General features: G+C 45.6%; 3 protein-coding genes and 1 pseudogene across 3 annotated transcripts in view; 3 read left to right on the forward strand and 1 right to left on the reverse strand.

Moving 5' to 3' along the window:
• The window catches only part of LOC142792958 (putative caffeoyl-CoA O-methyltransferase 3), a 26,204-nt gene extending 25,554 nt beyond the window's left edge, over positions 1–650 (reverse strand). Inside the window, exon 1 of the mRNA XM_075885713.1 lies at positions 575–650. Within this exon, the coding sequence (XP_075741828.1) occupies positions 575–650 (76 nt within the window). The remainder of the gene's footprint in view (positions 1–574) is intronic.
• Positions 651–21,349: 20,699 nt separating this feature from the next.
• On the forward strand, positions 21,350–76,041 carry LOC119169638 (ubiquitin-like modifier-activating enzyme 1; annotated as a pseudogene).
• A 15,523-nt stretch (positions 76,042–91,564) lies between these two features.
• LOC119186022 (acid-sensing ion channel 2) lies at positions 91,565–99,998 on the forward strand. The gene is made up of 4 exons (XM_075885714.1): positions 91,565–91,968; positions 95,065–95,219; positions 97,726–97,829; positions 99,901–99,998. The coding sequence occupies exons 1-4, from the start codon at positions 91,570–91,572 to the stop codon at positions 99,996–99,998; spliced, it is 756 nt and encodes a 251-aa protein (XP_075741829.1). The 5' UTR covers positions 91,565–91,569.
• Positions 99,999–112,373: 12,375 nt separating this feature from the next.
• ppk17 (amiloride-sensitive sodium channel pickpocket 17) lies at positions 112,374–115,933 on the forward strand. Its single transcript, XM_075884490.1, has 3 exons — positions 112,374–112,495; positions 113,545–113,617; positions 115,005–115,933. Exons 1-3 carry the CDS (start codon positions 112,386–112,388, stop codon positions 115,131–115,133), a joined length of 312 nt encoding a protein of 103 aa, XP_075740605.1. The 5' UTR covers positions 112,374–112,385; the 3' UTR covers positions 115,134–115,933.
• The last annotated feature ends 18,443 nt before the right edge of the window (positions 115,934–134,376 follow it).

Genomic DNA, 134,376 nt, shown 5'->3' on the forward strand with positions numbered 1-134,376 from the left:
GAAAAGCAAAGCCGAAGCTCACCCTGTCTTGGCGGTCCACCAATACGACCGTGGTTGTTCGCCACGTCTTCCGTGGCGTCTGCGCTCCGAAAAAGATGAAGCTCCTACGCATGAGTAGAAGTCATCGCATCCTAACATGCCTCCGAGCACTCATCAAACAATCTCGCTGCTTTCGCAGCCCTTTAGTGGCGGCAACCGCTCCACAAAAAAGTGCGTGACTACTCGCGGCATCACCATGCTAACATTGCCTGCCTGTCTTGCGACCATGCAAGAACAGCTAATTTCGTCCACCAGAGACGAATAACCCAACTTTCCGTACACTGTTGCAGCAGGTCTAAGACTACTCTTCAAGGACTGACCACAGCTATTAACCCAGTGTCGCCCACTGGAGGGGCTTCGGGCAGGTCTCTAGGACGAACCGCTCCGATGCGGCCACCACCACCCACCGGACACAATTTAGGCTGTTCCGCGCGTAGCAGTATGGTCAAGTGTGGTGAAGAAAGGGGGCACCGATGTTCTGGTACGGTCAGCTATAGCACGAAGTGGAGAAGGAAGAAGAGACAGACAAGCTCACCTACATCCAAGTAATGTTTGGAATTCGTAGCCTTGAGCAGTATCTGGAAGAGCTGTAACTGCGACGTGTCGCTCATCTTATAAGCATGGGGAAGGTTCTGGGTTTTCTCTCATGGCAGAGGAGCGTGCAAGTAAAATGATGAGAAGAATAAATATAAAAATCTAATTTCTTTAGATAAGACATATTTTTGCAATAGGGCTATGACAGAAAGGCTCATGTCGTCTTCGCACACGAGCACTAAATTGACGAGGAAACATTTTGCCATACCTTAAGGTGACGTTGAAGTATTTGATTAACAAGATCTTGCTAATTATTTTAACTATTGATATATATACGTTTGAGAATTGTAGGCACTTACACTTTATAGCATAACCAATTTGAAGATCACAAAAATTACGCCTAATTAGAGGTATTCATAACAGAATATTAACAGCGATATTGAAGCAGACCACGCCCGGCACACGGAATAATAAACCGCTCTGTTACGCAACACGAACTCCCTGTGTCAAGAAAGTAATCTGTAGTCTAAAATCTGTATTGTCAAAGGAAAAAAATGATTAACAAGTGCACAAAACATAATGTGCGAGAAAAGTGAATGAGGTTGAGAGAACAATGTGATAGTAGGTAACAGACTGGAGAAAACTTTTGGGTCGTGCACATTAGCTAAGACACATGGATGGAGACGTGCGTTTCTTATTACTTTATTTTATCTTCATCATCTTCACCGAGGCGGCCGCCGAGCACGTGCCGTCTCCTGGCGCCGTAGTCGGTAGTTACGAAGAACAACTCAAGTATAACAGAACGGAACAGAAAACATACGAATAATTCAGAAGATTTGATATGTGTGGAATACGTTGATGTGACCATGCGTCCTTTTTCGTAGGGCATTACTTTCACTACAAAACTTAAATTGAGGGGTTAAGTGGTAAAACCATAATAACTTTCAGAAGCACTGCCTGGCGAGGGACTTTAGATTAATACTGTTCCTCTGTTCTTTTTTAATGTACAGAGGGGTCAACTGCTAAAGGGAACACCGGAGTGCGTGTCGTCTGCTCAGCGACACCGCCGGCCGGCTGCCGCAGCTAGCTTCGTTCAGGAGCAGTGGAGCTAACAAGCCTCAGCACTTTCGCTTGAGGTGAAAGTGTATTAGGTGCTCGGTAAAGAACCTCAGGTGGTGGAACTTTCAGGAACCCTACACTATGTCGTCCTTCATAATCCTATCATGTTTTTCGGAGGTCAAATCACAACAGTTATTACTATTAGAATGAAACTTGCCGATTTAAAAACGTCATTGCGCTTTGCTGGTGTGCACTTTCGAAAACTAGGACGCTAAGTGGTTATATAGAAAAAAATGATGACAAAAGTGCCGATCCGTAGCTGTCTTTTCTTAAGGGGACACCTAAAAAAATCGGCTCAAAAAAGGAGAACGAAGAATGAAAGGCAATGGGGAAATAAGGAGATGATAGTTGGTAAAGGAGGAAAAACAAAAACAAAAAAGAACAATCTCAGCGCTGCCGAAAAAAATAAGAGTACGCGTAGTGAATGTAGAGCTATCTTACTCGGTTGAGCTTTGCGAGAGCCGGGTGCAGCGGGCCACTGTGGTTGGCCACATACTCGCCGACCCTGGGCTCGAGGTGGAACGGCTTGACGAAGTGCCCTTGTCCCTGGGTTTCAGATATATGTAATGTGGAGTGAATTGCAAAGTGCTAGGAAACTCTCGAATGCAAGGATAGACGAAGTAAGAGCGGCTATCAAGCTATGATGTCGAAGCTGAAGCAGGAAACGCAGAGTTATCTATATATACACGCGGCGGGGGAACCACACGTACCAGCTGTGGCAAAGCGACTGCCCACGCGCAGGGGGAATGGGGGCGGAATAAAAAAGAGCCCAACATGCTAGAAGAAACTGGCGAGAAGATTTATGTGCTCATAAAATGAAGTTTGTTGCAACGCATAAAGACACGGGCACTGAGTCACGACCACGGCACAATGGCAGTACAGGACGATAATACTGGCTGAGCATCGCAGATTAGTGGACAGTATGCATGACATATACCACAGGAACTTCTGCTGGCGGGTGTCACACCTGAATTATTCATCTCGATGCTGGGCATTGGAGGGCGCATACAATCCGAAAGTTCTTCTTGGGTGGCCTTGCATGTGGGGGAGGGGGGGGGGTGATTGACAACCCTGAAGAAACTGCCCAGCTATATTTTCGGTCCGGTTTAGGTGGCGGGGAGGTCAGCGGAGCTACGGGTTGATATGTATTAAGGATGGCCTTAGCAGACCACCCCTTTCCACGGAATCACTGTTTCTTTTTTCCCTACTTCGAAAAATGTTTTTAATACATTAAAACAGCGTGTCGTTTTTGCGCACATTTCGGGTCTCCTGCGGGCAATGGCAAGTTGCGGGATGCTATACGTCAGACGCATACGATGAAGATTTGTGTCTGAGTATAGTTAGTAATTTTCAATAAATTTCAGAAGATTGTAAGGCTTGTTTTTTAATAAATAAAAACTTAATATATTGACCGCGAAACAAATTCATTGCTTTCTGCCACTATGCACATTCCAAAAGGGAAATATACTTTTAAATTAAATTTCAAATAACACGTACCTACGACTTGAGGCTCTCTCCAAATAAATTTTAGTCAACGTGTCCGCGTGGTCATGATGTGCACTTAGAAAATTTAGCAGTCACAAAATTGAGCCCCGCAAGAGCCGGGACATTAAAGATCGTGAGAGCATTTTAGAGCTTGAAAAAAATTTTGTCACTTGAAATTCCATGTGTGGGTCATTCCGGCAGGAAATCCCATGCGAGGTGTCGAAAGCCATATTGATACTGATTTTCACAATAACTGAAATCTCGACGCCGATTCTGAAATTTCGCGTTTTCGTTCCATGGCGGTCTTTCAACTCGCAGTGACCGCGTGGAGCTCTTCACAAAAAGAATGCTTGAGACCAAACCCCTCTCTCTGGCTTACCCGAACAAAGATGGATGGCTTTATGCTCTCTCATAGCAGAGTGCCAAGTACTTAACATCGTTAACAACTTTTTCAATGGTCCATGCAATTTACTGCACTGTTGGAACGAGTGAAACTGACGGCGACGGTTTGACGCATGATTGTGAGCTCCCTTGTGGCGTAATTTTTGTCGCGACGGCCTGATCAAGTGCGAGGCCCACATGACGGCTTTATTCTCCCCCATAGTAGAGCAAGAGCTACTATAAATCGTTAACAACTTTTTCGAAACAAACACAAAGAGATTCTTGCTCTCATAGTAGAGTAAATCGTGCTGTAAATCGTCGAATATTTGTTCTAAGCACACAAACTCTTCGTCTGATACCATGAGCCGCACGCCAAACGTCGGTGGACCGTGTGTTTAAGAACCTGCAGTAAAGGATCCTTAGGTAATATAGGCAGCTGTGTAAGTGCCTGTACGACAAGGTATTACAAAATATCTGTGCGCCAACCCAGCACTAGTACCAACAAGTATTTGTCAGCACTGCGTAATACGTAATACAAAAATAATATCAACTTTAGAATGAAAGCATAAAGTACCGGTTCACAAGTGTCTACGAAGTAATGATGATTGATTTGTGGGGTTTAACGTCCCAAAACCACCATATGATTATGAGAAACGCAGTGTCTACGAAGTATTCCGTGTATTTATTGAAACACTCCTTACAGTCAACGCATTTTTATTTGTAGTTTCTCTCTATATATCCATTCTGTACGCAGCTTCCAATGTGGTTACATTCTTGTTTGTGCTAAATATGCAGGGCAATAAAACTGAGGTGGATGATCGCAATGCAAGAGCAAGATGGATTTGTGCGAGTTGGTACATGTCTAGCTTAGGAGACACAGCGCGAAAAAGAGACGAGCTGAACGGATTAGAGTACACAAGACGAGTGGTCGTAATGTGTGTGTGTGTGTGTGTGTGTGTGTGTGTGTGTGCGTGTGTGTGTGTGTGTGTGTGTGTGTGTGTGTGTGTGTGTGTGTGTGTGTGTGTGTGTGTGTCTGTAACCCCGGCTAAGTTCTCTAAGTGCCGGATGACGGGAAAACCAAATAAACATAATTATCAGATAAACGCAGTGGTTGTGAAATAGACAGGGTCCACTTCAAAGCGTTTTTAATTAGTATGCCGTGTTAACATTGTCCTTTGTTTTCTTACTTTATGACATGACATGGCCACTGATAGTTATCACAGCTTTGATCACTGCGTCACTCGCTGCCATTAATGTTCATTCTCTTTGGCTCAAAGTCATAGGTTAATAAAAGAGACACATATTATTCAGTTTATGAAGAAAACATTAAATTTATTTTTTAGTGGTATAAAATGAGAATTATCTGAGGTGGTAGTGGGTTACAACGCAGAACCTGTACAGCGATGGTTTATTGATTCGCATACCATCGACAGTTCTACATAAATAGCGAAAAATCAGTCGTGTCGACCCTAAACTAGTGTAGCTCACTGCATGAGCCTGCGCAGCTGTATATGGCCCAAATAATAGCTTTGCTGCCCGAGTTTGAGCGTAACTCACAAACACATTGAAGGAGGCCAGATCGCTCGAACATGCAAATGTGAAAGAACTGCTTTTTTCATGGAGTGACCAAAGTTAGAATAGTTTTCTTTTTTCCTTTTTCTTTTTTGTTCCCCCTTTTGTGTCGCAGCTCTTACATGTGGTTGTATAGTGTATTTCTTTCCTTCTTAATTTCGCTATATTTCTGGCCCAAGCAGCCATGAAAAATTAAAAGACGATAATTAGACAGAAGCAAACCAGGATGGCAATTTAAGAACACCCCTCGCAATCGCACCGGGTTTCATGAATAAACAAACATCTAGTATGCACTGGATGACAAGCAAATAACAACAATAACTAAAACAACTTTGCTAGTGTCGCTTGAAAATTAGCGTTTTACGAAATAGCTTTAGGAAGAGCGTTCTAGTCGGGCATTTTCTGTGAAAAATAGCTGCGTTCAAATGCGCGAGGTATTCTCTGACATCGCTTTCATATAGTGGCCATTATCGTGTCGATTTTTACTCATGTCTAAGGGCTTCACACGTGGAGGTATTCATGAAAGTGCATTAGTGGTTAAAGTGTTGGACAGCGATACTCTAGTACGTGGGTGTGACTCGATGCTGTATTTATAATATGCAAATTCAAAAAAAAAATTAGCCGCGTATCTCCGTGCTTTGCTGTAAAGGACGTCGAAAGACGATAGACGCTGCATGGGATATGGTGTCATCTGGCAATAATGCGAAGAAACGAAAGTGTTTTTAGAACGCAGAGCCACTGGTAGGTCGCGGCACCAGATTGTTTCTGTTCAAGCGCCTAAACTTTTTTAGTGAAGTGTAGGAAACACCCGTTATTTCGTTCATAGCATCGCATTGTGAGCGCAGCATATTAATTACTTCTGTCTTGAGAATTACGTATTTACGTATCTTATAAATAAAAAGTGCAAATGCCTAACATTTAAGTATCGGTGTTGCGCTTCAAATATGCTAATATTTGGTTTTTGATTGACAATGTTCACAAGTAGGCAAGCAGCTACCAGATTAAGACACGTAAGCTTTGAGCATGGAGATAAAGTTTCGCGGGCTAGTTGTATCGTTGGACAGAAACCAACAGACAGACGGACCAATTTCTCTTTTTTTTTGCTTTGAGGTATCCCAAGAAATATTATCATCAATAAAAACGTTGGCTTCACTATACGTTTACGTTAAAGAACTCGGTATATCAAAATGCAGACCACAGTTCCGATTACCGAGAGCCAGTTTCATAGGTCTCTCTCTCTCTCTCATATGGGTCTGTCACGTAAAACCCCGTATTATACGGCTCTCTCTGCCATGTACATTGACTTGAAACGTATCAGAAAGAAAGTCGCATGTATTTGCATTTAAGTAAGCATTCTGACATTGAAATCACGTTCGTAGAAGCGTGCATCACGTTAGAGAGAGAGAGAGGGGTTCAGGAAAGGAAAAGACGCAAGTTCTAGCATGAACATTAAAATAAGTGAGAATGGCGCGTGTCGCGCCTAGGTTGTTGCTCATTTTTCCCCGTTCAACATGAAAAGTTTTCCTATTAGGTAAAGCAGATGACAACGTACGGGATGGACAAAACAAAAGGCTTCCAGCGTTGCGCCATAACATGCCATCTCCCAGTAGGTTTCTCATATTAAATTAATTTGCAATTAGGACAAACCACCCAGTTTTTGGCCGGCTTATTTTTGTTGATCTGTACCGCATGTGAAGAGATAACTTGCGAACAATATGTTTTGCATTAAGCTTTTTTTGTACACTGTGCTCAGTGTCACAATAACATGCCATTTTCGGTGCGATGCCTGAAACATGCAGGACGAACTCCGATAAAAAAATGAAGGGGCATCAAAAGAGGTGCTCCTCTAGTTTTTCCTCTCTGTCCTTCCTTAAAACTCTAAGCATTGTTCCAGAAAGGACATGTGTAATGAACCCACTCGCGCTAGAATAAAGTGTTTCAGATTTTCAGTACTTTCAACCTTCATTCCGCTTTCGGTTACCATCTGCCTACAATGACGTGTCGTAATTTTGCTGACTCACTTGTCGCTTGGCGGGGACCGCTGAAAAACACCTGCTGTAAAGCCTAGTTCACACTGAAACATCCGCTTTCTACAGCGACCGAAATTCCCCTGCCGCATAAACGCAGCGTCGTTCGCACTGGACGCGCCCCGCGCCGCCGAATATGCCATCTACTACGGGGCGAACGCGGGATGGATGCGCTGTCACCCGGTTGTTGTCGCGGCTCGCAAACGCTACTACGCTATCCAGTGGTGCATACTTCGACGATTCTCGTACGCAAGAAGCAAGAAAAGACAGTACTGCTTACTTTGCTGGCAAGTGGCTGTCTTGTAAAGCACGAAAAGCAGAAAAACCACCGACGCCCGCGGCATTGGTGGGTTCGTTTTGCTCTGCAAGACCGCAACAAGCTCGGTCACGCCAACAGCAAGCTCGGTCACCTACTTCACAAAATACGGAGGCGAAGTAGGCACAGAGTAGGTTAAACTCCCGTTGGTTTCAACATTCAGTTACTTGCACTGCAGCATAACAAGTGAGTAGGGCTTGGCCGCCATTTTTCAAAATTCCGTGGCTAGCGCTCCTATTGGTCCGCGGTGACCGATTCGGCGGCAGACGCCGCAAAAATTGGTCCGAGAGCAATCGGCTCGGAAAGGTCAATTTCGGTGGATCTCGCCGCCGCCGAACCGGATTCGAAGCACTTTCGGCGGCCGGAATGCTCAGTGTGAACGCGGCCTAAGCGTATTCTGGCGCCTCGCGCAACGTTGGATGCCGGCATACATCACTACACACATTCCTTGCAGAGGAACTGGTAGGCAGTGTGCTTACAGAATAAGAAAAAAATATTGAACAGGGATAACTGCAGGACATATTAAAGAATCGCTCTATATTTCAGAAACGCAGAGGCAGAATTTAGAAGGCAATTATCTTTGCTGCTGGCCTGCCGACTTCGCAAATTATATTATCAGTCCTTGGAAAAAAAAATTGGCCCCGTATCTGCATCTTAATCTGCAAATGTCGTCGAAAGACGATAGTCTTGCATGTGGATAGAATGAACAAAACATTTATTTGATGTTCTGCGCAAGAAAATTGGTGAAAATCTGGAGGCGCTGCGTTAAAGTGGAAGCGAACGAGCGCATCAAGTCACGTCACAAGTGAGACATGAGTGTCATCTGGCAGTTTTCTTGGAAAACGAAGCGCGTGGCTCTGAGACGGGTGTGCGCACCTGTCTCAGAGGTGATAAGGTGTAGAACGCAAAGCGATGGGTAGTTGCCACCACCATGCATGGTCAGCGCAGCGTGATAAGCGCTACGGTGCTTAAAATTACTTATCTATGCCTTTTCTATTAAAATACGCACATGCAGAATATATACGTGTTGTTATGGTGTCCCAGACATGCGCATTATTTGCTTTATAATTGACAATTGAACAAGTACGAACGCTAAACCTTGGGCAACATTGGTGGGCGCAGCGGATGGGGTAGGCCGTTTCAAGTACCCGGTGTCGTTAAGAGTAGATAAACAGACAAATGTACCGACAGACAAACCAAAATTTTTTGTGTTGAAGGTGTTGAATTTTGCGTTGAAGATTCTGTAGCGAATATTTTAATCGAATTCTATTTATTTCTTTTTATTCCTACTGAGATGCTGGATGATGACGCGTACACCATATTCGAGTACATTATGACCCGTAACGCTTACCGTACGCATGCTATTTTTCAGATTTATCGTTGCCGTGTTAACGTGGCGTACGTATAGTGTACGCCAAACGTGGCGGTGGTTGCGTACGCCCCCTTCGAAGTGATTTCGGTGTAGTTGCTGAAAGATTCACTTCGTTCGCAGCAAGCGGCTGTTTAAAGTGACTTCGCTTGCCTTCAATTTGTTTCGTTGACCAAGATATATAGATAAGTTAGCGAAGTTTTTGAGATAGCTTCCCATTTTGAACGTCCCTAGGCCTATTTATGAGATCGATCTAAACAAATCAGCAACATTTTTTTAGTGTTTGGTGTGCGGTTCATATTTATTTACTTGTATTATTACTAAAAAATCGTAACATTGCTTCGCGGGCTCACACACGCAAACATGCTCGTTTCCTTTTCTTTTGCACTGTTATTTAACTTATTTACCTTCCACTAGGCGGCGCCACAGTCCCAGCTGGGGCACATAAACCACGTAAGTGCTATCCCGCTAAACAGTAAGGCGCCCAATCTTACCTCAAGCAAAAGAATATCCGTGTGCGTGTAAAGTGACTGTTTTATACCATCCTTAAAAATGAGTACGGCAAGTACAGTTGTGAAATACACGATTATACACGATACAAGATGATATTTTTGTTTTCGAAGCTGTTTCAAACAGCGGCGTTACTCTGGGCTAGAACACTTACTTTCCACATAGAAGACCTTCGTTAGATTCTAACTCAAAGGAAATATTATTTTTTATATTATTTGCATCTTCCTGAATTTTTCTGTCACGGACAACACCGATCTTTAGTTCACAGCCACATACCCCAACAGCGGTATTCGTGCGAAACGAGTTCTTTAACACTATCGAGTTAAAATATAAACGAATGCACGTGCGTACCTTTTCTATTTCGGGCTGGCGTATACTTTCAATCTAATCAATGAGGCGCTTTCAATACAGCCGGCAAGTCAAGAAGATGTGCGAAATCGAATTAATGTTTACTCATCTACACAATAAATTAGAAAGTTTCACACTCCATTCTACATTAGAAACCCACGTGAACGAAATACCACATGACTGCACTTCAGTCGCAATCAGCACATTGTAGCAATTCTTTCTGCTTGTTTGTTGCTATTAGCCACACTGCATTTGCACCATCAGCGCTGACAGATACTTAGGCCATATTTTGTAAAAGTGTTTCTACTGCACTCATGTACCTCACTTCGACCCAAAGCAGAAGCAAGTTATCAGGAAATGATGTTAAGTTGTGGAGTATTTTGGCAGTACTTCGGATTGAACGTTCAAGGGAACTCCACCGAGAAAATGTTCATGCTAATTCGGCTGCAACAACAAATAAACCACTGCAACTGACATTTTTTAATGCTTCGACCTTTAATCCTAAGGGAAGCGTAGGCTATCGCTATATTACAAATATTTTCGTTAAGAATGAGATTGACTTTACAAGGCTACATCCAAATAAATTTAAACTTTCATTCATGTTAGCTTGTGCATGTGTGAGGGCACAAGCACCATTAGGTTTTAGCGGTAGAGTTGGTCGCGAGGACCTTCTGCTTTCTTGGCGTCTTATGTTGGGTTGCAATCACTGCGAATAGCCATCCGCATCTAAAGAGCTGCTTTAGAAAGCACGCGAACGTAAAGGATAATGCCGAACCCACTTTGTCCTTCTGCTGATGCAAGAAAGGCATAACCACATTTATCTTTGTACAAGCTGACGACTTGACGGAAACCTATGCCGAAATTACTAGGCTAAAGCGTAGAAAACGATCCAGTAATTCATTGATGTGTGGAGTTTAACGTCCCAAAACCACGAAATGGTTATGAAAGACACCGTAGAGGAGGGCTCCGGAAATTTCGACCACTAGGGCTCTTTAACTTGCACCCAAATCTGAGCACATGGGCATACAGCATTTTCGCCTCCATCGAAAATGCAGCCGCCGCAGCCAGGTTTCTATCAAATGACCTGTGGGTCAGCAGCCAAGTACTTAAGCTACTAGACTACCGTGGCCGGGCGAAAACGAGCCAGTAAGCGGACCGCTACCAAATCCCATATGAAAAGAATGCTATTGTCTCCGCATAGAATGTTCCTTCACAATGTCAGCTGCCTTTAAAGGCACTCCTAAGTGGAAGCTTGCGCGCGTTTTCTAATTTTCTGAAAGCTCAAACGTCCTTATCACGACGGCAAGCTATTCGACCCGTTGAAAGGAGATTAAAATGAATAATTGGTTTCTGTTTAGATTCGCCATGTGATCAACTTATGCGTCACATTGATTTCTGTTCTCGTGGCTAGCAACAAATAAAAATATTGATCCTACTCACTTTTCCTCTTGTGTTTCCCTGTATGCGTGAGTTGGCAGGTGAACGCAGGGAGTGGCTCGATTTATGGTCGCAATACGGTTAATAGATTTGAGGCATGCAGTTCAATATATAATCTGTTGTTGGCGCGACGTCCTAAGATTGACCGTGACTTTGTGAAATGCTTTGTTGTTCTTTCTTTATCTTCTTTTACTAACTTTCTTAACTGTAACTTATGTCGTGCCTATAACTGCTGTATGCTATCTATGCACTGTGCATTCTCGGTACATAGGGCGAAAGATATTGCTTTCAAATGAGTACAAAGCCTTGAAACGAAGGTGGGTCATGAAGAAAAAAAAACACGCGAACGATGTTTTTGCGGCACTATCTGCATGATTGATGAGTAGCACTGATATATTAGCATACATTATGCCGTGCAGTTCATGAGGTTCAATACAATAGGTAAGGCCAATGTGCCCTGTATGTACTTCTTTCACGCTCTATTTTACGCTCAGTAAAATATTAGTGTCCCGTGCGGCTTAGTCTATCACCTCTCAAGGACAAAGCCGGCTCGGTACATCATAATTATTCTTTTTACGAAGTATCCACTGCGGGTGCTTGGAACACTGTGCTGAAGATTTGAATGATGATTATGATGAAACGTTGCAAAGCACTACGTTATGAGTAATTATTGATTGATATGTGAGATTTAACGTCCCAAAACAACCATATGATTATGAGAGACGCCGTAGTGGAGGGCCTTGGAAATTTCGACCACCTTTTGTTAAGGGTAAAAATCTTTGAACCAAATCGTGATTATACAGTTCGCGTGGCGTGATACCTGGTTCGATTCTACGCCTCTGCGACGCAATATTACGTGTGTAAACGTGACTACTTGACCGTCCTGACACCTGTTCTGGGTCTTTTTCAGAATAAGTTTCATGCGCTGGATTGGTCCAGTGCTTTGTTGTCATGGAGAGTGTGCGGGTTTGACTTTGACTCAATTTGATTGATTGATATGTGGGGTTTACCGTCCCAAAACCACCATTTATATGAGAGATGCCGTGGTGGAGGGCTCTAGAAATTTCTACCACCTGAGGTTCTTTAACTTGCACCTGTCTGAGCACACAGGCATACAGCACATTCGCCTCCATCGAAAATGCAGCCGCCGCAGCCGGGATTCGATCCCGCGCCCTGTGTGTCAGTAGCCGAGTACCTTAGACCCCCACGGTGGGGCTCCCCTGATTGAGGGTGTGTAAATTCAGACTAGAAGTGTTCGGTCCGCAATTTATACGAAGATCGCTTGGTCCGCGTTCCTGTTCATTGAATACAGAAGAGTGTTTTATAGGCTTTCTCTGAGCAATTAACAAAATTGTGACGAGAAGAGAATAAACCAATTCAGCGGGGTAGGTTGCGCCAGATTAGTGAGGAACTGGCAACCAACCGATTGACGCGAGCTTGTGGGGTTTCAGACCACGGCCTGTGGTCTGCGCTATGCGGGAGCGGGGAAGGTTCAAAGCGTGTGGCAGGGCGTATATTGACATATAAAATGCACATCCTTAACAATAAATTTCCGACGCAGCTGAAAACGACGAATAAAAACGAGACAACGCAGGATCGGGCGCTAGTCTTTCTCGGTGTTCAACATGCTGTGGATGCTTTGTGCCCGCCTTTCCACGCAAAGAGCCAAGCTTTCGCGCGAAAATAAACATACGAAGCCAATTCTTCTTTACGTGGTGAACGTTCTTTACGAAGTTTTGTTGAGCGTTGACAATTCGTACATAGGCAAAACTGGTCACTGCGTTAGCAATCGCCTAAGAGAACATGTATCGTCGATTAAGAATGATGTGGCTGCGCACCATTGCTTGGAGAGACGCTTGTGAAAGAAAGAAGCAGGGGAACGTTAGCACACAAAGGTCTTGAAGCGTGTCTCATACAGAAGTGGTGTGGATGCACCACCGTTCTTCCGGTCTCTCCGTCCAAAATGAATGCTCTTCTTTAGATACGATAGTTAATTTTGGTAGCACTGTGTGCGTATTTCACAAAATATTGTTACGGGGAAGATTTATTCACTGAGAGCTGGTCTTGCTAGCGGCTTAAAGAGCGCACAGTCATGCAGGCCAACGAGAGAAGCTCGAGAATCCAACCCACAACAACCACGTTGTGGTCTTCTTCATTTGGGTGCCAATTAAGCTGTGTCGGGGTGACAGTTCCATACACGTATCATCACCCCGGCCCGTAAGGCACCGTCTCGGTGCCTGTTAAATGAGCGAGTCAGCGTTGTAGGGCTTGAGACGAGAAACGTGGACTACTTTCGTTTTGGGTGCAGCAGCTGATGAGTTTGTGGTAGCGGCAATCTCGTAGGTCACATGTGTGACCTGACGAATGACTCGGTAGGGCCCAACGTATCGCGATAGTAGTTTCTCGCAGAGGCCAACACGTCAAGATGGGAGCCACAGGAGAACAAGAGATCCCGCAGAAAAAACGGCATCTCTATGTCGACGGTCATAAAGGAACTTCTGTGCTGTCTGCGACGACCATAACCGAGCACGTGCTATCGCGCATGCCGTGAGGGCCCGGGTGATGGCATCCTGAGCGTACGAAGTGGAGGATGGGTGGTCTGATGAAAGCAGTATGTCGAAGGGCAGTAAGGGATGACGTCCGAAGAGTATATAAAACGGGGACTAGCCCGCTGTTTCATGACGCGACGAGTTATAGGCGAAGGTTACAAACGGAAGAGCTATGTCTCAATCAGTGTGGTCGGTAGATACGTACATGGCAAGCATGTCTGTCAATGTGCGGTTTAGGCGCTCCGTAAGGCCGTTAGTCTGAGGGTGGTAAGATGTGGTGAAGTTGTGACGGGTAGCACAAGATCGGAGTAGATCATCAGCCACACGAGATAGAAAGTAGCGACCACGGTCCGTGAACAGGTGAGACGGAGCGCCATGCTGGAAAATAATGTCGTACAGCAGGAAGTCAGCAACGTTGGTTGCGCAGCTGGTTGGTAGCGCTCGAGTGATTGCATACCGAGTGGCATAGTCTGTGGCCACTGCAATCCATTTATTTCCAATTGTAGAAGTAGGAAAGGGACCTAGCTAGTCTAACCCCACTCATTAAAATGGCTCGGCTGGAACTTCAATAGGTTGAAGAAGACTGGCAGGGGGAGTCGTAGGCTTCTTTCGGCGCTGGAAGAGCTAGCAAGATGCGACTTAACGGCGAACTGAGCGGTAGAGACCCTTCCATAATACTCGTCATCGAATGCGGTCGTAAGTTCTGAAGACTCCTAGATGTGCAGAAGTTGAAGCGTCGTGGAATTGTCGCAGAACATCCTTTCGCGGGTGACGCGGTACGACGAGTAAAAGTTCCGCGCCGTCGGGGTGTAAGTTGCGGCGGTACAAAACGTTGTCTTGAAGTAGGTATCTGCTAAGAGAAGGGTCAGCATAACGCGATTGAAGGTGGTCAATGATGGTGACTAGCGATGGATCTCGGCGCTGTTCGTCGGCCACGTTCTGAAAGTCAGTGATGGCTAAAACGCAGGCATCTGATTCCAAATCAGTGGAGCTAGGTGGATCAACGGGGTGCCGGGATAAGCAGTCAGCATCGCTGTGCAGCTTTCCAGATTTGTAAACAACCGAGAACGTGTACTCCTGTAATCGAAGTGCCGATTGGCCGAATCTTCCTGTAGGGTCCTTAAGCGTCGACAGCCAGTAAAGCGCATGATGGTCCGTGATGACTGCGAACGGACGTCAGTATAAGTACGGATGGAATTTCGCAATAGCCTAAACGAGGGCTAAGCATTCCCGCTCAGTGATGGAATAATTTTGTTCCGCTTGCGACAAGAGGCGGCTAGCGTAGGCTACCACACGGTTGGTGCCGTTCTGCATCTGAGCGAGTATAGCACCAATGCCATGACCGCTTGCATCGGTGCGAAGCTCTTTTCGAGCCGCTGGATCAAAATGAGCCAACACAGGTGGTGATGTGAGGGCGGTAATTAGCGACACGAAGGAATGTTCTTGGTCCCTTCTCCAAGAAAAGGCCGCATTCTTTTTGAGAAGATCCGTGAGGGGCCTAGCAATATCCGCGAAGTTCAAGACAAAGCGGCGGAAGTATGAGCAGAGCCCTAAAAAACTGCGAACTTCTTGTGTGGAACGCGGAACCGAGAATTCTCGGACTGCACGGACTTTGTCAGGGTTGGCTTGAACACCAGTGGCGTCAACAAGATGGCCGAGTAGTTCAATCTGCCGGCGTCCAAATGAGCATTTCGACGAACTCAGTTGGAGACCAGCGCAGCGAAAAACGTAAAAAAATTGCCGAGAGACGAGACAGCTGGCTTTCGAAGGAGGGCGAGAAAACGATTACATCATCCAGATAGCAAAGGCAGGTCGACCATTTGAAACCGCCATCATACGCTCAAACAGTCCATTATACGCTCAAAAGTAGCCGGGGCATCGCACAACCCCAAAGGCATGACCTTGAATTGGTAAAGGCCGTCGGGTGTGACGAATGCTGTCTTCTCGCGGTCGCGGTCGTCGACCGAAATTTGCCAGTATCCGCATCGAAGGTCAAGGGACGAGAAAGAGTTGGCGCCGTGGAGGCAGTCGAGCGCATCATCAATTCGGGGTAAAGGATAAATGTCCTTCTTGGTGATCCGATTCAGGTGGCGATAGTCGACGGAAAAGCGCCAGGTGTTGTCCTTCTTTTTAACTAAGACCACAGGGGATGCCCAAGGACTCAATGAATGCTCAATGACGTCTTTTCTCAGCATTTTTTCGACCTCCATCTGTAAAACTTGGCGCTCAGCATGTGACACGCGATAAGGGCGTTTATGGAGTGGACTGGCATCGCCGGTGTCGATGCGGTGGGTTACGGCACTTTTGCGGCCCAGGGGACGGTCGTCGTCGTCAAAGATATCCAGGTAAGAAAATAGAACACCCCGGAGCGCTGCAACTTGGAAAGGTAAGAGGTCGCTGGAGATCATTTTGTCGAGGAACGCCTTATATTGCGACGTGATGACAGGTTTTGCCATGGTCTTAGTGTCAGGAGTAAAAGAACAAATTGAACATTCATCAAGGGTGGAAAGATCGGCTAAAGTGATGCCCTGGGGGAGAACTTGGGTCGACGTAGAGAAGTTCAGAACTGGAAGTAGCACCGTGTTGTTAGCAACAACCACTATAGTATGTGGTAGTGTGATGTGGTGCGTAAGGGTCAAATCAATGAGGAGAGCCACCAGATAGTCTCCATCAGGAACGGACGGGAAGGGCAACAGAGGAATCTGCATAGCAGCCTGGGGTGGTAGCCGTAGAGACTCCACGGATCGTAGCCGAGTGCGACTTGGAGGAGTGAAATCGGAGCACAAAGGCAATTCGAGCCGTAAGATACCGGTAGAACAATCGATGAGGGCTGAGTGGGCGGTTAAGAAGTCAATTCCAAGGATGACGTCGTGTGGGCAAGCATTGAGGACTGCGAAGAGAACGGAAGTGTGGTGGCCAGCTACAGTAACGCGGGCAGTGCACATACCAAGCACCGATGTTCGGCTTCCGTTGGCAACTCGAACAGTAGAGAACATAGCTGGTGTGAGAACCTTTTTCAGGCGAGATCGAAGTGTAGAACTCGTAATAGATACTTGGGCACCAGTGTCAATTAGAGCAGTAACGGCGTGGCCATCAACGAACACCCGAAGTAAATTGCGTCTTGAATTTGTAGCCGGCTGAGGGTTTTCGTTCCAAGTCGTCAACGCAGCGCCACCTCCAGGAGCTGCACTCGTCAGTTTCCCGGGGAATGGCCAGAATACGTCGGTGATGGAGAGCGGTGGCGTTGAGGGGAGCGTGGCGGCCGACCCTGAGGTGACGGTGAGCGGCTAGATCAGTTTCTTTGGGTCAGTTTCTTTGAGTCCTGAATATGGTCATCCGGAAAACCGGGTTGCGAATAGTGTCCACGGTCCTGACGGCGGTTGAAATTAGGAAAGCTTGGCTGGAAATACCACCTGTTGCGGCAATGGCGGGAGATGTGCCCAACTCGAGAGCAAGAAAATCAGATGGGTCGATCATCGAGCGTGCGCCACACAGATGGATTTCGGTAGCGTGGTGGAAAGCGAGGAGTCGAAGCTGCCGCAGCGACAAGTGGAGCAGAGTGGTGGTCAGCGTTGTGGACGGGAGTGCTCATGGGCTGCGGCATAAGTCTGGCGGGCTTGGGAACCTGGACGACGAGGTTAGCAAACTCCTGACGTACGACGGCTTGAATAAGCGAGACTGTTGCGCAGTTATCTTGCGCAGGGGGCTGATAGGAAGCGGGTGCCATGGCTTCCAGCTCCTGGCGAACAATCCTTGCGATAATGGCAGGAGGCGCAAGTGAGGGGGGTGCTGCAGAATCTTCGCAAGACGAAGTCGCAGCAGTGTTTGGTAGTCTCGTGATGTTGTGGGTTATTCGCTTGCTTTTAGCTTGTTCAAATCGTCGGCATTCATATATGATGGAGTCGACAGTGGTGCAGTTCTTGCACAATAGTATGTTGAAAGCATCATCAGCAATGCCTTTCAACACGTTGCTGATGTTTTCCGCCTCGGACATGTTTTTGTCAGTCTTCCGGCACAGTGCCAGTACTTCTTGAATGTACGTGACGTACGGCTCCGTCCATGATTGAACACGTGACGCGAGTTCCTGCCTGGCTGCCATCTGACAAGCAACTGACCGACCGAACAAATCGGGAAGCTTTTGCTTGCATGTGTCCCAGCTGGTTAGTTCTTCTTCATGCGTCTCATACCAGGCGCGTGCCGTACCCCGTAGGTAGAATAGAATATTTGCCAGCATAAGCGTTTTGTCCCACATGTAGTGCTTGCTGACGCGCTCGAATAATGAGAGCCATTCTTCGACGTCCGTGATGTCCGTCCCGAAAAACGTGCCAGGGTCGAGAAGATGGGGGGAATCACAGGGGATGGAGCTGGCGCGGATGGCGAGGCCTGAGTGCCGGTTTCAGGCATCGTGGCTGGACAAAGCTGGCGTCTACTGCGGAGTTCCAGAGCCGTGTTGGGTGAAGACCCCGCATTTCCACCAAAAGATGTTACGGGGAAGATTTATTCAACGAGAGCTGGTCTTGCCAACGGCTTAAAAAGCGCACAGTCATTCAGGCCAACGGGAGAAGCTCGAGAGTCCAACCCACAACAACCACGTTGTCGTCCTCTTCATTTGGGTGCCAATTCAGCTGTGTCGGGGCGACAGTTCCATACACGTATCAATTTGTATACGCGTGTGATGGGCGAAAAGTAAACTAGTAGAAAGTCTGTCCCGACGATAATGATGATAGTTTCTATGTATTTCTTTCGTTTTTCTTCCTCGTTCTGAGTTACACTCCAGTTATTCCGTTAAGCTATCGGCCATCTTGCCCTATGTTACAGTCGGCTAATAAGCTCAAAATATGTCGGGTATATAGTATACGGTGTCCGAAACTCAATTCTTCGTTTAATTATGTAATGCATATATTCATATGATAAATAAATTGCTCGTTTGTTATTATCATAGTCAAGGACAATGTGCACGTGCCACGCACTGCACGCGAACAAGCGAACTCTCTGAATTCTTAGAAAATATTGCTAAAGGCTTGCAAACCAGGTTTACGACAATTATGCCAAAGTCCATGGTGAAATTAAGGGTGGATTGTGATTTCCAGGAGGTATCTTTAGCTGAATTGGCGGTTGTGATGAAGAGCTTACCGCCCGCTGCTCCCGGACCTGATGGGGTGACCTCTACAATGATTAAAGTGTTATAGGAAATATCGCCACATGAAATCCGTTATATAGTTAATTATTCACTGAAAAATTCTTGGATTCCGGCTGATTGGAAGCTTTTCAAAATAATTCTGATACTTAAAAAACAGGGAATGGAGTTTACTCTGGATAACATAAGGCCTATTTCATTGACATCTAACCTGGTCAAGCTTGTAGAGAGAGTCTTAAATGCCCGTATAATAAACTACATCAATGAACATACAATACTAAACCCCAGACAAATTGGCTTTATATCGGGATACTCCATTTGGTGTGCACATGTGGATTTGGAAAGTCGCATACAGCTGGCTCGGCATCGCCGCGAATACTGTGCACTAGTCACTCTAGACTTAGATAAAGCGTACGACAAAGTGGAATATCCCATCCTAATCCAGCAGATGCAAGACCATCGCTTTCCAAAATATATAACAGCATAGATTACAGAGTTTGTGAAAGACAGAGAATTTTATTGCTTCTTGGATGGATGCTCTTCTAAAAAATATAAGCAGACACGAGGTGTACCTCAGGGCTCAGTATTATCCCCGGTATTATTCAACATATTACTAAGTTCCATTCCAACTCATCAGGATATCCAAATTTACGTGTATGCAGATGATATTGCTTTCTTCGCAACAAACAGTGATTTGCACTCATTGTATCAGGCATTACAGAATTACATGAACATGCTAGAAGGATGGCTTGACAATATCCATATGTAATTGAACGTCAAAAAAAGCGCACTTCTGCCATTCTCTTTTAAGGATCGTGTCAACATTTCCCTGATGTATCGTACCGAGCTCATTCCCCAGGTCGATTTCCTGAAATACCTAGGCACCGTATATAATAGGACGCTAAATTGGAAAAGCCATATAGACGAGGTTGGCTGTAAAGCGTCACGTGCCTTGGGGTGGTTACGCAAATTGGGAAACAGAAAAATAGGATTGCGTAGGAGTTCATTGATAATAATTTACAAGATGTATGTACGGCCTATTATAGAATACGGGTGTGTATTATTTTCAGGCAGCGCGGCTTACAAGATGAGACAATTCATATTATTAGAAAGAGAAGCTTTGCGCTTGTGTCTTGGACTCCCAAAATTTGTGGCAAATAATGTTTTGTATGTGGAAGCGCGCCTTCCACCTTTGTTAACTCGGTTTAGAATACTTACAGTTCAAACTTTCTCAAAAATATACAATTTGCCTCTGCGACAAGCTTCATACGTTTTTATTCAAGAACCAACCGCATTATTTGGAACACAATGGTCTAGACTACACTCCCCTCAGATTAGGTTCGTCCAAGCATTGCTAGAGCCTCTCAATGTAAATATTCATCAGATTTGCATAACGAAGACACCTAATTCAAAACTTGAAATTAAATTTGATGATATTTTCTCCTCTAATGCAAAACAACTGCCCCTTCAATATTTAAATATTCGGTTAAAAGATTACTTGACTCATCTGTCCATAAACAACATTATTGCGACGGATGCATCCGTATTGAACGAAAAGGCTGGAATAGGCATCTGCTGTACTTCTCTCGACTGGTCTTTCTCAGTTCGATTACCAGATTACACACCTATATTCATCGCTGAATTTGCTATAGTTCTAGCGCTTCGTAAACTTCCTGCAAGTGAATCAGAAGTGGTCATACTTAGTGATTCTCTCTCAGTATGCACTGCACTATATACAGCAAAAACTTTGACGTTATTGAGTATGATTAGCAGTTTATTACCAGAAAACCTGAAAAAATTTCACTTGCTATGGATACCCAGCCACTGCGGGATTTATCCAAATGAGATGTCAGACTCGTTAGCTAAAGCATCTTCAAGCGAACCAATCGTACCTATTTTACCTGATTTTGCCTACGTAACAGCACTCAGATATAGAAAGGCTTGTTTGCACAAAGAAATAGAAAAATTATCATTGGATAAAGTCAGAGACTTTGTACATCTAAGATATTGCTGGAACAAACAGTGGTGTGTATCTCGGGAGTTAGAAACTACAATCACCAGATTACGATGCAGAATTCCGCCTCTGATTTACTACCTACATAAAGCTGGACTAACAGCATCTCCGTTGTGTCTCTTTTGCAAGGAATTGGAATCAATAGATCATTTCTTTTTATCCTGTAAACGTTATGCTTATCAAAGGAAAAGATACCTGGTTGAACCAATTGAGAAGCTAGGTTTAGAAGTAAACGTGGAACTAATTTTATCTTTCGGAAAGATTACATTAGGTTATAGTCACAGGGAGGTTTTCTCTGCTGTGTGCGAGTACATAAGGGCAACAAAGAGATTACTCTGTTAGCCTATTGTTATTATTTATGGCTACGAGACTGCCTGACTGCCTGACTGAACACACTTGATGATCCTGCCGCCCGGTTCTTGGCTGATCCCCCTTTGTGGGCGAGTGCCAGCAAAGCCGAAGGTTCATCATCATCATCATCTTCGTTCGCGTTTGCTGCCAAGCAGCGTTCATCGCCAAGGCCCGACCGCGCAGTTGCCGCTCCCGGGGCCGCAGCAGTCGTAAGACCCGCTGGACTGCCAGCGAAGGCCGTAAGCGGACACCGGAGGCGACCAAGGTGTGCTGGGGCGAGGAGAAATATGTCTAGGTCACGTCACGCCCGAATCGCTGCAACTGAGCGCGACGACCACGACCCCACACCTCCAGCGAAGAAACGCAGGACCGACGATGGCCCCAGCCAAGACGAGTCTCGAAAAGCAAACGTGAGTGCAGTACACAATGCTTCGCTCGTTAGCACAGACGAGGTTTAAGTGAAAGTGTCTATTCTTTGCGCCTCGAGCAGTGACAGCGTATTCAAACGCATAGCCGGTGTCAATAATGGCTTTGAAAACCACCATGTTGACACATTCCTTCTTCATGTTTTGTTATCGGCCCGGTACACTGTAAGTAATTATCTACGCAAACCACGCCTGGAGTGTTCGTGAAGTTTCAGGACTGTAGTAGATAATTTAAAGAGTACGTGCACAATGCGAACATTATAAATTATTCTGGAACCTACGCGGCCGCAAGGGATAACACTGGAATATTCGCCGGCACATGTATAAATGCCGACGCACTTCACCGCTTGTCAGTTGATCGACGGCCGACGCTGTGTTCGCCGCTATTGGTGTCGGTTTGTATTGATGTAGCCCGGCCTTCAGTTGTTCGGCCGCAAGTCCGGCCAAATAGAAGTTTCCTCTTTGAATTCCCGACCGTTGCTGATTGATTGATTTGTGGGGTTTAACGTCCCTAAACCACCATTTGATTATGAGAGACGCCGTAGTGGAGGGCTCCGGAAATTTTGACCACCATGGGTTCTTAAAACGTGCACCCAAATCTGAGTACACGGGCCTACAACATTTCCGCCTCCATTGGAAATGCAGCCGCCGCAGCCGGGAATCGAACCCGCGACCTGCGGGTCAGCAGCTGAGTACCTTAGCCACTAGACCAACGTGGCGGGGCGGGATTCCTCTTTTCAGACCGACGTAATTTACATTGTTTCTTCAAATGCATTTGATCGCGTGGCTCATCGGCGTCTCATGGCTAAACTCAGTTGTCTAAATCTTGATCCGTTTACTTTAAGAGCACGTTCCCAACAGCAACATGCTCATATCCATGTTCCTGTTGGCATCATTAGGCAACTATAAACAACTGGTGATTTAAAACATATCCGGCTCTTTAACGTATGTATATGCGTGCATTTGTGCATATCTTTTGCGCTATACTTCCTAAAGGTTTGCTCAATAAAAAAAATTACAAGACAGTCAGCTTGCATGAGCATGCTTCACATAACGTTGATTCCCAAGGTACACGGGATCTGCCGAATTTTCTGTTGCACGATTTTTTTCTGTTAATGGGCAAAAAAAACAAAGAATAGCAAGTGCTGTATAATGCAAGTACTTCAGCCATTTAACTCTATATTAGCCCGCAACTACGTGACTACGTGACTACGTGACTTGCTTCTATTCGTTCGTCATTAAATATGAATTTGATTCTGGTTCTGAACTAATTTGGCGGATGGTTTCATGTTGAGAATACTTTTTGAATATTATTCGAGAGAACCGGGACCCAATGGCTGAATATGTACGAAATATGATTTCTGTGACTGACAACGTCAGGGTGATGCTGATGGTGATGATGATGGAGATGATGATGGAAATGATGATTCTTACCTTATTGTCTTTGATGACGCGGTTCGACTAATGATCACCGATTCAATTTTATCTCTACTCGGATTGTGTGGGTCGGTGTACCGTGTGTCGCGATTATCCCACTTTTAAATCATATATACTTCCTCAAATTAGTATGATGCACAAAGGTTGTGGACAGGGCAAACCGGCGACGGGAAAGGCGCCTAAAACCTGTACGTGCGTTCGCTGTGTACGTCTATTTAGCGTAGTTGGTTTCTTTAACTATATTAAACTAAGCTCCAAATACAGGGGTAAAGAACTTAAGATACGAATGTATGAGCAAATTTAAGGAAGTATACCATACACCGATACAGATGTGTAAAAACAAGTGAACAAAACAACGTATACCACGGGAGCGAGTGCCAAAATAGTTGCCGGTGCCCTCTGGTGGCGAGCCGTTGGCTGTTCAGAAAATTACTGTGACCGAAAATTAATTAGCCAGAGCAATGCTCTCGACAGCAGAAGGCTCGCCGCCGGACGATGCAGGTATACCGATGTCGACACACGCTCCCATGGTCCGTATACTTTTGCTTCCGAGTGTACATATCCTTTAGTATCGGTGCATATAGCACACAACTTCTAATCAAGTGAAACGAAAGCAAGCTCGTTGGGCTGAGAACAATGGCTCATTTTCAGTGTTAACAATAGCTGAAGAAATAATATACCATACGGAGATTCGAGCTGACCCGTTTCTTGACACTTAAGCTGGAAGCAAAAATTTAGTGCGTATTGCAAACTAATCACGTCGTGCATGCACACATTATGATGTAATTAAACAAGCAAAAGTAAACTCGCATTTTGACATTATAACTGCTATATATTTGAATATTGAGAAGGGACGTTTTGCTCATAATAATACTGCATTGTTCTCTTCACTTCGGCTACTTCCATGCTTTCTACTGACCATGGCATTCTGATTTTGCCTGTGTTGGTAGGGACAGCAGGCCCCGACTGATTCGTCAGGACAGAACCCACCCGTCATCGATGAGAGCCTATACTCGAGGCAACTGTAAGTTCGTGGTACCACAAAGCGACCATTTGTAATCTGGCCTGTCACATAGTGTCGTGTTTTTCGCGCTGTGCCTGTGGCGTTCATTTATCTCTACGCGCAACTTATCCCCTCGCGTATCTTTCTGTGTTATTTTTTTTAGTTGAGCGTCAAATCTACCTAGATTTTGTACCGAAATCTCGTCAATTTTAGCTACCACCAGCATGGGTGTTATTTTATTTTATCATTAGGATAAGCTCAGTAAACCTATAGGACTATGTTATTGTGTAAATGTGAGAAATTCAATAAGGCCTATTGTCTTCTTGAAGCAAGGCATAATACAGTTTTAACGGTAACTTGTTTGTTCTGCCATAATGCCTATTCGAAAACACTTCTGTATTTTCTGTATTGACAATATTTCCTCCTTTATGACTACTTGAAAGACAGAAGCTAACTTTTAATTATTTTCATCTATCGTCGACTTCCTGCGCAACCAGAATTCGCTCCACTTCTTGTGGACGTCTGCTTCTAGTGCTTGCTTAATCTGGCGTAATAAGCCATTGTATTTTTCTGTACTGCTGACTGCTGTCTTAGTAAAGGAGTGTAGTTTTGCACAGTGATCCGAGACTACTGGGTTAGCTAGAACAAAAGGCTTCGAGAGTGGAAGACATTCGGAGATCCTACCAACGCGTTTAGCGACTTTCCCGCCACGGGAAGAGCCAATACGCAAGGGATCGTCAGAAAGGTGGATTGATTTAGCAAGTAGAACGTCTTGCAACGACGGTTTCTCACTAGAGCCCGTAGCCTTGCACTTCCTTATTTTGTAATTCATATTCTTAAATTTAATATCTCAGTATACTTCAGTTTGATATACCATATGTATGCTTTTGTAACGTTTCGTGGCCTTATCGACTCGCTCGTTCAAGAAAAATTAGTTGGACATAGCAATGCATGCGAAAAATGACTGCACTTGCACTGATCAATTTCCGTTCGCCAATAACGGGATACCACTCCTACAGCTGGAAGGCACAGAAGGTCGTTGGTGTACGTCGCAGACCAAAGCATGTCTTTCGCAGGACAATATGGCGTCGGCCATTACGCGAGGACAGAGGGGCAGTTAACATTTATTTGATAATAAATCATAAACCCGGTATACGCGCCACACAGTCGACATGGGATGAGCTACTACATCAGCGATTACATTCGTATAAGCTGCAAAAGTTCCGTTGACTATTCATCCCAATCACGTTTTTTTTTCATATCAGGCTTAAAACAGGGGTGTTTTATTGATTATTTGTGTCTCTTCTCTTCGTCCCGTCAGTTTGTGCGCTGGTACTGCCCATTATGATTATTTACCTTAAAAAATAAGAATTAGTCGCATTCGTGTTGTAGTCAGCACAAAGAGAAACAGTGCAACAGAGGCAACAACTTCGTAATCTTTCACACACCTTCAGTGTTCACTGAACCTTTTTTTTTTTCATTTTGGCCTACCTGTGACATCTTTGCCAGCTACGTGCTCGGGCGAGACGCCATGCTACGCATGGCGCAGTCGGATGTCCTCGTGTGCGGAATGGGAGGACTGGGCGTGGAGGTCGCCTAGAACATCATCCTGGGTGGCGTCAAGTCGGTCACCGTTCACGACGAGGCCGTGCGCACGAGGCATGGCCTGTCCTCGCAAGTGAGTGTTTCGTATTCGTACCGTATTTAGGTGGTCATCGAATTTTGTGGCTGAATATTCTACATAACTCCACCATTAGGCATTCTTTTTACGAAGTATCTTTCGTGATAATTGGATATGTGCACTTTACCTGTGCAACCATTTAGTCCCTCCCAGCTGGTCACCACCGCAATTCACAATTATTATGACTCATAAGGGCTCATTCCGAGTTCCCGACAGGCTTCGCTAGTGATATATGCATTACCAGGATTCGCTGGAACTCTGTCTTGAATAAAATACTAATCTGACTGCTGTCTTCATGATACTAGCGCAACGCGGGATTTGCGTAGTCTTTAGTGTCGGCATGCCTAAATTAGTTACTTCAGGATGATGAAACATTAATGAATAAGAGGATTGAGATCTTAACTCTCCGAGGTTAGCTCTCGGTTGTCCTTTGGGATTGAGCAATGAGTAAACATCTTAAATCTCTACTGTTTTCCTTATACCTTCAGTTCTTTTCAATAAATGTTCAACTTCGTCGCCATCGTATATGAGCCAGTCGACTTATACTACACCACTGTAAACAGACCATGTTAAGTACCCTTTGGCGTGATGCTTTTCTGCGCTTCGTTATTTTAAATGGTTTTCAATAATGTGACGTAAGTGTGTTCAGCATAATGGTCGATATGTGTAGTGCGTGAAATTAAATATATTAACTCGATAGCGTCGAAGAGCTCTTTTCAAGAAAATTCTGGTGTTTGTGTCAGTGTCGTTGGTTCTGAGCGACCAACATGTGTCATCCGTGAGCGAAAACACGAGATAAATGAAATGGAAATAAACTATTAATAAAAATCTATGGTTTTAGTGGTAATCGGGCCTTGGAATTCTGAGTGACAAACGGGTGTTCTACAACAGAGCTGCCCATGCTCAATATTGTTTCGAGAAAAAGAAATTATATACGAATATTATGAATTATTAGCTTTTGGGGTATTACGTCCCAAAACCTATATATATATATATATATATATGTTTATAAGTGATGTCGTAGTGTAGGGCTCCGGAAATTTGGGCAACCTGAAGTTCTTCAACACTCACTTCAGTTAGGTACACGGGCGTTAAGCATTTCCGCCACCAGCAGCAAGAACTTCACTTAAAGGTCCACCAATTGGAAATCACAAGAAAAATAAATATCGCCAAAAATAACAGCATGAACAACGCGTGTCGGCGTACAAACATATAGCGGGTACCTCGCCAACCCTCGGTAGGAGGAATTATGCATTACCAGGCACCTCGCCAGCTTACCGGCAGTAGGCATTCGATGATAGTTTCAAAGAACCTGTTTTTACGAGCGCACAGACGTTCTATTCTGCGAAAAACCGAGAATCGAAGCTAAGCTTGTGATTGAGAAGGTGATGCGATTAAGCTGTCACATTCTACGCTTGAAGGTGAAGCCAAAAGCGCCCTGCAAGTGTTTTTCAATCATAGTTTAGGTAATGTCTTCGAAGGCTCGTCTGGCGACAGACAAAGCTTATTTCATTTAACGCGTTTTTAGGTACATATGGTACATTGTACTGCTACGTGTAGTATCTACACTGTTTGAACTGTAATGTCTTGAACATTTTGCAGTACTACCTCAGCGAGGAAAAGCTGGGTGAAAACAGAGCCTCGGCTTCCGAGGCATCACTGACGCGACTGAACCAGTACGTGCGCGTGGAAGCCCACACGGAGCCCCTGAACGAAGAGTTCCTGAAGCAGTTCAATGTGAGTGACTGTTTTGGGCTGACGCTTGGGGGATACCTAATGTAGCTTAGGTCGGTTCTTTACAAAACTAAAGAGGAAAAATTAGTCCACTTGTGTTGTGATTTCACCTAACTTGGGCTCTACGTGACATATCATAGTAAACAATTTACGGATTCAGTGTCAGCGTGTGACCAACTCTGCTTGTACACATTTATGTTACCCATTCGCGACGTGTTATGTTTATGTTCTGTTCACGAACGCTAGCTAGCGTTGTAACCAAACTTTTGTGCCTTTCCAGGTGGTGGTATTGACGGAAGCATCCTTGGAACAGCAAGAGGACGTCGCCGCTATCACACGCAAGAACAACATTTCACTTGTTGTGGCCGATACACGGGGTCTTGCCGGGTCAGTCCTGCAGCCGAGAACTTTTTTCGTGTTTACCATAGCGCGGTGTCGTTTCTCAAATGCACCATGAAGGTACTTGCAGAATCAAGTCACTCGAAATTCCTATGTACAGGCGAGAGCCTCAATGATAATATTGAAGACAATCGAAGTGATATATTAATGACCATTTGGCATAGATCAGCGCTAGCCAATTCTTTGTATTTAGTCGAATAATATTCACCTTTAATGAACATAACCACCATTTATTTGCGCTAGCCAACATTTGCTATTACTTAGCCCTACTTTGTGAGCTTCAGTTAGCGCGGACTATCTGCTCGTCGTATAATAGTTAATATGGTACGCAAGAGCACCACATCCTTGTCTTAAGAGACAGCTATGTAGCGGTGGAGGAATCTGGAACGCTAAAACACGTGTAGCATGTAACACGGCATTCATCTTAATTATCTCGTATTTTCGCCCTGCAGGCAGATATTCTGCGACTTCGGGGAGAACTTCCGAGTAGTCGACCCGAACGGAGAGGAGCCGCTATCAGTTCTAATCACCTCTATAACTAATGTGCGTAAAAACATTCCAGCAGATTTCATGCACATTGTGAGAAGTGTTTTCATGGAAGCACTCATCGAGCAGCTGCTTAGCCGCTTTATTCTTTTTTTATAGGGGAGGGGGGGGGGGGCTTTGAGCTGTTCTGGCTAAGGTGTCTCGACATATCTGTGTAACTTGAGTGCTTTGTTGTAATCGTGGAGCATAGTGCACTATAAGCATATATTAATGAGTACACTATACCCAGAGAAGGGAAGCGGGTTAGGGGAAGACAGAAGGTTAGGTGGGCAGGTGAGATTAAGAAATTTGCGGGTATAAATTGGCAGCAGCAAGCACAGGACCGGTTTAACTGGCGGAACATGGGAGAGGCCTTTGTCCTGCAGTGGATGTAGTCAGGCTGATGATGATGATGATGATGATGATGATGATGATGATGATGATGATGATGATGACACTGTACCATGGAAGTAGTAGGCACGTAAAGAAGTAACTGGCTTGTAAAGAGAGTTTTCGCACACTAGTGGCTTATTCTGTTGGGCGTTTTCGAGTGCTCTGAAAAGTGGCTGCGCCTTCGGTTGGTAGAATTCGAGCACTCGGACTACCTTCGGTTGTTCTTTCAGAGCGTCAGCCTCTGAATGAGAGCGCTCCCGACCGCTCTGATTTCGAAGTGAGAGCGTGACGCAATCTGACCGAGAGGACGGATCATGTGACACAAGCCAGCCAATCGCGTGGCTCCCGGCAGGTGAACGAGTTGAGGAGCGCGAATGTGCGTTTAGGAAGGAGGTATCGCCGGGCGCTTGATACTTCGTGTATGTGCGTTCTTAATGGCGGTTTTGCGCGCGTGTGGGGCGAATTCACATCTACAAAGCCATAAATGTACCATGTCAATCACTAGGTGGCTAGCGAAGGCGGAAAATACGTCAATGCTGTCGTTACAGTAGCTCGCAGACAACCTCATGATTTGCCTTGAATATAGCAGCTCAGACGAGGTTGATCATTAGACATATGTGCTGAGCTCAGTAGGCTTTCGCTACATCCATACATGCCAGAGAGAGAGAAAGACTACACCAAAGGCCATACATGTCAGAGATGCCCACTGAACTGATCGGCACCATTTGTTGACGCGGTGCAGCAATGCTTACCATGGCTACACCTGCGTGCGAGTCTAGCCCAGCCGTGTGTTTACCAGGCAGCTTCCCGCGCTGGCTGCACGGTGGCGCTACAGGCGTGCTGCCATAAGCGCTCCGAGATCACCGATGTATTCGGTTGGTACGCTGCCTCTCGCACTGCGATTGCGAGGTGCCTCTGCATATGGCGACTCTGAGCCAGATGACCAGAGCGTCCAACCGAATACGTCTTACTTACTTTACACACCACGAACGTCTTACTTATAGAAACTAATGGCGAATTCCATTGAGAGAACAGGAGTACAGTTGCAGGGCACTGAGCAGTGGGGGGGCAGAGCACTGATAGCATGGCCACTCAACCTGCCACTGGAATGTGCCGCGCTCCCGGAGGGTAGGTGCGAAGGTGACAAGTAGAGAAACCATGTGACGGAAATATTCTAAGCCCCGGCATATTCTTTGTGAGGCAGCAGCAAAGTACCTGTGAAATCGGTAAGCAACATATTCTTCATTATCCTAATACATAGTATGCTTGTGCAACCACGCATTCGGCAAACGTCCAGCTGTCATTTGTTACGCCTGGGAGTCCACACCGAACGTCATTGCCTCTGCAAAGACAATCTGTGTCAAGGCCAGCGAGCGAGCCCACCTGACGTCATCATCTCAACGACTTCATGTAAGCGCCGCCATCCAGTCTGGCGAGTCTCACGCAATGCGTAGCAACATCACTCGTCCTTGGGTGCGACCCAAAGCAGCGGCTACGGAATTTAGGATTATGACGCAACCCAGTGGCGGTTCCTGACTGTAGGATTCTGACATCACGGCCAGCGGTGCTTCTGATTGGATGTTGGTGACGTGAAGGTCCACCCGCTGCCTATAAAAAAAAGCCAAGCGGCGCGTTGCCTGCAGCTGACCTATGCTTCAGAGAGCAGCCGACTTATGCGTCAGAGAGAAGACATCTCGGCTCTTCGAGTTTCTAAGCTGTCGGTTCCAGTGCCGAATTTGTAACGCCTCTATTTCTATGCTGTACATAAACCTCGCCTTAACTCACCGTCGTCTTCTCCGCTCATCTGCGCAGAAGCAGTCGCGAGCTGAGAGACACACGTTACCAAATCGCTGGTGAACTTGGCAGCGAGTTTCGGAGCAGTGGCGCCTTCGGGAACGTGTAGTCGTCGCGCCTCGTAACACCGTCCATGCGTGAGTCCGTCCATCCGTCCGTGCTTCTGTCCACCCGTTTGTCTGTCCGTCCATGCTTCCGTCCATCCGTCCGTGCTTCTGTCCGCCCGTTTGTCTGTCTGTCCACACTTTCATTCATCCGCCTGTCTGTCCGTCCGTCCGTCTGTCTGTCCGTCCATGCTTCCGTCCGTCCATCCGGGCGTCCGTCCGTTCTTCCGTCCTCCCGTCCGTCTGTATGTCCATCCGTCCGTCTATGCTTTTGCTATTCATCCTCTGGTGTGTCCGTCCATGCGTCCGTCTGTCGACGCGTCTGTCTGTGTGTCTGTTTTGGCACTCCCCCTAGCGCCATCTTCAGAGGGACAGGAGCTTAATTTGGGCGATGTGGTTCATCATGATTGTGTTCTAGTAACAGCTGGACTACTAAAGGAAGAGACAAAAAACGGGACAGGAAAGAGCTCAGCTGAGTGAGTCATACAACTAGGTGGTTACGAACTGGTCACAAAGAAACATGCATGGACAGACCCACAGCTTTAGGAGCTTCGACCCTAAAGCTTTAAGGGTTCCCTGCAACGCTTTGTCTGCGTGGTCGGAAAATATTGACCGGTACACGAGGCTCCTTTGAGAGCGTGAGCGAAATATTTTAGCACAGAATGCGTAAAGGAATTTATCATTAAAGTCAGTCAGACATATCTTGTTCTTCTCGAAACAAATCATGGCATACACTCTAGGCAAGGCTATTGACTGACATTAATGTCGAAACTTGTAATTACACACACACACACACACACACACACACACACACACACATATATATATATATATATTTATATATATATATATATATATATATATATATATATATATAGACGAAGGAACAAAGGGTATTGGGTCCGGTTCAATATTCACGGAAAAGTCGAAACAGACGCGTATGCGAAACAGTTTTATTGACGTTGACGTTTCCCTCGGGGTCCGAACGACGTTCAAAGAAAAAAATCACGGCAAGCCCAAAGGGTGAATTATGATGAGTGGGGCGAAACTTCAAAGAGTTTTATCGACAAACCATGAATCATCCACTGGCCGAGTCTGTTGGTCCGTCCATCCGTCCGTCCGTCGGTCCATCTAGTGAACACTCCAAGCAGTTCCATTTTCCATCTTTTCATCATACATTCATGAAAGACAAGTACCAGCATCCAGTGGGCATTCCAAGGACTAAAACGAGAGATGGCTACTGCATACAGGAGGCGCTTAAAGAGCTTCGTCCTCCCCTGTGTGCACGGTCGTCGGGGTGAAATGAACGTGACAGCTCTTAGAGCGCGTAACGAATTCTTGGGACTCCGCTCGTGCGAGACGGAATATCAAAACTTTAGCTGCAGTTGATTCGTGTAGCAATAAACTGCAATACGTTGCTCCCTTCATGATCACTTCTGGAATTGTCGCGGGGCGGCTTTACGTAAGGACAGCTTATCAGGTGGACACTGTTAGTAATACTGCAAGTTGGTATGAATGCATAGTGACTTATTTTTAGCACACGCTGACACACGGACAAAAGGAGGGAAAGACACCAGCGCCTTACCTGAATGAAGCCTTCAGTTCATGGTACCGCTGGCGTCATTCACTCTCCTTGTCCGTGTGTCTGTGCGTGCTAAAGAGAAGTTAATATGGGCACTATTGCTCATGTTCACGGAATATCACCAACTCACTCATCAAACGCCATGTGCTTCTTAACTCTACTTTCCCGCCTAGGACAGGGATGGCGTAGTGACCTGTTTGACGAGGCACGGGTTCGAGGATGGTGACTACGTCAGCTTTTCTGAAGTGAGGGGCATGTCCGAAATCAACAACTGCCCACCGATGAAGGTCAAGGTGCTCGGTGAGTGGTGACACTTCTGACGTCACTTAATGGCAGACTGTCTCTTGTGAAGTTCACTCCTCCGCTAGTGAAGTGCGATTAACTCGACCTATACCAAAGGCTGAGGATTAGCAAGGCGTGAAACAAGCCCTGTAATCGAACCACGACGTTTTACATGAACCAAGCGGATGGGTCACCGGAGAAACGCTGCCTTTTGCGCCTATGTTACACCCCACTTGTCCAACGAGTGAAAGCACAATTTAAGCTGTCATCATGCTAGCGTATAAGCATTTGCAAGCTTATGCCTTAGTTAGCAGTGGATTTTTCTATTCCATCTGTTTTTCTTTCGTACACCCATCAAGGACCTCATACTTTCTCTATCGGCGACACGACGCAGTTCGGCGAATACACCTTAGGCGGCGTCGCAACACAAGTCAAAATACCGAAGGAAATCAAGTTTGTGAGTGTATTACTCATTTATTTTATAGAAACCATATAGGACAGCTAGATAGTGGATGCCGCTATTCACCTGCTTGATGTCTTCTTTCTTTCTGGTTCGGCGACTTTTTCACAGGAAGCGCGAGTACGCCGCATTATTTTTTGTTACTTCTTTGCAGAAATCGTTCCAGGAGTCACTAGCCGAGCCTGACTTCGTTACGTCCGACTTTGCGAAGATCGATCGTCCTCTTCATCTTCACCTTGGATTCCAGGCTCTCCACGAATTCCAGCGCCTGAACTCGCGCCTTCCTCGACCTTGGAACAAGGTATAAGAATAATTCTGAGCTTCACCTTATGTTGGTGTTACATAGTAACTATTCAAAGGGGCTAAAATAGTCAACAGCAGAGAAGTACACAACTCGAGTACTATCTATAAGCTACAAGTGCTTGCCATAGCTTTTCAGTCAACTGCGTTAATGCACAGAGATCGTGCACGTGGCCCCCATGAAACTGAAGCACGTAGCTGTATAGCTTTGATGATGAATGGTATAATAATAATAATAATAATAATAATAATAATAATAATAATAATAATAATAATAATAATAATAATAATAATAATAATAATAATAATAATAATAATAATAATAATAATAATAATAATAATAATAATAATAATAATAATAATAATAATAATAATAATAATAATAAATAACAATAATAATAATCATTATCGTGATCATCAGCCTGACTACGTCCACGGCAGGACAAAGGCCTCTCCCATGTTCCGCCAGTTAACTTGGTCCTGTGCTTGCTGCTGCCAATTTATACCCGCAAACTTCTTAATCTCATCTGCCCACCTAACCTTCTGTTTCCCCCTGACCCGCTTCTCTTCTCTGGGAATCTAGTCAGTTACCCTTAATGACTACCGATTATTTTGTCTACGCGCTACATGCCCGGCTCATGTCCATTTCTTCTTCTTGATTTCAGCTATGATATCCTTAACCCCCGTTTGTTCCCTAATCCACTCTGCTCTCTTCTTGTCTCTTGAGGTTACACCCACCATTTTTTTTCCATTGCTCGCTGCGTCATCCTCAATTTAAGCTGAACCCTCTTTGTAAGTCTCCAGGTTTGTCCTCTATATCTAAGTACCGGCAAGATACAGCTGTTAAATACCTTCCTCTTGAGGGATAGTGGCAATCTACCTGTCATATATTCAGAGTGCTTGGCAAATGTGCTCCACCCCGTTCTTATACTTCTAATTACTTAAATCTCATGGTTCGGCTCCGCGGTTATTACCCACCCTAAGTAGACATAGCATTTCACAACTTGAAGTGCACTATTACCTATCTCGAAGCACTGCTCTCTTACGAGGTTGTTGTACATTACTTTCGTTTTCTACAGATTATTTTTAGGACCAACTTTTCTGCTCTCCTTTTCTAACTCCGTATTCATGAGTAGCACTTCGTACCCTGAGTTACTGAGCAATGCAATGTCATCGGCGAAGCGCAGGTTACTAAGTTACTCTTCATTAACTCTGATCCCTAACTGTTCCCATTATATAGGCCTCTGAAAACCACCTGTAATCACGCGGTAAATAGCATTGGGGAGATTGTATCCCTCTGCCTTACACCCTTCTTGATTGGTATTCTGTTTTTTTTATGAAGCACAATGGTAGCCGTTGATGCCCTGTAGATTTCTTCCAGGATGTTTACACATGCTTCATCGACGCCCTGATTCCGCAGTGTCTGGTGTAGCGATAAATTGTATAACGAATGCTTAATCGTCAATTCCCCGTTAGTTCGGAACTTTAGATAATTCAGACGAGCTACACTGCTCGGTGGCATCAAGATCTCGTTAATTCATATGGTTCATTCATATGAACTTCGTGTGGTTCATTCATATGAACTTCGGAGGAACGCGAAGCGTCGCAACTGCGCCATGTTGATAAGCGAAAACACCATTTGCCGAGAACCGAAGCGAGGCGTCGGTGTTCGCGTCACCGTCTTCATCAGTTGGTAACCATGGTGGCGAGCGCATATGGTTCCGGCATGCAGCAGCTTCGTCTTAATTTGACGCAATGTGCGCGGAATGTCACAAAGCCCAAACATGACGGGAGATGGGGAAGATGAAGAGCTTTCGTCCGCGATTGGTGCAATGCCGGCACAGCCGGCGCCTCGTTTGCTACATCGTGATGGACGAGCTATCAGTTGCCTGCTGTTTTACCTGCGAAAAAACTGTCGTCACGTACGCGGGGTGGTTGTGGTGGTGCGTAATAAGGCATGGGTGCAGGGTACGTTTCGCGCTAAATGAACACGGGAGTGTGGCGCCGTGGTGGCATGGAGGACGAAGTCGGAGGAGGACAATAATTGGGGCTTTTGCGCTGCCCTCACAAAAAGTTAGTACAAAATTTCGATAATTCTCCATTCGGCTAATTCAGAAATTCTTTTTTTGCTCCTGTGAAATCGGAACTAACGATCGAGCTTTTACTACATTCACAATTGACAGTGTTTTGGAAAGCCCAACCTAAGTGAGTGGTTCTTTGAAAATGTCTTAAAATAGCCATGCAATCACTTACTTACAATCGTGTTACTTGACCAAAACTATGGCTGGAAAAAAACCTTTATATTTGTTAAATTTGGTTTTGTTTTCGCGTTCGTAACTATTCCACGTGAGAGGGATAATTACTGCGGTAAAGGCAACCACTTCGAACCACTTCCCTGATTTCCTTTCCTTAAACAAGCATAAAGTATTGTGACGGGGCGAGATCTAGGTTTATAATATAGCGTCCACAGAGAATCGGCAGCCGAACAAGATGGTCGAGTTGCCTCTCGCGCAAGCGTGTAACACACTGTTGTCCGTCGTCTTCGCAAAGTGCCACGCTCTCTCCTGTCGATGATGCACCGTAACATCACTCCCTTGCGGCGGAAGCGCTGTCACGGCGCTTGGTACGGCAGCGACTAACTAGCAGGGTGATACGATTTGAGTCTGGAAACGTGGACAACGTCCATCTGGAGTGAGGGGGGTCAAAGAGGCCTTGTTTAGGGGTGTGATCTCGTAGCTCACGTCACTGAGTTGTCGTAACACTTTGTAGGGACCATGGTAGTGTGGTAGTAGCTTCCCTGATAAGCCGACTTGGCGGTTTGGTGTCCAGAGAAGTACCAGATACCCCGGCGAGAAGTGCACGCTTTGGTGGCGACTGTCATACAGGTCTTTTTGGTACTCTTGCGACAAGTGCAGCCGATCATGGGCAAGCTGGCGGGCTGCATGGGCTCGAGGAATGACATCGCTGGCGTACTCAGTAGACAGGGGGGCAGGCTAAGGAAAGAGCGTGTCAAATGGTAACGCTGGATCTCGGCCAAATAGCAAATAAAACGGAGAATAACTAGCTGTGCCATGCCATGAAAAGTTGTACGCAAAGGTGACAAAGGGGAGTGCTTCGTCCCAGTCACGGTCATTTGGTGAAACGTACATAGACAGCATCTGCGTCAGCGTTCGACTCAGACGCTCGGTCAATCCATTTGTCTGTGGATGATAAGCGGTGGTAAGCTTGTGCTAAGGGGAGCAGGCGCAGAGAATGTCATCCAAAACGCGTGAAAGGAAATACCTTCCTCGATAAGCAAGCAGCTGCCGCAGAGCTTCGTGATGAAGAATGACTTCATACAAGAGAAAGTCTGCGACGTCAGTGGAACAGCTTGTCGGCAGTGCTTTAGTGATGGCAAAGCGTGTGGCGTAGTCTTGGTGACTGCAACCTATTTATTTCCGGAGGTGGACATAGGAAACGGTACCTACAGGTCAAGGCCAACACGGAAGAATGGTTCCGTTGGTATGTCAATGGGCTGTAGGAGGCCAGATGGTAGCACAGAGGGGCGCTTGCGGCGTTGGCAGCGGTCGCAAGCAGTGACGTAGCGAACCACAGAACGATACAGTCCGGGCCAGAAAAAGCGACGTCGCACACGATCGTAGGTACGAGAGACGCCTAGGTTAGTGGCTGTAGGTACGTCGTGTAGTTGTTCGAGAACGCTGGTACGCAGGTGATGGAAAGCACGAGTAGTAATTCCGGGCCATCGGCGTTGAAGCTGCGATGGTACAGAATGTTGTCATGCAGTTCGAACAGGCGAACGGAAGCGTCTGTCGGAGCAGAGGTCAGATGGTCGATGATGGAGAGTAACGATGATTCACGTCGTTGTTCGGTGAAGATATCACCCAAAGCGTGGATGGAGAGCACACAGGGGTCTGATTCAAGATCTGTCAAATCAGGCGTTTCAACCGGATGACGCGACAAACACTCTGCGTCTGTGTGCAGGCATCCCGACTTGTAGTGGACCACGAACGAGTATTCTTGCAGAGGCAGCGCCCAGTGACCTTAGACGTCTAGATGGGTCATTTAGCAATGAGAGCCAGCAGATAGCGTGATAGTCAGTAACAACGGACAAAGTTCAGCCATACAGGTAAAGCCTGAAGTTTGTCACGGCCCACACTGAATCTAGGCATTCACGCTTTAGTGATGTAGAACTTCCGTTCGGCAGGTGAAAGAAGACGACTGGCGTAAGCAATCACGCGGTCCTTCCCGTGCTGTCGTTGACCGAGGACCGCCGCGATTCTATGGCCACTGGCATCGGAACGAAGCTCTGTAGATGATGCAGGGTTGAAATGGGCCAGTATTGGTGGCGTAGTTAGTAGATGGATAAGAGCCGAAAAGGTGTCCGCTTGCTGTACGCCCCATGCGAAGGGAATGTCATTTTTGAGAGATCAGTATGTGGTCGAGCGATGTCGGCGAAGTTGCGGACAAATCGACGAAAATAGGAACATAGCCCTACGAAACTTCGGACGTCCTTGATTGAACGTGGTTCAGGAAATTCTTGTACTGCTCGCACCTTGTCGGGATCCGGTTGAACACCAGCGGCACTAACAAGGTGGCCGAGTATGGTGATTTGGCGACGTTCGAAGTGGCGTTTCGCAGAATTAAGCTGGAGAGCGGCTCTTCGAAAAACATCCAAAATGGCTGAAAGACGTGTGATATGGCTGTCAAGGGTAGGTGAAAAGACAATGACATCGTCTAAGTAACATAAGCAGATGGACCACTTATCCTCAGAGAAGAAAGTCCATCAAGCGCTCAAAAGTTGCCGGCGCATTTAATAGTCCGAACGGCATGACTTTGAATTGGTAGAGGTCGTCGGGCATAACGAAAGTGGTTTTTTCGCGATCCATGGGGTCGACGGAAATTTGCCAATAGCCGGACCGAAGGTTGATAGACGAAAAGTATTGGGCACCATGGAGGCAATCGAGGGCGTCATCAATACGAGGCAAAGAGTAGACATCTTTATGAGTGACTTTGTTTAAATGGCGACAGTCCACGCAAAAGCGCAAGCTGCCATACTTCTTCTCAACGAACATGACTGCGGAGGCCCAGGGGCTGGATGATGGTTCCACGACATCTTTGGTATTCATTTTGTCCACTTCATTCTGAATTACTTGGCGTTCCTTGTAAGATACGCGATACGGACGCCGCCGCATATAGGACTGGCATTACCAATGTTGATCCGGTGAGTCACTGCAGTTGTTTGGCCGAGAGGGCGGTGGTCAAAGTCGAAAATGTCTCTGTATAATGTTAGCAGACGACGGAGGGTGGCAGCTTTCGCTGCAGTTAGATCGGGAGCAATTATCTTGTTAATGTCATCGGCAGGCAGAGTAATTGCGGCCAAGACAGGAGGATGTAGCATCGGTGTCCAAACCGGTAACGTTGCAGCTGGCGAGCGGAGATAGGGTGGCCAATAACATGTCTTGCGGAATAACTTGAGTCAAGAGACTGACGTTCAGTAGGGGTATAACCACAGTATTACCAGCGACGGAGACAACAGTGTGAGCAAGGGCGACGTCTCGGGCCATCAATACGTCGACTATCGGTGTGACGAGGTAGTCGCCATCGGACACATTACGTGAGCACGACAAAGTGACATATGTGGCAGCTAGCGGAGGCAAGCGAACGTGGTGACGAGAGCATAAATGTGGAGCATTGTCAGCTGGAAAATCGGCAAGCTGCGGCAGCTCAAGCTGAAGAGCACCAGTGGCACAACCAATGAGCGCAGAATTACGTGACAGGAAGTCCAAGCCAAGTGTTAGTTCATGAGGACCCATTTCAATGACGACAACTGAATTAATGTAGGATGATCGGCAATGGACACACGGGCCGTGCACATCCCTTGAACGGCAGGGGTCCTCCCATCAGTGACTCGAATTGTGAGGGAAGTGGCAGGCGTGAGCTCTTTATGTAGGCGTCGGCGAAGGTTCGCACTCATTACAGGAATGTGCGCTCCTGTATTTATAAGGGCAGAAATAGCTACACCATCATCGTCAACGTCTAACAAACTTTGTCTCGTCGGAAGCGTCTAGAGTGGATTTGTGGAGGGATTCAAAAATTCAGCGTCACCTCCGGGCGCTGCACCGTTTAGTTTTCCGGGTAGGCAGGAGCGGGGTTGAATGGGGACGACGGTTTGTGAGTCTGCGGTGAGCGAGACGACTGGCGACGTCCAGGAGGCGAATGTGACTGACGACCATGTGGTGACGGAGATCGGCTGTTGAATCTTCTGTAGTTGTTTGGCGAAGAAGGCTGCACGGTATATGCACAGTGGGTGCTGTCCTGACGGTAGTGAAGTTCAGATGACGTCCGAGGTGGCGAAGACCATCGGTAATAGCAGTAACGGACGACATGACCGATACGGTGGCAATGTCCGCGCTTGTCCTTTCTTCCTTTCTGTTTATTCGTGAGCTTGAACTGACAGTTATACCATGCATATCCAACTAACCCAACTTTCGATTCTGTTGCAATGAAAACAAATCAGTCGATTGTCGGCGATTGTCCACGCAGAGGGGTTGCGAGATCGGGCCGTAAACTGCTGCTCGTGATATAGGACGAAGGTGGACGCCATGGAGCTCGCTGCGGGCTGGACAAAGCGCAAATTGAGGGAATACCTATGCTGGCTAGTTCTTGGCAGACGATGGCTTGAACCATGTTAGTTGTGAGTGGGGTCGTGTCACTTGCAGCAGTGTGAGCCGGAGCAGGGGCAATGGCTTCAAATTCGCGCCGTACAATTCTGGTCACCTGATCCGATAAAACTAGAGGTGGCGGCTATGTTCTTGTATGGTCTTCGCAAGACGACGTTGCAGCCGTATTTGGAAGGTGGGCAAGCACGCTGTTAATCCTCCGGCTCTTCGCTTGCTCAAAGGCCCTTTTTAGTTACCTGGGGACTCCTAATAAAACCATGCTTGGTAAAATGAGGTACAACATCAGGAAAAAAGAAAAATTCAGTACTTTATAACAATTTGTAACACCTCTTATTAAGACAGTTAGGTTAATACTTTGGCACACATTGCCTCTTACATTTATTATCTTCACTATTTAAGTTGGTGTCTTAGGATGTTCAAAGAATCGGGAAGACAGTGAAGTGAAAATATCAGTCTTGGCTCATAACACGCTTACTATACTTCCGCCAAGAATATAAAACGTACGTCTTATATTTTCAGTGACAAAACTAAACTCCTCGAACTTCATTTCGACAAAGTCCTTCAGTTCAGAGCGCACGTCAGTTAATTGTCAGTGACTCGGTGACAACGTCAGAATTGGCATAGGTTCCGTCCATTCGTAAAAAAAGTCGAGTTGAAATACGGTCCTCAATACAGCACTCAACATTCAGCACAGCATATCACGCCTGGTAAATTCCAGCACGTCATGCCCTCTTTCGTTTATGTTTATTTTTCTCTTAAGGTCTGTTTTTGTGTCGCTGACGCTCGTGTGGAACCTTATCGTTCATATATGTACATGTTCTATAGCTGACTGATTGTGCAACCACGAATATCCCCGTAAAAAAAACGAACGCCTAGTTATCACCATGATAGCACCTATATTGACAGAGCGTAAATCGTTCAAAGGTAAAAAAAACATCTCCAACCGGCGCGGACCCCTTGCGGATGTGAAGGGTGAGTCCACCATGTTATCGTTGTGAATTGAAGTTGAAGTGAATTGAAGTTTATTTCGTCCTGAAATTCTTACAGGATCGGGAACAGAGGCTAAAGGCTATATAGCCTGACATGGGGCCTCTGCTCCTAAATACAGTTTGGCACGCAGGCCGCTCAATCTGCGCATTTTTTTTCATAAATAAGTATATAACACAACAAGTAACACACAGAAATAAATAAATAACACAATAAATAAACCATAACACAACAAAATTTAGCATGGTCTTGTCACACTATTTCAGGGAAAACATTAGAAAAATCACTTTATCACAAAAGCGTCATCTGAAAAGAACCTTCAATACAGAATTTAAAATAAAGCATAAGAAAAGCAACTACAACACACAACTCAAATTGATAGATAGGATGTAACAAATCAAGTACAGCAATTTAATAAGCATACTCAGTATCATGGTTCATTAGGATGGACTTGGTGATGGTGTTTGAAGGTACGGAATTGAAATTTATGATACCATGTAAATGATTTAACATTGTGGGTATTTGATACTGAACGTGTTGCTTGCCATAACTTGTCCTTATTGCTGGGATTTTCCAGCGATGCTGACGCATAGTATGAGTGTTGTCAGGCGGGTTCTGAAGACACTGTGGCTTGTTTTGTTTAATCCACTGCAGAAGTTTGAAATAATACAGTTTTGTTATTGTTAGTAATGCGTATTTTTCAAAGAGTGGTTTGGTTTTCAGATCCCTGATAATACCATGGTATTGCTCGAATGCTCGCAAAACTCTTTTTTGCAGAACTAGTAATTTTTGATAGTTTGTTTGTGTAGTAGTACCCCATACCAAAATACCGTATGTCATTTTAGAGTAGAAAAGGACGTAATACAATTCTATTTGTAACCATTTTAGTAAGACCGGGCTGAGCTTATATAAACATCCAACGGTTTTACTGAGTTCTACCATTAGTTTTTCGATACGTGTGTTGCATGTCAATCCCTCAGAAAACCATACACCCAGGAACTTCTGGCTGGTGATTTGCTCTATCTCTTTGCCCTCGAATAAAACAGTTGAACGATTGTTACGCGGCTTATTAGGTGGGGCAAAGACAATGTATTTCGTTTTACTAACATTTAGTTGCAGTTTATTCAAACTAAGATACGCGGACAACTTTCGTAGGTAGTTACTAACCCGGTGTTCAAGCTCTAGAATGGATGCGCCACTAAAGAACATGTTAGTGTCATCTGCATACATTATTAACTTGGGAGAACATGGGATATCACACAGGTCGTTTATATAAGTTATGAACAGTAGAGGACCAAGAATTGACCCTTGTGGTACTCCTCTTGTTATGTTTAAGTAAGTGGATGCACTTTTGTTTATGCAAACATATTGATGGTGGTTTGTCAGATAGTTTTTCATTAACTCAAGAACCACACCACGTACACCATACTTGCTAATTTTAGCCGTTAGTACTTCATGACATACCGAATCAAACGCCTTTCTAAAGTTTATGAACAAACCTAGTGAGTACAGTGTATGTTCGATGTTTGTGATCAGTTCATGTTTAATATTGAGCAAAGCTGCTTCACAAGATTTATTTTTTTGAAAACCATACTGAGCCTCACTGATCACATTGTACTTGTCAAAAAATTTGTACAAGCGTACGTTTATTGCATTCTCAGATACCTTAGATAAAACAGGACGAACGGATATTGGCCTGTACTTTGTGATTAGCCGTTTATCACCACCCTTGAAGACTGGGCATGCTCTCGCTATTTTTAGGCCGTCTAGGAAAATACCAGTTTCAAACATTCTATTTATTATATAAACAATCATTGGAGCTATAATATCAGCTACGTATTTTAGCGGAGTTGCCTTGATCTCATCAAAGCCAGCGCCTACGTTATTTTTAATCTGGTTTATCAATTGTATTACTTCCTCTCTTGTCACTGGGGATAGTGACACGGAGTTTATAAGACCACACTCCTTTAATGTAACGCAGGGAGCTATGTTGCTATCGTCTTTATATTCTGCACTGGTGACAAAGTAATCATTCGTCTTATTCGCTGCGTCACTATCAGATAAGGTACCTGCATTAGTATGAAAACATAGCGGTGGTGGCTCTTTTTTCTCTGACATTAGATTCTTAATTTCGTCCCACACCTTCCTAGAGTCATTTTTTATTTTCGTAAATAACCTTTCATAATATGTTTCCCTCGCATGCTTTAAGTCGGTGTTCAACCTATTTCGGTATTTTTTAAACTCTGACAACGCCTCCAAGTTCCGTGACCGAACAAATGAGTGGTACATTTTATTTTTGTTTTAATCATTTTAAATAGCTTCTAATCAATCCACGGCTTCCTTGCACGTTTGGGTTTTGGTTTTCGCAAGGTCATTGGAAATGCTTGATTATAACATAGTCTAAGTTTACAGATGTCACCATCTGTAGCACTACGAGCATAGAAAGGCGGGCTTGGTTGGTGATTCGTCACATTCTTTGCCACGGGAAGCACATCACTAATATGTGAATGGTGACACATATGAAGCTGTTGATGTGACTCACTCACTCACTCACTCGCTTACCCTAATTAATAAAAGTCCACACTTCCTGTACCTCATACTAACCGTCCTATTCTGCTTGGAGCTTCATTGGTTAGGATAACTCCCCTTTAATGTCCATAGATTATCTCGCTTTATTCATTACCTTCACTGTGAAACACATTGTGTTGGCGCATGTGGTCATTGCAGGAGGATGCAGAGGAAGTTGTACGATTGGCGAGACAGAAGAACGCTAGGCTGGCCACGCCACTGGGAAATATAGACGAGGGGCTGATCACGACGCTCTCCTACGTGTCGGCCGGCTCGCTGTGTCCCATGCAGGCGGTGATTGGAAGCATCGCCGCACAGGAAGTGATGAAGGTGGGTCATTGGCTGCTCGTCCCTTTGACGTTGACTTCCAGGCTGGTGTGCACCACGAAGCGTGAGCTCTTTAATTTTTCACAAAATTTGTTAGTGCGATGAAATTGGAACTTGTGCTTCACGCCACTTTATAATGCCTAGATCAGTCATTCGTCGTTGTATATTCAGTATATCATTATTAGTTCCCCCCACTTTTTTCTCCGAGGAAGGTGGAACGGGGCCAGCACTTTAGAGCCTCACCGTGTTGGCGTGTATCGTCGTCGTCTGCTGCTGTCGTGACGGTCCATTTGCTTGATCGCAAGAGAGAGAGAGAGAGAGAGCGATCGGCGCGCGTTGTCTATCGAACTGATCCCTCGGCCGCGAGAGACAACGTGCTGCGCACCCGTGCGCAAGCCTCCTTGTATATATAGTAACTGGATCTTGGCCTGCAGCGTAGTGCCGGTGGAAGATTTCTCGTGTGCGTAGTTGAATTACAAACATTCGTAGCGTGCCCGTTAAGCATAAGCGACCTGCATCATTCGCCCCTTCCCGGGCTTCTTGTAAGAGGAGCAGAAATGGCCTTTCCTGCATGCTTCACCTCGCCCCAGTTTCGATGCTCAAGTTCGGTTCGCGTGGCGGCCAGACTCGGCATAGAGTATTTTAATCCTTTTTTTTTCTTTTACTGTTTCTATGGTGATTTAAGGTTGATTTTCTTTCTTTGCAATTCTTGGGTACTTAATGGGACATACATGCACGTGACTAAATTACGCCGTATGTTACTATCGGTTCCACTGAAGTTATCAAACTCGTGCGGAAAATAGATAAAAAAGCGTTGTAATAGAATTGCATAGCTGCTAGAAACCGGAACAGCCACAAAAAAAGCTGAATATTGAAGCTCGGCAGGAAATTCTTTCCTTATTACATGTCTCGTAAAGACAAGCTAAATGGAAAGTAAAAAAAAAACAGAAAATTTTGCACAATACCAACATTTCTCGATTTGGAATGGGGATCATTTCGTGTGAATGGGGAATGTGTCATTTGTTTGTTTGCTGTTTCACTGGGAAAATTGTTTTTTTTTATGATTAGCATACATTGCTCGTGAGCCGTTACGCAGATATTAAAGCGCGTAGAACATGCAAATGTGGCTGGAAGGCACACTTTGAGGTCTTATGATGCATACACCTAATGCGAGGTTACAGCACCGCACGTAGCCACAGCTGTGTGCGGCTAAGTAGGATATCTTTGCTGCGTGTTCAAAGTAAATGACGGGTCTTAGCAAGTATAGTGATGAAATTTCACAGCCGTATTTGGCTCTCGACTCACTCGTCTTGCGTTAATCTTGCCTTCTGTTTCCTCACAGGCGTGCAGTAGGAAGTTCGGGCCCATCCAACAGTGGTTCTACTTCGACGCTTTCGAGTGCCTTCCACAGCATGCAGACGTATTGGAAGCGAGCGCCAACGCAATGGTGAGTTTCCTAAAATATTGGAAAGAGCTGTCGCTCACATTAAAAATATGAAAAAGACGGATGATCAGTCGCATTGCAATGAACTAAAGTGCACCTATGCCGTTCTTGCGAATTTCTTTATAATAATACTTTGCTTCTTTGCTTTTTTCCTTCTTTATAAATTGTGCAGAACAACACCCGTTATGCTGGACAGGCCTGTGTTTTCGGGACCAATGTGCAGGACGAGCTGATGTCCCAGAGCTACTTTGTGGTAAGAGACTCTGTTGAAATGTCTCGTCGTTGTTTTTGTTTTTTGCCATAGTTATTGCGAAAAACTTTTTCAGAAAAAACTTATCCTTTTTATTCCCACTATCAGCATGTTATGCAGCAAAAATTTTTAAAACATTTCTGCTCCCATAACCTGAAGTGTCGGAACCGATGGTCAGACATACCGCATAACGCAGCAAACGGCACCAACAGTGGCGAACGGAGCAGGTTTAAATACGTATCCTGTGTTTCAAAATGCACTTCTAGAGATAAAGAAAGCACATAGATTATTTATCAAACTTCGCCGCTATCCACTGACAGCCCCGCCGTGGTGACCAGTGGCTAAGGTACTCGACTGCTGACCCACAGGTCACTGGATCGAATCCCGCCTGTGGCGGCTGCATTTCCGATGGAGGCGAAAATGTTGTAGGCCCATGTGCTCAGATTTGGGTGCAAGTTAAAGAACCCCAGGTGGTCGAAATTTCCGGAGTCCTCCTCTACGGCGTCTATCATAATCATCTAGTGGTTTTGGGACGTGAAACCCCATATATCAATCAATCCACTAACAAAACGCTTCGTAGCCATACTGAAGTTGCGCGCTGCTTTCCATAGATTAACTCATTGAAATAACTTTAATGGGAAAAAAATAGGAGTGAGCACGCCTAGCCTGCACAAGCTGACCTGCTCTGAAGCCGCCTGCTCTTCACGTTTGTGTAACCGTTTCCCATCCTCAATGATGTGAACATTTCGCAGAAGTCTGCCTGGTGGGAATGGAAACATAAGGAATGAGGAAACTCCAACCAAAATACATTTTAGGGGAAAACAACGATGTTTCCTCAAGGATCAGAAGATCTGAGATGTGCGGTTTTATGTACCGTGTACGGTTGATTACCACATGTGAGAGGTTTTCCATGTTTCGCCGCAAGTCCTGGCAGTATATACGGGAAGGACTGTGTCCCCGGGAAGTGGTTGATACTCCCTGCTGTCGGCTGAATGTGCCAGAACTCGGGGAGTAGTTGCCGGCGAGGGTTCCTTTTAACGCGATAACCCACCGTCGGTGTCGGCCCCTTTGGTTGTGAGTGAAAAATCGTCTGTGCATCTGTGACCAAAAAATGAAGTTACTGAGATAGCCGCGGGAGGCCGCTACTTGTTCACGCGTGCGATCACACTGAGAAGGCCGCGCGTTCGATTAAAAAAAGTGCTAAAGGTAACGAGGTGTGGTAGTTTCTTTGCCCTGCCACCCCTCCCTGCTTAGCTTCCAGCGCTTTCGCCGGGACGAGAGAAGAAAATGCAATTGCAGCATGCGACGGGCTTTTGTAACTCCACTCGCACTGGACGTATTCTTAAAAATTTTTCGGCGTTGATTAAGTGACGCAATATGCTCTTAGTGAATTCATTCCATGGTTACTTGAAAAGTGTTTCAGGGCCCCTTTAACGCATTTTGTTCGACAGGTGTCACGACGAAAACGAGCCTATTCTGCGATAATAGCGCGCGCTGGTTCATTCTACTCTGTGTGTTTTTGTGCGTACCTGTGTATGTAACAAAACATATTAATAAGTATGCACTTAGCGGTTGAAGAGTGCACTAGAGGCCGGATTTCGCTATCGCATTCAACTCGTAAAATCGAAGCTTAAGGGTCCCCCAATTTTTTTTTTCTGAATCGCCACGTCGTCGGGACGGATGCGGTGGTCAAACCGCTCGAAACATTTTGTTACTGCGCTCCCTTCGTTTTTCAATTGACATAGGTTGGGTGGTTTGACCATCATATTGTTACGCCTGAGAGTTCATGCCGAACGTCAATGCCTCCGCAAAGGCAATCTGTGTCAAGGCTAGTGATCGAGCCCGCCTGACGCGATCAACTCAACGACGGCATCAACCGGCAGTGCCGGTCTGTCTTACGCAACGCACGGCGAGCTACCTCAGCCCACGAGCCCAATGAAGCAATCGGTGCCTTTCAGTCTGGCAAGTCTTAGGCAATACCTGGCAACATCACTCGTCCTTGGGTACAACCACACGCAGCAGCTCCGGATTTGATGATCATGACGCAGCCCAGCGGCCGATCCCCGTTAGAGGATTCTGACATCGTGGCCAGCGGCGCTTCTGGTTGGACGTTTGTGACGCAAAGATCCACCCGGTGCCTATAAAAAAAGCAAAGCGGCGCGTCGCCAGCAGTTGACCTATGCGGCAGAGAGAAGCCGACGGATGCGTGTGAAAGAAGACACCTCGGCTCTTCGAGTTCCTAAGCTGTCGGTCCCAGTGCCAAAGTTGTAACGCCTCTATTTCTATGCTGTACATAAACATTGCCTTAACTCACCGTCGTCTCGTACGCTCGTCTATCAGCTCCGCGCAGAAGTCGCGAGCTGAGTAACAGACGCTACCACACGGCTGGAGACCTTTGAGGTGGAGTTCGGAGCAGTGGCGCCTTCGGGACCATGTTGGAATCGCGCCCTCGTAACAATATCCCCCCCAAAACATCACCAAAAGGCATACACGAAGCACAGGGAAAGAGAAAATTGAAGGACGCTCGAGATTCGCCTTCAAGATCAAGTCGCTGTTGCGTAGTCGGGTCTCTAGCTCATCACTTTCTGCATTGCTAGCCCGCTTCGGTACTCGATGTATGCCTCAACGGTTTCTGTAGCTTTAGATGTAAGGAAACGAATGACTGCGCGCGTAACATTGGCCGTTTCAAAGTATCATTGAATGCCTATTTCAAGCACTGTTAAGTGCCCACTACGCCGTAATTATTTCTGGCGCCAATACATAATGTGATCACTACACGTCCGTAGGGCGACACGCCAACTTACGCAGCTGTTCACTCTGTTGATGGTTTGGTGGTGACTCATGCTGACGATTAACTATGTTTCAGTGCTTTGTAATGAGTGGCCCTTTAAAACACTCGCTCGTTGTCCAATTTGAATCGTTTGACGTATGGCACGACTGTATGCTCCTGCCACTCCATGCATTACGTAGAACACCTGCTTACCACGCAGATGGTCTGGGTTCGATCCTCACTCGGGGACCGTATATCTTAGGGGCGAAGCACCTTATGGCGGACCGTGCGGCGTACACCCGGCGTAGCCATCTAATTACAGTTGTGGTTTGCAACCGCTGGGAGCGGCAGCCACCAGCACACTGATCGTAAGTGGAAGAGAACTATAATCGCGGGTGCGATCGTGCCACGCGATTAGCAGTAGGGAGTTTTCATATGCGCGCGCCTGAGCAGGCACGCTCATGAAGGCTCCCAGTCACCCGCCGCTGGGAGAGAGCGAGAAAAAACTTTATTATATCTATATACAGGGAGTATGTGGGTGGTGGCCCGGTGCGAGCCACCCCTCATGAACACTATAGGTGGGCTCCTCATTACATAAACCCATTGGTGTCCAAAGCGACTGGGGCTCGGTTGACCAGGGCCTTCTGGCTCGCCAAGTCGGAGCAGCCGAGGAGGGCCGCCTCTCAGCTCTCCCGGGTGGGATTCGGTTTTGGGGCGAGGCGAGGGGTTGACTGGCATGCCCACACCATGTGGAAGATGTCCGAAGACTTCTCCGCACAGTGTGGGCATTTTCCTGTACAGGCAGGATCAAGATATTTAAAAACTGACGGGCACAGCAGTGTTTTGGTGTAAAGACCCTTACAGGGTTTAGGATAAACTAAATGGCCGAATCGGTAGAATTCAGTAATTTCTCGAGATGTCAAGGACCGGATTGGGTTTGAGATCCGTTTCGGAAGGATCTGAATGCATAACTCGGAGAGTGACCACGCGGGCGGTGGCGTCAGCCATTTCATTGCCTTCGAGGCCCATGTGAGGTGGAGCCTATATGATCCTTCAGGACGCGGGGGTCCCGACGTAATTGCTGTTTTGTAAGATGTGGTATGCCAGGTGTGGGACATACCCACGTTGAATATTTCGGCTGGCCCCTCTCGAGTCTATAATGATGACGCGCGAGTCCAGGTCTGCGGCAGCTAGTGCGATGGCAACTTCCTCCGCGTATGTTATGTCGTGTGCTTTGAATGTGAGGCCATTCACCGCGACATTTTGCTGGACTGCAGCCGTGTACCACCACCCGTGGTGAGGGCCGGAGGCGTCCACGTAAAATATGTCGTGTTTGTTCCCATAGTGGCGAGCTAGTGCCTCCACCCGCGCAAGGCGCCTGCCACTGTGGTCGTCACGTGTCATGTTGGCCGGAAGAGGGTGCACGTTCAGGGCATATCTCCAGAATTCTGGAATGCGTGCGCGCTTCTCCATCACTGTTAGATGGTGGATGTGTAGTCGGGCTAATAGGCAGCGACCCGACGGAGCCTTTGAAAGTTTCATGTATTGCTTGGTCAAGTGTGCCTCCCGGAGCTTTGCAAAAGTGTTTATCGTCTCTAAACCCATAAGACGCTGGTTGGAAGTGGTTATAGGGAGATCGAGGGCACGCTTGTACATCTTCCTGAGAATCACCTGAAGGGCGTTCTCGTCGAACTTGCGCAGGCAGAGGTAAGGAGCCGAGTAGAGGACTCGACTGGTTACGAATGCATGCATCAGCTGCAAGGCGTCTCTGCAACGTAAGCGTGGAAGCGTTGTCCTAGACCCATAACCGAAATTGCCTCAAGCACAAACTTGTGCGAGATATTATCAAAAGCTTTGGCTAGGTCTAGAGTTAGTATGCCTCTAGTATCCCTGGTGTTGTTGTCAATGATTTGTCTTTTGATAAGGAGCATCACGTCCTGTGTGGATAGTGCAGGTCGGAATCCTACCATATTGTGTGGAAATAGCTCTCTGCTTTCTATGTACTCGGATACCCGATGGTGAATCGCATGTTCGGCCACCTTGCCTACGCAGGAGCGGCACGCGACTGCTACGGATTCCCCCTGAACGGGGCCGTTACAATGCAGTTCCTCAGGACCCGAATAAAGTTCTTTGTCTGTCTGTCTCTGCAACGTAACCCCCCGCGCTTGTTGGAAACCCGGCGTACCATACGGCCTACCTGGTCCCCCACCTGACACTGTTTTGTCAATGTTGTATCGATTCGGTGATGTTTGTGAATAAGAAGACCCAGTGCGCTGATCTCATCGTGTTCTGGGATGGGTCCACTTTGCAAGGACAGCTCAATTTTGGTAGTGCACTTAGGCGAGGAGCGAATGTGCACAAATTCCGATTGGGTTGGGGAGCATTCAAGGCCACAGCGGCGGGCGTAGGTATCCACGATCTCTGCCGCTTGCTGCAGGTTGGCATCTATGTCTCCTACCGATCCGTGTTTAGCCCATTTGGTAACGTCGTCGGCATAAAGCGCGTGTGGCGTGCCTTCAACACTCTCCGGTTGAGCAGGTACGTTCATAATAGCCAGAATAAACAGTGGGGGTTAGAGTACCGTGCTCTGTGGGTCACCTCTCGTTCCTAATTGATAGGGGCCGTGTTCTTCAATTTGTATTCGAATGTATGACTGTCGGTCAGAGAGGAATTGCCTAATGTATCGAAACGTGTTGTGTCCACAGTTGGTTTGGAAAAGGTGCGTCAGAATGATGTCATGTGTGACGTTGTCGAAAGCTCCTTTCAAGTCGAGGGTGAGTACTGCCTTGTCATTAAGGGGGTAATCGATGGGATTTCGAATTTCGCGGTCTAACTGAAGCAAGACATCCTGTGCGGCCCGGTGCGGGCGGAACCCGAACATGGTGTTAGCAAATACGTGCTGGTTCTCCAAAAACTCGGATAGCCGATCTCGCACCATAGTCTCCATCAGCTTTCCGCACAAGACGTGAGAGAGATGGGGTGAAGGTTATCCGTGTTCATGGCTTTGCCGGCTTTTGGAATGAAAGTGACCTGGGCAGTCTTCCATTTGGTTGGGAGGGGTGTCCTACCAAGCCAGATAGTGTTTATGTACGCCAGGAGTGCGTCATACGCCTGGTCGGGGAGATTGGCAAGTAATTTCACTGTTACTTTGTCTCCTCACCCCGGTGCCGTTCCTCGCTTCATTTTAGCCAGGGGCACCTTCAGGTCATAGAGCCGGAACGGCTGATTCAGCTCCGCGTTCTCGTAACGTGCATACGAGTACGCTGGCCTTTGAATGTCACGTCGGACACAGAGGTATTGATCCCGGAATTTGCATGCTAATATTAAAGTGGCTCCATCGAAGACATGGATAGCCCGTTGGAGATGTTTTTGTGTCTTGGCTGTGGTTTGGGTCCGACCTATCAATGCGCGAAAGAGACGCCAAGTGTTCCGGCTGGACATTTGTCTAGCAGCCGTGTTGCATCGTTCCACCAAATTCGAGTCGGCGAGCTGGGCCGCGTACTCAGCCGCTTGTTGGGTGAGCTTGGCAATGCAAATTTGAGTTTCCGATTGTGTTTTTGGCGGTGCCATCTGTGGACGAGGCTGTGCCGCGCCTCCCAGAAATGAAGGAGGTGGTTGTCCGCCCTTGGCGAAGCCTCTGAGAGTTGAACTTGAGTTTCCATCGAACAAAGGTGGGTAACCAATTCTTGTGACCACGCGTGGTCCTGTTTCGTGAATCGGGGCCAGGTTGGTGTAGTCTTTCCGAAACTTTGTCCAGTCGGGTAGGCGGGCTTGAACGTGGGGTCTTGCCAGAGGTGTGGTTGTGACCATTGTGTGGAGTATGCAGTGATCGCTGCCGAGGGTTTTCTCGGTGTTGGCTCAGTCTGCGTGTCTAATATTTTTGGTGAAAATAAGGTCCGGACACGTGTCCCGAGTCACGGAGTTACCCAATCGCGTTGGATATGCAGGGTCAGTGTGAAGAGTGAGGGCCAACGTGGACGCAAGTTCCGCTAGCTTGCACCCACTCTTCTCATCACGCACGTACCTTCAGTGTGTGCTGTGAGCGTTGAAATCGCCCACAGTCACAAGGGGATCATGCCCACAGCCTTAAGGGCGCGACTGGAGAGTGTTGCGAACAAAACATTTTTAAGTTTTGGAGAACAGTAGATGTTGAGTATGTGTAATGGTGCATCTTGTTTCTTGAGCGGAAGGAGGGTGACCATCGCATAGGAATATTCAGCATTAAGTTCCAAATCCCCTTGGTTGGCTGTATAATTTTTGTGCACGAATATACAGAAAGAGGGGTCTGGAACTCAGAATAATTTGGAAGGCTAGCGCCGCTACCTGGCTCCTGGAGGGCAACCACTGCAGGAAGCGAAGCGAGGCTTGATAGAAAAATATACTATTTTTGGAGTACCACCGCTTTCAACAAAAAACTATCCCAATTCCATAAAATGAAAGCTGTTGAAACAACGAACTAGTGGTTGTTTTATGCTTCTCTATGCTCCTCTATTATATTGCGTCACAGGATGGTATATGTGGCCTTATTCACGCTTTTCTGTGGTTTTGTGCGATTTCGCGCGATTACCGTTGATTATGAAGAAGTTCAGGGCAAGGTTGAATTTTGAAGAGATAAAAAATGCTTGGAATACGAAACGTCGCTGAAGCCGAAGCTTGCCAAGGATGGAACTGTTGCATCCCTGAATGGATATCTTTGAAGAAGACAAGTCCGCAAGTTGAAACGTTAAATCTAGAACCATCACGTATTTCAAGTGCTGTTCATCTACAGACAGAGAAGCGGACAGACAGAGAAGCAGACAGACAGAGAGACGGACAGACGGACAGACGGACACGCAGACAGACAGAAAAACTGTAGCGAGAGAGGAAGATGGGAGGGCGGCCAACGTGGTCGTGTCGTTCTCTCGCCACTTTATTCCACGCCTGAAGCGGAGCCGCGTGACTTTCCACGTCCGACACACCAAGTGCGCTAGCTTTTTCTAATCCTCGCGCCGCTAGAGCTAGCATCAGCTGCGCGAGAGGCGCGGCGCGGTGATTGAGAAATGATGATAGTGATGATGGCACTACAAAACAGAGAGGCAGACAGACGGACAGACAGACAGACAGACAGACAGACAGACAGACAGACGGACTGACTGACGGACAGCTTCATTTAGTGCGGTCCTGAGGAACTGCATTGATGACGCCCCCTTTTAGGGGGAATCCGTTGGAGTCGCGGGTTACACCCACGTTGGGACCGGAAGGACATGCCCCTCCATCCTCTCGCAGGCCCTCTGGACAGCCCGAAGTTGGACCAAAAGGTCGCAGCTTTTTGGGGCTTACTTCAGTCCTCTTCTTTTTGCCAAATGCTGCCTCACGTAACGCAGGACTTTGCCAGAGCATATGAGTTCATGAGCAATACACTTCTCCGCAGTCAGGACAACGCGATCAGTACATAGCCGTGCTCTTACGTTTCATTTTTTTGGACTATTCCTATAACTCTCGTTCATCAAAACTCAAATCCGAAGCAAACCTTCCCAGCCTTGTATAACGCCTTTCTCTTTTTCACAAGTTCTTTTACAAATCATCCCAAGCTGATCTCATTGTTCCCGCACATCACCACTCAAGCCGGACTAACCTCGAAACGACCGTATAACCCCCTCAAGCTCACAATGTCTCCCATGCATCCTCCCCCTTCAACCTGACATCAAAGAACTGGAATGGCCTTCCCACCAAAGCAGTGCTTCTGTCTTACCCAACCATGTTCAAACTTATCATAGAAGTACTCATGTTGTAGATTGCCCACCCCTCATGTAAAACCCCTTCTTTTAGAGGCCTTTGAGGTGTGATTAAAAAAAATGGCAGCATATCCACGGAGTGAATGATGGAGAGTGGGGCGAAGCATTCGTCCGTCCATGCGTCCGTCTGTGTGACCGTCCATGCGTCTGTTTTGCGCCCGTCCCTGCGTTCTTTCATGCATCCGCCCCTGCGTCCGTTCATGCGTCCATCCATGCATCTGTTTGTGTGTCCGTTCGTTCATCTATTCAACACTCCAAGTCCCACCATCTCGCATCTTTTTATCATATATTCCCCATATAGAAGCACCGCCATCCAGCGGACATTCCAAGGACTAAACGAGAGGTGGCACACGCACACTTTCTTACGGCCTGCGCTTTGGGTCCACTTCCCACCTTTAACCACCTCGAGTTCATAGTATATTCTAGTTCACTGTATTCATGGCACTGCGACCAAACGCTCGCTAAACCTTTCGGAAAACCAAGGAGGTTACGCCCAGAGAGTATAACGTAGCAACCTTTCCCTGTCAGATAGGGCTCAATTTACATGCCAATGGCTGCTAATGAGAAATGAGAAACAGGAGAACTCGGCTTTTACTTTCTTACGGCTTGCGCTTCGTATCTACTTCTCATTTTTAACCACCTTGAGTTCATTCATGGTATATACAAGTTCATTGTATTCATGGCACTGCGGCTCAACGCTCGCTAAACCTTTCTAAAGATAAGGAGGTTACACCCAGCGAGTATAATGTAGCACCCCTTTCTTGTCCGATAGTGCTCAATGTACATGCCAATGGCTGCTAATGGGGATCGCAGCGTGCGCGTTGGCTAAAAGCCGAATGCTCATGTCTCTCATTCCCCATTAGCAGCCATTGGCATGTACATTGAGCACTATTTTTTATTGTTAAACAACGCACAGAAGAAATCTCTCACTGGCACCACCTTGGAGGTCAAGTGTTATACCTATTTCGGGTATGTGCCACTGGTGGTTACATACGAGGGACGCCCAAGCCACGCCATAAGGAGCTTCGCCCCTAATAAATAACTAAATGAATACATAAATAAATAAATTCGTTGTTTTGGTGTGCATCTGTGATTGTGTGGTTTTCCGGGGATTTGCTAGTGGTTATTGGTGACTGTGTGCACCTACTGCGAGTCTTTGTGTTCTATAAGTTACCGCATTTAACCGTGGCTTTTGGTGGCTTCCGTTAAATTCCTGCATCGTGCTGTGCGGCTTGGTGTGCGGTGATGTCATGCGGCTTACTGTGAGTCTTGATCTTACTCAGCGAGTTGAAATTTCTGCCAGAATTAGGGGTTCATTTGCCTGTATTGACGATCACGGTTCGGCTTGCCTTTAATGGTGCTTGATCTTGGTTGCTCTCTCTTGAAACTCTGGATTAGCTTGTCTTTCCAGCATTTCGCTTGCGCTTCTCTTATTTGCTGATCGGGCTTCGCAGTTTCCCGTCGCTGTCGTTTCGCATCTTCTTCGTTTCGAGCATCATCCTTGTGATCATCATGGTTTCTCATCATCATCATCACCATCGTAATTTCCAGCATTGCCCTTATAACCATCATTAAGCATCATCGTCATCACAATTTTGAGCATTATAATCATTTGGTTTTCTTTATTTCTTCGTTCACTCCCTTCTCATGTCACGGACCTGCGTGACACTGGACAGACATGCAGGCAGTGCAGACTCGACTTAGACCAGCCAACTCACTAATAAACTGTAAGGCAATATGTATTCGTAAGAAAATCTTTCATCGATCTCTCTGTTGGAACGACAGAAGGATGAACTACTTGGTAAGGATCTATGATAAAATGTTATAAGTGCACACGTAGACACGAAAGATGAACCACGTTGTCGTGCTTTCTTCTCTTTTGTTCCACCTTACCCACCTCACTTATTATGATGAATCTGATGTTACTGTTAAATGCGTCTGGCAAATGGCAAATCGCACCTGCGTAAGAAAGCTTGATGATTTCGGCCCTTAAGGTTTATTTCTAACACGTTGCGATTCCTTGTCAATGAGAAGCACTGAACTGAACTGTTGTCTTATGCCACACGCGAAGGTTGGCGCGGGAGCCATTGGGTGCGAGCTTCTCAAGAACTTCGCCATGATGGGCCTTGGTGCGAACGATGGCCTCATCCACGTCACCGACATGGATGTGATCGAGCGGTACAACCTCAAGAGGCAGTTCCTGTTTCGGCCCGAAGACGTTGGCGTGAGTCATACACCTACTACATCCGGTTTCCGACGCTTTCGTATACTTTCAGTAAGAAAGCATAAAGTACAAGGTCGACCATTGCTAGTGGGAACATGCGACCCCATGTGCCCGTGTTTTGTGATACGCGTTGCGGGATCGCACTTGTGTTCACTGTCACAGCGACCGACGTTGTACGCCACGATGTTTTCATCTGTTGTGCGTAAAAACGAGTACGGTTCTTTTTCTTCTCGGCTTCTGACTCTCGAAACAAAGCATTTGTGACCATTCTCCCTCATGCATGCGCGCGCATACCCGCAGTTTTAATGCATATATCCCCTACCTTCATGGTTTAAAATGTGTGCTAGCTTTCTCGTGTGTGCCTGTTAAATGTGGACCCATGCTTTTGCCCCAAGTATTGTGGTAGTTCGAAGGCCGCGTCATACTTGCGCAGTAGTTGCACATGCACTGTTGGCTTTCACTTCTCATTTGTACGATGCCTTGAGTGCCATAGCTTTTACGGCAACTGTATTTGTTCAAGAGTTTGGTGCCGGATGCAGCGGATGAAGTCCACGACGGCCACGAAAGCTGTCCGTCAAATGAACCCCGAGGTGAACATTGTGGACCACGAAGACAGAGTGGGTCCAGAGATGGAGAACGTTTACAACGATGATTTCTTCGAATCTCTGGACGGTGTGGCCAACGCACTGGACAACTTGGACGCGCGTGAGTGCGCAGCCATCTTGAAAAATAATGTGGGAAATTGACTATATTTGGGTACACTTTGAAGGAATGCTGTGCTGTGGGGGACATTAGAAAAGATTATCGTCTCACGTGTCCTTCAACATAATCATGGTGCATTTAAGTAAGGCCTAAGTTTTGACAAAATATAACTCACAGCGCCGCTTCTTGGTGGAACCTATACACGAGAGCATGATTGATTGATTAATTTATATGTGGGGTTTAGTGACCCAAAACCATCGTAAGATTATGAGAGATGCCTTAGTGGAAAGCTCCGGAAATTTCGTCCACCTGAGGTTTCTTAACGTGCACCCAAATCTGAGCACACGGGCCTACAGCATTTCCGCCTCCATCAAAAATGCAGCCGCCGCAGCCAGGATTCGAGCCCGCGATCTGCGGTCTGCAGCCGAGTACCTTAGCTACTAGACCAGCGTGATGGAGCTATAGCAGAGCATGTGAAGCACACATCATGGCGTTGCAGGTGACAAATCCTTGTAAATACGCTTGTACCTAACATATTCCAAAAGCTGCAGTCATAACTAATTAGCGTAAAAAATAACAATGGACAAGGTAAAGACAACAGATGAAAGTTTGCCCTGTTCGTTGCCTTTCGGTTGGTTATGTATGCAGTTAATTCGCACCAACAAGCTCAACGTGTTTTTCTAGCATTCTAAATAAAATAATTTGTTTGCCACTGACAGCACATGATGCAATAACCTTTTTATTCAAAATGTTGCAAGGCCTTTTGAAAACGAAGCAGGAATGCCCTCCAAATTTATAACTGTGATGACAGTTGCTGCTCATAGCGCATTGCGAATAATTTATATTGTGTACAATAACCAGCAACGCTGTCCGCAGTGAGTGGGTTCGAGCTGGGCTGATCGAAAAACCTCGTGCAGGCCTGTACATGGACAAACACTGCGTGTACTACCGGAAGCCGCTTCTCGAGTCCGGCACAATGGGAACCAAGGGCAACGTGCAGGTTGTGAAGCCTGACCCGACCAAGTCCTACTCGTCGTCTCACGACCCACCCGAAAAATCCATCCCCGTCTGCTTAATCAAGCACTTTCCCAGCAACTTCGAGCACACCCTGCAGGTCTGATCAGTTTTTTTTTCCTTCTCGAACAAAAAATTTTGTGTTTTTCTTTCTCCTTTCTATTCGCTTATTAGAGAAATGCCAAGCATCGTAACAAAATAAGTCATATCTGTTTTGCTGATACAGTTAGAAACGATCACCCCTTATACATTGTTTCCCATCTGCGTTGGTGGCGTCATATTTGACACAAACCGTAAAATGTCAATATGTTGTGCTAACGCAGAAACCAAACAAACAATCAATGGAGTAGGCGCCATTTTTTACGTCAACGCTGGAAAAAAATCCCAACGCTTTTGTTACCAACTGGTTCCATTTCCGAACGGCGAACCTCAATGCAGATGGCTTGCAGCGTTCGGATAAAAAAAAATGGTCAACACGTAACGTTATTCTAAGGAAAATGAAGATGCTTTGTGCGCAACTACGAGTGGCCTGAAATATTTACTGAAAAAGAATAATTTCCCCGGCAGCTTAAAGAACCTCATTTTATGGACACCCTTATTATTACCCGTACTTCTAGAGAACAATGTAACTTTTTCGTTTATATCTTTTTGTACGCTTAGGTGAAGAGCTCACTATATGCAAACACGGATAAATAAATAAGCTCAAACATAGTAGTTCATATGAAAACGTTTATGCCACTACTAAAGTTTTGCTTGAAGATATTTGCCTGATTTTGGAGACAGCAACGTACGGGATCAGAGCAACTCCGGAGAACTTATAAAGGCGAAACCCGCGTGCAAAGTGCCCAACCACTGAGCTGTTAAACGCATTAGTGAACCCACACAGTTTAGTATAAAACACTTTATTGACCTTTTGAATTTTTTATAAATATTTACTGTCACGGCTTTTTAAATACGCACTTGAGGTCACGTATAGATGCAGATTTTAGACTGCACTGTCAGTTCTTACAGAAAAAGCATTGATTATTGTGCAAAACTTTTGGTGCCTTGTCGTGCCGATAAACTTCAAAACTCTGTGATTAAGCTATCACCCAGAATTTCGCCCCTATGTCACATAGTGCTCCGTCATATGATCAATCAGCACCGTGAGAATGATTCATGTGAGCTTAAAATATAGAATTTGTCAAAACAGCTCATAATTTCTGTTGTTTGTTTTCACTTCATATGTTTATTGCACGCTTCAACGTTTTGATGTTAGCTTGGCAGCGCACAGAAACGGCTCTGTGTCTGGAACTATGACATACGTCATGGTAAAATTTGGCAGCTGTCTCTTCAAAAGCCGATGACAAATAACTAAGTCGTTTTGACGGCAAGTGTTTTCTCGCCATAAGAATTCAGCATTCGGTAACAATGTTGCCACTCACGTCACTATACGTACAGCAACAGTATTGGCCTTTACAGAGAGTCCAAGCGTAAGAGGCCCTTGAAAATGTGAGCCCCGTATTTGGGCGTTTCTTAGTAGCGGCGGTGCTATGACAACTTCGTTCAACTCATTCGAGTCGCTTGTCGTGGCACCAGCATGTGCTGTCAAACTCGCAGCCTGGTCTCTTGCATATTTCGATAGAGGCGAAAATGCCCGAGGCCCGTGTACTCAGAGTAAGGTGCACGTTAAAAAATTTCAGGTGGCCGAAATTTCCGGAGCCCTTTACTACGACGTCTCTCATTATTCTGTCGTGGTTTTGGGACATTCAACCCCAACTATTATTATTATGGTATTTCACGCAATCTGAAACGTTATTGTAAACGTGCTAACTGAACCGAATCTCCTTACTCGCCATGTTTAGCGGGATGTAATTTCTAGCGTGACCTGCCAGCACATTGAGCAAAAAAACGAAGCAAGTTAAGCCACTTGCATTCACTTTGAAACCATTCGTAAGAACAAGCGTTAGAACCAATCATGACGCTCGACACAATAATATTGAAGGTGGGCTGTCGATAGTATACAGGCGTTATTGAAACTTCGAGCGTTCAAAGCAGTGGAGTTGAACGTACATTGCTCATATACAGCATTGGTTAATTAAAGATGCCATGTTGAATAAGCAGCTTTTTGTTATTTTTTTACAGTGGGCACTAGATGAATTTGAGGGCCTGTTCAATCAAGCAGCTGCTAACGCTGTCCAGCTATTAAAGTGAGTATAAAGTGCAGAGCAAACGCGAATTCATGGTACTATTCGCGATATGATTGTACATTCTATGCACTGCTTTCTTACACAACAGAAAAACATTAACTTCACACGAACTCGCCGCACACAAATCGCGAGATACGTTTCTTAACCCGTTTCTGAAAACATATACCTGCCATAAATGAGCGCTTGTTCCGAGTGTAACCTTGTGTGTCGCCTCTTTTCTCGCGCACGATCACTTTGTCATTACACCTCTTTTAACATTTATTTTTTTCCACAGTTTCGTTATCTTTCTGGGGATTCATATATCATAAAGTAAGGTAATTAAACTGCTCACTTCAAGCTAGCCAACAAAACGACGCCCCCCCCCCCCCCTCCTCATTTTTTTTGCATTTGTCGCGCATTTGTTCAGCATTGCGTGTCGCTCACGATGGTTTACTTTCCATAATGTGGTGCCTTTTTCGGGTGTTTTATTGTTTAGAAAGCAGATTTATTATGCACATACTTCACTTTTCCTAAATATCTTGAAATCGAGGAACGTTATTGTAGTGGAAAACACAATTTCTTGCTATGAGTCCCCCGTTGAAGGTGAGTGGTGATGAATGCACAACCCCAAATTTTTGGGGTTGTCAGCCCCAAACGGTTAATATACGAGCAGTGCACCTGTTTCGTGCCGTTCTACTGTTTCCTGATGTGTAATTTGCTTCTGGATGCACATCCGATCTATAAGGCTCGCCTCGTCCCCTTTTCCAGTTAGCGCGTCCCGCATTTCGCTAGTAGCAAAATTGTCGCTTTAATCAAACTGGTCTGGGCACTCTCACCTCGTGACTGCAAACTGTAGTGGGAATTGTGACTGTGACAGAAACTGAAACTGCCACATTTGACGCAACGCGAGAATAGTGCTGACGAGGCAACCAGTTAGCAACTCTAAGTTGTGTTTTAGCTCCACATGACGTCGCAGTCATTTCGCCCCCGTAAAGTTTTTTAGAGAGTACTAGTGAGCGCATCACGTAAAATTAAATAAATTGAATGATGTTCTAACGCGATAGCGTTAAAGTGCTTGTTCCCCCGAATTTCCCATGTCTGCTTTGTTGATTGTGAGCGAAAAGTCTTGTCCGTAACTGGAAAAATGAAAAATATGCATGTAAAATCAACAATAAAAATATTTGGTTCGAGGGAGTATCGAACGCCGGCCATCCGTGTGGCAAGCGAGTGTTCAATCACTAAGCCCTGATAATGCTTGAAACTTCTCCTGAATACTTCTGATCTTGAAAAAGAAATACACACTACAATAATGCTATGTAGCATGGGAGGAGTTTCCTTACTGCATGCAATATTGCGCGGCCGAAGCGTACAATCACACCAGGTGGCAAAACATCTCAGTTACGTGAATAGTTGTTCTAAAGGCCACCCATTACAAAACACTCGGACACATTTTATCATGATCAGATGCAAAAACACCAACAAAGTGAGCAGCTGCGTAGATTTGCGTGTTGCCTTGCGCACGCGTCCTGGGTCCTTCGCTAATTCTCAAGTGGAAGAATCATGGAGGTATTCTATAGGACAGCTTGAAACGGCCTATGTAAACGTGAACAGTCGCTTGTTTTCTTGTGACACAGCTGAGAAAAGCACAATGAACAGAAAGTCACGTGAGCAATCAAAAAACTATGGTTATGAGGCCCGGTTAAGATATTGTGATCTGCTCTTGAAGGCAAAAATCTAGAGTCAAGTTTTATATCCACTTACTTTTACAGCGACCCCGACTTTCTGCCCAACGTGATAAAAAAGCTACAGATTAACCAGCAGGTAAGAAACTAGTTTTCCCTCCATTCCTGTTGCCTTCTGCAAGTGCTTCAGAAGTTGTCGTGCATTAGCATTCGCTAACTATACTCCGCAAACACAGCCTTCATTTGGAGCAGGCCGAGTAAATATAGGTTTATTGCTCCGATTTTCGCCGCAGGTGGTGATTCTAGAGGAAATAAAGAAAATTCTTCTCGACGAGCGAGCAACCGTGTTCGACGACTGCGTTGCCTTTGCCCGAGTCCGTTTCCAGGAACAGTACAACGACGAGATACGACAGCTGCTCCGCAAGTTTCCCGAGGATTTTGTAAGGGCACACTCATTTTGCGAGCAATGCGAGCGAAGTGGTTGGAGACGTGGGGCTACCACGTATCTGCCCCAAGTAGATTCCATAGACAAAATATACCTTAGTTTAGATTAATATACGCGACGCTTTTGTTAAATGAAAACTAAACAACAATTTTTTGTATCAGTGAATTTTTCTTTCACAATGTTTTCACAATGTCGTGAGCAGCTAGACGCTTGGTAAGAGAATCAATGGGCGAAAAGAAAGAGTGATGCTATACCTTTAAGTTCTCATGCAAATCACCATCACGTTATATATTCATAAGGCGTCTACGAGAGCCTACATACTTCGTAATTCGTATATACAAAGTACGCTCCATGACAGCATGCGAATAGACGTAGGAGTACTCTAGTGCACCTAAGTATAAAGCAGACCAAGTAGGGCAACATTGCTGTGTGCTATTAACAGTGAATTTCACAAGGTGGTCTCATTAGTCGAAGATAGAACGTAAGAAACCACTGGGGGTGTCGTTCTGCTTGTATGTGCGCGTCCGATATTGTTTGACCATTGCATTTGCGTATAGTCATTTGCTCTTTTGGCAATTTGCAAGATTCTCAATTAGGGTTCACAATGAGGTCGTGCGTTTCTCTCCTGCCGATATCGACACTTGTTATGGAGACTTTACTCTTCGCAACTGCTTCTCTTTCTCGCAGATCACGAGCTCCGGTGCTCCGTTCTGGTCTGGCTTTAAGCGGTGCCCTCACCCCATCGAATTCGAGCCTAACAACGCGAGAGTGTGAACATTTCGCGATCGCTTCTGTGTTTCTGTGTGGGTATTTGTGTTTTCACATGTGCATGGTGCCTTTGAAATGCCACAAGACAGAGCTAGTTTGTGTGTTGTTATGATGTTCTTTGCGCAAAGCTCTTGAAATGGACAACCGATGCATGAAGAAGAAATGTACAGATCCTTGACCAAACTTCAGTGGACTAAATAAATAATCCAGGCCATACATAGAAGCACGTTTGAAACTTCAGAAGTCACTCATCTTCAGGGGGAAAAGCGTGCACTGCGTCTCATCGAAGCTCACCACCCATGCCGATCAAGAACTGATATCCGTCCTCCCACAGCTGGAATAACCGTTAGCATATTGAAGAGCAGTCACAACAAAAGTGCCAATTTAGCTTCCCTGTTGATCAATGTCCTTATGAATGTGGCAGCCCCACATTTTTTTCTTTTGTAAGAGGTGTTTTTATTTCTTATATCACAATGCAATGCTCGTGATCCTTGTTAAACCAGCAACATTATCTTCGCGTTCTATCGCAGTCCCTCCACATGGACTACATCGTGGCTGCAGCAAACCTGCGTGCCACTATGTTTGGCATTCCGCACAATACCGACCGTGAGATCATCGCTGAAATGCTCGAAGAAGTGGAAGTTCCAGCATTCAATCCACAACCGAACCCGGACCCTAACAACGCCACCGGCAATGCCGCCGACAATGCCGCTGACAACGACGCCGACAATGCCGCTGGCAATGCCACCGACAACACCGCCGACAACGCCACCGAAAGTGATGCCGACAACGAAGCTGACAACGCCGTCGACAATGCAGCCGACAACAATGTCGACAACGCAGACGATAACGCAACCGACAATGCCGTCGACAATGCCACCGACAACGCTGCAGGCAACGCCAACGTGGTCGTGTCAAATATGGGTGCGTGTTTCACTTGCTACATCAGCGTTTGCCTTTGAATGTTCATACTTCGCCAATACAGCGCAATCTCATGAAGCCCAGATAAAGTGAAGCCAAGGAGAGTATAAAGAACATAAGCAGGAGCTACACTTCAAATGCCGAAATACCACAAAAACTGACCTGAAAATGACCTGCTTACTGGGGATACTACTGAAGTGACATTCATAGTCTTGTGCTAATATTTGATTGCGCCAAAAATTCGAACAAATAGTGAAGTATTTGAATTTGCTTCGATTTGAATTTAAATTATTGAAACATTCGAAGTATTCGCAATGAACAAATTTATGTATATTAGGTCACATGTAACTCTTTTTTAAAGATCGTTTCACTGCAGTGTGAAACTACTAAACCGTGAAAGCGCTCATCTAAAAAATGCGCTGCCGCGAAGCCCCACTTCAAGTATAAAGGCCCTGCAACAATTTTCGAGCATAGTCAGAAAACGCTGCCCATCGGTAGTCGAGGCTAACAAGAACACACGAGGCAAACAATATGACGTAGCAGGTGACCTGTCATTCACAATAAATTCTCAGTCAGCTAAAAAAAATTTACGACATCTTCGTAAAGAAAACCCTGATGGGATGCGAAGCAGCAGCGTTGCGTTAAAGCAACCGGGTTGCTGCGGTGAGCGCTGGAAGATTCATGTAAAGTGATGGCTGGAGTAAGTCTTGTCGTTTCTTCAAAGTTAACACGGGCGCCGGACTGGAGCTGGTGCGTGTTTCGCCTTCACTACCACAACCTTGTGATCGGTAAAGTGCACGCTGAGAGGTTCCTTCAGGCTTTCTACGTTGAAGTTGGCAAAATCAGATCGATGCACGTTCCCCTTACCGTGGTGGGCAGTTTCCGTTTCTTCAATACTCACTCTGCACGTCACACATGTAATTGATGAGCCAATCTCCTCCTCCTCCGCTGACATCAACGTTGAAGTCTCCTGTGACTATAAGGGGCGCATGTCGGCGTATGTTTCGGCTGGCAAAGAAGCTTCGCTTTCCGGCGTCCTCAAAGGGGTTCCGAGAGAGAAAGAAAGAGAAAAGCGAGCCCCGTAACTGTCTGCATCACGGTGCGACACCTCAACAGTAGCTCAGAAGGAATGGCGGTGAGGAGGGATTAAAAGAATAGGATTAAAGGTATATATAGAGAGAAAGATGCACTAAGCCAGCGAGCGAGGACATATCGAGGGGATAGGAGAGATACGAAAGATGGAAACACGGTCACAGGAGTCCGAGGACGGGGCACCACTTGCGAGAGCTCTTGTCGGCGTCAGGAGATGGCGTAGGGCAGTAGGTCAGAGCTATACTGTCGTCGGAAGTCGGCATCAGGAGATGACGTAGGGCCAACCCAGTCGGCCAGAGCTACGCTGACATCGGAGATTGCGAGGGCACAACCTGTCGGCACGGAATCCAGCGAGCGTGGTTTCCGGCGTCCTCTCTATCGCGGATAAACGAGCCGCAAGAGTGTTCACTCGATGTGCGCTCGAATCTCGCGAGCAGTGGAGAGGGTAAAGGGAGAGAGAGGCAACACGCGGCAAGCGCGCTGCAGGTGAGGGAGAGAATGTTGTCACCGCCCATCTCGAGGGAAAGTGTGACTTACTTCGCACCACCCCAACACCTGCGGCGAGAGGCGCGCAGTGCGGCGCGTTGGCACGGAGACACGAACGGACCGAGTTACACAGTTTAGTTAAAGAGCAGAGTTGCATTTATAATTGCTGTCTTCTTTCGGCAACGAAAACGCGCAGCGTATTACTGAACTTTGGAGAACAAAACTCTGGGTGTCCCCGCTTCCCCGCAATATGTTCAGGGAGGCGCACCAGGGTAGAAGGCAAGCGCGCGCTGAGGCACTTGAACAACGGCTTGGCTCCCGTAATGGGGTCTATTACGTCGATGTGGCCGGGCCGTCACATAGGGGATACTACACGGCGGCGGTAATATATCAAGGAACGCAGGTGGACGGCCTCACTTTCAAAGCCACAAACTCAAGTAAGGTGGACGAGGTGGCCATTGCACTGGCAGTATCCCATCCAAACTCAAAACAAATAGTTACAGACTCTCGAAGAGCCTGCGAGAGCTATCTTGCAGAAGAAATCTTTCCGTTGGCTAATATACTTTTGAAGTTCAGCGTCAGGAACCGCGATACTACCCCAAAACGTCTTATATGAACTCCGGGACATCAGGGTCTACAAGGCAACGAGGCTGCACATGCAGCGGCCCGCGTGCTTACTTCCCGGGAAACTCCCCGTTCCCCTGATAGACCTGAACGTCCCACACCTTCAACATGGTTTCGAGAAATCAAAGAATACTACATTGAGCAACGCCGCTTGTATCCCGCAGCAGCGAAGGGACTCTCGAAAACGGAGGAGCGCGTCCTGCGGCGCCTACAGACAAATACGCTGCTCTGTCCAGCCATACTCAAATATTACGACCCAAAAATAAGTGGGCAGTGCCAGTACTATGGGGAAGTGGCCAACACTTATCATATGGTCTGGGCCTGCCAAATGAACCCAAAATAACCCCCTTTCCCAACTTCACCAAAGAGGACTGGGAGATGACACTACTCAATAGCTCCACACTAGAGGAATAGCGAACTCTAGTCCACCGGGCTCGGGTGGCGGCCTCGACTAATGACGTCCCGGACTAGGGATGTCAACCAGCCCGGTGGGGATAAGGGCTATATGGCACAGCCAGCATCAATAAAGGTTTTTTACTCCTCCTTCCTTTCGGCAAATGACTGCACAAGCTCAAAAATCACTCATTACACGCATTGTATCAGCCACTTACTTATTTGAGCATGGTGCGCGAGGCCACGAGGTGTCCACGAGTATGTGTGCGATCGTACTGAAAAGCCGCGTACTTGAAGAAAAAAAGAAAAAAAGTTCTCAAGGTCACGAGACGAGCCTAACGTATTTTCTTTCCACATGTCATTCTTCCCTCCTTAGGTTCCAGCGATTTCGTCGAGACGAGAAAAGAAAATGCAATTGAACCATGTGACAAACCTTTGCCACTCCTGTAGACGGAGAGAAGAACTTTATTCAAAGTCCGGCGAGTTGGCTTAGGTTACGGCCAGGAGTACTTGAATCCTTGCGGCTTCCTCGGCCAGCTGGACGGCCCACATCTGATCTTCGAGGACGAGGATGAGCATTGCGGCTTCCCCGCCAGTGCGAAGGCGGTCACTAGAGGCCGCTTACTCGTTAAGGGTGCTAATCTCTCGACACGAATTCTAAATAAATTTATGGCGATGAATTTGTCAGATAAATAAGCTTCTTCAGTGATTTCTATCCAAGAATACTTGAAAGTGCTGCAGGGCCCCTTTGCCCTTAAATCGGTTCATCATTTAAGCTTAAAAGCTTGTTATGCCAGCTCGTATGCTCCAAAGATAATAGCTTATAAAAGCTTACGTATTTTACAGGCTTTCACTTGCATCTTCCCGAAAGTAAAATCCTGCTACTACACAGTGTTGTTTCGAAATCCTTTGAACGAAAAAAATGGCATTTGCATAGAGACTTTATATCAAGTTTCGAAAAAAATATTGTTCCGGTTAGTTATGTCATGATAAATATGCCCATTTTTATATATCATAGGCAGCCTTCCAATTGGATCCGAAATTATTCGACCGAAATCACTATTCGCTTTGAAGTCGCTTCGAACCTAAAATTCACTATTCGCACAAGCCTAGACATTCATGATCAGATGCTTAAAGATGCTTCAGCTTAAAGGCGCCACATTGAATCGAATTGTTGTCACTGGGGTGCAGCATGTGGACCCGTAAGGAAGTACACCCAGGGCGCAGTGACTAAGATTCATCAATCGGCTGATCATGTGCTTGCATAATTGCGGTGTTGGAAAGGAAAAGTCAGTAATAGATAAAAGGGTCAGTCTGTTGTAAATGTTCTAGGGGAAGGTATGAATGCATAGAAGTACTTCTAATGTAAATGGAAAAAAATAAAAATGGACGAAAAGATAACATGCCGTGCGCAGGGACGGAACCTGCGACTGAGCTATGGCGGCGGGTTCCTTCCTTTCACTCTACGAAGTATATATGTGCATTTGATGCGACGCTGTTTTGAAGTCGTCTTAAAGTGTTGGGGCATCGGATGCGTTATTCACAGTGCCGGTGAGTGTTACCATGTACTTAATACTGCTACTAATCTAGACTCTCCGCTGTCATATTGGCGTTCATTCACTTTCGATTCAAATATGGGTTCGTATAAATTCATACACAAATCAAGTTCGATCTGTCTGAACACTCTTTTCTCCCTCACGTGCAGGCTTACCGCGCGTAAGAAAGCTGCTGGAAGAACTGCCGGATCGGGATGAGCTCGAGGAAATGCACCTTGAGACGCTGGACTTTGAGAAAGACGATGACAGCAACTTCCACATGGACTTCATCGTGGCGGCCTCGAACCTGCGCGCGGCCAACTACGACATCGAGCCGGCAGACCGGCTCAAGAGCAAACTCATCGCAGGCAAGATCATTCCGGCCATTGCCACCACCACGTCGGTCGTCGCGGGTCTGGCCTGCCTCGAGTTGTACAAGGTGACGTCAGCACCCACAAATTTCGGTGCTTATTCTCACCGACACAGGTTGACGCCAAGCTGAAGGCTGACTGTGTGTCGCGCTTGTCACCTATAGTGCTCTAAATATACAGAACTCGTAAAGTGAGGGAAGGACAATCTACTATGATGGGGCCGTGAAGTTGTCCTGCTAATCCTAAGGTTGCAAACTTGATTCACAGCCACGTAGGACTCATTTAGATAGGAGAATGTAACTTGAGAAATTATGCTATTAAATCTTGGCGCAAGTTGAGGAACCCAGGCGTTGAGAATTATGGGGCTCGCCACATTACCACGAGCCCTATAATCATGTCGCCGTCTCCAAATAAAATTATGATGCAATGACGTAATCGAAAAATAAATATTGTATGTCCACAAATTGTCTTAACAGGCGTGTGTTTTTGATATACAGGGTAATCAAAAACATGATCCTAAAAAAAAACCGCGATGGTTTTTAATCAAGTTGCTGGAATTTTCTCACTCTGTTTCCTTCTATGTTATCTCGTTTTATTGCGGCAAACGTCAAAACGTGTGTCGGACCATTTCAATTATGCAGAGTTAATAATAGGTGGCAGTAACACAGGTGGCAAAATACTGAAAAGTTATTCTAGCAGCGAGCATTGCTCCCCGCCATGGTGGCTTAGTGGCTAAGACACTCGGCTGTTGACCCGCAGGTCACGGGATCAAATCCCTGCCGCGGCAGTCGCCTTTTCGATGAGGGCGAAAATGCTTGAGGTCCATGTGCTTATATTTACGTTCACGTTATAGAACTCCAGGTGGTCGACATTTTCGGATCCCTCCACTACGCCATCTATCGTAATATTATCGTGGTTTTGGGACGTTGAAATCCGACAATTATTATGCAGCGAGCGTTGTCCGCAACGGGAATTTTATGCGCACTTAGTAGCTCGGTGCACTGTAAAAAAACAGACAACCATAGGAGTGCCTACGAGGAGGGCAGAGGCCAGGCCACTCCCCCCCCCCCCCCATTCATATAAGAGGGAGGTGCGATGTCTGTTTTATACATTGACTTAATATGGAGGGGAGGGGGGGCGCTGCTGCGACAAACCTTCACTACCTCTGAGATGGGACCCTGCGCAAGCCTATGCAAACAACGAACGACGAACACCTATACTGCGCGAAAATGCACCACCAGCAGTTGCTGCGCAGGTGCGAAGAGAAATAAAAACATAGTCACCATGCGAATTCTAAGGCCCCAACACACTGCTCATTCTTTCAGGCGCACGACCCAATTTGGCAGTGATACAGAACTATGTAAACTTGCCCAGTCTTTTGTGTTGCGGGTCGCCTTTCATGCATTTACTAGTTACGGGAAAAGTGCTACACTGCTTTCTCTTGGCCGCGAGATACATTCAATAGCACTTTCAAATCACTAATGAGTGAATGAGTAAACATAGAAGCGTCGTTTTTGTTTTTGTTCTTTCTCAATCGCGTCTTTCGAACAGCTGGTCCAGGGTCACGAGAAGCTGGAGCTGTACAAGAACGGTTTCGTCAACCTGGCGTTGCCTTTCTTCGGCTTTTCCGAACCCGTTGCTCCCGAAAAGAAAACGGTCAGTAATTGTTTCTTAGTGCATCAGCAGTAAAGCATTTAGGAGCAAAGTTATGGTAAGTTTTGATGTTTGTTTCCTGCTGTGTTATCGCTCGTCGTTAAGTTTCATCAGTGTGGAGGTATGGGTATAATTATTATCCTCCTTCAGCTGTGTTCGTTCGTGGTTACTTCGCGTTCTGCAAATGAATTATCGCCGTAACATTGTAGGATAACTTGAATCATATATGGGATTGCTTTTACAAAAAGAAATGTTTTGTTGCTCTAGGTCTTCGTGAGAACAGGCGCCCGCAGAAAATTATTTTAAGTATTTCGTTGAGGATGACAGCCACTTAACGAGAGACCGCAGACACGTGTGGAAGGCTTCGTGAGTACTGGTTAAAACGCTACATCAGCGCCACGCATTCTTATCAAGTTTCTAAAACCAATATGTTCACAATAAAGTCAGTAACGAAAACCGCACAGACGCCAAACGCTCATGGTAGGTGATACCGTACAGAACGAGAAATATTGCCCTATGCAATGTACTCATTCATTCAACATTCGCAAAATCTAAAACCAACGTTACGAAGCTGCACCAAGTGGGGACTCCGCCCTACGACCGCGATCTATAGGCACCTTACAAGTGGCCAAAATGTTACATTAACAACATGTCTACATAAAAGAAGATACGTGTGCAATGCAAAAGTCGAGCAAATCCGTCGCAACCAACTCAGCCAAGGACTTTTCTTTTTCGACTATTCTGCGACAGTTCCGTGACCAGGAGTTCACTTTATGGACAAGCATTGACGTTCAAGGCGAGATCACCCCCGAGGAGTTTGTCCGACGCTTCAATGTAAGTCAGGAATCATCGAGCAGTCGGTATACATTGGAGTATACTGCATTTACTGTAGTTTTATGCCTTCGCGATTGATGTTTGGATATCTTATGGGGCGCAACAGGTCCAAGGTCTGTTTCAGGCTTCCCAGGCTTTTCTTCTTTAACTTCATCCATAGCGGTCCTATGCGCCTTTCACAAGCGAACAGTGACACTATACTGGGCGTTCAAATTATCTTTCTGCAGAAAGAATTCGAAGTTGACATTATCATACTGTCTGAGGGTCCACGGATGTTGTACGCCAACTTCACGCCTACGTCGGCGGAGCGTCTAAAAATGACGTAAGTGCTGCCTTCAACCTTCCGTATGCGTTCCCGTCGCTGAACATGGTAAATTAGTTTAAAGGTGTACATACCGTGCACATGCTTTCATAGGCAAATTCCAGGCTGTTCATGAGAAGGGGGTGCACCAAAGGATTCATTTCGGGCTAAATGTGTGGGCTTTCATCTCTTGTAGAGCTGTTTTTTTTTTTAAGATCCTCACTGCTGTAAGGCGTAAAACAATTTTCTGGTATACGTGTAATACCCCAAGAAAGTGTGAAGTGTCAATGAAAGCCATCGCTGTCCCTAGTTGTTAGTGTGGTCTAGACTGGTGACTCTGGTTATATTCGAAAAAGAACTTAACAGGAAGACTGGACGTGACGTAGCCGTACAGGAGCTCCCGTTACAGCTGCCAAGTTCTGAATATACTATCGTGCAGCTGAACCTATGGTGTTTGAGGGAACTGAATTAATGAATAAATCGGCACTGTCATCAAAGCCTGCATGATAGCTCTAACTATCTGAATACATCCAAGTCAAGTACATGTACATATTGCTTCGACGTCCTATATTAGAAACACGAACAACGAGTGACGCACCTAATTCTTTCGGATGCAGTATAGACAATGGCCGATTAAAAATACTCAGCTTAAATCTGAATCATGACCCCATAAGAATTGTATGCAATGAGTTATTGTAAACTCTAACAGTTTAATAAGTGCGCTACGTCGTAGATCTACAAGCACAGAATGCATGATCTTATACATACCATGCTGGTGGCAAACAGGCATCTATACACGAGAACAAATTTGCGCAGCTTGCCAAGCTCGGTCACACAAGAAATGGCGGGCGCCAGCTTGCCCCCGCTGCGCTACGCTTTTACACACTTCTCTTTTTTTTTAACCGATAGCGATACTATACACTACATGACAATACTTGCTCTCTTTAATAAATATTTTCTTGTCTTCGTCTTTCTATCGTATACGTTCGTATATTTGCTACTCTGAATTTTAATTTTTTTCCTTTTGTTCATTTATCTACTTTTTTATCTTTCTATTTATTTCATTATAATTGAGGCGCACTAGCAATGATGCCAAGGAAAGCATAGGGGACATTATGAGAAGGAATCGCAATGTCAACGAAAAGAGACAAAGGGGACGAAAAGATAACTTGCCCTGCCAGCGGCGTCTTCCTTTCGTCCATTTCTAGTTCTCTCCACTAACATTCCCCACACTTCCTTGGCATCTTTATCAGTCAGCTCTCATCATTATTGTGTCTAACAAAAAAAAAATTGGCCATCAAAGTTCTACTTCTTTCCTTCTTTTTCTTTCAATGCAATTTTGTGAATATATAGTCGCTCTCTCGCGTTCTTTTTCGACCATAACAGCGCTGTTGTAAAACTCTGATAGCGCATACGGGCCGCAGAAAGTGGGCAACTTTAACTACACTAATTTATTGATTTGTGGGGTTTAACGTCCCAAAACCACCATATGATTATGAGAGAAGCCGCAGTGGGTGGCTCCGGAAATTTTGACCACCTGGGGTTCTTTAACGTGCACCCAAATCTGAGTGCACGGGCCTACAAAATTTTCACCTCCATCGGAAATGCAGCCGCCGACGCCGGGATTTGATCCCGCGGCCTGCGGGTCAGCAACCGACTATCTTAGCCACTAGACCACAGTGGCGGGGCTACTCACTACACTAGTTCACTAAACATTCACAAGGAAACACCCATTAAGGGCCGCACATTTCAGCTTCTCTTGTCCTCTGGCGGCGATCGATCGCTCACCACTTCATGGGGATGAGAATTTCTATCTACGACGCACAGCATATTTCGACCGCGTATAAGAGCTATGCTGTAAAACGAAATGGGTAGACAAGCACAATGATTTTGACCAGCGTGACGCACACACTCTTATTTTTTGCAACTAAACTCCATGAAACGACAGCATGAAAGTTACCGGCACGTATACCTTAAAGATAAGCCAGAAATCTGCCCTCGCCGTTGGAGCGAAGAGGCCTGTAAGCTATCATTGATAGCAATGCATCATTGCTCACAGTGCAAAGTCACGAGTTTTGAAGCGGCAGTCTCATAATGTGCATAGTCGACGCAACCACACTCAGTCGGGAGGCGTAATCGGTGGGCGAAAAGTGATTCGTATACGGTGTACGAGAGCATATGAACTCATGACCTCGCACAAATTACCTATACGCAACGTTAAATATAGACAGTATGTGCGCTGTGTAAATCATAGATGACTAATCATTTTCTAGGGAAGCATACGTTCGAGGCGCATGACTTTGTCATAAAAGCTAGTTCTCAGACAGGTGCACATCATGTCCCGTAACAATATCCTCGCTTTCATGGACATTTCCTTGCCCATTAGTTTTAGGCCATGAAGAGCGTGCGGCGTTGTGAGCTTCGTACGAGTTATTTAGTGTAATAAAGGTGATAGAGCACTCTGTTTTCAAGAAAAAATACGCTTGCAAAGTCGATGACACGCCTATTATGAAAAAAGTAATGTTTTGAAAGTCGGCGATTAAAAACGACTTGTCTGTCATTTAGATCGGCCATGTTGAAGTACCACTCTACGTATACGCATTCGCTTCTGTCCACTTTAACGGAAATAAAAGTTCATGAATCAATTTTCTGGGCATATGCTTCGCTGCCTTCCATGTATTTCCATGAAATGACCGCCGTAACTCTTAATGATGTCGTGACTTTTTTATATTCGTGTAGTTTACTCTGACAAGATTCAAGCCTGTGTTCTGAAAATTCTTTGGACTGACATATACGTAAGAAAGTTAACTGATCATCCGTAATAACGAACACGGACGCCTTGAGAAATTAAGCAAGAAAGCTTTCGGCGTAACACACGGGTGTGCCGGTGCACGACTCGCCACATATTGCTTACGGCGTTAACGCCCAACGAGGAAGCTATATTCTTCTTAGTGCGCCAGGCCGATAGCATTCACCAACTGTGCTGTTCACGCAGTTCCTTGAAATTGTCGCAAGCGAAAGTGCGAATGAAGTGCAGAGGCAGCTAACGTAACCTTCCCTGAAGTGACAACCAGATACCATTATCGTTCACGTCTGCTTCCATTTATATTTTTCAAATACAGGTGCGCTGTTTAATGACTATGTTGATGAGGGTCATGTATTACAGCATGTACAATACACATAACAATATCATCAAATGTGTCCAGACAATTCGGAATCACATTTTTTTTCCGGCAGTTTGCTCGCTTTTGCATTTGAGACCTTCACTCGTTCTATGCATTTGCGACTTCGTGCCATTTTCTTATCGCAGCATGAGCGATGTGGTGGAGAACGTGTCCAAGAAGGCAATCGACCCGGGTAAGCGCTTCCTAATGTTTCAGCTGTTGTGCAATGACCTTGACGGCAAAGGTGTCGCGGTGCCTCAAGTACGCTACCATCTGCCGGCTCGACGACAAGACCCGGGCTCTCCAGAATGAACGGTATTCGCGCATTGAAATTCTTGGAAGAGAATTCGTCAAGCCTGGCGTTAACAAAGAAATGCTCCTAGGTCCGCGAAAGCTAAAGCAAATAATTTGCGATGTTTGTTTGTTTGTTTTTGCACTTGAAGTTGTTCGTATAAAAATTATTGCGGAAATGGTGGCCGAGCGTGAGAGCTTGCATCTAAACCTCGACCTTAGAACTGGGAATGGTAAATTCGCCTGTCACTACGATGTTTTTGTAATGTACAAAAACTTCGTGGGTCTCTTTAAAACTGGCTCCCATTCATTCTAAAGAAAGAAAAAAATTTAAGATTACGTCCGATGCGAGTGGAGTTACAAAGGTTTGTCGCATGCTGCAATTGCACTATCTCTTCTCTCGTCCCAACGAAAGCGCTGGAAGCTAAGCAGTGAGGGGTGGGAGGGGCAAAGAAACTACCGCGCCTCGTGACCTTGAGCACTTTTTTTCTTCGAATGCGTGGCTTTTTAAGTGTGATCGCGCGAGTACGCGTAGACAAGTAGCGGCATCCCGTGGCGATCTCGGTAACTTGATTCTTCGGTCACAGACGCTCAGAAGATTTTTCGCTCACAACCAAAAGGGCCGACATCAATGGCGGGATTTGTGCGAAAGGAGCTCTCTAACGCTATCGCGTTAAAAACGGTAGGCCACACACGCAGCCTTCAGATCGAGCAATGCGATTAAGAGGGTAAATAAATGTGGATAACATTCTGCACTTATTGTTGGGGTTTAATTACCGAACCCACAATACATTTACAAGGGACGCCCTATTGGAGGACTCGAGAAATTTCGGCCAGCTGTGGCTCTTTAAAGTGCACAAATAAAGTACTCGGGCCTCAATTATTTTCACCTCCGACGAAAATGCGGCCACTGCGGCCGGGATTTGATACAGCGACCTTCGGATCACCAGCCGATCATTTTAACCGCTGGATCACTGGATAACATTCTAATTTGCATCTGTGATAGGAAGTGATAGGAAGTTTAGCATGCAGAGCCGATAACTTTTCAGCAAGTCTACGCGAGTGGATAGAAAGGATCGCAAGAGGACTAAACGAGATAAATTTAAAGAAATGCATGTCTCGATGACGACCCTGCAAGCAACTGTAATCCGTAACACTTGGGGTAACTGCGGTTCTATAAGGTAAATCGAAAAATGCATGCCCTGTTCTCAAAATTCGATTCAAAGTATTTGACTAGCCTTACGAATAAAGGTTTCTGCAGCAGTTCGTTAACTTTTGTATGCACTGCCTCCTTTTATTATTTTGCTGTTTTTTGAGCCTCAAAAGACAATGGCATTATGGAGGCGAGTGGTGGTATTTGAAATAAGCTATCAAATTCTCTGGTTGTACAAGAGTGTAGCTAATTACACGAAAAACAATCATGTTCCCCTTTTTGGTATGCACAGAATGATTTATTTATACATGTAAATTCTGGTTACATGATGTTTTTTCCTAATGATTCGCAAAAACAAACCATGGCTAAGGTAGAGATGATGACCCATACCTGTGCCGAAACAAGGTATCTGAACTTGGACATAACTATGCTTGAGTAAGGCTGACATCCAATTATTGAAGCATATGTGGTGTATTGTGCAGACGAATGCTTTAGGGTGCGAAGTGTCAGTATCAGTTCCACCGGTGCAGCTGCCTTCTATGAATTTACATGGATTTCTAAACTCTATGACGTGCTTTTCATAATCTCTCTCTTTCAGGCGCTATGACAACTGCTTCACTGGCCACGTGATGCCGAAGTGCAAACGACGGGTATCTCTTTTTTCATTCACATCTCATCGAACTCGAAGTTTTTTAGCCCGAGCATTTCTACGTTTAAATTTTCACAAATTAAATCAATGAAAATCAGACCAGTGGTTTGCTCTCGCGAATGTGTACCGGTACACAAACACGCGCATATAAGCTGTTAAATATTGTTGAATATTAAATAGAAGAAAGAAGACAACTAAGTGTGCGCATGAGCCGAGAGCCTGTGGCTTGGCTTCGCCAAAAGGAACGTTTCGCCGGTCATGGATGCGTTTGTAATCTCTTTAAGCCATTACAGCTTTGTTTTCGCTCACTCCACTGGCGAATACAATTTTCTTCAACATATGCAATCGCTTTTTTCAAAATTTTTTAATAATATTTAGCTCTGCTGAAGAGTGGCTGTGATATAGTTACCACATGTGTAACGACGTCCTCCTCTTCTGCCACCACCATGTTCCCCGCTACACAGGTGCACATACCTAAAATCACATGTGGTAACAATATTATTTGCGTTAAATTTAAAGCATGACATATCATCATCGTCATCATCAGCCTGACTTTGTCCACTGAAGGACAAAGGCCTCTCCCATGTTCCGCCAGTTAACCCGGTCCTGTGCTTGCTGCTGCCAATTTATACCCACAAACTTCTTAATCTCATCTGCCCACCTAACCTTCTGTCTCCCCCTAACCCGCTTCCCTTCTAATATGACATATATCATGACATATATCAACTCCATATCAATCGTCATCATGGTTAAGCGAATTCACCACCGTCCGAAATACGCACTCCATATGGCCTGTAAAAGATGTTACTTTGCACTTACCGTACAGCTGGCATGACTCTACCTTCATAGACTCTGATGTTTAATTTCAGTGATAGCCAAAAAGATACCCAGTGTACGTCGCGATACGTGATGACAAAGCTATGGAGACCTAAGAAATGTCTCAGTGTAGATGAATCTTAATATTCGAGAATGAATATCAGCGTTTTTATGAAATATGCACTGCAAGTGTACGACCATTCAAGTTATCTGTTATGTGAATATCAACAGGCTAAGGTATATTGCTTGGACGCCTCGGTTTAATAAATGTTTCTGCATTCACTCACACTTTGTGTTTGCATTGATTGGCGTGCTTATTTGTCATGAAGGCTATGCATGCCTGGGCATGCTTGGTGTTATTGCTATTCAGACCACCTGCGCCAAAGGACCAAAAAATTAACACACATTATAATACTCTTGTCGTTTTACTTTTGTCATGACACCTGCTCCTTTGTTGCAAAACACCAAAACGCGTAAACACAAGCTTATTTTGATGAACGATAGAAATTAGACTAGTCCATCATCGCTTTTACCTGAAAATGTTTGTAGCGTCTAGAATCCTGCCGAATCTCGACTTTACGAAGTTGCCGATTTAGTGAAATAATTCCTGGGTCCCCATGACATCGTTAAAGGCAGGTTCAACTGTGATAATGAATCTGCCAGAGTAACATAAGTGACATAACAAAGTTGCGATGTAACGTATTATACAGCGCGCACACTTTTTGCATTGAGAACACGAAGCGCAGCACAACTGCATATGCATATTTTTCTTTCATTGAAGGCGATTCGTTTATTAGATCAAACATGCCTATTTCCATTTATGAACCAAAGAATGTTGTATCTCAGCATTGCGTAATTTGTACTGATTTCAGGTATAACCTATAGCTTAATGAGAATTAAAATTAGTGAGATTAATATGCCCGTTCGTCATAATTTAATCACCTATCTGAACATTGCAGTTGTGGTTCTCATATGAAGGTAGGTGGACTCAAACTTTCGCCAAGTTTATTTAATTTGCATGAACATGTAAAGTATGATCCTCTGTACAAAAACATTTGGTAAAAATATTTGGTGGAAGAATCACCTTTCTTTCTTTATGTGAAACGCTTCCAGCACCTCTCGTGTCGGCGAAGCCTGGCTCCTTCCGAGTAGTCGCGTGTGATCGAACTGCGGTGTAAAGCCACACGCTGTACAGCAGAAGAGTAAAAGAGACCCTATTCCATTCCTAATTGATAAAGAATACTTTCTGAAGCAGTCACGTGTACGTCGCCCTGTCTGGCCTATGTAGACCTTTCCACGGCTCGGGGGGGGATTTCACAAACAGTGCCCACGGCACAACGCAGAAAGGGCTTTACACGCCTCTTGCCACACGCTGCCTTGGCACCTCTTGAAGATAGGCGGGCACACAGCCTCGACAGCTTAGTCAGAGCAGAGACGACAACCGGCACATGGTGCCCATGTGAAACATTCCTTTAGGTTGTGGAAAATTTCGTGCGCGTATAGCAGAGCATGCGGTATTTTTTTTTCTGTCCAAGCATTGGCATTCCTGTTCGTTTGTTTGTTGCCTGTAAGCACTGGCACATATTCACTTTGGGGTATTGGCCAAGAAAGCTTGTAGTAGCCTATATGTGATACACAGAGTGTGAGCCTATTATTAAAAAAAACAAAAAGAGAATTTTTAAAAACTATTTTTTTGAAAATAAAATAATAGTATAAAGGATCAATTCATAAAAGAGACGGCTAATACTGTTTTAAAAGACTGAAATTTCGAGTAGACAGACAGTTGAATTTACCTCACCTGATCAAAATAGAATGATTGAGCAACTTTCATTTACATTATCAATCATATCACAAGAATTCGCGCATAATATAGTAAGCCGGAGTTATATTGACATGCGTTTAGATTCTTGAATAAAATTGCATACCGCGTCACGTTTCTCTGGCAATGTGCCAAGCCGGAGGCGCCGACACTGAGAACAATATCTGCAGTTAAATTTAACACTAATGTGTAAAACGGCATAAATAGAAGTCTTTTCCTAATGAATGAATAGTTCCGACATTATATAAAGCAATGCTCAATTGATTCTGTTTTTTCACAGAATGAGCACAGGGGAGATATTCCCAGACCAGATCTGTGTAAATAATAGTTTAATGGGAGACACGACATCGAAATTTGGCTAAAGTAACTTCCAACTTTCTAGAATGACTCCACTGAGGTTTCCAGAGATATATCAGGTGCTGATAGTCCGTCCAATTAGTAATATTTTCTATCATATCTGTATAGATAGCTAATTTTCTATAACCGATACTATGTATCCTATTTCTGGGAGTACCGAGATCAGAGGACCATCTTCGTTCTTCTCGTTATGAGCCCTGTGCCACGTTTTTCGAGCAACCTTTTCTTTTTTTGCGAATCTAAGGAGAGGTATAAAAACTTGTTCAACATCTCGCTCTCCTGGCCTGACCACACGATAGTGTCTTTGACCACATTAACTTTGCGGCATCAATGAGTGATACAACCCTTCTGCGACAATGCGTTATTGGCTGTCCTCCTTGTGGGCGGTGTCTTGCGCGCGATCGTGTGCGACTGTCTACCATTAAGGTGGATCCAGTGTGAGGTGTTATAATGACGATGCTGAGTGTCACACAAGTCCCGTTAACTAGGGAGGCGATCGCCGGGCTAATTCCAAGGGCCGAAGTATCGGCCCCCCGAACCGCACCACGAAAGCGTGGACAATTTAGAGGTGGTCCTTTTTGGCGCGCCAGCGGACGCCGGTTGTGGCCCAAAGAACAAGTCAGAACTGGGAGTTGATAAACAAACAAAATTATATTCTCAATAGTGGCAGATCGAAAACAATACACAAGTATGCACACTCCACAATAGTTGAGTACAATATGTCACCAATCAAACAACGTACTACACAGTACAATCAGCCACACTCGAAACAACGGACACAGACAACGATACGCACTACAATGCAGTCGCATGCATTGAACAACCTAGACAATTAAAGACTAAAGAAATAGAAAACCTATCCAGTCCAAAGTTCTTGGAACAAAAGTCTGGATGATACTCTTCCGAGAATCACTCACTCAAAAAAGTCCAGCGTTGTTGTCGTTCCGCTGCCCTCGAAGTTTCTTTTCCAGGAAACCTCGCCGAAGTTTCTCTTCCAGGCAACCTCACGTCTTCAATAGGCCACTCTCCAAGCTTCAAACTTCTTCGCCGGAAACACGTCGGCTTCACACACGCAGCCGTTGCCACGCGTCTTCGCTCGATAGCGGTAAACACACACTCTTGCCTGTAACTCGAGTCGTCACCCCTCAGGTGGAAATCATCTTCTTCTCCTGCTTTGTCTTAACGGACAAAACCTTCGCCAACTACACGGTGGAATCCCTACGCGCTCTGGCGCTAACTTCCGTTTTCTCCTGATCTCTCACCCCGGCTGCTCGATTAAATACCTTCCGCGCGAGATTCCAGAAGGTTCTCATCATTTCGTCGGCGCGATACGCAGCGAAGGTTGGGGAGAGGGCGAGACGGTTCGAATGCTGGCCGCGACAGATGACTCAACCCGGCTTCAACCACGTCCCTTTCCATCTAGAAAGTTGGAGTGCTTGCTCGGCCGCCGTTGTGGGGTGAGGAGGTTCGTCGACGAATCTACGCTTCCGAGGAAGGGAGTCGCGCCCGGGGAGTCTGGAGGTTTGTTTTCCTTTTTTTTATCGTTGACCTCGCGGCGTCACTCCGGCGTTTCATCGCGAGGAGTTGGCGGCGCGCTCTTTTTGAGCGCTCGTTCTGTGACACTGCCCCCCACTTTAAGAATATTATCTCATAATATTCAAAACCACACAAACGAGCGCGAACAGTCACCAAACACTCTGACAGACTGTAATACAATCCGTCGCTCATGACACTTCACATTCACAATAGATCACTCAATACAACTGTACATTGCAATTTAATCTCACAACACATAGAGTATAGCCACAGGTACATGAATACATTGCTCCATCACATATTCCAAACAATACAAATATACAAAGCTCTCGTTACCACAATTGTACAATACTATACATCACGTCACAGCACAAACACTTCGACACTTGTGACACAGGATTACAAAAACATTAACACAACATATAGCACTCAGCCCTGCCAAACATAATTCCATTCCACCTCAGCACTTATCCTGTGCATTTATAGCGGCGCTTGCGCCCTTTCTTACGGTGCTCTCTCGATCTCTTATTGTTTTTGGTCGTTTTGTTCCGGCGAGCCCCTTCCAACGACGGTATCTGAGGCGGCGTCTCAGCCATCGTTGTCACTTCCGACACTGCAAACGGGTCATGACGCTCAACTGATCCTGCCCGGTTATTCACCCGCTTGTTCACGTCCCGACATTTGGCCTGGCTGGCCAACTCCGTCACTTTTACACGGTCGGTCGGTTGAGGTCGTGCCGACGTAAGTCCAGCTGCCCGGCCCGTGAGCTCATTCAACAAGATCAACTTCTCATTCATTGTCTCTTGCGCCGCGGCTTCACCTTGGGCTCTAGTGAGATCCGTCACGGGCTGCTCCTCCACTGTATCTCGCGGTCGCTGGGTTGGCGAGGGCTCCATCTTAGGATCTTCTCCCAAACATTCCGGATCATTCGGTTCTCGCGCCCCGTCAGTGTTTCCGATGACAAGGTCGTACAGGGGGGTCGTCATGCATAAAGCGGTAACCTTCCCGCTGAAGTGCGGGGTTTCAACCTCAATTTCTGCTTCGGGAAGCATTCGAACCGTAAGGTCATTCAGGCAAACCGGTTTCGTTTTGCCTGTTAACTCACTTTCCCGTACCAAATTTCTCCGCACGATAACCGTGGAGCTACCGGTGTCTCTTAACACCGTAACCTTTTTGCCCGCAACTTTTCCAGGCAGCGTTGGCATTCCCTTCGTAACACCGGTTGGCTGTTTTGCCATTACAGCACCCACAATAGGAATTTTCTCTCCATTTTTCAACTCTACGAATCCATCTGTGACGGCATTATTACCGGATTTTGGTGCTGCTAGCACACAGGATACCTGGTGAGTTTGACTCGCTCCGTTTCGTCATGCGTCTGCTTTGTGTCCAGTCTGACCACATTTGAAACATTTTACAACCGTGGGGCTCGTGAAGTTAATTCGGCAGTGGTTAGCACGGTGACCCACTCGGTTACACAGAAAACATCGCGGAATGCTCTCCGGTGCACGCTTCTTTTCTTAGGGAGCCGATTTCTTCTAATCTTCGGGCAATCCTTCTTGACCTTGGCCAAATTAGTGCCACCATGCGCTTCCAAGAATTGATCAGCCAATTCAAGCATGCCTTCAAGTGACTCAGCCTTCCTCTCTTTCAAGTACAGCGACAGGCTCGGGTGGCAACTAGTAAGAAATTGTTCTCTAATTAGGAGCTCTCTAAGTTCATCGTACTCCTGCGCTGTCCCTGAAAGTTCAATCCATCTGTCGAAATAATGGCAAAGTCGGGCGGCATACTGCGTAGCCGTCTCACCATCAGCTGGCTTTCCTGTCCGAAATCGGTCCCGGAGTCCTTCCACAGTAAATCTAAATCGCTTCAGCAAAGCAGCCTTCATCTATGCATAGTTGGCTGCATCGGTCGGCGTCAGCCTACCGTACACACTGAGCGCTTCATCACTCAGGCAAGTACTCAAAGCAGTTGCCCATTGATGTTCCGGCCAATTCTGGCTCCTTGTAATCGTCTCAAATCTGTGAAGGTACGCGTCAAGGTCGTCCTTCCTTTCATCAAACGCTACGAGCAGCTTGCTTGGGTTCAAGCGGAAGCCATGCTCTTCCCGTTCGCTGCTTACAACTCTAGCTTGGACGGGAGTTTCACTTCGCTGTTGCAAACGGAGCCGCTCGAGTTCCATTTCGTGCTGCTGCTGCCGTTCCCTTTCAGCCATCTCCGCTTCTCTTTCTTCTCTCGCCCTTTCGGCTGCCAATTTTTCTCTCTCCAACTCCAACTTCAATTGTTGCTCTCTTTCTTCCTTCAGCTGTCGCTCCTGTGCCTCTCTTTCTTCTCTCGCCCTTTCGGCTGCCAACTTTTCTCTTTCCAACTCAGCTGCTTTTTCTTCCTTGGCTCTCTCAGCTGCCAACCTCTCTCGTTCCAACTCAGCTGCTTTTTCTTCCTTGGCTCTCTCAGCTGCCAACCTCTCTCGTTACAACTCAGCTTCTTTTTCCGCTTTGGCTCTTTCGACCGCCAACCTTTCTTTTTACAGCTCAGCTGCCTTTTCTTCTTTGGCCCTCTCTTTTTCCTCTTTCTCCTTCTGGGTGACCAACTTCCGTAGTTCGGCGCCAGAAAGACCCATCTTCTCACCAAGAGTGACTAACTTTTCGAGATCCATTGTGTCTCGCAAATAAAGCCTTGCCGCGTGCAAAAAGTATCTGTCTAAATCAGGCTATCGGAACACTCCACTGCACTCGTTAACGTGAACACTGAACAACACACAAAATCGTTCCGATAGCACTATCAACACTCGAGGCTCTTTTTCACTACTTCGGACACACTGTGCACCAAAAGGTCCTGTCGCGGACGCCAGATTAATTGTCACACAGGTCCCGTTAATTAGGGAGGCGATCGCCGGGCTAATTCCAAGGGCCGAAGTATCGGCCCCCCCGAACCGCACCACGAAAGCGTGGACAATTTAGAAGTGGTTCTTTTTGGCACGCCAGCGGACGCCGGTTGTGGCCCAAAGAACAAGTCAGAGCCGGGAGTTGATAAACAAACAAAATTATATTCTCTATAGTGGCAGATCGAAAACAATACACAATTATGCACACTCCACAATAGTTGAGTACAATATGTCACCAATCAAACAACGTACTACACAGTACAATCAGCCACACTCGAAACAACGGACACAGACAACGATACGCACTACAATGCAGTCGCATGCATTGAACAACCAAGACACTTAAAGACTAAAAAGATATAAAACTTATCCAGTCCAAAGTTCTTGGAAGAAAAGTCTGGATGATACTCTTCCGAGAATCACTCACTCAAAGTCCAGCGTTGTTGTCGTTCCGCTGCCCTCGAAGTTTATCTTCCAGGAAACCTCGCCGAAGTTTCTCTTCCAGCAAACCTCACGTCTTCAATAGGCCACTCTCCAAGCTTCAAACTTCTTCGCCGGAAACACGTCGGCTTCACACACGCAGCTGTTGCCACGCGTCTTCGCTCGATAGCGGTAGACACACGCTCTTGCTTGTTGCTCGAGCCTTCACCCCTCAGGTGGAAATACTCTTCTTCTCCTGCTTTGTCCCTACGGACAAAACCTTCACCGACTACACGGCGGAATCCCTACGCGCTCTGGCGCTAACTTCCGTCTTCTCCTGATCTCTCACCTCGGCAGCTCGATTAAATACCCTCCGCGCGAGATTCCAGAAGGTTCTCGTCATTTCGTCGGCGCGATACGCAGCGAAGGTTGGGGAGAGGGCGAGACGGTTCAAATGCTGGCCGCGACAGATGACTCAACCCGGCTTCAACCACGCCCCTTTCCATCTAGAAAGTTCGAGTGTTTGCTCGGCCGCCGTTGTGGGGTGAGGAGGTTCGTCGGCGAATCTACGCTTCCGCGGGAGGGAGTCGCGCCCGGGGGGTCTGGAGGTTTGTTTTCCTTTTTTGTATCGTTGGCCTCGCGGCGTCACTCCGGCGTTTCATCGCGAGGAGTTGGCGGCGCGCTTTTTTTGAGCGCTCGTTCTGTGACACTGAGTGAGACAAAACACTCTAGGCCCTGTGGCAATGGCTCACCCTGTTCGCTCGTCACGAAGCTCTCGATTTTGCAATATGCCAATAAGCGCAAAACATTTCACTCAAAATTCATTTATTTTTGTTTTACCAACTTCTCAACATCAGTTCCTCCACCCGAAGACTCGGTCACACTACCGAACGAGGTCTGAACCCAACGCAACCATGACGCCACTTTAGGCAGCGTTTGGATGAAACTTTGGATGAAACCACATTGCCAAAACATTGAGATTAATATGTCCATTTGTCATAATTTGGTCACCTATCTGAACATTGCAGTTTGTGTGAAAGGAGCGTTCATCACTTCAGGAAATGAGGTGGAAAAGTCTTAAGTGGGGTATATTTTCATGTCACTTGCTATGCTGCTGAAGCTAACTAAAGTTGCACAATTCTTTCAAAGTTGAGTGTATATGACATATGGCACTTCTGTTATATCTACTGCTTTGTACACTAAAACTAAGGAGGCGGGTACTTTTTTAGGTCATCAGGATAACTAAGTCCCCGACTCCTTACATTTTTCTCAATAAGTGAATATAAAGTGTGAAGTAAAAAAAAGGACAAAAGTGACCACGGCCAAGACCGTTATATGAAGGCTGGAAAGTACAGCAGGCGATGTATACGTTTTTAAGACGTGACAATGCAGCTCGTTAATCACCGTACTGCTTGGCTTCGGGAATTCTTGTTCAGACGAGGGTAACGTGTAGGATCGTGCTCAATATTGAGCATTCACCGCTTAAAATGACGCACTGCAGCTTGACAGAAATAATGTTACAGGCAAGACCTTCGCTAGAAAAGTAGAAAGAAATAGAGTGTTTCATATAGACGTGATTGATCTTCGATGTAGGTGTTCTATTCCAGAACAGCTTACACATCGCACTGCATGATTCGGACCTATTCAGGTATTCCGGTAGCAAATTGTGCCCACTTCCTGAGTAAGCCTGTGATGCCTCGAATACGCCCAAATGAAAACAGAGCGCATGAGAACAATGCGTTTCACTCTTTGTTATACGCAGCAAAAGTTGAAGTCAAGGCTAGACCATTGGTAGCCTAAAGAACAAAGATAAACAAAGATAAAGCCGATCATTGAACCGAATCCTTTCTTGAACCGGTCGAAGAGTTTGTCGCCGTGATAATGGCTTTTGAAAGAAGCGGGAGACCTGTGAAAGCCTGCACTCAAGCATTACTGTGGCTTTAAAAACAGTTATTGTTTTCACGTGCCAAGGAACATTTTGTCGGGGGGGGGGGGGAACAATTATTTTTGTTTTGCATGTGAGCTTGTGTAGTGCTCCACTGATCGTGTCGCTTGAGACGTTTTAGCAGAATGGTTTCGGCTCAGATTGCTGTGAGGGCGTCGACTTGTACACGATTGTAAGCAGATCGGCATGTATTAATTTACTGCATCACCGGCAAGAGAAGGTGCGTTCAGTTATCTTTCTTGCATGTTTGTTTTGTTTTTTTCTCTCGCTAAGGCTAACGCGTCTACGTGTAGAGTGATTCGGAGCTGTCGCAACACAATATGAAACAGAGAAGCGGAAGGTCTTTGCAATCGCCCCTTACAACCAATTTACCGAAAATATTTAGCAGAACTAGTTCCATAGACGCTAACGTGTGCTGTACATTTTTTTCAACTTGATAATTCTTGCACGCTGCACTAGGAAGCCCAGCATTTGAAATGTCAATTGCAGTTGTTTATTTATGTAGAGGACAAGAACAACAACACAGAAGGCAGGGAGCTTTTATCTATGTAGAAGGACCCTATAAACTCGCAAGAAGACAGTGTGAGGTGAACAAGTGGCGATTCAATACATATTACCGGGAGTTTCAAGAAATGTGTCCATACTGCTCGAAATTCAGGAAAATGCAGTCTTCGCTCTCTGCCTTCAGGGTTGTCTTTTTTTTATCCTGATGGCAGATGTCTTGAAATGGTTGAGGACATCGTTAGGGACAAGAATTGTTCTTAGCACAATCAAAAGTAATTGTGGTAAGTTTCGGTGAAAGTGCGCAGATCCTTAAGCGACGCTCACAGACTGCGTTCGTCAAATCTTCTTCTATGCTGCATGTTGTCTCGTACCAAGGCCAGTTTTTAGTGCATTTGCCAAATAGCATTCCAACACACGCTCCTTGGGTTTGTCGATGTAGTATGGGGAATCAGTGCCGCGCACTTTTTACAGCTTTCACGTTTAGTGCAATGGCATAAATTATATTTATTTATTTATTTATTTATTTATTTATTTATTTATTTATTTATTTATTTATACGCAACACCTGACAGGATTCTCGGTGAAGCCCAGTGCAACGTTAGATGGCAAGTACATTGAGAAAAAGGTGGATTCCTAAATACAGTAAAAGACAACAGCAGAAAAAGTAGGTCTTGTCAGTACCTCGTCCAAGTAGCAGAAGCATGTCCGCGCACGTGGAAGCATATAATTTTCTATAACTACGCAACAGCAAACTGTGGCGCTAGTGTCTAAGAGAGCTGCAACGCACGGTGCCTGAGCGAGCAACCATGATAATGACGGGTAGTACACGGATTTGTCTAATCGTCGTTCTTCTGGCTCCGTCAGTCTTCGCGTGGTTCGGAACTGTTTTATACCGAAACAAAAATCAGCAAATGTTCTGCAGTTGCACTTCACCACCTTAACTTTTTAAACTGGCCATTCCAAATCGGCCCCCGAAGTTGACAACTATCGATTCTTTCATTCAAAACAAAACCAATAAACAATAAGCAAAGCCACAAGTTCGTTCGATGCCTGCAAACACAAAGGCATGGTGAATCCATGCACTAACAGTCATTATTATGGTAGCTGAACGATCGGCGTCCCACAGTCTCCTGTGGTCAAATTTAGGAGACTATATACGTGAAGCACGGCATAATAGCATAACGTAACATGCTCATAACGTTGCTGAAGCGTGAGGTCAAGTGGTATCCTAATAAATATAGCGTTAAAATGATTGCCCATGACCAGAAGAACAACGTGGCTTGCCTGATACGTACTTCACGAATATCTTTTCACCAGTCACGTGTGACATATACCCGCCTACCAGGGCTTTAGGTATGCGGGTATGCTACACGTTATCCACAAACTGTATGAACTCAGGAACGGTGAGAATGGAGGTTGGAAAACTTACAAGATTCCTTGCAGGATTTAAACGAGACAGGCACCATTTGCTGTCATTTGCAATTTTATTGTAGCAGACAACCGCTGACAAAGGGGCTGCCAAGAACGAAAAATCTCAGGCCATAGTTGTATACAACTCGAGAAATACAATAGAACACCCCCAAACGACACAATCGCGACAGCCAATCACCCCCGGGACATAACAAGTGGTCCTACTTATTCACTGGGCAATGTTTTTTGAAGGTGGCTTCATCTGCGACCTGTCTCATGAACCTATATAGTCTATTTTCCGTAAGATCTATGGGTGCCGTCATCTTGGGTTGTTAAGTCGAGGCTTTCTTGCTTCTGTATATTGCGTCGTCAATTAATAAGGCCAATAATATCGTAGGCACCAACCCAATTTATCGCATGCATATGAGTCTACCGTAACACTGTGTGTTTAGTTGTTAAAGATGCAGAAAGGCTAACATTTCAATATGGTGGCACTGAAACCTGTCCATAAAAGTCACAGCTTTGCCGCAAAGGTGAAGCAATGGACGCGATAGCAACACATTTGAAGGTCATGTGCAGATTGGCAAGCAGATCGAAATGTGCCCCGCGTTTCTCGCGCACAAATGACGCACTAAACGTGGTCACTGGTACAGATGAACGGAAATAAGCGTCTCAGTTGTTACTTCGCTTTGTCTGAAAAGCGCACTTTTTTTCGCAAACAGAGGCTGTGCAACGATTGCAGTGACCTCTGTGCGCCTGCGAACTATAACAGAATCGTTCCGACAAAACCCCAAGGCTAGCCAAGATGTTCGAGTTTTCCCACTACAGGGTAGGGGCACGCGATCAAGCGTACACCCCCTTATTCGCAACGCGGGTCAAAGTACGCATGAGAGATGAGAGCTGCCGCGCTCTCACTGCACCATCTTGCTGATAATGCTGCAAACGCGATACCCCCCCCCCCCGTGATGCCCGCCAGCAGCGGTAAGTGATAGATACGAATAGCTTGCCGTTCGAACGTTGAAGGAGGTACCTCTTGGTGGCTCTGTGGTTAACGCCACGCATTCACGACGTGGAGGTCCCACGTTCGATTCCGCGCATCGGAGTCCCCTTTTCTGGGATTTCTTTTTCTTTCTTGCATTTTCATATATATAGTATAAATATACGTATAGTATACATATACATAGTATACATATTAATATATTATGCATATACATATACGGTGCATGACATCAACGCCGACGCCCACGCCGAAGCCAGCAGCGAAGTCCAGCCGAGAGTGTCCCTATAATTGATATCGCAATAAAATAGTGTATGGAGAGCACGCCCACGGGCCCGGCTTTTGTGCATCCACGTTTTAGTAGGATGTGTCGCAGACTCCTAAGATTGGACATAGAGGCTAGTTTCACTTCACTTAACTATATGAATCTTCGATGTGAATCGTAAAACTGGTTCCCAGCTCTCTTATGTTTTTCCCTCGTTGTCCGCACCAAAAAGTGGTGTCTGCGAGTGCTCCTTGCGGCGTCCACTATGAATCTCCTTGCCTCTCAGATTACAAAAACATCTACTGCTACACTTGAGGCAGCGTCCACCATAGACATCATAGCAAAGGTTGTGATGACGTCACGTTTGACGCTACCGGAAGCAGTGTCGGCTACGCGCGCTCCTTTCCGTAACTCCTCTGTACTACGAGGAACCACTCCTTTGATAAGAAAAAAAATTGGGGGACCCTTAAGCTTCGTTTTTACGCGCTGAACGCTATAGTGACATTCTGTCCCTATAGTGTGTACTTCAAACACTTACTGCATACTTTTGTAAGGTGTTACACAAGAAATTGAAATTATGCATTTCTACAATGTGATTGATAAAGTTAAAAGTGGTTTCTGTCAGCGAAGCCTTCGCACGTGTTTGCATTCTGCGTAAATGGTACTGTGCTTTGAACCCCGAGCAATCATGCGCGTGAAATAATTTCGAAGCTTTGAGGGAATACGTGCAATAAAGTGCAGTCCTTTCGTTATGAGTGGTCGACTTCAGACCATGAAGTCCTTATGGCATGTTCTTGCGCCCGATGGTAATGCACGCTTTTACCACGCACTATTATATACTGTGACATTACATGTTCTATAGTCAAGCCTCTATACAATACGTGTGTGTCTGTAATGAATGAAAGTTCATTTCACTGCATCTGCAAGCGGAGTAAATTATTTTCAATGCATTTATTTATTTATTTATTTATCTATTTATTTATTTATTTATTTAACGATACAGCCAGACCCATCAGAGATTCTAGCTGGGAGGAGGGCATATGAAAACATTTGTTTACACAAAGTTATAATCGTTAAAATCAGAAAAATAAAGGAAAATTACAAAATGACATAAAATTTCTAAGCAGAGACGCGACTGTCACCAGCAGAGCACGACTGTCAGAGACGCGACTGTCATATTCGGGCCTAGTCACCTAGGCCCGAATATCGGGCCTAGGTGACTGTGATGAACAGAAAATTAAGTCGACCCATGTGCTCTTTCGCATGCTATATACTTGTGCTTTCCTTTAATGGGAAATTGTGTAATCTCTTATTATTTAGTTTATCTCCATCTTTCTTGATTTTCGGTCTTAGACAATATGATTTTTTGCTCACAACCAATGACGCAAACACCAACGCCGACGCTGGAATTTCTTCAAAAACGAGCTCCTTAACGCTATCACACTAAAATATAGCGTAGCTGCACCGAGCTGTACCTATTTCTTTGCCACCGCACCTCGGGCCAGCGCCATTTGTGGTGGCAGCTTCTATACAGTAAGCGTCTCGATTTTGCCACTAGAGAGGTAATCTAGTTCATTGCGCCTGAGACGTCGTGCGTTTCAAGGCCATAGCATTAAAGCGCTCGTCTCGCAGAAATTCCGGAGTCGGTGTTGATAAAAACGCTTGTGCAGTAATGTGGGTGTGACGTTGCGAAGTAATTTTTACACGCCAGTCGGGTTGAGGTACATGGTAAGGCATCGATATGCACATAACTATTGACTTTACACAAGACGCCGACCAACTTCTTTAGACTCGGCACAAAGTCATTATATCTGGTACACGAATTTATTCGCAGACTGTTTTGCATAAGGTCGATTCCCACAATGCGCGAAATAAGCTCGAATATACCTTTTCGTTCTTTTGTACACCTGCGGAGCTGACCGTCTCGTAATGCCATGAGCACTCTAACCTAAATCTTTATAAATAACTCACCTCGCAAATAGCTGTGACTAAAGGGCTTCAATCGCTTGCTGCATTAACTTTCGCGTGTTACTGCAGCGCAAATGCCATCATCTCTGAGCAGAGGTGGACCCGGCCGCCACGGCACGTGGCGAGCGTGCGGACAGGTCTACGGCCAGTTGGCACTGGACTCCGGCCTCCCGGGTGCGGACGCCTTCGTCGAGGGTGGAGGCGTGCGCCGCTTGCTCTGGACCGGTGCACTTCTGACGTTGCTGTACTACAGCACCTCCGAGACTCTCGCCATACTGAAGGAGTATTTCACGTACAGCGTGGCCGTCGCGTTCGAGTACAACACCAACACGTCTTTCGAGCTGCCCGACGTCACCGTGTGCAACGTCAACCCGTTGCGTAGGTCAAAACTATGCGCTCTCAACGCCTCAGAGCGGGAAATGAGCTCCGAGCTGGAGAAACGCATCTGCGGCGAAGGACAAGACATACGAGAGGTATGAAAACGTAACCGAAACATTGGTTAGCTGAACATCTTATTAGATGCGGAAGCATCTTATACTCGCGCCTTGTAGTGCGCCGTCCGCGCCGTCCGCGCCGTCCGCACCGCTTCTCGAACATTCGACAGCTGGCGCGCGCGCATGCGCCGTCGCGCCGTCGCCCACTCTTCCACCATCTGTGCATCCCTTCCTCCTCTACACACCGCGCGTGCTTCACTCCTCCACCATCTGTGCACCCTTCCTCCTCTACACACCGCGTTCGACATCTACAATTCTCCTGATTCTCCAGTGGACGCGCATGTGGCGTCACGCTTCGAGAACATTCAACAGCTGACAGTGCATGCGCCGTCGAGCTGTATATATACTCAAGGTCGGCGCTCGCTCGCTCAGTTGCCGCTCGTTGGTTGGTTTGTACGGCGCGTCGACGTCCAAGGTCGCGGTGAAATGAATTCCAACGAATCCACAAACACAATGATCGACGTCCCTTCGACCAGCGCCGCCCTTTCGCATACGTGTGTACGTGTTCACTCATTTAACACCACCTCCTACAACCACGTTAACCAATTTAGCCATCGACCCAGGTAAGTCGCACTTTAACACCCCGTTAACCAATTATATGCTCCGCATCCTCCTCAGTGTTCCCCCGAGGGAAGCTGCGGGCAATTTTTTTGTTCAATGTACAATTTTCATTGATATGTGGGGTTTAACGTCCCAAAACCACCGAATTATTATGAGAGACGCCGTAGTGGAGGGCTCCGGAAATGTCGACCACTTGGGGTTCTTTAGGTGCACTCAAATCTGAGCACACTGGCCTACAGCATTTTCGCCTCCATTAAAAATTCAGCCGCCGCAGCCGGGATTTGATACCGTGACCTGCGGGTCAGCAGCCGATTACCTTAGCCACTATACCTTCACGGTGGGGCTTAATGTTCAATGTTCGCTCGGTAGGTACGTCGATAAGCCTTGAGCCAGCAAGCGAACCATTCACCTCGTAACTCACTAACTTGATCAATAAACCAATCAGTAAATGAATCAAATAGTATTTCTAATTTACTTACTTCGTTGACTCTCCACATTTGAAGAACCTGTGGGTTCCTGGTAGCAACATTGTCACTGACATCCGAGTCAATGTCGCCAAACAACGAGCAAAACGTCACCTAAAGTCGCCATTTTTCTTCAAATTTCACCGACAAATATCACCACTCTTGATATGTGCGGCATGCCTAGTAATAAATATTGCAAATTACGTGTCGCCCTGTGCAATACAGTACGATTCATAATGCCTAAATTCTACTGACTGTTTTTCCATCCCACTCGCATCGCTCATTTCATCATGCGGCTGTTTGGTATACCAGGTTTTCTTATTATACCTGGAACCTGCACTTGGAGGTGGAGGTTTACCATCCGTTCCGAATGGAACGCTCATGATATCCTTCCAACTGATTACGCTCAGTTCAAAAGTGAAAGTATAATAAACTATGGATGAAAAGAGCAAAAGCGTTGTCTGTTGACATCTTTGTGTCTCAACATGTGAATCAAAAAGATTATTGAGAGTAACGCTGCGAAAACCTTAAATAAATCAATCATTATATAAAAATATAAAACATGCGCCGTTAACAAAATTGAAATTGTTCGAAGGAAGGCGGTTCGTTTCATTTGCCATCGCTATGATCGTACCTTTTCACTTTCATCTGAATGGAATTATTCCTCGAAACTCCCTATCATATTTAGCAGACGTGATACCGGTTCTCTGAAGAGCTTACACTCATTTCTTTATTTTTTTATTGACTATCTTCACATAATACATCTCATATGCCAATACTCTTTCAACTACTACACCCCCAATGTGATGCCTTTCTCTACTCACACGAATATTTTCAAGAACAGTTAATTTCCTAGAGTCATTCAAAGGTGGAATGAATCACCCGGTAGTATTTGTGAATTGTCATTGTCGGATTTTGGAAATTCACTGTTATAGTAAATCATTGTTTCCTAGTTTTTTGTTGTTTTTTTTTTGCTTTGATTTCACCCTTGTAATCAGCATATTTTATTCATGAAAATGTACCACACTCCTGCAGTAGCCCTGCAAGGACTGCACTATTTGAAAATAAATAAAGAAATAAAGAAATATTCTGTGATCGGAACACGTAGCCTAACCGTGGCCTAGCCATCTCTGAAATCAAATTTAAAGCACCTAAAGAACTTAGTCGAACACCCCTGCCTTGCAGCACGCGAGGTTCGCCGTGGTCGTCTAGTGGCTAAGGTACTCGGCTGCTGACCTGCAGGTCGTGGGGTCGAATCCCGTCTGTGGCGGCTGCATTTCCGATAGAGGCGGAAATGTTGTAGGCCCGTGTGCTCAGATTTGGGTGCACGTTAAAGAACCCCAGGTGGTCGGAATTTCCGGAGCCCTCCACTACGGCGTCTCTCATAATCATATGGTGGTTTTGGGACGTTAAACCCCGCATATCAATCAATCGCAGTACGCGACGCAGCTTCTCATTTAACTTTTGATGGAAGCTTGCTGGGGACGTAGTTGTACTTCAGGTACTCGGAGGAATACAGGAGATATTCATAGGAGACAGGATGGACGTGCTCAATAGCCACGTGCCGTCAACAAGTCATTGGAAAAGATATGAGCATAAAATGCATAACTCAGACGACACCTAAACCTAAAATCAGAAAAACTCGCCATGTCGGCCTTCGTAAATTTAGGTCGCCACCAGCCTCTAGTCCCCTGTGACAACCCAGCTACCCGGTAGTATTGGAAATTGAACTCAGTCGTGATGTGCTCAAATTCATTGCTAGTGTCATCCTCATGCGCCCATTGGTATTTCTCATTAGAAATGTAACACGACCTGGCACCCAGTGCGTGTGGCCTCTCTTTTCAGTTCCCTTACATCTTTCACTCCTCTTGAAACCATTGTCTCTAAGAAAGCTACATGCTCGGTAGTTCAGTGGGGTCTAGGAGCTACGGACGTGTTTTAGCCCATATATGAGAGGCTTGAGGAACCAGGCGTCATTTGACTGCCTCGGTGGCACTAATAATTGTGTCGAAGCCGAGCCACAGCAACGTAAATTTTTATCTCTGTGCAGGCCAATCCAGACGACCTAAGGCTACAGCAGCAGATATCGGATTGGATTGCGCACCACAAGACCAAGAACCGTGAATGGCTCAGAGCCCTCGGTCATCAGTTTGCCGGCACTTTCTTCGACTGCACTTACCACAACCAGGACTGCAAGGACGCGTCGTATGTCATGGGCCTAGATACTTCCTTTTATATTTCGCGAAATCGCAATAGCATACTATTCAGAACATCATTATATTTAAGTTTACGTCTCTTAAAGAGACGATGTTGGATGCCGATTTACTCTACAGGTGATAGAACCTATTCCGCACAATTCGCCTCTGTAGATGAGCGTTATCGTTCTGTGTACAACGAATAGTGAGTGAGAGCTTAACGGAGCTCTCTGACACTTTGTGGCAATGTGTCAAGGTGGAGAGAGTGGAACGCAGATTAAGCGAGGAAAACAACGTAGTCTCGCTAACGATATGTAACTTAACTTGCTAACCCGCACGGAGAAAATGGGAAGCTGGCAAAGTAAAAAAAAGGAGGCGTAAGGAATGCATTATTGTGCACCCTCCTCACTCATATGAGCTGCGGAAATTGATTGATTTATATGCGGGGTTTAATTTCCCAAAACCACGATATGATTATGACAGACACTGTAGTGGAGGGCTCCGCAAATTACAACCACCTGGTGTTCTTTAACGTGCACCCAAATCCGAGCACACAGGCCTACAGCATTTCCGCCTCCATCAGAAATGCAGCCGCCGCAGCCGGGATTTGATCCCGCCACCTGCGGGTCAGCAGCCGAGTACATTAGTCACTAGACCACCGCGGCGGGCAGCTGGAGAAATTCATGAGTTTGTTATTAGCTTAACTGTAACAAAAGGAAATTGTTTGCGAGTCATATCCTGTTCGAGGCAAAATAAAGACAAGCCGTACTTCTGGGAGCATTTTATCATGTCATTTAATCATTTTAAAAGCAAGCTACAAAGTAAACAAACTACAGGACAACAAGCTACATAGGGTAAACGTCTCTGGTGAAAATAAAAAAATTGCCCGCAGCTTCCCTCGGGGGAACACTGAGGAGGATGCGGAGCATATAATTGGTTAACGGGGTGTTAAAGTTCGACTTACTTGGGTCGATGGCTAAATTGGTTAACGTGGTTGTGAAATGGGATGTTAAATTGCGACTTACTTGGGTCGATGGCTAAATTGGTTAACGTGGTTGTAGGAGGGGGTGTTAAATAAGTGAACACGTACACACGCATGCGAAAGGGCGGCGGTGGTCGAAGGGACGTCAATCATTGTGTTTGTGGATTCGTTGGAATTCATTTCACCGCGACCTTGGACGTCGACGCGCCGTACAAACCAACCGACGAGCGGCAACTGAGCGAGCGAGCGCCGACCTTGAGTATATATACAGCGCGACGGCGCATGCACTGTCAGCTGTCGAATGTTCGAGAAGGGAGAGAAGCGCAACGGCGCATGCGCGCGCGTCAGCTGCCGATGTTCTCGAAGCGCGACGGCGCATGCGCGCGCGTCAGCTGCCGATGTTCTCGAAGCGTGATGGCGCATGCGCGCTACATTATACAGCTAGCGAATGTTCGTGAAGAGGAGAAGCGCACGCGGTGTGTAGAGGAGGAAGGGTGCACAGATGGTGGAGGAGTGAAGCGCGCGCGGTGTGTAGAGGAGGAAGGGATGCACAGATGGTGGAAGAAGGAGGAGGAAGCTTGCGGACGGCGCCGCACTACAAGCCTCGAGTATTAGATGCTCCGCATCTAAAAGCCTTGCAGTCGCAAAACTATTTACCCTAATCCGGAATATGAGCCTGATACCGGCGTTTTCTCGCTATGGTCGTAATCAAGTGGGGCAAGGGGGGGAGGGTTGATCACACTGCTATAGGGTAAATAAATTTATATTTCGAAGCAATGATACCATGAACTAGCCAAATCAACTCTTTAGAAGCCGCCAAAGTTTACGCATGGCGATCATGGGGCAAAATGTTAACACACAAGCATTTGAAAGAACACTATAAAATAGTTCTATTTTTCTCGCCTCGCGGACTTCCCCGCGGCTTATTTACAAGTAAATGCCACTGCGACAGTAACACGCGGCTGAGAAAAATGTCAAAATTATAAAGGAAACACGAATTCTCAAATTATCAACGATGCAGAACATTAGGCAGACTATGTATATGGCAGAACATGCATATACGACGCTCTGCTTCGAAGCATCTTGAGTGGGCCTTGAGAAATTGCTAAACATGAGATCTCACTGGTACCAATGCTTCGATCAGAGGACTCACCTTCGTAAAAACAGTACCTCCTCTTAGACCTAACGCCACAACCTAGTCAAAAATTTCGTCAGAGTTACAGAGCAGGCTTCAAAGACAGGTCTCCGCATGCGGGATACTGTGAACATACCCTGCTGCTCTGTCAATTTTCAATGAATTCGAGTCTCGTTGAGTTCCTTTCTTCTTCGAATTTACGTAACTCTGTAAAATAGAACGACGCGAAACGCGTGAATGAAATGTTCTAGTGAGTCCTACAAGTTATATCGCCATAACCACGCCTTGTGTTGAACTGCACACAAGTACGAATAATGAAGTCTCACTTTACGTCTGTTTCACGTGCACTGTGCCGAAAGGAACAGGGGCAGTGCATGACAGGTGCATTTCGTTTCGCAGGCTCTACCGTAAGATCATTAACGTGCTTTACGGAAACTGTTTCTGCTTCCTCTGTGGCCACAAGGAGCGAATGGAGTACAGCGCCCTGTCGTCACCGTACGATGGTAATGGTACACGTTTTTTTCAAAAAAAAAACAGACAGAAATGCCTGCAGATGCGGTGAATCCCGAACGTTTTCCTTGCGTTTAGCGTTAGCTAATATCATATATAACTCATAATGCACGTTACAATTGTGGTCAGAAACTTAAAAAAAGTTTGCAGGTTTAGTGGCTAGCCACTCCGTAACCGTTTAGTTCGTGTTAGTAGGCAAAAATAGCCTGTGCGAAGTTTTTTGTGAACCTAGTTCTAACAGTGGTCTTAACACGATTATCGCAACGATTGGTTTTGCATGTGCTAAAACCTTGGCGAATTCCTTCGGCCGAATTCCCCTGGGTGGAGTGAAAATGGTGAATGAAAAAAAAACAGAGTCTCACCTCATTTTGTAGCACAAATCGATGAAAAGATTTGACACAGATTTTTTAAACTGAAAGCTTCTTCAGTTGAAAGGAAGACCATGCTAGAAACATAATGCTCGTGAACAGCACACGAACAAGCAGAAAGAGACCAACAACGTCAGAACGTCTGTGTCTCTTCGACCGTCTACTGTTCGCCACTATCAAGTTACATAGTGATAACGAAAACCAACTGAGTCAGCTGTCCTTAAGCTCGTGCTGGAACGGGATCCCAACCCACTGATTAACGCCATTACGGGACTGCGGAACTATTGCGCCACGCCACGTGAAGGCAAATTAAATCGACAGACCGAAGCTGGGAAGGTGATTGAATATGGGACGAAGCCACTTCATCGTTGAGTTAGCAACATACCTAGCAGTAATCAAACGACAGGGATTATATTCGTAGTGTATAATGAATGTGAGAACACCACAAGAGACGAGAACTGACAAAGATAACACACACTTCTTAAGCGATAAGCTGCAGTGATCTCTCGCAGTTAACGCGACAGATTATTGAAGCTTCTCATGTCAGTAAGCTTGACAGCTTGTGAGTAAGTTCTCCTTCAATCGTGCCATTAAAAAAATGATTGCGTAGCTTAGCCATTTCTTAAGTTATAAATGGCTTCTTGCTCAATCAACACGCGACAAGAGTGTTTGTTATTGTAAAACCATCGAAACGGTTGATAAATGCGCCCTTCCTACACATGCCTTTATTCTACTCATAGGTATATGTATATATACGTCGCTTCGTTATTGAAAGTTCTTGAACGTCAGGGCTGTGCGCCTCATCTCCGTCATTTCTTGTCTGCTGCACTGTTCTTATATTCATTAGACGTTCATTAGGAACATCTAGTTTTACTAATTTATTGATTTAGTTTAGTGGGTTGAAAAGACGAAAAATCCCTCAACAAAGGTGTTGATGGAGCCAATTTTTTAGCAAGCAGTTTTTTTATTTTGTTTAAAACAGCAAACACATGTGCACGTATGGTTTGCACACGCTTTCTGAACCACAAAGACGGAGGAGGAGAGGACACGTTATTAGAGGATATTTCATCTCTTCGAGCCTCCATCGACTCCAGTGCCCCTGCATTTCGTGGACTCGTAATTTAGTAAGGTAATCAATCACTTTGAATGAATAGTTTCGAGAAGTTTGCAGAATACATTTTTTCTATTGCTTTTGACAAAAACATAGCGTGTCCGCCTTTTGATAGCGTGAAAATTGATTTTAAAAAGGCGAGAACAAATAACACGAGACAAGGACGCACTTTCAGTCAAATGAGGACACCGCTGTGACTCTCCCTTCTACTCCCAGCTGTTTCTGCAACGCAACAAGGATATCTCAGATTTCGGTCTATATGTGCTTTAAATTAAGTGTACAGGTACTAACTTTTCTCAACCTGGCAAATAATTCATTACTCCTCAGAAATAGGCTATTGGTAATGTAATAAGATTACTTTCAGACAACTGTATTCTGTATCATTATTTACATTTGTTTTTATTTTCGGTAATGTATTTATCAAGTTTTTTATTTACTGTTTAGAACTGTTTACTATCTCAGTCTGTCACGCTGCCGAACATACTATAGTCATTGAGCTTCGAAGCGTTGATTTGCTCAATCTCTTGTCACGCAGTAATTCCGCGCATCCGTGTTCCTTTACGCGCTTATTTCGGTCTCATGCAGGGCTGGTGATCACGCTGAATCCAGAGCTGCATGAATACCTGCCCACTTCTTACCAGGCAGGCTTCATTGCTATGGTGCACGCACATGGCACCAGGTGAGCGTGCATGTTACATTTAAAGCGTTGAGCTTATCGATTAAGGTACGATTCAGATACAGTGTAGAAATCTCACACTCTCGAGAAACGAAGCCTATAAAAGGAGGCTCATAACGAAAAAAGGGAGTCCCGTGGAACACTTCGCAGCAGTTATTTGCGACATTGCTGCAATTTTTACGAACCATTGAGCTCTTAAATTGCTGTGTGTGAACTTTAAAGGTATTTGATTTGATTGTTAGCGAGCGCAAACACCAGATGCGAAGGTCTTAACTGTCTCGTTGCAGGTTCTCGGTGTGTCAGGATAGCGTATACCTCTCTCCAGGCTACACCACGTACGTCGGCCTAAACCTGGTAATGTCTCCTCCACAACCAACCCTTGTTCCTTCAATAACGTCACTTACCTTTTTTTACATTTTGCCATATATGAGCAATGATGGTGCTTACTTTCACAAGTAGCAAAATGCACCATAGACACCGCACATAGACAAGAACGCTTCACATCTCGCACTTACTACATCAACATCGTGCCAAGTTACAGCCAGTATATTTGGGGGACCTATTTACAATAAGACAGTGCGCAATTATCTAACCGACTTCGGTACCCACCTGTGGGTTATTGCGAACAAAATCTGTGATAAAAGAATAAAGCTTGTATGTTTAGTGCGGCCAAAATTTATTTGCGGTGTTTGTGCTTCATGCTGAGGTTAATTTTTTTTTTTGAAAATTTTCTCTTTCTTTGTAACTGTCAACGTAATACTGCCTTACTGTCCTATTATTTGTAATATTTGGGTAGCAGTAACATTAGCGATTTTACACAAGCTCTCACAAAAAAAAAATAGTTGATGCTACAGATGGCCTGAACTCACATCACTCAAACCACTGCGTTGGAGCACCAGCAGGAAAGGACGCGACATTTGCTATGTCGCAATAATGTTGACAAAACATCACATGCACTTATTCAACTATTCACGCTCAGAGATGTTCCTGTCACGTCCTTATCGCAATAAAGCAGATTAGCCGATACGTTTTTAATCTGTAATGAAGCAGATTAGGCGATACGATTAGCCACCATTGGCAGTACGTTCAGAAGCTGCGCTTATGCATGCAGGTCACATGCAACTTTTAAATATAGCTAATGAGTGCAACTGCTCAATCTTCTAATATGAACCCGCGGATTTTCCAGCTGCTCGAGTTGGGATCTCGCGGAAGCGTCGTAAGGGATCTGATAATGCCAGTGCTGACAAAAATAAAAAGGCCGAGGGGGCAAAACCAGGAGTTCGCATTCAAGCAGCTTCCAAAAAATGACAAAAGCCTTTTTCGAAACGCAGGACAGAAGCGACGTATCTAATGGATTGAACATGGACGACATCTTCCTTAAAACAATGCCGCAAATGTTTTGATGTTGCTTGTGGTCCAGAATTCTCGCTTTGATTGCGGGACAATTTCCGGGGCTAAAACCCCCTGGGGCCGAGCCTTGTTGTCGCCCGCGTCCGTCACGTTTCATTAAACCGAAACCGAAAGTGAACACCTGCACAGCGAAAAACGAAAATATTTGTAAAACCGATTTTATGTGTACATCAATCAAGTATATGACAGCTTATTATATGATCCACTGCGCTGTCCATCCTTCTGTCCTTTATACTAATCGGTGACTAAAACTGACTGCAACGTTGACATTATGGACCTTGTATAGGACCTAGCTTGGCCCACTCGTCATCGTTCATTTCGTGGTGATGCGCGGATTTCTTTCTTTTCTTTCTTTCAGAAGAGTCATGATTGTGCCGCATGTAGCCACAACTCAATAGATGAAACGTTATGGTTTCTAGATACCTATGGTCCATTTTCGATATAAGTGTGGCGTATCTTACACGCGTAAAAACGTAACATCCGTTCTTATTAACAGCAAATGCACCACTCACGAAAACACGTAGGCGTACATGCTTGCGTTATCGCTTGCTCTTTGGTGTCATAGATCGACGCCAGAACATAGCAGCTGTTCAGTTTTTGTTTTGTTGATGCGTCTTCATTAGTGATAAACACTGAGAACACAAAAGGAGGGAAGGGCAGTGGATGCGGCTGCTGCTGAAATTGTCACAAGCTATAAGTTTATGTGTGCATGTTAGACTGACGCCAAGTAATGTAGTAACTTTAAAGAAGCTGGGTGACATAAAGAACAAAATAACGTACAAGGGCGAACATCAACAACTGCTCTCTTACAGCATTGGTACTTGATATTTTGTTGTCTTTTGTTGGACTATACATGTGACGTTGCGTGAAGGAACTGCATGTATAATTGAGTGGATACTGGCGTGCTCGCAGTTGGCGCAGACGAATTTACCAGAGCCATACGCCAATCCCTGCCGCTCCACGTGGCCTCCCGGACTGTTCAACCAGATGGACCGCATGTATGGCGCCTACACTCGCGTGGTAAGCAGGTCATAACATAAGGCCTAATGTACCCGTGTTTCGTCATCATCATCATCATCATCAGCCTGACTACGTCCACTGCAGGACAAAGGCCTCTCCCATGTTCCGCCAGTTAACCCGGTCCTGTGCTTGCTGCTGCCAATTTATACCCGCAAACTTCTTAATCTCATCTGCCCACCTAACCTTCTGTCTCCCCCTAACCCGCTTCCCTTCTCTGGGAATCCAGTCAGTTACCCTTAATGACCAGCGGTTATCCTGTCTACGCGCTACATGCCCTGCCCATGTCCATTTCCTCATCTTGATTTCAGCTATGATATCCTTAACCCCCGTTTGTTCCAGTTCATTGAACATTGCATTATAATAAATAACGAAGCATCGGTAGCGTGGCCGAGTGGTCTAAGGCGCTGGTTTAAGGCACCAGTCTCTTCGAGGGGTCGCGGAAGTCGTGGCCGAGTGGTTAAGGCGATGGGCTTGAAAAACCTTGTGTTATTACCCGTGTTTCGTAATTCATCCTTAATTCGGAGCGTGCTCACACATTGGCTGCCATTCTCACCTATCAGCCTGCAACGACTGGCGCACTGCTTGACGAACTGCTTGGCTTCCTGTGTCCGCCGCCAAGTGTTCCTTCATGTCATCGTGGGCATCGCATCTTTCCTCCATGCATAGTGTCGAGCAACAAGGCAAAAATAAATGCCCTCGAGCTCCTCAACCGACTTCTCTAGACCCCAGTGACAAATTGTGGCATCTTCATTCTTTCCAGGATGAAGCGGTACTCTTCGTTCTCCCCGTTTTTCTTCCTTTTATCCCGCATTCTCTTTTCCCTGCCCAGAGTAACGAAACGGACGCTTTGGTTCATTGTCATGCTTTTCCTCTTCCTCTTTGTTCTCATCTCTCAATCTCTCTTGCTGTACGCTGATTATAGAGAACAAAGAACTTTAGTAAGGTTGATAACTGGGCTAGTTAGTAATCAATCATGTTGCCGTAAGGTTAAGTAGCGCAGTTTTTCACATAGACAACGGAGATAAGGACACGACACTCGCTACGAGTGTCATGTCCTTCGTATCCCTCTTTTCGATGCTAAAAACTACGACACTTGACCTTACGGCAAAATGAAATGAAGAAAAAAGAACCTACCTTCTTTTTTATATAATAAATTACAAGTATTAAGATGGCAAGGACAATAAGGGCGCAATGTGAGGCTCGTGTTTGTACAAGGAAGGGATTGGACAGGAAAAGACATTACTTTATGTCCTTGTATTTATCGTCACGACTCGGCCAAATCGTAAGTTCACAAACCGAATATAAATAAAGGCCGACACGGATGGTATATAATTTTCCATACGATGCAACGTCCAGTGTGGAAGTGCGGCATCTTGAATGGTCCCGTCTGTCGCAACTGACCACCGCATGGTGGTGTCCGGTAAGCACCAAACCACGGCCGGACTCAGGAAGGAGTCGAGGCCCGCCATAGCCAAATTGGGCAGATATTTTAGTCGCGTTATCGGACCGTCGGACAGGTGCAGCCAATGATAGCTCGCGAGTCGTGCGATGTCACGCCACTATGGGTTTATTCGGCTTCTCCCTGTCACCGCTACGACCAACGTGGACAAGGCGACGACTACGAGTCAGTGGAGTCGAGCTTCGGAGCATTTGCCAATACAGCAGCTCACCGCGACGTGATGAACATCGAGTACCATTTGCTTGTGGCGTGAAATCATACCTGCATGAATAGATCTTCAAGTGCGTCATTACTTCAAGACAGCGCCCGTTTCTAAACCGCTAGTGAGATCGCAAGCAGTGATGCAATGCCATTTCGCAGGTAAAACTGGCGTCTGATTACGAATGGCGTAGGCTAAGGCCGGTTTTCACCTTGTGAGCTAGGCCTACCTATCCGAGTCATGAGGGACGTGGGCTGTTTCGATGTGCTCTTGTTCGCCAATGAGTAGTTTCATTGATTAGTTTCTTATATAGAGAAGCATGGTCGTGTGAAGTTTGTTTTGTGCTTCAATACGAGCATACAAAGTCTTCCCAGAGTGCATACCGGGGCGCCGTTTGCGGGTGGAGCCTGCGGGTGATTGCTCGTTCACCACAAGTGTGCTGAATCGTCGAACGCCGCGTGACGGATCATCCAACACTGCACGTCAGATCGGACGCAAATCGTGCCGTCTGTTTCGCTCTTAAGCATTTTAAGACTGGGGTTAGGTTTGAGTAACCACGAAGCGTCAACGTTTCTGGCAGGTGGCGGCACGATCATACAACGCTAAAACACAGTTCAATACTCGCTTCCACTGTTCATTTTACCACCAGGGCAATGAAGTTATGGCATTCGCGTTCATCTAATGAATGCAAGTGCAGTTATGACATTTGCATGCTGTCGTCTGAGCGCTTGTAATTTAGAAATATGAATCAGCACTAATGAGCTCGCCTTTCCGTTTCTCTTTCCTTGTAACTCTCGCTGTCCATAGAAACGCGCGGTTTACCCTTCCCTCACCCAAGGCATTCCAGCCCTCCCCCACCCAAACCACGACGCATCATAGGTTCGCACACACCAAGGCAAAATCCTGCCTACAGCTACGTTTCCGCCATTAATATTTGTGGCGCTAGTGCTTAGCGATGTTATGGTACTTGCCAAGTGACATCCGGTCTGTATCTGGTCAACTGGTAGCTGAGATTTCCTGCTGTGTCGCAAAACCTCAAGTAAACTCATATAAAACGTCGTTCAACGCTGCGAGAAGTATGGGATAGACATGAAATCGGAACATAAGCTGAGTAGAAAAAAAAGTTTAGATAACCATTATGAATAATCAGCATTGATTGAATGCAGGTACGCTGGAAAATACAAAGTGCAATAGTCAGATCTGCCCTAATTTACCATAAGTAAACGACATCTGGCGTGTACGCTGTACCGAAGTGTAGGGCTACGTTTCACACGTGTACTAGTTAGCAATGCTTAGGAACGCAGTAACACAGTCCAGCCGACAGGCTCCCTCCGACAGGAGCTAGGATTCACACATTTTGCCCAAAAAATCAGATAGCGTTATTTTTCAATCCCTCATAACCATATTTATGCGCGATCAACTGTTCACGATACGAAAGTGAGCCGGCCATAGGCAATTAAAGAGGACCCCCTTTTTACCCACTGTATCCATAACGTCCTCTCTGCGCAGGACTGCCTGAACATATGTCTCCAGGTGAAAATTGTGGAGACCTGCAAATGTCTGGCTGCACAGCTTCCGCAGCTCTACACGCTGGCGCAACGATACGGGACCTGCGTAGACAAGAGTGGGTAACGGCAGCATCTCGCGTACTATCTCTGTCCCAGTGTTTCGCTGATGTATGCTGCAATTGTGAGAGAGTATATGAAAGGGCTGTGGTTTAATTGAGTGGGGTATGACACCGACGACGCTAACAATCACCGAAGTGAATTAGGCCTTATAGAGGACATCGGGTGCTTCTGTGTATCGTTGGTGACGAAGGCATACGCAAGATCATTACTTTTACTCGTATGGCCCTTAACATATCGTCTCCACTCCACAAAAACGTAGTTTTGGAAAACGGGGACACCTAAAAATTAGATACGGCTCTTAAGATTTAGTAACACTGGGCGGCCAACGTTTGCAGAAGGTGACTTCACAACCTGCACGCCCAAACAGCAAGATTTTCCTTTTCTTTCCCTCTGTTCGTTTATATGGTTATGGCATTTGCGTCCATGTAACTAAGGTGTCTTCGGAGCTTTCATGAAAGAGAGCAAAAAAGAAAGTACTGTAAAGCTGAGGGGTTATTCGGCCTGTATTAGCCTGCTTACTCTGCAGGGAGATGAGAAAACGGGTAAAAAGAACCTAGGAGAATGCGAGCAGAAAGAAGTCTACGGAGAGATAAAATTCGAAAAAAATAACAAAAAATGAAGCTTTTGTAATGTGCTATCTGTTTTGTCCATTCTAATTCTGCTTATCGTTTATTATATTGGTGAAATACAACCATCGTGAATGAGCAGCTTCATATATAATCCCAGCACTACAATGCCACAATACTTAAACATAAACGGGCCGCTGCATACATGATTCCAATACTACAACATTTAAACATGAATGGCAATTCACATAGCTAATCCCATTACAACAATATTTAAATGCAGATGGGGATTCACATAATCAATTCTTATATAACAAAGTTTAAACATCAATGATGATTGGCATAACTACTCACGTTAGACTAACAATTAAACATAAATATGTACTCTCATAACTAATGCTGGTACTACAACATAATTCTTGATGCAACAACAACCTTCACACGTTTTAAAATGTTCGCACATGAGACACGAGACATCCACGTGATAGTTAGGAGTTCGTCAGAGTGGTCCCGCAACAGCCTCTGGACTTTTTCCCTCACTCCGAACATAGCTGTCATGATCAGAGGAAAGAAACGTTGATGGGCACGAAAACTCGGATAACATCTCTACCGGGAGTACCTGTTAATAATTACTCTTTTGAAGCGAGCTACACGAGTGGCGCGCGTTTTTAAAAGACGTGCATGTTCTAGCTGCAACGTAGTCACTGCTGTCGCTGCGTCATTCGACTGTTGTCCATGCGTGTTATGTTACAGTGCTGGAGTGTGCGGAACATGTCGCTGCAATCCAGACAAGCATTACGCTCGAGCTGGAGTGCAGTTGCTTCCACGCCTGCACGTAAGTGGTTCTCAGTCCCAATGACTTATGAAATTTCTGACGCCTATATGGAAACGTCCCATTCCATTAAAAAAAAGGAATGCGTGGATCATCGTAGACTTCGAGGCTTCATAGCAGCTGGAAAGATGTATACTTACATTTTGTATCGAGCTTAGTCGACGATACCAACGAGCAGCCATTGGTTTATTTCTGAAAGGGCTGTTTGCCTAAGTAAGAACTAGTTTGTATCACGACGAATGCCACTGCTCTAATGAAAACGAACCTGTATTTTATTGACAGGGTTTTACGGTAACAAGTGGTCCGCTGTCGAGGTGACAACTAAAATGATCAGTGTTTCGGCTATGGATAGCTGAATAAAAGCCTCCCTGCTCGTCTTTAGGTCATCCTATTCTCTCTTGAACATCTCTACCAGGCATTTCCTATTCATTCTCTTCGCTAACTGTTCAATATTTTCGACAACCATTACGCCCACTTCTTTTGTGTATTTTGTTCCCGAATCACTAAGTTTATGGCTGTTGAAACTTTGCCACGATAAATTAATGCTCGTGACGTCGAGATGCTGATCCACAGCATGCGTGTTCGATCACTGCTGTGACAGGTGTATTTGAATAGGGAAGAAACAGTAAACTGTCCTTCTGAACGAGTTGGACTCAGTCATGAAAATTTATTCAATATGAAAAGTCAGGTAGTGTGATTCCGCAGAGCCCATAAGTTCAATATATTTCTCTCGCATATATATCTCCGTCATCGCGATTTGACTGCGACAGATTAAAAGATATCCTAATGAGAACCGATGGGCCTTGGATCATCACCGGTGACTTCAACGCTCATCACATGCTCTGGGGGAGCACTAGGATGAATGCCAGGGGCCGGAACATTGTTACATTTGCTTCCGATTACGACCTTTTCATCATGAACGATGGTACCCCTACATATCTGCGGGATCTCACGTATGGCAGTTGCCTTGACCTTACATTGGTGTCACGGTGCTTCTCTCACAAAGTTAAGTGGTTTTGCGATATTGAGACTCATGGGAGTGATCACATACCCACCGACGTGACGATCGATGGTGTCATAAAAAATTTCTCTTCCGGTGTTGCAATTGGCACTGACTGGTCGATGTTTGCATCGCGTGTTGAGAACGCTTGCCAAGAAGGCCTCGCCTGCAGCCTGGAAAATACCATAGCGGAAGCTATGCAAGCGTCTAAATGTAAATTACCATTTTCGTCTAAAATAACACAGTTTGACATCGAACTGGAAAAATACGAGCTATACGAAGGCGTGCTGAACGACGATACAGACGCACAAGATCAATTTACGATCTTAGGGAAGCAAGGCGGCTCCAGAAAAAGATTCAACGACGCATTTACAAACTGGAGAGCGAACGCTGGAAACCATTCTGCGAATCTCTAGACCCTCATAAACCGCTGTCATATTTCTGGAGAACAGTTCGTGGTCTTCGCTCCTCTCCGCAACAACGGCACCCTTTTAAAGCTTTGGCACTCCATTCATGGAAAAACAGAACTCGAGGTGGCTGAAGAATTTTGCACGAGAGTTGCCGGGAATATTATGAACGAGAGCATCGACGCCGTGATCGTTCCTGAGACGCGATTACCAGAAATGGACATTCCGTTCACCATGGAAGAACGGGAAGGTGCGTTAGTCGCTTCTAAGCGCATGTCATCACCAGGTCCTGATGGTATTACTTATAGTGCGTTGGGACACCTTGGACAAAAAGCCAGGAAAAAACTTTTAACATGCTTCAACAACTCCTGGCTCAGCGGCAGTGTTCTCCGAGAATGGAAAATAAGTCGATTAATACCACTTTTGAAATCGGGAAAATCATCATTGGACATGACAGCGTATCGCCCTATTGCCCTCGCAAACTGCCTCGGAAAAGTGGTGGAAAGAAAGGTTCTATTTCGTCTCGAGTGGTATTTGGAACGATACACCAAATACCCTTCTTGCATGGCAGGCTTTCGTAGGGGCCGCTCCTCCATTGACTGTGTCCTTGACATATCGACATTTGTTCAACAAGAAAAAAGTCGCAAGCGCATATCAGTGGCACTCTTTCTTGACGTGAAGGGTGCATATGATAATGTAGCTTACGATGCCATCCTCACTTCTCTCGCAGCAGTGGGCATTGGTGGACGAATGTTTCAATGGATAAAAGATTATATAACTGGCAGGGGTTTCTTTGTACAAACATATGAGGGTACAACTGCCCAACATTACACCTACTGTGAAGTACCGCAGGGAGGTGTTTTAAGCCCCACATTGTTCAATGTAGCCTAATTGGTCTGGTGAAGGTTCTGCCAAAGTCGGTGTGCCTATCTATATACGCCGATAATATTTGCCTCTGGAGTACTGCAGTTACTCGCCCTCAGGTGCGTGCACGAATACAGCGGGCAGCAACCCTCACAACAGCCTACCTTCAGAAACAAGGCCTAAATATATCAACTGTGAAGTGCGCGTTGATGGCGTTTACACGCAAATCAATGACTCCATACCCTGTTTACATCAATAGGCCGAGTGTCAAATATGCACGGACGCATCGTTTCCTGGGCATAATAATCAACAGAAGTCTTTCGCGGAGCCCACATTGTGCGTACTTGAAGAAGAGACTGCTATCTATTGTGCGTATCAGGAAATTCTTGTGCGGTAAAGCATGAGGAACTTCTGTGGCCTCCATGCTACAGCTGTACAGGGCCCTATTTCTGGGTCTATTGCGCTATAGCTTGCCGGTACTGACTAACACTTTCAAATCGAATACTCATTCATTGGAGAGTTTGCAGGGTCAGGCACTGCGTGTCTGCCGAGGACTGCCCCGATGCGCTTCTACTTATGCCAAAATCATGCTTGCCAAAGACCATCCGGTCAGGACATATATAGTTGTGGATTGCCTCAGAGCGCACATTCGACATGCTAGCCGTGTCCCCGATTACCACTTGACCCTTCTACCTTCCGGAAGACCACGTGCTACGTTTTCAGACGTCATAGCCAAGCACCTAAACAACATTCCATCAGGATATACGCCAGCTGCGAGAACGACATGTCCTTTGTGGTGCCTCGACCAGCCGCAAGGACGTCTAGAAATTCCGGGAATCAAAAAGAAAAGCAGTCACTCCAGAGTAGCATTGAAGCAAGCAACACTGCTATTATTACATGAGTTGTGCTTAGACCAAACGCGGATATACACTGATGGGTCCGTCTCGTCCAGCAGCTCATCAGGTTCCGCTGTAATTCCGGCGGCAGAAATGACAATCAAGTTTAAGTTGTCGCATATGACTACATCTATGGCATCAGAGCTTGCTGCTATAAGGGCTGCTTTACAATATCTCGTTCAAGAACGTTCAGGAAAATGGGTCATATTGTGTGATTCGAAGGCAGCGCTTCAGAGTCTGCAGTCTGCCATGCGTAGGAGGAGTCATGACCAACTGGTACAAGAAATAAGACATTGCCATCATGAAGCTCTAGCTCGAGGGCATGATATTATATATCAATGGCTGCCTGGACATATCGGTATTACCGGAAATCAATTAGCCGATGATCCAGCCCGCTCAGCCCATGAAGAAACCCGTGTAGTCCCGATTCCTCTATCAAGGAATGATGCAGCAAGACAACTTTACCTGCTGGCTCGAGATCTCACACGCACGTTCTTGTCGTCTACCAGCTTCCAAAGGTGTCAATATTATGAACTGGATCCTTCGCTGAAGCTAAAGCTACCATCACAACTTTCCCGCTCCGATGCGACACTGTTATGCCGCCTTTGGTTGGGTGTTGCATTTACAAAGGTGTACTCCTTTCGCATTGGTATGGCAGACACTCCTACATGCGACTACTGCGGAGCTGAAGAGACCATCGAACACGTCCTGTGCAGCTGCGCTTCCTACGACACACAGCGATGCCAGCTCCGGAGGGTTTTGAATCGACTTGACCCCGGACCATTTTGTGTGCAGAATATACTAGGATCTTGGGCATCTGCCTCAGTTGCGCAGAAAGCAACTAAAGCACTGCTACTTTACCTTAAGTCAACAAACCTGAGCGACCACCTGTAGACTGTGTTCTCCCCGAGTGTGCTCGTGATTGTGTGTACCTTCTCATCTTTCTGCAACCTCTTTTCTCCCCTTTATCCCTTCCCCAGTGCAGGGTAGCAAACCAGATGTGTGTCTGGTTAACCTCCCTGCCTTTTCTGCATCTTTATCTCTCTCTCTTGTTCTCGCATATAACATATGCACTCTTTAATTGCGTTATTGCATCGAACTTGTCCATACCGAAGATCATAAGCAAACTGAAGCCAAATTGTTGATCCTTATGAATGCCTCCACTAGGCCAGTGAACGATGTCTCCAGAATTATTTCTGTTTGCGGTGACGAGGCATTTACTTCAGAGGAACATCGACAGGATTTAAATGTTCCTGAGAGGGGACCTCGCTTACCGTCAGCTGAATGTGGAGATATACCCAGTGTTTCATAGCCATCCTTTTCTCTGTCGCTGATTCGTCCGCAATCATTTCACGGGGCACAGAGATGACTTACTGATTACAGATTCATGTTCAAGCTGTTGTCATTCTTTTCAGGGATATAAGTTACAACCGCGACGTGACCATGACGGAGCTGAGAGAGGTAAACGCACGTTCAAATAAAGCACTTCATATTTCACACTTAGCCTTAGGGAGATATTTAAGCGGAAAGCCGGTTGAAAGCTCAATGAGACGTGTATGAACGAGGTGCTGGGTCTCGTAAAAAGCCTTCGGGAGCTTTCGGGGTGGACGTTTGCAGTGAGCAAAAGAGGAAGAGAAAACAGTTCTGTTAGTTTCAAGGTGCTTAGTCAAGTACCAGGAGACAAAATAATGAGTCACATGGCAGGCAGGAAGTAATGGTCTAAGCCAAACATTTTAATGATCTACAGCACGTCACGTTGGGCGCCTGATAATATGTGAAAGCCTGGTTGAGTGTCCTTTCAGAAAGCTTTGCTTACTTACATTGACCTCCTGCTGCTGTATCACGTACGAAGTAACATTTACACTGCCATTAGTAAACTATGCAATTGCAGCGTGTTGTCGGCGTCGAAAACAAACGACTGGGCGACAAGGTATTCACTGCCGGTGAGAGTAGAGCAGGGACCTTGTGAGCTCCCGCTGCTCTCCTCACAACCAGAAAGAACGGGCAGCATTTTATTTACTCTGTATTTACTCCCTCCAATTCTTAGATTCCATAAGAGTACCGAGGAAGTTGCCTCGTTAAACACTTGTGCACTGTGCATGCCGCATGTCTTATGTATTACATAGAACTTCGCGCGTCGTTTCATGCGTCAGCTGTGCATGTGCCGCTCAACTGTGTTTTACTTTTGCTGCAGGGTGTCGCGGGGCCGATCAACGAAAATGGGTATGTAGCATGATCAGTGTGATCACTTCGTTCATAACACAGTTCAGTCAAGTTTGCTGAACCCGGGGATCGTTTCTGTAACAGCTACAATTGTTTTTGAAAATCCTGTGCTGCATACAGTCGGGGTCTTCCTCCGCAACACTTCTGCACGTTACTTCAATATTGTGACAGGAAGAAGCTTATCAGGCAACATATGGTAAATAAAACGGCACTTCTTGCGCGTGATTAAGAATTGGAGTAGTGAAAACTTGCATTTCGTTCGCCGTCCGACAACGAGGTTCGCATTGCGTCGCAACCAGAGAACGCAGTTATTGATACCTTTTTTTATAATATTAAAAGCAAGAGTTGGACATTGGGCTTTAAAGTTTTTAGCCCGTGCTACCAAATTGTACAACTGAAATTTATACGTACGATCATAAAAATTACTTTGATAGCAATAATCTCTGGGTGACCACTCGTCAGATGCTGTATATAACGCCGGAGTAGGCCTAATTGGAAGTGCTCGGGATATCGGAGCAACGGATAACGTAAGCAATGTACACATTCCATGTTATGCTACCTAAATGTTCACTATGCTATTCCGCTAATTCTCTGCTTTCGTACGGAATAGATAAAAAGTCTATTTTTCAAGTGTTTAAAAGGGTACTGAACAAAATTTTTTCCGCCAATATTTTCAGCCAAATCAATAGATTGGATCATGAAATCGATAAAGACAACCTTCATTCAAAGCAGAAAATACGGAAAAATATTGAATTTATTGCGTTTTTCAACAACGGTAACGTCTAGCGGCAGCACCGTGAACAAGACGATGTGACGTTGGGTGACGTCAAAGTCACCTGAAACTGTCAAGCCAACAATGCCAGCTATCGCCCGCGTCTCTCCGCTCGCTCATCTTCCACTTCGGTTCCCAGAACCAGTATGAACAGCAACAGCAGTGGACAATGCTTCCGGCTGGGGCTAAGCCCCAGCGCTTTTGTGGAAGGGAAAGAGCAGTATATAAACGATAGGACAAAATTCATACAATACCTTCTTTTTGCTCACTGTCGTAGGCCACCGGCTCGCTTGGTCCTGTACTTCAACTCACTCACCTACGAGCATGTACGTTCAATGCCGAAGTACGACGTAAGTACCACACTGCAATGTTATACACAGTGTTTTCACGAGTCTGAAAACACATACAGGCACAAGCCGCACACTGGTTAGTTGCAGATAATGCTGAGAACTGGGGAAATGTGAATGTTAATAGAGTTAATTAAGCTGGTCTTCCATACATTGCGACATTTAGGCCCGCAAGAACGTTAACAGCGATTTCGTGGTGCGTAACTCACATGTGGTGCTTTGCCATCGATACCATGGCGTTGTATGTGTTGACAAGAGTTTATTTATTGGTTCTTGAATGGCGGTTCATAAAACCCATCCTCAAAAAAATTTTTTTTGGAGTCATGTTCCTCGTAAATACGAACCCTTCCATTTTTTAATGCTTAGCATCATAACACTTCTTCATTGCGATGGCGCTAATTTATGTTTCCACCTCTCTTCGAGATGTATGCAAACCTTTTGCTACAATTTTCTATGACATATTTGCGCAAGCAAACTCATCTTAGGCTTGCACATTTTCAGAGTGAACGTAGCTAAAGATTTGTTGGAATGCGGCTACGGACCGCACAACGTATTGACAAGCTTTCGAAGTCGAATTGGCGTGGTGCTTTGGCTCTTCTGTGCCACGGGAAGATGAAAGGCACCCATCTCACTGTGCATTTTGAAATAATTTATGAACCAAACCCCTTTTCCTTCACTACAAGGGTCCCCCACCACTTCCACCAGTCCACAAGAACGTTATATGTGACAAGAACTTTATTTAATAAACCCGAGGGAAATGATGAAGGGAGACCTAGGGCTCACCATTCAGTCAATGGCTCTACCCAGAACGGAACCTACAAGCGGCGACTCTCGGCGATAGCCCGGGCCCTCTGGACTACCTGTAGTTGAAGAGGAATGCCTGAACTGTGAAGAACTTCACCCCACTTCATCTGATTGTGTATACCAGAGCCCACGTTGAATGTGCACAGCCAGAGCATATGATTCGGAGAGAAGGACCTGTACCCGCATTTAGAGCAGGACTGTGGAAAGTCAGGATCCATAGAGAGCCCCCGAAGCATTCATGGCGGAGAACCACTGGTATATGCCATAATAGTATCACCCAGAATCCGGAGTAACACGTTCAGCGAATAGCCAGGCTAACATCTCCAGCATCTTATTAAAGCGATTCTGTGTGTTTGTGTCTTGCATAGGGTAAAACTGAATAGTTAATTAAGAATAAGCAAGTATTGAATGAGACAGCGTGTTTTGTCCAACGGTACATATTTTCTTTAATTTTCCCTTGCTCCGCCCGTTTGTTTGTTTTTTGTTTTTTATGTGTACTTGCTGTAGTTGTATTGATGGCCTCAAACTTTAGTGTCCACACTGACTATGTCCCTCAAGCTTCTCGTGAAAATTGCGTCCCGTGCAGGAAACCCACGTGCTGGGAAACCTTGGCGGCATCATAGGCATGTACCTGGGCCTGTCCTTCTTTGTTCTCTTTCAAGTCCTCGACATCCTTGTGGTTGGGACGCTGCGACTCAAGAAGATGCTACACTGAAATGCACTCGAGTGCCGGCTGATGGCGCTCGTACCAGCACGGGCACAATACAGGGACTTAGTACGATGCAGGGACTCAACGGTTCTAGTATATGTCACTGATTCTCGCCATGTTTGTTCTCTATTCCCCTCCTACACCACAGAGCCAAGCTTCTGCACGGAAGAAATATGTCGATACAGTGTTACCTATCGAGCTTTCAACAATTCACGTCCCCGTAGTGGCATTTTAACGCTCAATCAGCACGCATTGTTGTTTCTTCAGTGACACTTTAATGATCCAGTACGCCACGCGTGCCACCCGTGGGAAGAGGAATTCATCACTGCGCGTGGGACAAATATACCGGGCATTTCTTGTGTCCTATGCTTGCCTGGGGTGATCGCATCTATAACTGAACTAAATGCCAGCGCGACATGGAAAACACAACCCGAATAGTTTGAATCAGCGTACTGTATTCAAAAAAGTTCTTATGCGAAAATTTCTCAGTTTTGCGCGTTTTATTAACGATCAGTCAATGGCGATCAAAACTTAGGGAAAAAATCTTTGCGAATTGGACGCCACAAAAATATGACGCACGGAACAGCTTGCGAGATAATCCAACAATACTGCCAGCCTTCACCGTCAACACTTACCCTGCAATGTCCACCGGTGAGTGTATACCTGTAGAACCGAACATGATATCCTCTTGACTCTGTCTACAACCTTGGAGGGTCGACTTGTCCTGCCACCTGCTTGCCTGTCTCTCAACAACCAACAGTTCCGCAAGTCACATTTTATAAATAAACTTACTTTTCTTCAATCGATCACTTGGTCTCGCGAATTCCTGTTTTAAACCTAGCGTGTCTCATCACAGAAACACCCTGACTGTTGAATTGAACTTAGCTTGCCCGTTAGCCTGATTAGCTTTTAGTGCCGCTGATTCTTTGGCAAAAAATTGCTGGATAAGTGAAAAAAAGTAGCAAAATGTTAATAAAAACTGACGTCGTTGACTGTGTAATTTACGTCAGTGGTGTGTCTAACTTTCACAGCTCAAAGATAGAAACATCTGTGGCAAATGAGAACAATGGGCAGACTGAAAAAATTGTAATCTAGTTATAAATACAACATATAGTGAGAATAACTCTATGAAATGACCAGTACAGAACTAGGATATAGGGTGGGGCAAAATGAGACACGGAGCAAAACACGTCATTTTGACTTTGCCGACCTCCGTAGCTGATATCATAGGTGTTTTTCTTTGTTTCTTTGTTTCGGTGATAAGTGTAGTAGCTGTCGACCTTTTTATGTGTAAAAGTTTATCATTGGTAACAGCATTCGCGTGAGGAAAATTAAGCGGCTGGTGTCGGTGTGTTCGTGACGCCTCAAAAAGAGGCGAAATTCTGCTCGGGCACATTTTTTAATCCGTGCATGAAACTACTCCGACATCAGTGCAACAACGTACGTTTTTATTTTGCTACTTTATACTACTATGTGCATACCACCAAAAGTTTGGTTCATTTGGTGCTTGGTGTCAAAGCAGAGTTTTTTTCGGGCATGTGTGCGGGGCGAAACGCGACCCGTCGTGGGATCGAGCTTTAATTAGAGCAGTTTCATACGAAAATTTTTAAAATAACAAGCGATAGAAAATTCGAAAGCCATCGTCTCACAAAGCCCGGCTGACGGAGTTGAAAGCCACAAATTGCCCATGTAGTTCTGCATCAAAACGGCAAAAAAATCACAGCATATTCACAGGGTGAAGATGACAAGTGGGCGAAGCTCCGGAGAAAATCATCGATAATGCCGTGAATATTCCGTGCGTGATTCGCCCAGTCGATCATCGTGTGAATACATCACGAGAAACACTGTATGTGTATACATTAAAATCAAATTTTGTATCTTCTTAGAGACGATAGATTGCTTGCGATATCCCTTCATTATGGCCCGTGAAATGAAGGGTGAGCGGTTCTGTGAAGGTTGCAGTGGAAAATTTACAAATACTAGGTCTATGCATCTTCCTCGGATTGTGGTAGGTTTCATATGGTCAAATAATATACATCTGAGTACATATCTAGAAGCCTTATGTTCCGTGCTTCCATCCGTCCATGCGTTCTTGCTTTCGTCCGTCCACGCTTCCATCCATCCGTCCACCAGTCTGCTAGTCTGTCTGTCTGTCCGTCCGCGCGTCCAACTAGTGAACACTTCAAGTACCGCCATCTCCCATCTCGCAACCCCTGTGGCACATACCCGCTCTAGAGTGGGTATGTGCCACCGGTGGCTACATACATACATACATACATACATACATACATACATACATACATACATACATACATACATACATACATACATACATACATACATACATACATACATACATACATACATACATACATACATACATACATACATACATACATACATAGGGAGGAGCGACAGACTCACGCCATAAAGAGCTTCGCCCCTAAAAGGGGTGAAGAAGATGCGTCAGAACATATCTAGCCTTCAATTATTGAATAATCTAATGAAGTGCAAGCGCGAAATAAAAGAAACCATTAGCACAAAGAAAGCCTGGAACGCTTCATCTTCTAGGATTTTTTGAGAAACTCAGCGCTGGGTTCCCATGATGTCCTTAGTGTTTTTTTTAACGCGAAGCATTTCTTAGCGAACTTCGGCGACTTTGAGCGTATCTATCTATCCTTCTATCTATCTATCTATCTATCTATCTATCTATCTATCTATCTATCTATCTATCTATCTATCTATCTATCTATCTATCTATCTATCTATCTATCTATCTATCTATCTATCTATCTATCTATCTATCTATCTATCTGCCTACGACTTGTAGCTCTCCTGGCCGTTTCGATAGTGGTATCAATACCAAACTAGGTATGAGATAACATGACTGTATGAAGAGCATATCTGACTAGTCATAACATGAAAATCGTGATATGTATGTCATGAATGTCATGATTTACATTTCATGGTCCTGCAGATTTAGCGGTGGTTTCGTTCACATGGCATGTTGGAAAACTTGTATGGTATGACTTAATTGCATGCCGAACGAAAGCTACTTACCCTAACATGAAAATCATGACATGCGTGTCATGTAACAACATCACTACGTGCCACGCTCATGATGCGCTCGTGGCCATTTCGCTAATGTCACATATACCAAATTTGGTATTACGGTATGTGAATGGATGACGAAGGTATAATACTGGTGCAAACATGATAATCATGACATGCGTGTCATGTAACATGACTACATGCCACACTCATAACGTGCTCGTGGCCGCTTCGCTAGCTTCACATGCCAAATTCTGTATTACGTGACGTCAATGGATGACGAAGGTATGCGACTGGTGTAAACATGATAATCATAAGATGCGTGTCATGTGAGAACATGACTACATACCAAAGTCAAGGCGCCATTACATTTCGACGTGACGCGGTGTGCGTGCTCACCGGCGTTCATTTCTTCGTGATCCTTGTTGTTATCTACTAACAGCTTTCGCAGTAAATATTAAATAATGAGCGTTTGTTAGTCCGTCGCGCCAACGTCAATTACGTTGAAGCTACGTATTTCCACCTCGACCTTGCACACGTGTGCGAAAACGATGGTCATGGGTCTTTTATCCATATATATAAATATATGTATATATATATATATATATATATATATATAGTCTAAAATAGGTTGTGCAATTCACGTGCTAAATACGTTCTGTAGAACACTTGTCCTCTTTTGCCACAAAATATATCCAACCTTAGACCCAAAAGTAGCTTATGTATAAACTGTTGGCAAAACTAATTAAAGGAGCATCAGTAAATGTAAACAAACTTGTTTCACCAGAATTGACAAGCCTGAGTACACCTCATGAAAGCAAGAAATTGACATCCGCCAAAGGTAGCGTGAATCTACATGAATAAAAAAACGCCAGGCCTGTGTGGAAGGCGCAGCACAGTCACAACGAAAGCTGGAAGAGTGGTCTTTCAGAGCCTTTTTTAAACACCCATTGTGTAACTGCTGCAATCACCTTTGCTGCGTATCCAGTCTGAGATTATCGGACTCTAATAGCCGTAATCTCTGGATAGGTAACATCCGCACCCTGCGAGGCCGGGGACTTCCTACACGCCGGATGTATAAATAAATGTTATTTCTCTCCCTCTCCTTCTGCGTATCCACTACGGCAATAAGAATAATCATTTCTGGATAGTATACCAGCATTCACTACGCTAATTTCGGAATTCATCTGAAAAGCGTTGTATCCGCTAAACGCTTGCATGCAATTTTGTGCCAATTGTTCATGTAGTGGCTGACGACGATGGAGAATTATGCCTGAAGTGAGAATGCGCCACAGTTAATATGTGATCAAAACAAGCTCTTGTAATGGGTTGGACGATTGGGCGACACACTCACTACGCCATTCGCTCTGTGTGACGTCTCGTTGTTCTTTTGCTGTTCGAAAACGCTTTATTACTCATATTAACGCGATTCTTATGCCGACATCAAGCCAACCAAAGGCAAGTTTGCTCAACATACCGAAGCAACGGCGTAGCTCAGTGGTAGAATACTGGGCTGGCACTCAGTGGGCTCGGGTTCGAGTTCCACTGTGTGCTTAATGCTAGGTTTGTTTTCTTTTTTGCGAAAGTGGTTACGGACACCGGCGGCAGCGGCGGCGGAGGACAACCACGAAGCGGCGCGTGACCCAAGTTTTGATCTTATAACAGCTTTTGCCGTAAAATATATTGGTCTAAAATGGGACGGGCAAGTATGAGGCTGGGCATTTTTCGGAAATGGCAAAATCGTGTGCTGATTTGGGCAGTTGTATAAAGTAAGAGGACTACATAGGAACGCAACCTAACGGCTTCACACGCTTTCAATTCCTTGACAGCAGAGTTGTTTTTGTATGCCGGAGGCATTTAATGCGCACTGTTATTCTTACGCGAGCACCAGTGCCGTTGCGCCGTCGGAAATTATCTTCTCGTATGCTCTTCTGATGATACATAAAATCCCACAATCATGCAGCATCAGAACATTAGGAGTGCGCCCTTTGCACAATAGTTCTGCGGTGGTTAAGTCCCGTGACTGTTGCTACAATGCCGAATGACCTGTGCCATGAGCAGCGTCATGTGCCGGGGCCGTCAACACGCCAGTCGCTGCCTTTAAATCAAGCTTTTTCACAGAAATATGTTTATTGAGAGAAAGCAAACTGCTGCTAAATCTCTCGTTTTTTTATTTTTTAAAGACGATAGTCTTTCTTGGGGACCTTCGACGCAAAAATTTTGGTCTCTATGTGTGGTGTACATTTGTCTGTTTGTCCACCCTTAACGGTACCTTAGACGGCACCAAAGAGATTAAACAATACTCTAAACGGCCGACCCCATTGTCACAAAACGAGCGCTCAAAAAAGGGTGCGCCACCTAATTCTCGCGACGAAACGCCGGAGTGACGCCACGAGGTCAATTATAAAAAAAGAAAGAAAACAAGCACCCGAAAACTCCCCGGACACGTGTCCCTCTCTCCTCGGAAGCGTAGGTTCGCCGACGAACCTCCTCACCCCACATCGGCGGCCGAGCAGGCCCTAAAAGATTCTCGATGGAAAGGGGCCTGGTGATGCCGGGTTGCGTCATCCGTCGCGGATGGCCTTCGAACCGTCTCGCCCTCTCCCCAGCCTTCGCTGCGTATCGCGCCGACGAAATGATGAGAACTTTCTGGAATCTCGCGCGGAAGGTATTTAATCGAGCAGCCGAGATAGGAGATCAGGAGAAGAAGGAAGTTAACGCCAGAGTGCGTAGGGTATCCCGCCACGTCTGTCGGTGAAGGTTTTATCCTTAGTGACAAAGCAGGAGAAGAAGAAAGTATGCGCCAGAGTGCGTAGAGTGTTCCGCCTTGTGGGCGAAGCCTTTTGTCATCCGTGACAAAGGAGGAAAACAAGAGAATTTCCACCTGAGGGGTGAAGACTCGAGCTACAGGCAAGAGTGTGTGTCTACCGCTATCGAGCAAAGACGCGTGGCAACAGCTGCGTGTGTGAAGCCGACGTGTTTCCAGCGAAGAAGTTTGGAGCCTGGAGCGGCCAAGTGAAGATGCGAGGTTTCCTGGAAGAGAAACTTCGGGGGAAGTGGAACGACAACAATGCTGGACTTTGAGTGAGAGTATCATTCAGTCTTTTCTTCCAAGGACTTTGGACTCACTCAATAAGTTTTCGAACTCTTTCGTCTTTAAGTGCCTTGGTTGTTCGATGCATGTGACTGCATTGTAGAGCGGATTGTTGTTTGTGTCCGTTGTTTCGAGTGTGGCTGATTGTACTGTGTATTAGGTTGTTTGATTGGTATCATATCGTATTCAACGATTATCGAGTGTGCATATTTGTGTATCGTTTTTATCTGCCAATATTGAGAATATAATTTTGTTTTGTTTATCAACTCTCGGCTCTGACTTGTTCTTTGCACCACAGCCGGTGTCTGCTGGCGCGCCAAAAAAGGACCACTTCTAAATTGTCCACGCTTTCATGGTGCGATTCGGGGGGCCTATACTTCGGATTTAGAATTAGCCCGGCGATCGCCTCCCGAATTAACGGGACTCATGACAATTATTGTGGCGTCCGCGACAGGACCTTTTGGTGCACAGTGTGTCCAAAGTAGTGAGAAAGAGCCTCGAGTTGTTGATAAGGCTATCGGAACGGTTTCGTGTGTTGCTCAGTGTTCTCGTTAACGAGTGCAGGAGAGTGCTCCGATACACTGATTTAGGCAGATACTTTTTGCACGCGGCAAGGTTTTTTTTGCGAGACACAATGGATCTCGAAAAGTTAGTCGCTCTTGGTGAGAAGATGGGTCTTTCTGGCGCTGAACTACGGAAGTGGGTCACCCAGAAGAAAAAAGAAGAAAAAGAGAGGGCCAAAGAAGAAAAGGCAGCTGAGCTGGAAAAAGAAAGGTTGGCGGTCGAAAGAGCCAAAGCGGAAAAAGAAGCTGAGTTGGAGAGAGAGAGGTTGGCAGCTGAGAGGGCCAAGGAAGAAAAAGCAGCTGAGTTGGAGCGAGAGAGATTGGCAGCTGAGAGAGCGAAAAAAAAAGAGAGCAGCAATTGAAGTTGGAGCTGGAGAGAGAAAGACTGGCAGCTGAGAGGGCGAAAGAAGAAAGAGAGGAAAGGGAACGGCAGCAACAGCACGAGATGGAACTCGAGCGGCTTCGTTTGCAACAGCGAAGTGAAACTCTGGTCCAAGCTAGAGTTGAAAGCAGCGAACGGGAAGATCATGGCTTCCGCTTGAACCGAAGCAAGCTGCTCGTAGCGTTTGATGAAAGGAAAGACGACCTTGACGCGTACCTTCAAAGATTTGTGACGATTGCAAGGAGCCAGAATTGGCCGGAACATCAATGGGCAACTGCTTTGAGTACCTGCTTGAGTGGCGAAGCGCTCAGTGTGTATGGTAGGCTGACGCTGACCGATGCAGCCAACTATGCAAAAGTGAAATCTGCTTTGCTGAAGCGATTTAGATTTACTGTGGAAGGATTCCGGGACAAATTTTGGACAGGAAAGCCAGCTGATGGTGAGACGGCTACGCAGTACGTGGCCTGACTTAGCCATTAATTCGACAGATGGATCGAACTTTCAGGGACAGCGCAGGAGTACGATGAGCTTAGAGAGCTCCTAATTAGAGAACAATTTCTTACTAGTTGCCACCCAAGACTGTCACTGTACTTGAAAGAGAGGAAGGCTGAGTCAATTGAAGCAATGCTTGAATTGGCTAATCAATTCTTGGAAGCGCAAAGTGGCACAAATTTAGCCAGAGTCAAGGAGGAGTGTCCCAAAGATTCGAAGAAATCAGCACCCGAACAAAAGAAGCGTGCACCGGAGATTGTTCCGCGATGTTTTCTGTGTAACTGAGTTGGTCATCGCGCTCGCTAACAACTGTCGAACTAACTTTACGACTCCCACGGTCGTAAAATGTTTCAAGTGTGGTCAGACTGGGCACAAAGCAGATGCTTGACGTAACGGAGTGAGTCAAACTCACCAGGTATCCTGTGTGCTAGCAGCACTGAAATCCGATGATAATGCCGTCACCGACGGATTCGTAGAGTTGAAAAATGGGGAGAAACTTCCTATTGTGGGTGCTGTAATGACAAAACAGCCAACCGGTGTTACGAAAGGAATGCCAACGCTGCCTGGAAAAGTTGCGGGCAAGAAGGTTACGGTGTTAAGAGATACTGGTAGCTCCACGGTTATCGTGCGGAGAAATTTGGTACGAGAAAGTGAATTAACAGGTGAAACAAAACCAGTTTGCCTAATTAACAGCACGGTTCGGATGCTTCCCCAAGCAGAAATTGAGGTTGAAACCCCGTACATCAGCGGGAAGCTTACTGCTCTATGCATGACGACCCCCCTGTACGACCTCGTCATCGGAAACATCGATGGGGCGCGGGAGCCGAATGATCCAGAATGTTTGGGGGAAGACCCGAAGATGGAGCCCCCGCCAACACAGGGACCGCAAGATACAGCGGAGAACAATCCCGTGAAGGATTTCACTCGAGCCCAAGGTGAAGCCTGGGCGCAAGAGACTGTGAATGAGAACATCATCGTATTGAATGAGTTTACGTGCTGGGCAGCTGGACTTACGTCAGCTCGACCTCAACCGACCGACAGTGTAAAAGTGACGGAGTCGGCCAGCCAGGCCCAATGTCGTGACATGAACAAGCGGGTGACAGGATCGGTTGAATGTTATGACGCGTTAACGGTGTCGAAAGTGCCAACGATGGCTGAGACGCCGCCTCAGATACCATCGGTGGTAAGGGCTCGCCGGAACAAAACGAGGAAAAACAAGAAGAGATCGAGCGAGCACCGCAAGAAAGAACGCAAGCGCAGCTCGAAGTACACGGGATAGGTGTTGAGGTCGACTCGAAATGTGTTTGACGGTGCTGAGTGCAATATGTTAAGTTAATGTGGTTGTTGTCCTGTGTCACAACTGTATGTCGAGTGAATCAAAATGTTTGTTGCAGTGATGTGATGTATAGTATTGTACAATTGTTGTAATGAGAGAACTTTGTACATTTGCATTGTTTGGAATATGTGATGGAGTGTTGTACTCATGTACCTGTGGCTATATTTCATGTGTTGTGAGATTGAATTACAATGTACAATTGTATTGAGTAATCTATTGTGATTGTGACTTGTCATGAGCGACAGACTATGTTACAGTCTTTGAGAGTGTGGGGACTGTTCGCGCTTGTTTGTGTGGTTTTGAATATTATGAGATAATATTCTTAAAGTGGGGGGCAGTGTCACAAAACGAGCGCTCAAAAAAGGGCGCGCCGCCAAATTCTCGCGACGAAACGCCGGAGTGACGCTGCCAGGTCAACAATAAAAAAGAAAGAAAGAAAACAAGCATCCAAAGACTCCCCGGGCACGCGTCCCTCTCCCCTCGGAAGCGTAGGTTCACCGACGAACCTCCTCACCCCACATTGGCGGCCGAGCAGGCCCTAGAAGTTTCTCGATGGAAAGGGGCGTGGTGATGCTGAGTTGCGTCACCCGTCGCGGACGGCCTTCGAACCGTCTCGCCCTCTCTCGAGCCTTCGCTGCGTATCGCACCGACGAAATGATGAGAACTTTCTGGAATCTCGCGCAGATGGTATTTAATCGAGCAGCCGAGATGGAAGATCAGGAGAAGAAGGAAGTTAACGCCAGAGTGCGTAGGGTATCCCGCCGCGTCTGTCGGTGAATGTTTTTTCCTTAGTGACCAAGCAGGAGAAGAAGAAAGTATGCGCCAGAGTGCGTAGAGTGTTCCACCTTGTGGGCGAAGCCTTTTATCTTCCGTGCCAAAGGAGGAGAAGAAGAGGATTTCCACCTGAGGGGTGAAGACTCGAGCTACAGGCAAGAGTGTGTGTCTACCGCTATTGAGCAAAGACGCGTGGCAACAGCTGCGTGTGTGAAGCCGACGTGTTTCCGGCGAAGAAGTTTGGAACCTGGAGAGCGGCCAAGTGAAGACGCGAGGTTTCCTGGAAGAGAAACTTCGGGGGCAGTGCAACGACAACAACGCTGGACTTTGAGTGAGAGTATCATTCAGTCTTTTGTTCCAAGGACTTTGGACTCAATAAGTTTTCGAACTCTTTCGTCTTCAAGTGCCTTGGTTGTTCGATGCATGTGACTGCATTGTAGAGCGGATTGTTCTTTGTGTCCGTTGTTTTGAGTGTGGCTGATTGTACTGCGTAGTAGGTTGTTTGATTGGTATCATATCGTATTCAACGATTGTCGAGTGTGCATATTTGTGTATCGTTTTTAGCTGCCATTATTGAGAATGTAATTTTGTTTTGTTTGTCAACTCTCGGCTCTGACTTGTTCTTTGGACCACAGCTGGTGTCTGCTGGCGCGCCAAATAGGACCACTTTTAAATTGTCCACGCTTTCGTGGTGCGGTTCGAGGGGCCGATACTTCGGCCCTTGGAATTAGCCCGGCGATCGCCTCCCGAATTCACGGGACTTGTGACACCCATCCGGAGCACCCAGCAGCGGTTCAATAGTATCCACCACCCCCCACCAGAGGTTCAGCGTTCATACTTTTGCGATTGTCAAGTAAAAAGCAATTATTACGCATATCCGAGGCACCATAACAACACGTAAATATTTTGTACGTGTGTCTTTTACTAGAAAAGGCATACATAAGTGATTTTAAGCATCGTAGCCTTTATAGCGCTGCGCTGGCCATGCATTGCTTGCACGAAACGGCAAGTGTTTCTTATGCTTTGCTAAGTCGACACGGTGGTGTCACCTACCCGTCACCTTGCGTTCTACACCTTATCACCTCAGAGACGGGCGCTCATGGCACGCGCTCCGTGTTCCAGGAAAGCTGCCCATGTCCCACGTGTGACGTGACTTGATGAGCTCGTTCGCCTCCGCTAAACGCTCGAGGCCCTCTAACGCAGCACCTCCAGAATACAATTCATCAATTTTCTAGCGCGGAACATCAAATAAACGTTTGGTTCAGTCTTTCCAGACGCGAGACTATCGTCTTTCGATGACATTTGCGGTGTGACATGCAGATACGGGGCCAATATTTCTTTTTGTAACAATGATATGAATGACCAAGCTTACTTTATGTTACTGCCATTAACATTGTCGCTGACGTTTTGCTGTCACAATAACAGTGCGCGTACGTTGACCATGCGACCACGGAGAAGCCTGCAGAGATCCGCAGCGGGTTCAGTAAAAAAGGCGGTGGAGTCACGTGTGAGGGCGTACCGTTAGGCTACGCTCGCTCAGCTTTGCTGATGTCGGAGCACCATTACGGCTTCTACGAGTGCGTGAACGCTCTGCTGACAAACATTACAGTTCCTGCTAAGCAAGCTGCGTGCCAAGGAAACGATGTAACATACAGTGGCGCTAAGGATATATACAAAAAAACTGAAACGAGTGCTTTCTTCTTAAGACAATGACGAAGAAAGCACTAGTTGATGGTAATGATGATGATGATGATGATTATGATGATAATAATGTCTCAATAATGGCTCATACACACTATGGTAATTCGGCCAAGAAAAGATTGTAATTTGGGCTTGAAGGGGGAAACATATTGCAGCAAGATGGCAAATTGGGCCAGTTGGATTACATTCATATTTGAAAGCATGGGGCAAGCGCTGTCCTTGTCAGCCTCTTCTGTCCGTCTGTTTTTTTAGTTCGCTTAAACAAAATTTTCAAATTCGAAGAGGAAAATCTCCGTATTCTATTTTAAGATTCTGATTTAAAACATTTGGTGCAGGCACATCTCGAATTTAACCACCTATTCTGTCCAGTTGTTTCTGAACAAAAGTATCCTGAGTTGCCAGAAATCATGCCCAACGGGCAAGGAAAAAGAGCCTGAATCATATGTAAAAGAATATTTAGATCGTCTTTGCAGATAGCTATAAAACTTCAGATATGCCTGAGCCGTCAGGATACGGAAACGACGAGGCAATGTAGGCAGTCACACTTCCAGATACCTAACGTACCCACTTACAAACCTAGGGCGCCCTAGATACAGTCGCGAGGCTTCTCATTCCAACATAACCAGAGCCTTGAGTTTGTAAGCAGGGACACCCGAGAATATTACGCACCCAAAGTCTATTATTGCTCCCATATACATTTTTATATCATCATCAGTGTGGTCCTTCGTAGTCCATATCAACGGCTGCTAATCTGCGAAAAATACTTAAAGCACGTTGCGCTTTAGATGCGACGCTCTTTATGTGGGGAGCCCAGTTTGTCATTATAAATTGCTCCCAAATTTACAAGCGACTCAACCTGTGGAATGGGTTTTTGTTTACAGTACATCGAAAATGAGATGAGATCTGCTAATATCAACAATACACTTTTATTTACATTTAGGATCATGCAGGAACTCTCTAGCGATATCTACAGCATGTGCATATACGTCGGAAGTTCTTTAAATAAAGAGTATCTATAACTATCTGCCACAAAAATGCAATACCATTTGCATATACAAATACCTTCATGCCTTGACTATTCAGGATTGAGCTAATTAGTATGTTAAATAGTATTGGCAACAAATCAGCGCCTTGGGGGACACCACGAGTTAGAACTTTGGCAATGCACAACCATTCTTAGAGCAATAAAACTCTCCTGCCCTCATAAATTACCACGCCAATGCAATTATATATTTTGGAAAATGGTGTCTCTGTAATATATCCAATCAAATTGAGTGTTCCACACTGTCATATGCTTTGGCTATGCCTAATGTGACTAGACCAGTATGTTGTCTCTGTTTGCGAGTAATTTAAATGCAGCTTTCTAAGTCTGTGTGTGACCCACGTAGATGCTGACCCATTCTGAGCGGTTTCAAGCCCCAACACACCAAGACGCAAACAACGTGGGGCGGAAACAATACATGTGATCCGTCGGATTGTCCAAAAATCGGGCGGCGCACGCACCACAACAGCAGGCCACCTTGTCAAGGCTGCTCTTCAACCACGCCTTGTGTACCAAGCCCAGTTCCACCATCTAACAAAAGCAGAATGGGCATGTCTCGAAAGTATTAATCACGTAACTAAGCGTGCGATCACTGAGCTTCCGCGCATGACGATGATTCCGACTCTACAAGCAGAATTACAACACGATTGATGAATTGGTACATCAGCGCCGTTCGGCCCGTGCACTGAAACTGACAGCATTTCCAAGCGTTGCAGCGTTAGATCGATACATGACATTCGCAGTACCCATTCCGACCATTACGGCCACTACCGCTCTCTGGCAGGGTACACAGCTCACGGACAACAAGCTGCTTGGCCGTAATCATCGCCCGATTCCCCGCCAGGCGACTGCGTTGGTCTCCCATCTTCATCGCACCGACAACACACCAGGTATCCCTGTAGGATGTGTCGATGCCAGTATCAACAATGGCATGGTTCATACTGCCCTAACCTCCCTGTCCTTCCTCATTTATTCCTCCTCCTTCTCATACTGCCCTGGTATGCCCCCAACTACCACAAGCAGGACAAACATGCACGTATGCAGCTAACCCTGAACGACCGGCATATCTCGCTGAGCTTGCCGCTATACGGGACGGCCTAAACGCATTGCAGCGTTTCGTCGAAACAAACCACTTCTCTAAGATTGTGCTTCGCACTGATTTTACAGAAGCGATTCACGGCATCTGCCGTGTGGCCCGATCAAAAGCGTTTTCAGGTGCCATCCATCAGCTGGGAAAAAACATCGGCACAACCATACGCATCAAATGATTTCCACGAGCGCCAATGTCTGGTCAGCTAGAGGCGGATGACACTCGCTCCCCAGCCATAATTTACCCACTGCCACTATTTTCCCAAGACAACAGCGGAAAACTGCTGCGCCAAAAGGAATGCCTTCGATGCACCACACGAGCACTCAAACCACTGTGTGGTTCTGACCTTCCTGGTGAGCTTAACCGCTTAGAGGAGGTAGCGCTTCGGAGACTTCGAGTGGGGGTTGCTCTTACGCCGGCATTTGGAACCACCTGCCCCTTTTATGACGCTCTTATAACTACCGTGGACGTGACACACTTGCCCTGGTCATGACCGGGCCTATAGCAAGCACGCCTTCGTCATCTTCGAAACACGGGTCACCATCCCGGTCGCCCTCCGGACTTACAAGAATAAGAGGACCATTCCTTCGATCTCTGTTAAACTTTATGCACGAGTGCAACTTGTTTATTTATGTGTGATGAACCTGTGTTTATCTATGATTTTTATGCCAAAGGGCAGTCTTTCGAATAAAAAAAAGTCTGCATGTGCACACCGTATTGAACAATCCACTCTGAAGCCAATTTGATTGATTGATATGTGGAGTTTAACGTCCCAAATCCACCATATGATTATGAGAGACGCCGTAGTGGAGGGCTCCGGAAATTTCGACCACCTGGGGTTCTTTAACTTGCGCTCCAATCTGAGTACACGGACCTACAACAATTCCGCCTCCATCGAAAATGCAGCCGCCGCAGCCGGGATTTGATCCCGCGACCTGCGGATCAGCAGCCGAGTACCTTAGCCACTAGACCACCGCGACGGGGCAACTGAAGCCAATTTGATTTCGATTTTATATTACATTCTACGCTATCCAAAGCATAATTCTTTTACGGAGCACCCAATCAATGAGCTTCACCATATTATCAGTTAGGGAAATAGGTCGAATGTTTTCAATGGTATAGCCGAATATTTGTCCTTTTTGTATCGGAGTTATTTTGGATAATTTCCAATCATGCCCCTCTGCCTCATCTTCTTCGCCACCGAAATGCAATAGCTGCGACATCATTAGCAGTGTTTCTTTCCTCTTTCTTTTTCCGAAAGCGTGTTTTATTATGATTGCGCTTGTCCAAGACGTCTACCACTAAGAGCGAAACTTTGCCATCACTTTCAATGCTTCACCTCCGGGCAAACTGGAAAAGATTTTTCCTCGATGTTGGAAATGTCCACATGAGAGAAAGGGAACGCTTTTCTTTAGCGAACAGTTCTAGCTTAAGCTCCGTACCAGAGATGTTCCGCGCAGGGAATTTTCTCTTTTTCGGAAAAATTTTGCCTGTCATTTTCAGCCAAAGAAAAAAGGGAACCTTCATGATATTGCAGAAATTTTCAGGAATGGTTGAATTCACCTATGACGACCGATAAATAGTGGTCACAGTGCTTTTTTATCCGCTGGAATCGGTTCTGGCGCATGCACCACGCAAGCAAAGCCCTTAAGATTTGTTTCTGATATTTACGCGGAGCAATTTCTAGTTCACTAGTGGTGTTAGACTTGACGCCCACAATGTGCGGTGTACGAACGGTATATGAATTAATAAAGTCATGCTTTTGTTGTGCGGCAGTGGAAGGGCTAGTCGAGATTTCAAAAGTCGCCAGTACGTGAGACACGCGTGCATAGATGGGGCAGGGAATTAATGCTATTGTGTAGGGAAATATGCTCAGAATTTTCTCAACGTTTGCAGGGAAAAATTTCCCGAAATAGAAAGTTTTATGTCTCCGAATGGGAATTATGCGGCGTAGTACGGAACATCACTGCTCCGTGCCAGCACTTCCAGTCAATTGGCCCGGTGTTCGAAAGAAATATCGGGAAGAAGATGGCCATGCTTCAAGGACGTCTTATTTCTTCCTTCCTCTCAACACCCCGTACGTTTCACTAAATTATTTCTTTGTATCAGCAAATTGATTATCTGTTTGGTTCTTTCAACTATCAGCCAACCTTGTTACGTTCATTTTGACTCTAGCGCCAGAAATAAGTTACAAACATTTGTAGGCACGAGATGGAGCTCACTCAGACTCAATTATGAACTATATTTAACCCTTAAGTCTCCTTCGCACTCCCACTCATATAAATATTTCTCACCAGGACTCACTCATACTCTGACTCACGGTTTGCTGACCTGTGGTTACAGATTTCTGCACAGCTCTAGCATTTCGTATGCAGGTCGTTAGGTAGTGGCCTATCTGGAATCTCTTTAGGTATATTCCGTTCACAAAACGTAACGCTGTGGAAGCATAGCAAGAAGTTCGGCTATCATAATACATAACTCCGTGTGTTTTGTGCCTACATTTAGTGTTTGCAAATGTTCGTGCAAGCCGATAACAAACCTGTGCTTGAAGCGCCGCAAGGAGCTGCAAGTCGGAAATCACATAAATAAAAATTATTCTAGAGGGGTGTTCTAGCCCCAGTTTTCCACAATTTTTGGTCAAGGTGTCAAGCATGTTTGTACGTTATCAAAAGTAAATAAATAGCAGTTTCAAGTTTTTTGGTAAGAGCAAGCTCCTTGCAGTAAGTAGCATGGCCAGAGCTGACACATTCGGTATGTGCCCCTCCTGAAATTTCTTTTACCTTGAGAAACTGAGCAATAAATGGCATTTAGGCCACACTTACCTGCCCAGCCCTCGCTTCAAACTGAGGACGTGCCTCCCCACTACCTGCGAACAAATTGTCGGCTACGATAGTTCTTGTGTATTTATTTTTATCGCGTTGTGTTAACATTGCTTTTTAAATAAAATTTATAGACTGTTAACTTTAATTGCTACTGCGTAGTGTTGTTGCCTGCACTGTAAACTGATAGAGCTAATAAACGAATGCATTAACTTTAAAGCAAGTCTGGCTAGAACTAATGCTGCATTTCTTTAACTTCTACACTGTATTCTGGTTTGTCCCCTCTATTATGTACAAACTGTACACTGATGGTCTTATGAAAATATTTATTATTATATAAATAATTAGTTAATACTTAGAACGCCCAACTATTGCTTGGTTCGAACACAGCTACAGCGACAAGTCACGCCAGTTTCTTGACTGTCGCACGCTATGTATGAGATGGAATACGAAATTATAACCGTTATGAATCTCGACAAAAATGACTGCCGCTGCGCGAGCGCGGCAAAATGAAGAGCCATTTTGTTTGTACTTATGTCGACGTCTTACTACGATGAACCACTGACAGACTGAGCTATAAATATGCAATAGTATAGATAAGAGAGATTCCATATCTGTCTCTCTTTCTTCCTTTCTCTCTCTCTCTCTCTCTCTCTCACACTACACTTATTACAAGTACCCAACCACGCACGCGCACACATAGTACTTCAGCCCTATGATATTGGCGACGCTAGAGAGATCGCAAAAGCAGTTCTGAGAAAAATTGTAGCGTAATATAAGGTACACCCAAGAAGAATCATGAACCTCCCCCCCCCCCGCCAATGTTGTTAGCATGCGAGAGGAAAACTCTGGCACGCTAGCTTCGAATTGCCAACCTCAAGGATCATTCATCAATCAAAGAAACTTCCTTCTACTTTCTGTGAATCTCAGCTTCGCGTGACAGTTACGCGGAACAAAAGAACAACGAGCTGAACGAGAACGCTCAATTTCGGGGTCGATACGGCACGTTTTTCAAGTCGAAAGAAGACGGGTGTCGCGTTTAAGGAACGTGGAAAAAAAAGCCCTCGTCTTAGCTTCCAAGTTCAGGGAGGTCGTACGAGAAAATAACCAGATTGGTGCATAGGAGAGGAGTACAAAAAATGAACTCCGTCTTATGGTAGATTTCGACAGTCACAGCGCCAGAACGCGACGTCCGGTTCAGAACAAGAGTTTGTGCGAACACAAAAGAGCCTTTTTCCGAGTGACTCCTCATACGTATAGGGCATACGATTCGCAAATAGCGTGCGAACCTTCGAGCCTTCTGCTTACATATCGGTGAGCCACGTTCAAGAATATAAAGACAAGTTCATATCCGTAAACCAGTGCGCGGCAACACAGCCGCCACAGGAGCCCCGAGATGTGAGCTCAGTGATCGATCAGTGATCAATCAGATATCCTTCAAAGGTCTTGACACGAATGAGCTGGGTGTAACTTTGAGGATTCATGAAGCGTGGTGGACAATATTTACATGCTTGCAAGAGTGCACTTGTCTCGGTGTAGCTCTTTCAATGCGTCAAGTGAAATGTTCTCATAGTTGGTTCGACCACAGCCCTACACGCTGACCATCTATCTCTTCAGTGGGCCCGAAGCAAGAGAACTTCTGTCCAACCCCAGGTGATAGCGCACTTAGTTCACTGCACGTACAGATCTAAGAAGCACCGTTTCGTTGCGGAGGACAGAGTGGAAAGGAAAAGCGTGGAGAGGAAATCAACTATGCTCTCTCCGGTTTGCTACCCCCGATACGTGGAGAGGATAATAGAATGATTGAAGTACAGGAAAACAGGCATCGCAGGCTAGGCGCGTGCTGTGGTTGATGTCCAACGCTTCTGCAGCCGGTTATTCAAGTCTAGCGTAGGTACCGTGAGTGAGTTAGCGTGGCTTTCATGACAGGTTATCTGTGAGGCCATGGCGCCGGAAAATATTAGAGTATAGTAAAGTTGCATGACGATTAGTGCGATTTTTGCTTATCACGAATACCAAACGTCGCTAATATTCTTGTCAAGCACACTAGCCAAAGAAAGGAAACATTTAATTAGGTTGAGCTTTGACAATTTGTTCTACTAAAGGTTGTGCTATAAACGGCATGAATTTCACCAAAGTTTATCATTCGGGTCATTCGTTCGCTGTTAAATCAAGAAAAGATCGTTTGAAAACGGCCAACAAGCTCACTCGGAGACACGGACAAGGCTCTTCTTTTCTTTGGTGTTCTAATACCCTAAAAAACTTTGGTAATGCTTTCAAAGCGTTATATCACCTAAGGAGTTCCAAATTTACTCAGTAATTAGATACAAACTATTTGTAACATTACCTTATGAAAAGTGTGAGCTTATATTTTATAGGTTATGGTTCATCAACTCTCAACCATTTGCATCAACGTTATGAATATTGTAAAAAAGCAATATTTGTTTTCCATTCACGCCAATCACCCCCTTAAGCATTAAGCGTGCTATCAGCTTGAGTCCGATTCCGCAGCTGTCAGTGTTAATTCGATACGTATGCCACTCCCATTGCTGGTTGCTCAACTTTGATTCTGACGAAAGCACTAAGTTCTTAACATCTGAATTCACGCAGCTACTGTCAATAGGTAAGCGAAGACTGATGTTTTTATTCTTTTTTTCTTTTTGAGAGCGAAAAAATGGGCCTTTATTTCATGATATACATGGCTCTGCACGCATCAGTATAATGTGACCAGTCAACATTCTCATCATTATTCGACCTACGCTCACTGCAGCGTCTCCCCCGTGTTTCGCCAAGAAACCCGGTCCTGTGCCTTCTGCTGCCACGTTATACCTGAAGACTCGCAGATCTCATTTGGCCACCTTATTTTTTGTCTCCCTCTCACGCGTTCACCTTCCCTTGGAATCCA

The sequence above is a fragment of the Rhipicephalus microplus genome, chromosome 2 (genome assembly GCF_043290135.1).
Source record: "Rhipicephalus microplus isolate Deutch F79 chromosome 2, USDA_Rmic, whole genome shotgun sequence".
Lineage (NCBI taxonomy): Eukaryota > Metazoa > Arthropoda > Arachnida > Ixodida > Ixodidae > Rhipicephalus > Rhipicephalus microplus.

Bases quoted from the DNA above. Each gene is read 5' to 3' on its own strand.
- LOC119186022 (XM_075885714.1), top strand. From the start codon at position 91,570: ATGCCATCATCTCTGAGCAGAGGTGGACCCGGCCGCCACGGCACGTGG. The intron at 95,220-97,725 runs GTATGTCATGGG...TTCGTTTCGCAG, and splicing joins CAGGACTGCAAGGACGCGTC to GCTCTACCGTAAGATCATTA. The intron at 97,830-99,900 runs GTAATGGTACAC...GGTCTCATGCAG, and splicing joins CCTGTCGTCACCGTACGATG to GGCTGGTGATCACGCTGAAT.
- ppk17 (XM_075884490.1), top strand. From the start codon at position 112,386: ATGTATTACATAGAACTTCGCGCGTCGTTTCATGCGTCAGCTGTGCAT. The intron at 112,496-113,544 runs GTATGTAGCATG...TCACTGTCGTAG, and splicing joins GGGCCGATCAACGAAAATGG to GCCACCGGCTCGCTTGGTCC. The intron at 113,618-115,004 runs GTAAGTACCACA...CGTCCCGTGCAG, and splicing joins GTTCAATGCCGAAGTACGAC to GAAACCCACGTGCTGGGAAA.